This window comes from Amblyomma mixtum, chromosome 3, assembly GCF_055824585.1.
Source record: "Amblyomma mixtum isolate Tamu chromosome 3, ASM5582458v1, whole genome shotgun sequence".
In the NCBI taxonomy this organism is placed as follows: domain Eukaryota; kingdom Metazoa; phylum Arthropoda; class Arachnida; order Ixodida; family Ixodidae; genus Amblyomma; species Amblyomma mixtum.
The window spans coordinates 198,149,235-198,287,519 of NC_143014.1; the positions used below are offsets into that span (position 1 = coordinate 198,149,235).

General features: G+C 47.8%; 5 protein-coding genes and 1 long non-coding RNA gene across 10 annotated transcripts; 4 read left to right on the forward strand and 2 right to left on the reverse strand.

Annotated features, from left to right (window-relative positions):
• Nucleotides 1-8,120: 8,120 nt before the first annotated feature.
• On the forward strand, nucleotides 8,121-25,037 carry LOC149353246 (uncharacterized). Its single transcript, XM_089575781.1, has 7 exons — nucleotides 8,121-8,193; nucleotides 8,470-8,580; nucleotides 9,655-9,846; nucleotides 11,692-11,817; nucleotides 23,464-23,681; nucleotides 24,345-24,548; nucleotides 24,891-25,037. The coding sequence occupies exons 1-7, from the start codon at nucleotides 8,121-8,123 to the stop codon at nucleotides 25,035-25,037; spliced, it is 1,071 nt and encodes a 356-aa protein (XP_089431907.1).
• An 11,925-nt stretch (nucleotides 25,038-36,962) lies between these two features.
• LOC149353247 (kelch-like protein 10) lies at nucleotides 36,963-43,554 on the forward strand. Its single transcript, XM_089575782.1, has 6 exons — nucleotides 36,963-37,196; nucleotides 37,708-37,914; nucleotides 39,592-39,800; nucleotides 40,625-40,857; nucleotides 43,141-43,336; nucleotides 43,488-43,554. The coding sequence occupies exons 1-6, from the start codon at nucleotides 36,963-36,965 to the stop codon at nucleotides 43,552-43,554; spliced, it is 1,146 nt and encodes a 381-aa protein (XP_089431908.1).
• A 436-nt stretch (nucleotides 43,555-43,990) lies between these two features.
• LOC149353248 (uncharacterized) lies at nucleotides 43,991-60,128 on the forward strand. Its single transcript, XM_089575783.1, has 8 exons — nucleotides 43,991-44,138; nucleotides 44,415-44,525; nucleotides 45,600-45,791; nucleotides 47,636-47,761; nucleotides 48,806-48,949; nucleotides 58,554-58,771; nucleotides 59,435-59,638; nucleotides 59,982-60,128. The coding sequence occupies exons 1-8, from the start codon at nucleotides 43,991-43,993 to the stop codon at nucleotides 60,126-60,128; spliced, it is 1,290 nt and encodes a 429-aa protein (XP_089431909.1).
• Nucleotides 60,129-70,785: 10,657 nt separating this feature from the next.
• LOC149353249 (kelch-like protein 10) lies at nucleotides 70,786-91,796 on the forward strand. The gene is made up of 10 exons (XM_089575784.1): nucleotides 70,786-71,019; nucleotides 71,529-71,735; nucleotides 73,998-74,206; nucleotides 75,030-75,262; nucleotides 78,449-78,644; nucleotides 79,247-79,440; nucleotides 79,730-79,840; nucleotides 80,915-81,106; nucleotides 82,953-83,078; nucleotides 91,648-91,796. Exons 1-10 carry the CDS (start codon nucleotides 70,786-70,788, stop codon nucleotides 91,794-91,796), a joined length of 1,851 nt encoding a protein of 616 aa, XP_089431910.1.
• A 7,362-nt stretch (nucleotides 91,797-99,158) lies between these two features.
• LOC149353250 (uncharacterized) lies at nucleotides 99,159-101,061 on the reverse strand. The gene has a single exon (XM_089582425.1). The coding sequence runs from the start codon at nucleotides 100,905-100,907 to the stop codon at nucleotides 99,549-99,551; it is 1,359 nt and encodes a 452-aa protein (XP_089438551.1). The 5' UTR covers nucleotides 100,908-101,061; the 3' UTR covers nucleotides 99,159-99,548.
• Nucleotides 101,062-115,839: 14,778 nt separating this feature from the next.
• LOC149353251 (uncharacterized) lies at nucleotides 115,840-132,018 on the reverse strand. Of its 5 annotated transcripts, none has more exons than XR_016290946.1 (4): nucleotides 130,964-132,018; nucleotides 125,269-129,580; nucleotides 123,370-123,488; nucleotides 115,840-115,948 (listed from the first exon to the last, which is right to left on the reverse strand). It is a non-coding gene; the product is annotated as an uncharacterized LOC149353251 (long non-coding RNA). The 5 variants fall into 5 exon arrangements; XR_016290947.1 differs by having other exon boundaries at nucleotides 115,840-122,269; XR_016290945.1 differs by having other exon boundaries at nucleotides 115,840-122,287.
• Nucleotides 132,019-138,285: the final 6,267 nt, after the last annotated feature.

The window sequence follows — 138,285 nt, forward strand, 5'->3', positions numbered from 1 at the left end:
AATACCGCCTCCATCGAAATTCAGCTGCCACGGCCGGAACCGAACCCGCGTCTTCCGGGCCGGCAGCCGAACGCCATTACCACTTAGCCACCGCGGCGGGGCATGAGGCTTCTGTTAACACTTTGCGCTCAAGGATAAGAAATCGTTTCTAAAGTAGGAAGCGTATCATTAGTTGAAGTTCGTCGCAACATTCGGCTGATTAATATCACGTTTGCTTTCTGTTGCTCACTGTGTGCAGGTATGGCGAAGCAGTAGCGAGTTTTCGAGGGCTTCAACAGGGCTGCTCGTCGAGCTGCTTTCTTCGAGCGAGCTGAACGTGCGAGACGAGGTGGACGTGCTGGATGCCGTCCGTCACTGGTACACGCAAGGCCGTGCGCGCACAAAAGAACGGAATGCCGGCCTGTTCATGCTGCTACAGTGCGCGCGCATCGGCCTGTGCAGAGAATCGTGAGTGGGGCACTCTGTACCCAAGGGCTACTTAACGCATGCTACACTTGTTTTCGAGAGTGCACGCGGCTACACACATAATCTCCGCTTACCACTGTATAAGCAGCATTCCTCCTATTAAAGTCTGCGTGGCAGCACTGAAGCAAAGCTCATGGAAACGAATTCGCAAAACTGCACTTCCGCGGCTCTCAGATTATTACACCAGGTAGGTTTGCTTTAGTACGCGAGGAAAATTGTAACTGAAATTGAAATTATTCCCAAAGCCTACGCAACTAACGATAGCTTGGAAGCGGGGTGGCAGTCTCCAGCTTAACGTAACCTCTTCAAAGGGCCAGACAACGAAGCTTGAATGCTTGTGTTTCAAGAGACATGCAATTATCATTCAATGAGCATTCTTTTCCGGCAGCCCAATTTGGTAGAATTATTAAGCCAGTATATTATCTCTCTCTCTATTAGCCAATGGTCTGTTGCAGTACATTGGCCTTCTGACACTGGGTCTTGGTGCCTTTATCGAGACTGCCGTCACAGCATCCATTAGTTTCATGCGCGCAAAAGTGCGCACTCAGAATGCTCTTGCTGGAATCTCGGTTCGTGATCGGCCCAAGCTAATGGCGCTAGTCGAAGAAACAAAAGCCGAGGTACCGACGAGCTCGCAACCGGTCGCAACATTTACAAGCTCAACGTCACCGCAACCAATCTCTCGGCCACCAGTACCAAACATCCTTTCACTCAAAGGAGATTTTATTGCGTGCGGGATTTTGTCATCCAAGCCGTAAAATCCAGTCCAAGAAAACTATGGTTTTGATACGCTCGTGTGGCGCAGGACTCTCATCGAGTTTCGGCAGGTGAACCCGAGCTTTGCTAGTAGCAAAGAATACCACACGGCAGTGTGCGAGGCCGTACGGACGGGACCCTGCGTGTGCTCACCCAGCCCGCTGCGGCTGCTGCACTTGGAAGGCGTCGGGCTGGAGTTATGCAGAGCGCTTGCCGCTGCGAACCCCCGACACGGCGACGCGGGGTCGAGTGGAAGCGTTGCACCCAATGCGCCCAAGGGTGGTGAGTTGGCATCCGCAGTGACCACCTCTCAGTAGCTGAATTAGGAAAGCAGCGTTTACAGAAAAATGCTGCTTCTTATTTACGGTCAGTTGATCTGCTGCCGGTTTTGCAAGCTTCAATCGCCGAACTCTTTCTGGCTCCACTAAATCACGTGACCACGTTCTTGGGGCATCTTGTTATTTAGTGATTAGTCCTCTCCTCGGCTACCTGATATACAGTGGATTCAATACAACCCGGTCACGGTGGGAGTATACGCGTCTGGTATACTCCCATTGCAACTCGTACTTTGCGCTCTTCGTTCGCGATACGCTGGCTGCTTATTGAAAGCACCAAGAGAGCAAGATCTGTTACGACCATTTTGAAACAGTTTCGAAGAACTAGACCAAAAAGAAAAAAATCCATCAAGGAAGTCCCGAAAAACAGAAACAAGAAAACAGTTATTTCGTGCAGAGATATATGTGCGTACCTGACCACTCGACTGACATAGGTTGAAAGTTGGCCCTTGTGTACGTTACCTCCGTGTTTGCGCGCTCCTATAGCCTCAAGTTGTTTGGTTCACCACGAGGAATTACCCGCTTCACTTGCGGCCATGCCGAACATAACTGGACTTTGGTGCACATGGGATACAAATTGAACATCAGGCGGGGTGTCAATAGCATAAGTGTTTTCTAGACCAGCAGCCTAAGATGTGCGTCTTAAAGAGGTCAACTTTAAATGAGCAGCTCTATACGTTAATATCGTTACGCGCCACCATGCGTGTGCTACTACCCCCGGCACTGACTAAATTGTTGGACACCAGACACCTCCGGCACAACTTGCGCTGAAGCAAGCCGGAGAACCCAACATCACCGAAAGTGAACCAAGGATTTGATCTCTGGCGGGAGTAAATTTCAGGTTCTTCTTCTTCTTCTTTGCACCAGAGGTGCACCGCCAGAGACGGTTTGTTCCAACTTGAAGACTTGAAGACACAGGGATAAAAAAGGCAATAACTGGAGATTTATATACAAATATTTACAATAGATACAAGTTCAGGCACTAGAGACAAATTAACGGCACAAAGAGACAAACAACCAAAAGGTGGATCTGGCTAATACTAGGGGAGGCCCCTACTCGGCGTTGCCGAAGATGCGTTGCATCTCACCTTAGCGCAGAACCCCTGCTTCCAGCTCCGGGGCCCGGTTTTAAAGCCCTAAAGGCCCAGCCCACATTCGGTAACTTCCAATCATGTTGCGGCCTTAACATCATTGGTTCATCCAGGGCATGGCCAGCCCTCCAGCTTCCGTAAGGTAGAGCACTCTCTCCACCACAAAATAAAAACAAACACAAATATACATTCGTGCTCGGTATCGCGTGTCGGGTGGACACCCGTACTTCCCGGCGCGTTCGCGAGCGGCCGCGTTCCAAGAAAGGAGACGCTCCGCTTTGAGTGCCCCCAGCCGCGTTCCGATGACCCCCGCGAACGCTACCGATACCTTACACGCCCTTCCCAAGATTCTACAAAGGGCTCAAATGGCACTTTTAGAATTACAAACAAAAGGGATCGGTGTCTGACACGAAACTACCCTTCGGGTGACATAACATAAACAAAACGTACACATTCAAATGCGCGTTTCACACCTGTAAAACCAGCACATTCACCGAAGTCCAAGCTGTCGCGCTGCGACCAGTTGTACCAACAAAACCAAAAACAAAAAATGCACACGGGCACCAACACAACATTAAGAAAATGCACACTTAAATACACACAGTGGCATGCTTGCCGTGCGCCGTAACACAGCGTCCAAGTTGGTGGGTTGCACCCAGTTCACCAGCTCAAAGTACACACCTTCGTCCTGCTCGCGAACGAGCACACACACACACACACACACACACACACACACAGGCACTCGAAACTGGAGCGTTCAGTAGCACTCGCACGACGTCCGTAAGTGGCCACGTGAGCCTCCTTAGTCGCACCGAGCGTCCCTGTGTGCGTTTCGAGCCACCACGCGTCTCAATCGATACGATCAACGCCCAATGGCTACTACGCTCATTAGGCCGGTGCCACAGCGGGGCAAGAATTCAAAAATTGCTGCCCTCCAGGATCGAAAACAACGTCCTGATCCTCGATGGGTCCAAATCTCTGACCACACGACGCACCTGAGGGCCTGCTCTCTCTGGCGCGCCGGTACCAACTGCGTGCTGCGTAAGGAGCATAGCCCTTGCCCCGTCTAACCATACCAATGCGGCCGGTCCCGCTACGCTTGATCTGGCGACCTGCACCACGGAACGCAATGTTCCACGTACCGACTTTCAACATGAAAGCAGCGCACCTGCCTCCTGGCACTTCGCCTCGCTTAAAGCCATTTGCCTCGTTCCTGCTCGGGCAAACACTGACGTTGCCGTTCCCTGCTTGATAGGCATTTTCCGGCCTCGCGGCATCGTCTAACTCCGAGGCTCCATGAGCTCCCTCGTAGTCACTTGACCCTAATTTGCCTTGTGGCAAGTCGCCACGAATTTCCCTGTCCTCAAATGAAAGGACTCTGCCATCAACAGTGCTACGTGGCGCTTCATGCCACATGCCTGGCACAGTGTGTCGTTGCGGCAACGTTTGACCTCCTCCTATCCCTAGCTCTCCAGTCTGACGTCTGTCGTCGCTGGTCGTTTCACGCTGAACCGACTGCTCTTTTTCGCAGCCCGCTTGAGACCGCGTTTTTGGAATTAGAGTGATTTCCAACAATCCTGATCTCGCGTCCGCGTCCCTGGTGTCATTTGGGGTAGAGCTAACTTGCGCAGCTGGATCGTCGGAGTGCGCGTTCACCGCCTCTAATACCGCGACGCTGCGTTCTGCCACGATACTTTCTTCAACTGCGATTCCAGCTTCGCAGAAATCTGGCTCACTTTGTACTTTTGCCTGGCTGTTTTCTTGACCTGTGCTTGACAAGCATAAGGCTTTACCTTCCAGCACAGGTGGCCTCTCCTCTCGGGACTCGGAGTAGTTGTCCCTCGCTAGTCCACTAGCTTTCCTAGAGTCCTTGAGCTCAGCGAGCTCCAGCGCTAGCTGCTGGCGCTTTGCTTCTAATTCCTCCAAGACGCACTTAACATCCTGAGGTTTCTCCTCGCACAGCGGCGCCTTTCCTCCATTCACTTTCGCAAGTTCAGCCTGAAAGTACGCTAAGCGCGCCTTCGCTAATTCCACTTGGCGCCTCACATCGAGTGAGGGCCGGCATGGATAACCCTCCATACCGCCTTCCGTACCTGCCAACTGTTCTACCGGCTCGAACACATGAACAGGGATGCGAACAATGCGACGAAGGAAACTCACAGTTTCGATGCGTCTATCCGCATTGCCAGCTCCTTGGCGTTGGAGTCCACCGCCACTTTAACCGGACGCTGCGATGAGCTGTCGCACGCCGCTGGTCCCGTGCCCGGTGTCGTCACTTGCTGCGACCCGCCGGTGACCGTCGAGTTCTCGACGCGCTGCGTTTCTTGACCGGACGCAGTCTCGCGTCGTTGAACTACTGCCGTGGTCCTTGCGTCCTTGCCGCCTTCTCTCCGCAGGTCCTTTCTCGAACGCTGCTGTTGCCTGACCGTCGCCTTTCTCCCTGCGTTCAATCTTCTTCCTGCGCCGTCTTCCGATGGCCGCAGGATCCTGTCGACTGCGCCAGTAAAGTTCAGGTTCTTCCGTCTTCCTTGCACCAGGGGTGCTCCGCCAGAGACGGTTTGTTCAACTTGAAGACTGAAGCTCTTCGCACCAGTGGTGCACCGTCAGAGACGGTCTCACGATGAGTTGACACGCAGGGATGAAAAAGGCAATGACTGGAGATTTATATACAAATATTTACAATAGATACAAGTTCAGGCACTAGAGACAAATTAACGGCACAAAGAGACAAACAACCAAAAGGTGGATCTGGCTAATACTAGGGGAGGCCCCTACTCGGCGTTGCCGAAGATGCGTTGCATCTCACCTTAGCGCAGAACCCCTGCTTCCAGCTCCGGGGCCCGGTTTTAAAGCCCTAAAGGCCCAGCCCACATTCGGTAACTTCCAATGATGTTGCGGCCTTAACATCATTGGTTCATCCAGGGCATGGCCAGCCCTCCAGCTTCCGTAAGGTAGAGCACTCTCTCCACCACAAAATAAAAACAAACACAAATATACATTCGTGCTCGGTACCGCGTGTCGGGTGGACACCCGTACTTCCCGGCGCGTTCGCGAGCGGCCGCGTTCCAAGAAAGGAGACGCTCCGCTTTGAGCGCCCCCAGCCGCGTTCCGATGACCCCCGCGAACGCTACCGATACCTTACAGCGGGCATAACGTGAGCGCTCAGCTCCAAGCTCCTGCCAGCGTTGTCATTTTCTCTATAAATATAATGAGCCGTTACGTTTTCATTTCATTCGTAACATGTACAGCATTAAAAGCTGGCAATAAAGCCCAACAAGGTTTGAGCGATCTCAGTGCTGTCGATAAGCTCTCTGTTTCAACTCGTCACTACGACAGTGAAATTTTTATCGTGACCCCTCGGTAAGGCGAAAGCCCTTTGGGTAAAGTAAATGAAATGAAATAAAATGCGCGCATATGTAGAGAGGTTGTCGTAAACGGCCGCAGTACCTGCTACCACAGAACGCCCACAGCTACTGCACTTGTGACAATATCTTACCATCTTGAGGTTAGAACCATAATGGTGGTTCAACAGCGCAAACACTCAGAGACCAAGAAAGAGACAAGACACACACGCCAGCGCTGATGTGTGTCTTGTCTCTTTCTTGGTCTGCATGTGTGTGCGCTGTTGAACCACCATTATGAATCTACACCAATTAGCCCAATGTGCAGTTCTTCTACAGGTTAGAGCCCTTTAGCAGTCATATTTCGTGAGAAATCTAAAACTAACCTGCACTCATCAGTGAGTACCGTTCAGTCATGCACGTCTTCTGTCGCGCGAAATTGGTCTACTAGGCAGTGAAAAATGACAAAACTGCGAAAGGACAAGAGCTTGTCCGTCGTTTGTTATTTCGTCGCTATCGCTATCATTCATTTCTGTGCCCTCACATTTTGGCCAAGTTATATTCCTAACAGCACTAGTAGAGCAGGCCCTTTTCACGGTATTTATTTGCTTAGGTGAGGAGCCACTGTCTGACTTGCTTAATCGCTTTGTAATCATCTCAATGCGAAAGAATTATATGGCTCTGTCGAGTCAGCAAAAAGTTTCCGCAAAACGTGTCCGCAAATTTTGTCCGCATGATCACGTCGTTCTCTGATAATAAATGTGTGAAAGTTGACTGCGATAGATAGTGTGTGATAAAATGTTGCCGTGGGAAATAGTTGGTTAATGAGGTGTAATCAGTTAATTAAATGCAAAAAGACGCGAAAAATACACTTAGACGTCAAAACAGCCGTGGGCGTCGATATAGTACATGGGCGTCACAACAATCACGGACGTCGATATAGTATGGGGACGTTTTGCTTTCGCATTGCTCCAATCCGCGTGGCCGCAATGATCTCAAAGTTTTTTACCGCTAATATGGTTATAGACTCCCTGATACCGCGACCAGACATTGAAGAAAGCTTCATAGCTTCCCTCCATAGCCGCATGGTGGGCTCATGTTGATGAGTTTGCGCCGCAGGTCATTACACTTAAACACGTTGAGTAAAACAGCCCATTATTTTCGACTCGCCAGACGAAAATGCCCCATTCTCCCGATCTGTCCGCAGCCATCGCAGCCCTGTTTCGGTTCCCCTGCGAGCGCTGCGCCGGCGCGAATCCCGAGCGCTGGGCTCCGCGCGTGCCACACGAGGTGTTTTTCACGGTGGGCGGCTGGAGCTCTGGAGAGGAACGGGACGCCGTCGAGGTGTACGACCCCCGGGCCTACCGCTGGCTCATGCACACCATGCGGGGCACGACACCCAGGCAAGATGCACGATTCGCATTGAAGGGTTCTTTCGTGTACCACGAGCGAGCCGAGGTCGAAGCATACGCCCTCACAATTTTTGGAATAGAACTAAAACAAACGCTTCCTTCACCCTTTCTGTGCCATCGTTGCTTCCCTCTGTCGTGACAGTGTTGAGAGGTCGCTACGCATTGTCTCCGTGTACCAAGTGGCCTCAGCTTACGCAGGACCGGGTTGACTGGAGATATATAGGAGAGTCATTTGTCCTGCAGTGGGCGTAGTCAGGCTGATGATGATGATGACGCCACCAGTCGAACCGTCCGCTGCAAATGATATGTGAACAAGTCAACTGAACCGCGAACACACCAAACACAACATTAGCTGCTAGAGAGAACAAGCAGTAGACCTCCATTAGCGCCTCCGACAACCGGGCTTACGCGCCTTTGAAATGAAGACCATCGGCTTTAGTAACTAATCTCCCACAACTGAAATATTGTTTTACAGGACACATTTGGATAGTTTTGTCCACGTTACATTTGTCACCTATAATAAAACGAGCCCAAGCAATGGCTGCAAGGCAGGGTGTGCAATGTGAGAGCGGTAAACTCCTGATCATTTCCAGGGCGTACCACGGCGCAGCGATGGTGGGCAAGTTTCTCTACGTGGTGGGCGGAATGCGGGGAAGCTCGTACCTGCGCTCCTGCGAACGCTTCGACACCGAGCTGTGTGTGCGGGGTCCCTGCTCGGCCATGCACACGGCCCGCGGCTATGTAGCCGTCGCGTCCCTGGACAACTACGTCTACGCCATCGGGGGACGCGACGGTATGCGTTCGCGCTGTCGAGCGTTTTTGCGTGAGCTCTAATTTGCTAGGCTTTGGGAGGAACCGGCAATGTTTATTCCATTCGTGCGTGCCCTAAGAACATGGTCGTGGGCTTGCCTTATATGGGAGAATTCGTCATTCCTGAACTCGATAAATCTTTAGTACTTTTGGTATTGAGCGAGTAGACTAACTATAGGGATTACATTTTTAATACAGCGTTTGTTCATTGTTTACATTTTTATGAAATGTCATTGTCATTTGGGGCTCCTTGATGCAGACACCGGTCGCACTGCCAGTGTGGAGCGGTACAACCCCGTCTCCAACCAGTGGACTACGGTGTGTTCGATGAGCAGGGCGCGCAGCGGCGGTGCAGCCTGCGCATTCAGAGGTAGGTGTGAACCAATGTTACTGTCTGAACGACAGACTCCGCTCACACCTATTTTTCTCGCGCGCACCCTAAAGAACCTACTCGAGAAGTACCTCAATGCTTAAACGATATACGGTATATCCCGGCGTTTCCGCTCTTTTGCGTCCTTTCTAAGTGAAGGTGTGACTCTAGTAAGCTGTGGAAGTTATTTGCATGCCACGTATGGCTCTTGCTATCGAAGTTGTGTGCACAGGATTGAGGATTTGCATTATTTCAGAACGTTTGTCAAAGTAAAGCTAAGAGTTTGCCGCGCTCTGCGTTGCACGACACAGCAGCCAAGGCCAACGACTTGCGCTAAATTTCGCTACGGTCGTAGCGGCTCTGATAAATCCCGATCCATGTTCCACACTTAGTTGTAACTAAAATTCGTCGTGAGATATTGCTACCACAAGCCATGACAGCCATATCAAGAATCTGTCACAAAATTTGGGGGCGTAATTGCTTGCCCACAGCTACATCTTGTTTCTGTCGACCACCACCGCATCCATCCTCTACACGTAATAAAGCTGCACAAGCCCTGAGGTTCATCTACTGCGGTATTCCTCTCGTCTAGCACGCCTTTCCCACGCCATCGATTGGAATGTTGTTATCGCTGTAAAAAAAGTGATTTTTGAGGAAGAGAAATGGCGTAGTAACCGTGTTACTATTCTGTGGAGACCTCAACCGCGCCGTAAGGAAAGGGGTGAAGGTGGGAGTGAATGAAGTAAAACAGAAAGGGGTGCCGTAGTGGATGGCGCCGCAGTTATATCGAACGCCTGGGGATCTTTAACGTGCACTGACATTAAACGGCACACGGGCGCCTTTTCCGTTTCACATCCATCGAAACGCGGCTGCCGTGGTCGAGTTCGAAGTGGGGCACTCCGGGATAACTGTAGAACCCCAACTTCCAGTTAGGCACATGGCTTCAAAGCATGCAGATTTAAAAATGTCACGCGTACCTCTGCACTTATCCAGTGTAGTCTGAGTCGTCGCGAGAGCAAGTCTGAAGCGAAGCAGTCCTCACGCCCTCACTGTGTCGCTGCCCGTTCGACGCAGGGAAGCTGTACGCGAGCGGCGGCTTCGACGGCCTCGTGATTCTGAGCAGCGTGGAGGAGTACACGCCTTCGTCCAACTCGTGGTGCCTGGTGCAGCAGATGCCGGGACCCCGCTGCAACCACCAGATGGCGGCGATGGCGGGGCGCATCTACGTCGTCGGCGGATACAACGGCCTCTGCCGCCTCAGCACCAGTGAGGATAGAGAGGGAGCGCACGGGCGTGTTCTTCCCTCTCGGGAAACCACGAACGCTGTGCAAGTTCCCTAAAAGAGTCCACGAAAAACATCATCCTTTATTGCCCGCCCATTCATATTCAAGTTGTATTCCTGCCATCGGTGTAGATCGGCGAGTCTGACGTCTTTTTGTTGTCGGTATGTTAGCGGATGTTCTTAGAACGACAATATTTGATGTCATATGCTCTGTAATCCGTAACTTCTAAATTCTCTGAAAAACAGCCTAGAATAGTTGGATAGTTTATACTACTCGCCTTTATACCCGACAAAAGCGTTTGTTACAAGTTACCTTCCCTTTTTAACGCCTTCGAATCGAATAACTTCAATTTATTTATCTGTACCTTTATTTCTCATCATACGCACAACATCATTTTGAATGCTTCCTATATTCGCAAGATTTTATGTTACTGTCTGACTGTTTTTGTCATTGTAGTTTGTTTATGTTAAGGCATTATTAATACCCCTTGTATATTAAAGTTTGACGAATTCTGTATCGCTTTCCATGAATGTTTTTTATGTGCCGCTGGGTTCTTCCTACCAAAATAAACCCACCAGGGACAGTTGGCTGGGCAAGCTGTCTGGGAGAGGCTTGTTTCCCGTCAGCCTCCCATCTCTATTCGTATGATCTCTATCTTTGTTGATCTCTATCCATTGGTCTGATTGTTATCTCTGTTGGTAAGATAACATAATTATACGAGGGTAATAAATTCCAGCATAAAGGCCCTTAACACTTCATACCCTCTATATGCCCTTGCAAGGAAAGTGTGGTAAGCATCAGTGCATGTCCTTGAAAAGGTGGTGATGGTTTCCGAAGTAGCACAATCTTGCCGACTAAAAAACAAAGGCGCTTCGGGCAACGAGAACTTTGGAGTACCAAGGACAGATATTACTTTACAGAGTTCTGCAGACAGAAAAATGTACTCTACCGCTTCAAAACACAGTGAGCATCATGAATCTATCCGTGTCTTGCATGCACCTCTGGCTCCTCAATCTGCGAATCCTGTTTACCGGTAGTTAGATGGTCTGTCTTGGAGAAATAGTCCCTCTTGACAAGTTCAGAGAAACATGAGAGACTTTGCTCAGCAACGGCCGCAGCAAGCTGGACATTTTTATCTTTGTCCCGCGAAAATAGAAGCCCGGTCATTTAATTCAAATATAGTGAAAAAAAAACATGGTGTCCTTTCCCTCAGCCCTAGTCCCGTTGCATATGAGTCTCAGGCCGGCGGAAGAGCGCTGAATAGACCCCAGTATAGGCTCAAGAAAGATATCGCAAGTGAATACCGAATTTCGTTTTCTTTGAATCCTGGAAAGCAGCAGTAACGTTATTGCTGTAAATTCATATGTTACTACGGAAGAAAATCGAAACGCGACGCACTAATACGAATAAATTGCCTTCAGTGTTCGGCGTCGTGGTGGGAGCCAATACGAGAACATTTGAGAGGAAGGCTGAAATGGCTGCAGTTTCAAGAGCTCTCTTACACTGCATTAACGCCTGTTAAATAGGGCCACTACACGGTAGCATCTCCCTTATGCCACCATTATTTTTTTTTTCAACTACGCATCCAACGTCGAAGTTTTAGATGCCTATCCATTGGTGAGTTTTTTCTGTCAATTTGAGGTCTCTCCAGTTGACGCAAGTCTCAAAGGGAGTAGAATTGTTTTGCACTCATTGCGTGCGCCAGCCAGGCAAGAAATTTATTTTCTCTCTTCGTCGCCTATGGGCTGTCGGTAGGCACAAGGCAATATCAATGTGTTTCTCCCCGCAGCCTAAACTTGTGGTCTGCTGACTTGCACGCCCTGCGCAGTGATCGCCAGCGAGAAGGACAAAGCCCCGTCCTCCTGGCAGACCATGGCGCCTATGTGCATGGGCCGCAGCACTTTCGCTGTGGCACAGCTGTACGGAGACCTTTACGTCATCGGCGGATTCAATGGTGCACACCTCTCTCTCTCCGCGTCTCCTCAGCTTCTTTTACGAGCAAAGGAACTGCTTGAATCTGCGTTTTACCACTTAGATACTTGCCTGTCCAGTTGCATTTGCTCGGCAAATGTGGTTTCTGCAGAAAGCTTAAGTCCAGAGTGGAAGAATCCAATCTTTTCACGAAATAAAACGTTTTGTTTTCCTTCTATCAATGAATCAAGCAATCAATCAATCAATCAATCAATCAATCGGCAGTTAATTACGACGCTTTGCTGCTGGACACTCAGATAGCAGGTGTAATGCATAGGCGCAGGGCTGCCCTCATTTTTAAGAAACCCAAGGACTGCTTAGCACAGATTTCAACGCCATATGCATATGGCTGCTACTAGAACACCCCCCCCCCCACACACACACACACACACGTTTATTTCTGAGGTCAGAATCGTCAGTAAGAATAAATATTAGCGAATAAAGAGGATGAGGGTAACAAAAAGAAATAAATCAGCAATTAGAAGCCATAAACTTGATTTCAGAGGCACTAATTGCACGCAAAAATGCAGCTGGGAAAGTTTGCCTAGTGGAAAAACTACAGAAGCAGGCGCTAAGCGCAGCGTCGAAAGATCACTTTTTTGTCTTTTGGCGGCGGGAATCTCTATTATTCCAGAGGTCTTCGTATGCAGTGCGGAAAGCTTTCTTCATATATCTTTTACAACATAATATATTTCCGGCTCTCAGGTTGCTGAAGTTTGGCTGTTGAAGTTTTAATAAATAAAACAACAGATTCAACTTCCTGCCTAAATGAACGGCTATGGAGCCGTAGTTCTCGACCTATTCAGCTGGCAAGAGAAACATGACCGCCAAGAAGTCATGACTGCTTTAAAAAACAGGGCTGAACACGGTCAGTACTCAGCCTCAATACTGCCCCCTATTAGTGTTCTACTTCACGCACATAAAAAAAAAAGAATCAAGTGACGCACTGACTTGTATAACTTTCTACAGTTGAAGACTCTCTACAATGCCGTTTAATCATTACTTTTTACTGAACGCAGGAAGAACCACGACAGCCGAAGTTGAACATTACTCGCCCGTGACAAATACCTGGCGGTCCGCCGTTCCACTGAACGAGCCGGTCAGTGCCATGGCCGCCTGTTACGTGGAGGGCCTCGCACTTGCGAGGCGACTGGCCACTCGTGGTGAGTGTCGTTTTACAGGCAAAAGTGCAGGGCTTCGTCACACAAATTAATGATTAGAGATCGAAAGTTCAGCTCAGCTTGCGCGAGCGGCGCTTAAATTTGAGGGTAAGTTCAGTTACAACCTGCAAGCATGCATAACCTGCCTTGCCCTGGTTAATAGCTTTCTGATTTAATGGAAAGCATCTCTGCTGCTTAGCAAGTTCGATACATTTGGATGAAACTAACTAGTGAGACATGAAAGGGGATATTTTACGTGCACGTGCGCGTTCAGAAAAAATTTTTTGCAATACTCAATAATTGTTCCTTTATTTTGTTTGCAGGAGCGCTCGGGCAATCTGCGTCCGCGCACAATCGTCATGAAACTGGCCAGCTCAGAGAGCTCAGGAATTTATAGCCAACAGATCAAAATGCCACAACACGTTCAACAGCCAGGAGGAGTATCGACAAAATTTAAGACACTTCAGTCGTGCTCGAGGCTCACCACAAAATATCGGATCACTCAGCACGTCCTGTGCGAATAAATGAAGCACTCCTACCAAGGAAGAGATCAGCTATGTGTGCATCTGCAGTGGTGGAATTCGGCGAGAGTTCATTGCGGTGTTGCTCGACCGTAACATTATTATTATTATTATTTATTATTTAGAACATACTGCAGGCCTACAGTAGGCCCAAGCAGGAGGGGCGAATACATAATATATGCAAAAAAGAACAGGATTAGCAAAATTGAAAAATGTTAAATACAAGTTGTAACACAAAATACAGCAATAAATACAAGGCTCAGATGCAAAATACAAAAAGTAAACGCAGAAATAAATGGCTCTCAAATTAAATGCTGTGAAGAAAACATAGAGTCAAAAGAATCAGCTCTGGTTAAGAGATCTGGCGGACACCTGTTCCACTCCTCAATGGTGCGTGGAAAAAATGAGTATTTAAAGGCGTTAATCCTAGCACTGTAAGGGGTTAATGATTGTGTATGATGATTTCGTGTTTGGCGCGTAGTGTTAGGTTTGAGGAAGGGGTCTGCATTCATAGACAGTTTATGGTTTTTTAGTAAGAAAAGTAGTTTCAGTCTTTGAATTTTCCGCCGCAGCTGTAGTGTTTCAATACCGTGAGTTCGCATGAGGGTCGTTGGTGAGTCAGTTACACGATACTTTGAAAAAATAAAACGGACGGCTTTGCGTTGAATCATTTCAAGGGCCTCGATGTTACGTTTAGTGTAGGGATCCCAGACGGTGCACGCATATTCTAGTGATGGTCTTATTATCGAAAAGTAGGTTAATTTTTTAAGTTCAGGTGGGGCAAGTTTTAGTTTATGTCTAAGAAAGCAGAGTTTACGAAATACTGAGGAGCATACGTTTGATACATGTTTATTCCAGCTAAGGTTTCCAGCTAACATGCGCGTCGTCATCGCAAGGCCTGGCCAACTCTGCAGTCAGGTTGTCGGAAAAGCCGACCTGAAGGAATGCCCATTTGTGTGTCTAATTGAAGCGGATTCAACTGTTGAAATATGAAGTGGTCTGTGAGTAGTTAATCACAAAGGAACCGCTAGGCACTGGCTCAATAGGCAGCCAGTCATGAACAACGAAATACGGCCCGACAATACGGCCCGACAGTATTCGCCGTTTTCCTCCGGAACACTAGAAATGCCCACTTCTCTCATTCTTGCGCATGCGCCTACTATAAGCGGAAACAGGCTTCGTGCTGTTGATTGTGAAGTAAGATGGCGGAATTATTGTTGTCGTAACAATTAAATGTCATGGGCAAGCTTCTACTACCGGCAGTCAAGTGCAACTCTCTGCACGGCAGCAGCAGCACTGTGACCTGGGGCCATAAATGTGAGTGGTTCCGGCTTGCAGCAATGCGAACCCCTACTCTGTGATGCAGCCCGAGAGTTGGACATTAAAGGTGTGAAGCACGCGTAAACGTGTTCCCTGCGGTGGCCATGCCAAAGAGTTAGATCTCTTAAGCCAAGTAGGGCGCTGCTTTAGCTCGCTCTCGTTGCATACCCTCTACAACTGTAAAACTTCTTGGCCTCATTAATGAAACTAACCATTTGCTGGCTCGAAAACTTGGTCCCTCGGTGAAGATGAAAGCAGCTTAAGGCCTTTAACAAGGACTGCTGACACGGCTAACAAATTTAGCAGTTTTTCGAAGAATCGTAGCTTCTGAGAACAGGAAAACCTCCCGTGAGAAGAAAATTATCTGGACCGTTAAAACGAACGCTGCCGACTGCGACAGTGCCCGCCAATTTCTGCTCAAAAAATTTCTTTTCCTGTAGTCTTAAGCATAAAAGCTGCCGTAGATACTACAATCAATAAAGTTAGGACTCTTAAGCTGCACCTTTAGTGACGCGATAGCGCCTTCTTTTTCCTCTTCTCATTCCTTGTCTTTCTCACTTCTCACCTAAGCTCAAGTTGCAGTCGTAGTTCGTCGGCACATCGTTCTCGACAAACCCAATGCCACGAACGTCAGCATAGCTTCCGCGCTGTACGAACGGGCAGCAAGCCGCAAGTTTCGTGGTGAACGCGCCTGGGATGTGCGCTGCGTTGTTCGCCGCTCACCGCGTGATTCCTGCGCCCCCACACGGCCCCACTGCGCCCGAACGAGACGAGCGGGAGGCGCTGCCGTCGCGCGCTGTCTGTTGGGGCAGTGGCGTACATTGCGAGGAGGAGGTCTTAGTGGGCGCCGCCTGATGGCGATATGTGCGAACCAAGCGAAGAGGAAAAGTAGCGGAAACGTACTTTTGCTACTCGCATAACTGCGAGTTCTGTAATTTCCATGCTCGTAATTACTAATATACACCACAGCACATGTCTCTAAAGCACCCTTCTAAAACACCATATTCACTAGACGTGCCTGTGTTTATTCCAAACCATACAGTTGGCGGAGTGGTTAGCGCACTCCGAAGGCTTTGGTTCGATTTCCCAACTCGACCCATTTCCTACTCGGTATTATTTATTAATGCTTCTGGGATTTCCCGCTCACGGCCAACGCCGCCGACGCCGACACCGGCGACACGAGGCCCTTAAGGCTATTGTGTTAAAACAAAGCGCATGACAGCCAATTTCTCATGTGTTGCGCACAGCTTGTTTGAGGAGAAGTCGAAATTCTAGCTGCCAGGCAAGCTGTGAGGTAATGCTGTCCTGAGGTTCTGCCTTCCTGACAAGGTTTATTGCTCATCCATGCCAAAATAACTCGGAATCAGGCACGATAGCTTAAATGCACCAATGCCAAGTTTTGCCCCGCCGCGGTGGTTCAGTGGTTACGGCGCTCGGCTGCTGACCCGAAAGACGCGGGTTCGATCCCGGCCGCGGCGGCTGAATTTCTTGAAGGCGGAATTCTAGAGGCCCGTGTGCTGTGCGATGTCAGTGCACGTTAAAGAACTCCAGGTGGTCGAAGTTTCCGGAACCCTTCACTACAGCGTCTCTCATAGCCTTAGTCGCTTTGGGACGTTAAACCCCAATAAACCAATAAACCAACCAATGCCAAGTTTACAAAGCCAGCTCAAGCTACCCACGCTTTCCTTAAACTGTGCGTGGCACGCACTCATTTCTTTCAATCTGCTTTTGCTCCTTCTCATCTCATTCCTCGAGGCGTAGTTCAGGTTTCTCACAGTCCGGTGTGAGACAGTTCTCTGGCCTTCATTTACCACAACGCAACCTAAAATAAACAGGCAAGGCGGTCTCTCATTGCAGCTATAATGCTCTCCTAGACTAAGGGGGTGTAGCGGAGTTTCAATACTCGGGCCTTCTTGCGCAGATCGCCGCCGCTAAACTAGAACGACACTCTCATGCTGCTCTGAGAAGGTCCTACAGTACCGCGAACCGCGGGTTCGTTTGGTTGCATTCTTCAACCTATATATATATATATATATATATATATATATATATATATATATATATATATATATATATATATATATATATATATATATATATATATATATATATATATAGGTTATATATATATATATAGGTTGAAGAATGCAACCGTGAGCAAAGTCCGCTTTTCATCCTCATAGTTGTCACAGAGACGGCACTGCCTGCAATAACGGGCGTAGTGCCTGTGCTGAGCAACCGTTCCCTTCACTGTGTTCTTTTTTTTAGTTCTGGCTCTCTGCGCATATCCTAATATCGGACAGTTTTGCAAAACTTTGTCTGTAAATTTTGAAAAAAAAAATAAAATAATAGTGCAGCAATACACCCACGAAAAGGCTGGGAAAGACAATAGACAAAGTTTTGTTACTTTTGTAAAAGGAAAAATTACTGTTTTAAAGTGGGAATTCACGGTAGAGGGACAGCCAGAAATAGATTGGCACTCTCAAAGCTTTTTCATTTCTTCATACCTCCGGTAGTCATATTTACACTGCTTTTCTTTGATGTTCAGTGGTTTTGTCATCTGCTGCAATTCCCGCAGCTTCTAATGATAGAAGACTGCGTTGCCAGGACTCGGGAATATATACTGAGAGCCCTTTTGGGAAAGCTTGAGTTTCACGCTAAAAAGATTAAATTGCGACGCTATAAACTGGGTGCCATGATGGATGACGTCCAAGAAGTGCTATAGGCTGAGTGCCAACTCACAGTTATGGACATCCATTACTCGGCCTCGAGAAACATCTGTAGCTACGCTGGAACTCTTGGCGCGCTTAATGAATTCAAGATTAAAGTTCTACCTTCAGATGACAGTACTATTCAAGGACATTCATCTATCAAAGTGAAAACATTCAGTTTCCAGAATGCTGGCAGTTGCTCGCTTTTTCAGTTTTGTCAACAGCGCGCCACCAGAATTAATAAGGCAGGATGGGCGGTGACATGGTGTTATGCCGAACCCGTCGTGTGGAGGCAGAACTGCGGGTACTCACATAAAAAAAATTCTAAGACCCATTACAACTCCACTATTCTTTTTCACTGGTGTCCACACTGTTCGCAATTAAAGCCTAACAGCACTATCCATTATATATAGGGTGTTTCACCTAAGATTTTACACAATTTTTAAAAATAGTTTTTTTAGATAAAAGAGCGCTTTTTTCAGCATAGCATTTTCAGCGTTGTACTACATCGGAATACAGCTAAGATGTGCTAACTAGTAGGTTGGTTAACTTATAATTAATAGTTAAACTTTTAACTGTTGCTGTTAGGCTCCTTAACTATTGAAAGGCGTGTATAGCCCACCGTAAACGATATACATATCAATTTTTAATTTTAAAAAGGCGCTCACCCTCGGCGGTGTGGCCCATTAAATAATACCTACATCGCGCCAAAATACATGCGCTTTCGACAACCCTGCAGGCAAAGCGATTTCTCCACTGGACACCCGGGCGCCGGGGATCCCATGGACAAGCCCACCGACGGAGCAGGCGGTCAGGGCTTACAAACGTACTGTCGACGAATACTACACGGAGCAAAATTGGACTTAGCTGATTTACCACCGCCACACCCATATCGTTCCGTGAAGCTCGCATTCTTAGCCGAATAGAGTTTTATCTCCTACATACGCCAGCCAAACTTTATCTATACCAGTACACTTCCACACCTCAGTGCACAAACTGTCCACACACATATGCAGACATAGAACACTGCCTTGCACTGTGCCACGCAGCCTTCCAGTCCCCCGCCTATCCCTTCCCCCTATCCTCACCGTGGCCCATCTGGCTCGCCTCCCTGGATCTGAAGCTGCAACGTGCCCTCGTCGCCTTGGCCCAGGACCTATTGAAAGCGTAATAGAAAGAAGGTTCTAATAAAAGCGTCACACCGCCACCACCAGTGGACGTAACTCGCCGAAACAGCTAAATTTTGTTGGGTCACAGCGGCGATGGTAGCCGCGTTTCTGAAATTCTAAAAACTGACATAGATACTATTTAAAGTGGGCTAGACTCGTCTCAGTAGTTAAAGAGCCTAAAAGTAATATTTAAAAAGGTAACCATTCAGTATTGATCAACCAGCCTGCTAGTTAGCCCGTCTTAGCTTTATTTCGATGTACTATACGCTGACAATGCATTGCCGAAAAAAGCGCTCTTCTAACTCAATAAGTCTCTATTCAGACACTGCGTAAAGGCTTAAGTGAAACGCCCTGTATATTCACCCGCATGTAAAAGCTACGACCGTTGCTCTTTACTCTGTCGTTAAAGGTTCCTGTCTAATTTTCAGTCCTGAGCTAATGGCTCATCACACACGGGCTCCCAGCGCGAAATTCTGGGAGAAAATGTGTTAAGGCCACTACTATGCGTGTCAGTCACCGCGTTTTCTTTTTCTTGAACGAACACGAACAACTACAGCGTTCCTCTTTAATATAGTTCGGTTTCGGGGCTTCAACTTGCGCTAAGAATCCACTGCCTTTTAAAGACAGCGCATTTCTCAGAAAATTGTGGTCCTAGTAGTTTGGAGCCCTTTACCACAGCACTCACCTTCGCATAATTATGCTGGTTTGAGACGGAAACGAATCATCTAAACATTTAAGTAAAGAAGATAACCGTCGATTTGTTCTGTCCAGATATTTAGTGATGTTTTCCGATGTTTTCCGCGATGTTTTCCTCGGTGCCGATTAATCTTTCTCATGCGTTCCAGAGACCAATGTCAAAGAATTATTGAAATCGGAGCATCTAAACGAAAGTTATTCTACTTTAAAAATTCAAGCAATAAATTAAGAATAGCTCATTAGCTAAAGACAGGACAATTAAATGAAGACAAATGAGCTAATCTTCCATGGCAAGTGAAACGTGCTGTACAATCTAAAGTTAGGAAGACCGGGATTTCACTAGTAAAATATCTTGAAGCCAGGTTAAAATCTTCATATTATTCAATCCTACTACACGCATAGCCATCCACTCCAGAGACACTGCTGCGAACTATAAACATGTGTCGGGACTGTAATTTCCGTAAGATGACAATGGCCTGCAACAGCTCATAATATGCCGCCGCAGTGCGTCGGAATAAACCATCCGCCTTAACTGCAACTGTCATTTCACAAAATTTTCTCTTCATTTTATAATAATTTTAAATACATTTTTTCACATATTACGTTCAACCTAACAGTGCATCACTAGTTTAGCTTTGCTGCCTTTCCTTCAAGCCTCCACTGCACTCCCCCAGCGCAGCGGCAGTTAACGAGCATGGGCCGCTGGAATCCTCGTGTTTAATAACAGTTATCTCTCTCTCTGCCATCCCCGACGTCTGCCACCGGTATCTAGATGGTCTCTCTTTCATCCTACGTCACACAAGCTCTACCTCTTTTGGATTTTTGGTACTCCCTGTGCCTTAATAGCAAAGAGGCGTCGTCGAAATGCCGCATGCGTTTTGCTCGGGTCTTCTCGCGTGGACACGCCATGGCTTCCCATTGGGCGCGCTGCGAAGTGACATAGCCCTCGTTGGCTTCCCCCGTCACAGCCCAACCTAAGGCGAGAGCCGGTGACAACGACGCCCGCTCTACGTGGAAGTCTCTTCCGGTGATGCAGCATCGCTGACAACTCGCTGTAGCGCAGATTGCTGTCCGCGGCTTCCGTTTCTTATTTCCTAGCGCGCCGTTTCCTGTCCGCGAGGTTCTGACAACAGTTGTTGGTGCGCGTCTAGAAAGCTTCCGCGCCTTCCTGTTCTTTGTCGTGCGTGTTTTGCCTACTCCTAATGGCGTCTACCTTCAGCAGGATGCGCCCTCTGAAGTCTTCTTCTTTCTTGCCTGCTTCTTTCCATCAGCGCAGTGGAGACATTAGATGACCCTGGCGCTCTTTTGCTTCGCTACCTTTTGTTGGCAAATGACTAGCTAAATTAATGATTCAAAGACGCCGTCGGGGCTTACACCAATGCCTCATGAAAACGACAATGCTCCTCATCAGATTCTTGTAAAAGCTTAGCCTCTCAATGGAAGGCAAAGCTGAGCATGAAGGAAATTTACATGAGCGCGCATTGTTTCCGGTACGGTTAAAAGAGTGCACAAAGAAATAAACTTTTTACAAGAGTGGCTTTTTCCTTCAGACACAGACGAACAGGTCTACAACATGCGACCAAGGTATAGTACCCTAAAGAAATTCGTAAAGGAACGGCGGGTAGAGATTTATGGAGCATGTGACAGGAACAGGGCATCGGGAGCAAGAAGGAGTGCGCGGCCAAGAATGATGCGTGAAGGGTGTTGGTATGCGGGGGCAAGGACGCCATGTAAAATGGAACTAAAAGTCGCACAATGGTTCACACAAGTCACACAGTAAATGATTAATTTTTTTTATTCGAGATGCTTGTAAACGATTAATTACTCTGAACGCTAACATTCATTAGAATATAAGAAGTTATCTTGGTGATAAGTGTTTAATTTTGTTGTACAGATTTTCTTTTGTCATGCCCATTAACCTTACATAGAGATTGCAAATATCATCCTTGGCACCTAATGAGTTTTTTTTCTCTAGTAGAGTCTTTTCCGCAGTCATAACTTCTGCAGAAAGGGTTTTAAAATTTGGTAGGAGTAAATGCACCAAAATGCCTCTGAAAGAAAATGATACCAAAAGCAGGAAATAAATGGGCTTCAGGAAGCAGAGGGGGTATATAAAAAATGAGAGAGACAGGAAACTGTACCAGGATAGATGAGAAACAGGTAGGTGGTGATAAGATGAAGAAGCAGTGAAATTAAAATGTAATTAAATACGGTTGGTTTGGTTTATTGGGGTTTATTGTCCGAAAGCAACTAAGGCTATGAGGGACGCCGTAGTGAAGGGCTCCGGAAATTTCGACCACCTGGGGTTCTTTAACGCGCACTGACATCGCACAGCACACGGGCCTCTAGAATTTCGCCTTCATCGAAATTCAGCCACCACGGCCGGGATCGAACCAGGCCGCGGTGGCTGAATTTCGATGAACCCCAATAAACCAAACCAATCGTATTTAATTACATTTTAATTTCACTGCTTCTTCATCTTATCACCTGCACCTACCTGTTTCTCATCTATCCTGGTGCAGTTTCCTGTCTCCCTCATTTTTAAATACGTTTTAAAAAACGGACAGAATTACTGGGAGAAATAAAAAAAGAAAAATATGACAGTGGCTTATCTCTGCTATGCCAGGATATACATAGCGTGAGCGCGCAGCGGCGAGCGCGCGCGGCGGGGCGCGCCAGCTGTGCACAGTGACGTCACTCGCTCCTCGCGCATGCGCAGTATGGTCGACGGAGGGAGCACGCGAAATCACAAATCGCAAAAATCAAAAATCGAGTATTCTAAAGGTGTTTCTACCGTGACCGGCATTTCAGTCACGCAAACTGCTCTTTCAACGAATGTGGTTGCTACATTAAGAAGCAAAGTAAGTAAATAGAAAAGTACAACATTATCTCTACTAGATTTTCATGGTAAAGTGGCACTGCACACGCTATTGACACATCATTTACTTTCCGCGTGAGCTACATACTTGCGTCAAACTAAGCGGCAATGTTTCAACTTTTTTTTCAAAGGAATTACCACCCTTTGTTAAAAAAGATATTTCCGAAAATTCGATCACGAACAGCGCGTCCATTCTCCAGCCTCCGCCCACAATACGTAGAGAATAAAAAATGGTTAGCTTTTAATGCACTTAAACTGAGTAGACGTGCGAAAGCATGTGTTTAGCCTGACTGGCTCCGTCAAACGTGGCAGCAGGCTTTAATAGTTTTAAAAGTTTAACGGTTTTGGAATGAACACATATGTTTTACGAGCCTTACTAACGCAAAGAACAAACACACGCTATGAACATCGCACTAAAATATTCGCGTTGCGTAAGTTTACAAGGTATGTGTCGAGATCAGCAATAAAAAAGAGGTGTTAGAATTTGCGTTCTTTTTCCTTACCCGAAATAAATTCTTCACCGCTGTTCACCTCACTTCCCGCGTAGCTTTTAGTAAACATCCTCTGGTTTCGCCGCATGCTTAAACAGCAGCTTCTCGCACTTTGACTAATTTGGTACACAGAGGAAGGCGCCCTATGAGTATAACCAAAACTGCCCAAGAGGTTCTCCCAAAGTGTAAAAGATAAATAAATACTTTCTTTTTTTCTAATCGTTATAAAGTTGTGATTGTTGCCAATTGCAGGCATCATGAGAGCCGCTGGCCAAAACATCGTCTCCGGTATGTGCATGCAGATATACTGAGTTTGGCTACGTGTACGCTCATGTGGGACGAGTCTAGATGCAAATGGACCACATATCATATGGTTTGTTTATGCCAGGAGTGCGAATTGGCACCGTTTATCGTGGTGTCAGCCAGAAGGAGTGCTGGGGAATATAGAATTTGGAATAAATTCGAACGGCGTGTTACCTAGGGAAGTCCGCAATCCAAGATCCGCAAACAAGCGGCGGTGAGAGGGCTTCACATATAAAGCTTCAGTATCTCTTTCACAACGAGTAAAATTTGGGTGCTTCGTGGTTACGACCGATGGTTGATGCTGAAGAGGCGCGCTCGAGGACTGTAGTCCCAGAGGGCACTTCGCAGCACGCATGCGCAGTGCCCCCGGTGTCCCGCAGGTGCTGCACAAGTACGTGGTATGTGCGCCAGCCAGCGGATCCGCGACGGGTCGCCGCTGGACGCCCTGCGCCTGTACGCCGACTACGGAGCGCCGGCCCTGTCGCAGAACCTGAACATCTACCGGCACATCGCTGCCAGCGTGTTCGCGCTGCCGGGCCTCTACGGTGCGCAGGCCTACCGAACCTGGTCCGAGCTCAGGGACGTCCTCCATGACCTCGTAAGCAGGGAGGGGAACTGCGCTCCATAAACCTACTCGGGGACTGGAAAGCTCCAGCAATTGCCTATGCGCAGCGTATGAGTTCGATGGTGATGCTGGAAACTTTACTGTAGACACCCTTTATCCGGGGCTGTAAAGGGTAGAGGAGGAGAGACTGATGGGGCGAGACAGTGTCGGTAAGGCCCAGCTAGGTAGCCGGGCGCACTAGTGCTCGCATGGTGGCCGCAGAGGGCGAGAAGTGCGTCAACCGCTCTTTGAGCCCAGTGCGATGTGCGTGCAGAGATGTTCATGTAGACTATCGAAGTGAGGCACCATGCGGACAGCATCACAAGGTGTGTAGAGTGTTCGGTGCTAATGTACAACGCACGCAAAGGAAAGGTTTGTAGCCGACTCGAGACTCTGTGCAGGGTTTTTAACCAATGGTTTTGTGCCTGTGTCGCCCAGCTACAACCTAATCGGAACAAAAAATCGCAAGGTCGCTGCAGCGTAACAAAAGTGGTGATATTTTCTCTAGTCTGAGTTTTCGCTACAAATGGAAAGAAAATGATCAGGCGATGTTTGAACACAAAGGCCTGCGTGACAGAAGACAAAAAAAAAAAGGTGCCGCGTTTTCGCATGTGTATACGCTCGCGATGTCCTCAGCAATTGTACCCACTCGTGCAGGTGAAGAACCTCGAGGCCAGCGGTCAGGACGTTGGCGACTTCGACAAGCTGCTGCTCATCAGCAACTATTACGCCACCCGATCTGCGTGCCAGGGTCAGGAGACCCTCGCCGAGCATGCCATGAAGATCTCCGTGTCGCTGCTGCGCTACACGGAGTACATCCCTCCGGACAAGGCCTTCTACGAGGCGGGGCTCGCCTGCAAGGCACGCTGTCCGCGCAATTTTCCACCGTGCACTACCCGTGTAGGCGAGAAAACGTCTACACATGACAAAGAAACTTTAAAACCTCCCAAGTAGGGCTATGCGAATATTCTAAATTTTTGAATATTGTATCGAATATCGTCCTATTTGTTTCGCTGAACGAATGAAATAGTGCACATTCAAAAATATTCCAAAAAAATCGAACGCAATCTAAAGTGTTCGAATGGTTTTCGAACAGCAGGTGCAATTTTTGAATCGGGCACGTCATACTTCTCTTCAACGGGTGTTTCAAAAACAGGGCCCCCTTCGCTGATGTAGTACAGCTCTGCCTTGGTTGGTGTGCAGGTTCAGCGCCACGACGCGGTGCATTTGTGTGGCCGCGCTCGCGGTGCTGAAATATATGGCCTTCAAGACTGGGTGACGTGTGACTGGGTTCAGCCAGGCCCAGCAAACCCTGCTTTCATGCCTGACATCGGAGGCCATGGCTCATAACTCTCGTCCCTGTCATCAAATGAGATGTGGCGCTAGTTCGTTCGCCGTCGTCGTCAGTAGCAAAGGGTAATTTCCTGAGGCGCATGAAGTGACGACCACAGAGTGAAAATGCTGACTTCGTGCATCGTGCCTCGCAGTTGAAATCACTGTTGCGTCCTTCGATAGCTACAGCTTTAACTCCAAGAGTTACAGCGCCGCCGCTAGCTCTTCTCTGTTTCGCATGGATATTCGTCTTCTTCGAATATTTGCACAAGTAGCGAATGATCATACAAATATTTGATTCATATCCAGTTCGGTTCTTTCATTATTCGATTCTAATTCGATATATAAACTATTCGTATTCCATTCGGTTTCGAAAAAAAAAGTATTCGCACACCCCTACTCATAGGACAGAAGCTCTACAGGAGAACATGCCGGTGGAACTTCTCATTCCTATTTGCGCGCTGCCACCTGCAGACAGAAGCAGAGCACGAGGAATCGTGGCGAGGGAGACCACTGTGTGCTAGAACTGTCACCGAGAGCGGACAGCAGGAAGCCTTTGCTTCTTTTTTTATCGCTTCGCTCTTTGTCACGCACTTTATAGATGATTGGCAGGCGGCAGTGTGGCCTCTGTTGCCAAACCCGCTGTGAGGCGGCGTGGAAGGTGACATATGCACTCTCTTTTCTTTCCAGGCAATGAACAGAGAGGGAATGGCCTTCGTTTTCTGGAACCATTACCTGGACATATGCGAAGTACGTTGCCCTCGGAGCATCAGATGCGCAGTGCACGGCTGTTTCTTATAAGAGAGCCATACGCACGCATCTCGTAGGGATTGCCTATGAAATGGTATTGGCGAGGGGGGGGGGGGGGGGGGGGGGGACTTCACTGCCAGCCGAACACGCAAAGCAGCATGCTGTATCTTCGGTAGCCTTCTGTTTTGTTTTTCTACTTTTCTAGTATTCGTTACTTCAGTGCGGGGCATTTTACCGTGTTCGCCAACGAATAATAAGTTTGGTTCGAAAACAGTGAAGCGCGGCGTTCTATTTATCCTGAAGCTCAAAACTTAATTGGTATGGGCAATTGGTATTGCATGAGCAATTAGGGAGAGTCGTGGTGGAGGGCTCTGGATTAATTCAGAGCACCGCAGGTGCGCTGACAACGCACAACACACGGGAATTTTTGCAAATCGCCTTCATCGAAGTGCGGACGCCATGGCAGGGATTCGATCTCCCGACCTTGGAATCAGCACCCGAACGTTAGAGCCACTCAGTCGCCGCGGCGAGTCTCAAAGCTTAATAAACGCCAGGACGCCACATTGAAGAGGAGGCTCCATTCGCGACAGCGAGGCACATGCTTTTTCGAGTGCGGTATTACGCTTACGTTCACGATATCGCGAATGCCACGCCACCCTGCGGGTATTTCGAGATGAAAACTTCAGTTTACATTGAAGTGCATGCGCTTTAGCTTACTGATGGGGCGAGACAGTGTCGGTGAGGCCCAGCTAGGTAGCCGGGCGCACTAGTGCTCGCATGGCGGCAGCAGAGGGCTACCACGCCAGGGAAATGACTGTGCCAGCGCCCAACGGTAGTGGTACACGGTGTTGAGACGCGGGCTCTCAGTTGCCGTCGGGACGCGGGTCCGCTGTCGCCGACCGGCCGGAGCAATGAATAGGCGGGGGTTGATAAGGAGCAGCGTGAAAAAAAGGTATATGTATTCACATATCTACAAGCAACGAGAAGCACGATACATGGCACGATGTAACACAACAGGAAAAGACACAAAGGAAACGCGAGCCCTTAAATAGAGTCGGCACAGACTCCCGCCCCTTTTCGTCCAATCAGGAGCGTCCTGGTGGGTGATTGGCATGCAAAACTTGAACGCCAAACCCGGTAGCGTTCCGGTAGCTGTCCGGCCCGAACGCACAACGCGCTCCACGATGACGACGCGCGGGCTCGGAGAGACGCAGTCTTGGACGCCGTCCTTGGGGAGCGTCTCGGTAGCTGACCGGCCGAACGCGCAACACTCTCCACGAAGACGACGCGCAGGCTCGTTGAGACGCAGGCCTGGATGCCATCCTTGGGAGCGTTCCGGTGTTGGAAATTCACGTTCATAACAACGGTAACGTTATGCTAAAAAAGCTCTGAAAACGCCGCATACCGTTTCTTCCTACTTCGTGATTCCAAAAGCATTATCAATGCTTATATACCTACGAAAGACACCGCGTTAACACCGCATTTTTTTCGACTTGAGGTCGTATGTTGTGACGACTGTTTTCTTGATCTATTCTTTTTCGTCGCCGCCGTTCATCGCTGCCGCCTGTGATGTCATGGCCGACAGTTGCAGCAAGCAGTGCCAGTCGCATGTGCTCGTATCGAAGGCAAGATTAAACGCTGACATCGAGGCAGGAGAATGGATCGAGAAAAGATGACCTCCTCTCGCAACGCGTGTGGCGAGTCGAAGTGCCATTGAAGAGGCCTTGCAACGCTTCCTTCGCTTGAATCGTGCGCTTCATTCAACTCATCGGTACACTGGCGACGCACATTGGCGCCAGGATGGCCTCTGCACGCCGTTGAAAACTAAACGACTTCAATGGCCGGTGTTTTAGGTCAGAAGGACGTTAGAGCCTGTTGTCGAGCGTACAACCAAATAATGCGCCCACGTCTAACGCTGAACGGAAGGCTGCACAAAGGTGTATCCAGACGACGGACCACGGACCTGCTTTGGCCCGTGGACTAGCGGTCACGTGGGGTCTAGCTTCCGGTCTACGAGATCCGCGCATGGTCCGCGGACAGAATCGTGCCAGAAAAGCCAGAACATTTTTTCTGGCGGCGGAACACGGACTTTTTAGCCCACTGGCTCACTTCAAGTCTGGCAACTACGTCACACTTGTCTCTCCAGGCAGGCGATTCACCACTGCTATCATTCTGTGCGGCAAGGCGACACTAGCGAAAGTAGTATTCTTGCGCGCACTGTCAACATGTCAGCGTAGTCGGGCGATGCTACGTTTTACGTTTTAGGCTCACTACAGCTTTGTGGCTCGTTTACACTCGGGCATGAAAGCGAGCGAAATCCGCCGCCTCCGGAGTGCTTCCTAGTAGGCGCTTCAAAGCCGCCACGACGTCGCTTACGGCGTACACAGATATAGAAAATAACATAAATTGACGCTGTCTACGCGCCGCTAAACTGAGTATTCTACGCACTGCTAAACCTACACACCGCTAAACCAATTCTCACATTTCCCACGTTTATTTCACCGCATGAAAACATAGACATAGCGATAAGCTCAGCCTAGTGGCGCCATCTAGTTGTGAAGACGGAAACCATTTCTGTCAACAAACCTACGCTCCTCTTAAGCCTAGAAGCGGGAGAATCGTCACTCTAAATAAAACATAAAGCAAATTTTTCACTCATAAGTTTTCTTATAGGCGAGATGGCACCAAGCGAAAGATCGGTGCCCCATTTATGGCCAGTGAAGGCAATGTCAAAATTCAGTAAAAACGAAGAATTGACTCCGAAGCGAGCGGTCCTGCTTCGAAGCGCGCCGCCATGTATGTTGACTGCAACTTCCTCCTCGCCGCAGCAGAAATCGGTCCCGGACTGATCGGGCTTTCCGCTAGGCATTCAGAGGGAATCGCTGCCGCGACGGCGAATTCCGCTTGCCCTCGCCGCCGAATGCCGAAGCTTGAATGCGCCATGAAACGAGCGCTGCTGCAAGCGGATCCCAGAGCTTTTCGCTTGGCCCGCCTGATCGCCTGCTCCTTTGGGCCGTCATGTGAATGCTGTCGCCGGACGGGCCCGGCCGGGCCACGCACGGTGGACCCCACGTGACCGGTCCGCGGACCAGTCCGTGGCCCGCCGTCTGGATAGGCGGATGGCTGCGCGCGTTTCCCATGAGTCGCCAGTCTAGCGTGCATAGCTTCCAGTATGCCAGTGCTACCAATAGAACGAAAACGCGTCAGAGGCTGGAAACAGGGCTGTCAGCGAAGTGTTTTGCAGGACCTTTTTTAGGTTACGCGCGGCAAACACTCCCCGTCATACTTTGGCGGTCAAAGGTCCGTGCGACGCGTTCCTTAGCGCTTAGGAGCCAACTTGTGCACTCTCTCATCCATGCATGGCTGGGCGAGTACTGAAAACAGCGCTCGCTCACGGTAAGGAAAACGGTATTGACACTTAAACCACATATCGCACTCATTCACGTTTCGCGCCAACCACACATCGCACTCATCGTGCCACTGTCGCGCCAGGTGAAATTTCATCGCCTGCAGAGCATCTCGCCTGCGGGGGAAAAAAAAAAAAAAAACGAAAACTAACAAAACGGTTGCGAGTGTGTACCGCGAAGGTTTGAGCGTTTGCTGTGATGTGAGAGCAAAGAACCTTTCAGAAACACGCTGTGCTGCTGCTGGCCCCGCAGATCCTTGGCGCGCTGCCAAGTCCGCCGGGTGAACCATCGCAGCCGGCGCTGGCCAAAACAAAATCACTGGACGGTAGCGAGTTCGTAATGCGAATGATCCATCTTGCGATGGCTTGTGACTGCGAAGAAATAGAGACATATTAGAGTTGATATACTGGTGCATCCGCCTCGTATTCGGCACCTGGTGGGGGCTGCAGGAGGTGCTGCTCATATGTCGAAGATGCATTTTCGCTATGGGTGCCCGAAGGCGGAGTTTTACCAGTGAGTGCTTGGCGGACGCCTATGGCAACGGCGCAAGACTAAAGAAGGGGCTAAGAACAGGTAACGGTGTCGCCACCAGACCACCACTCTGAAATAGAAATGCAGACGTCAGGTACAGAACAAATTTTACGTCACAGAATGAACCAAAGGTTTATTCGGAATTTTGATTTGAGGGGAAAGTTGTGGTAATTTCTGGCGGGGATGGGGGTTTAAAATTATAGTACGGGGTAGTTATGCCAACCACACCATATAATATACAAGGGGGCATGGTTGCGCGCGAAAAAAAAAAAGATATGTGAAAAGGGGTATAAACCTTTCGAACCAAGTGATACCTTTCCGTTATTTATTTCTACTTTCCGACTTGCTTGCAATTTCAGGCCATTGAAGAGGGATCATTGGACACATTAGATCATTCCGACTTCCAAAACACCGACATCCCGTTCGAGGTACCTCTTCCGGAAAAAATGTTCCTCGATGTAAGTACCACCTTCGCTACACTGCGTCAAATGCGACTCTCCGTTTTTTTTTAATGCTCTATTTGCATGACAATGAAGAATACTATGTGTTATATCTTGCCGAAGCCGCAGGTACGCATGGTCATTGTACTGCATGCCTGGTGAAGCCGTGGACTCCCATGCAGGAACCTGTCTCTCTTTTACGGTGGGAGCCGTTGATGGGAGCCCACCATGACTCGTCGTGTAATTGAAGCCCTTGTAGCTGTAGAAATACGCAAGCCAAAACGACGCAATCCGAAAGCCAAGCCAAGAGAGAGGCGAAGGTAGGAAATAACGAAAAAAAAAACGAAAGGAGAATAATAAAGGCGGGAAAAAGAAGGGAGAGAAACTGGAAGGACATGACGGTTGTCGCCGAATGTTTTAACTAAACCGTAGCCTATTTTAACCGATATATATATATATTTTTTTTTCTCCACAAACCTTGTTTTCTGTTTTGAATTAGCGTCCGACACATGCCTCCTGATGCTGAACAACTATGAAGAGAGATGTGAAAAAAACAGCAGGGAGGAATACATCCAAATGGGCTATTGGCGGGGTAGTTGGTCCTTGAAGTCGAGTGAAGGAAACAGCGCACACGACAAGGACGTGACACAACAACACAGGTGCCAAAATAAATTGCAGAAAAGAAGAACAAGGCTGACTCCATCTAAAATAGAGAATCGGCTATCTATATCTTGGTCATGACAACAACACACGACGGTTAAATATGAAGGAAGGGATGGTAAAACTAGCTGGTACATATATTCGCCACATATATATTCTATAGCTTTTCCCAACATATGTTACGAATAGCTATTGGATTAACATGCCGTCTTATTTCTTGTACTCCTCATTCCAAAGCAATCGACATCAGGTAAGACGTGCTTCAAACGACTGCGCCCCGTTCATTCGGAAGGAAGGATAGCGTATACGCGGCTTATACGGCTCTCAAATGCGTGCCCTCGCATGCTAGCGAAAAAGGTGTACCACTGTGGGCCCCAAGCATGTAAAATGTAAAAGCATGTAAAAGGCGATGTCCCAAAGGACTGCGTGTTTAAACGGTTGGATGGTAATGCCGTTCAGGTACATCGCAGCCTCCAGTTGGGCGAACCACCCGCCGACGCCTGCAGGCCGGAACGCTGGGAGCGGCGGGTAGAAACTTGGGTCCTGCCAGTACGCCATGCTAGGACGCCGCTGGGATAGAAGGCACGGTTCACCGGGTCACCACTGTTGAAGATTTGCGGGGTCTCAGCGGAGCACCAGAGCAAGATGATCAGCGTGGCAGACTTCCAGTTGGGTCGAGGGTTGCACCTGTGATTAGCAACATTTTTCTGAGCGACATGGATAGGAAGGTAGCTGCGGCCTCGGCGGGATTGTTCTTGAGGGCTTTCAGATACGTGGATGATTTTCTAGTCATCTTGGAAGGGTCTGACCCTGCAGCGGAAATGGCGGATGTTCTAAGGGTGTTCAGTCAGTTCGGCCGTGGTCTAAGTTTTACTACAGAGGTTTCTGTTGGCAACGAGCTACGCTTTCTTGACATGTCTTTGAGAGCTACTCCGGGAGACCTTTGCTGTATGTATCGCCCGCGCACCGTCAAGCCACTCCTCGGTTATGAGTCAGGGCACTCAAAACTGATCAAAGACGGTATCGCTGTTTCGTGCCTTAAGGCCGCCACATCTAGGTCGTGCCACCACCATGTTGCGGAAAGTGTGTCAGAGCAAGTGGTACGATTGAAAAGTAGTGGTTTTCCCGACCACGCCATCTCCAGGGCAGGAGAAAAAGTTCTGAGGTGGGTTAAGACAGGGGCCAATGGAAGAGGCCGTGTTGACAGTGAGCGCCGTAGGCCGGCTGTCATTCCGTACGCTCACAGGCTTTCCCATGGGTTAAAGAGCGTGGCCAAGAGGTACGATGTTAGGGTGGTGTTCTCTGCTCCTAAGAAGCTCGCTGAAATTTGCCCACAAGTGGACAAAAAACTAGCGGCGCGTATCCACAAGAATCGCAAGGCCTGTACAACAAAACATGTGGCGCCTTTCTTTCCTTGCAAAAAGGGTATTGTATATCGTTTGCCACTGTCTTGCGGTAAAGAGTATATCAGGCAAACGGGGCGCTGTGTAAATGTAAGGCTCTTTGAGCACCGCAACTTACTCGGCAGTGACTCGCGAGACAATCTTCCCGCACACTGCCGGGTTTGCAAATGCACACCCCTTTTCCCGAAAACTAATGTGCTTTTTTGCCACCAAGATAAGGTGACCCGGGAGCTGATGGAAGCATTCTTTATTCGAAAAAACGGCAAACCATGCGTCAGTGATCCTTCAGTGGCCTTGTCAGATTTGGAATTTAGGTACTTAAATAACCGGGTGCACACGCGCGCTGCTCCTGTTTAGATCATCTTTCACGCCTTGCACGTAATCTGTAAGGAAGGAGACTGCAGGGTCAGTAGACCCATGAATAGAGCGAAGGCATATGGTCGATAGAAACGAACCCAAATGAAAAAGTTGGGTTGCAGAACCACTTCTTGACCAAATCTGGATTGCAGTTCCCTAGAGCCCCTTTCCATCGTATGTTCCCGTCTTCTTGCCTGAGGTGCCGCTTTACCTATCATCATGTCTCTTCCATTAAAAAGGACCATTCCCCGTGCTGTCATGCGTCGCAAAGCAGGATCACTATTCTCGCTGTGCTTTGTCGGGATTCATTTACTTAACAACAAAATGAAAAAAAGCAGCCGCCACACACACAGCTTCAGCCAACCCTCGTGAGTGTTACTCATTGCATACTCTCAGACATTCGCATTAATTATGCGATGTTCTGTACCTTCCACGCATCCCCTCCCTAGGCGCGCGCTCCGTTTACACTTTTTGCGGTGCGTGATGTCGTTGATGGGGCTATGCCCCACTCGAGTTAAGTTGTTCTTCACGCAGGCCTGAACGTGCCTTCTGCGAGGCGGTCCTCCGTGCATGATGTTCCTTTTTTACCTCAAGCCTGTGGTTGCGAATTCCGCAGGTCTTTAGTTCCAAGTATCCTTGCCCTCGCCTCTCCCTTCCCACCATTCCCTCCTTTTGTTTTATTTCCAAATATGTAGTTATTTCGAAGATCTGAAGTCTCTGTCCACATAGGTACCTTCATGTGTGCCTTGTCGATTTATTTGATAGCTGCACGACATTTTCGTCTTCAGCGGCACTCGCAGCTGAGCAATTAAGTCACACCCACTTGCTCTATTGTCTATGCCGTTGGCAGGGCTTTTTTATGGCGCTGTAAACCATCTCTCATATTAAATTTGCAATAATCTTGCTGCTCTGTCCCTCGCGGGATTAATTTTAACTAAAGAATATACCAATGTGCTTAGGCCTCTTCCTTGACCCCGTGTGGTCAGTCTCTCCCGTCATTCATCCTGCTATGTTCCCTGCATTTGCGTATAACCTGTAGTGCTCGTAGAAATAGTAGGTATCTATTATATGGTTGCACCAATTCGAGTTTTCTTGGGAAGCATGCCGTGAGTACGAACAATGCGCTTCTGAAGGATAACCCCATCGGTTAAATACCGTTAGAAAAGGATTCGTTACTTTTTACTGCAGTAAATATATCAGTTACAGTCACTAGCACCAAGTGCTTAAACACCAAGCAAGATAAAAAATAGCGAAAAGCACAATGCTTGCCTGTACTACGCATGGAAACAAAGTTCGACGTTAGCTCTCGTGATTGTCCATCATCAAAAAAAAAAAAACGTGTTCACGCCGCTTCTATAATTTCCATCGCTAGGAATGCAACCTTCAATCCCCCTGCCAGCAATTTTGTTGCAGATAACGGAAGTGTGATTCCACGTAGTTTATTTCTATTTTGCCAAGCGTCGTCCCTAGCTATCGTCGCATGCACTCACTGATGTATTAGCACCAGCAAAGATGTTCGCTTAGCCTCAACGTTCTTAACAAGTCATAGGCGTTCTTAACTGGCCATTGTCGCCCGAAATATCTCTGCGAGTGGGATTTGTTAGTGATAACATTAGAGTAGCTTTGTCATCTTCATATTCGAAACGACCGTATGACGTTGAACTCGAGCTTGCTCGCTGGTAGAGCGCAGCATATAAGTAAACTTCAATTTAGCCAGCTATGGTCCCGCCCACATTGTTTTCGACAGAGACCAACTTTAAACGACGCACGCCTTCTCCGCTGCTTCACAGTAGGCAAACTTTCGAGCAATGCGAACTTCTACGCCCACTTTTCTCGTTACCTTTTAGCCACCATAGTTCAGTAAGGCAGGCTGCTCCGTTTATCCTCGTGCGCTAATTCCTCTTTCGCATTTTATACGCCAGTTTCCCATGGGTTGCCACCCGCTCTTTCATTTGGAACTGTCGCAACACGGACAACACAGAGCACTCGGCGTTCATTATGCGCCGCTCTACCGAGCCTCTAATTAGCCCCAATGGCCGGAAACGCCCAGCTTAAATTTTCTCCCCATAAGCTCCACTTTCGTACCTCTCAGTGCCGGTGTGCTTCCTTGGTAGCGGACACTGCGTGGGCTGATGACACCGCAGTTGGAGGAAGCTTGAATGCAGGTCCCCAGTTTTTGTATTTCTATTTTTTTAGAAACTTGAGCACATCCCGCCACATCGTTCCTTGTTACGGGAAGCCTCGAAGCCAGTGCTCCGACGGGTCGACTCGGAAACCCGCACACACACGACACTCGTGAAAAGAGATTGGTTGAGGGCCGAAAACATCGCTCTAATCAAGTGCAACAAGCACGATCCTTGCTAGTGATGCGCGGCAAATAAATTGCGAGAGCTGCTCTTGACGTGTTTTTTTTTTTCGTTAAGCTTGCGAACTAGAGCATGGTGAGAGATGCATAGAAATCAATCCAGATATAAATAGCCGCGTTACAAGGACTTAATAGTCTCCTAAAATACTGAACGTCTTTAAGGATTTCAGTAATGTGCGTACTGGGCGTATCCAAAAACGCAGTTTTTCAACCAGGCGTAGATGATAAGGCCACTGCCTCTATTTTCAAGCGAATTAACTAAATAAGCAATCAGCAACCAATCAGCAATAAGCAAGATATGTTGCAGATCAAGTTGATTGGTAATCATTGTGAGAAAGGCAGCGCTGTCCGGAGAAGGACAAGCACAACAAGTTTGCGTGTGAGATTGCGTCCTTGTTCTTGCCCTTGTCCTTCGTCCGCCAGCGCAATTTTTCAATGAATGGGCGTCAATAGTGTGCATACTGTGTCACTGTTTAACAAGTCCACCCTCTCCATTAATAGCGCAGTGAACGAGACATCTCTTCAACTCCATAACTTTACACTCCTCGTGCGACACCACACTATGGCTAACCCTCGATTCCCTACGCTTCTCTAGCGCGAGGAGTCTGCACCCAAACGAGGGTTCCTCACGCCACCGTGCGAAAGCTACTAGTACGAACAAAGCTCCACTCTTCATAGTCAAAATATTGTTTGTTTTTTAAGGCGGAAGCCTTTAATGTCTCATCGTTGTAAGCAGCAGTTGTCGACACAAATGTCACGCTTTTCAATTGGTGGAAACGGTCGTGACGTCACAATGCGCGAATTTCAAACGGGGCCAATTGTACTTCGGCTAGTAACCATGCAACCAATTGAAGGGATCGTATAGTGATGCTCCAAGTGGGACTGAGCTTAGTTAATAGCTTAATTACCCAATTAGCCTAATTAGCTTTACTAGTCAGGCCATATGAATATGGCACAATATATAAATAAATAAAACCGATTAAGAAATTGGTCTAGCTCAGGAATCGAACCCCGGTCTTCCGCGTGAGAGACGAGCATGCTATCCACTCCACCATGCCAGCTGGATGGTTTGGAACGAACAAAGGCGTGTCCAGTGAATACGGTGTCTTCACTCACTCTCATCCTCCTCCATTCCCTTCCGGCGAGGTTGAGGTGTCCACCGACAAATGAGAGACAGATAAATTTCCTTCCCTCAAAAACCAATTTACCGACGAGCGAGGCGTAGAACCGAAGAATGGGCGATGGCGTTCTATGGACTCCTGGCAGCGTTGCAAGACGCTGTCGCGTTCCACTCTTAGGGGCGAAGCTGAACATCTTAACCACACATCAGTGACCACACTTTAGGTCAAAAAAGTGCCCCCCTGAATTTTGACGGGTGTCCACCGAGATATGTGAGACAGTTACTGCGTAATTTCCTTTCCTCAAATACAATTTTCATTTTCTTCATTACGGCTCCTCTTTATCTTCTTTCACTCCCACTTCCTCCCTTCCTCTACGGTGCGGTTCAGGTGTCCACCGAGTTGACAGAGAATTACAGCGCCATTTCCTTTCCTCAAAAAGCGTTGCGTTCAAAGGGCAAGGCATCACCCCGAACGGGTGGTGGCGTTCCCGTGGACTCCCTGGCAGCGCTACAACGCGCTGTCGCGTTCCACTCCTAAAGGCGAAGCTTAAGCTTCATTAATTAGCAGTTAATTAGTATTCAGGCATTAATCAGTAATTAAACATTAATTCGTGATTTGTCATCACTTAGTAATTAGTACTCAATTATATGTGACGCCACCAGTGCCACAGAAACAGCGAAGGTGGTGCGGAAAACGCTTCCACCTCTACCCACTTTAGACAGTCAAAGTGCCCCAGGAGTTTTTGCCGTTCACTCAATTATGAGTATCTAGCTTCCCCGCCGAAGCGATGTTTTTTCTGCCCGGTTACTTGAGCTAAGTGGGTAGAAGAAAACGAAATCATGGTTTCACGTGGGGCTCGCGAACAGCGCAGAAGGCTCTTAGTACAAGTCACCATCTCTTTCGGAAGCCATGTCTGTTTTCTTCAGGCAACTGCTGCTTCCCGGCGGCGACGGCTGCTACGACTGCCTGATTCGCACCGACGACGGCGGCGAGTTCAAGGCCCACCGGTCTTTCCTCTGCACCACGAGCCCCTTCTTCCGGGCGGCGTTCCGCGCCGAGTACGGTTCCCGCAGGGAGATGCTGCTCACGGGGGTCTCGGCGTCCGTGCTCGACATCCTCCTTGGCTACTACTACGCGGATGAGGCAAGCCTCGGGAAGGGGTTAACAGGTGGAGGAGTTGAGAAGCCAACCATCGTAATAACGAGCCTGATGTCTCGACAGTGGTTGCAATAGAAACCTAGAGATGGCGAGACAGTAGGGTGTTAAAGCATCCCTTTCTGAGAAGTCGCAGTAACGGTTTTGAAGTGCTGTGTCCGCAGCATGCAGGAAAATGCTAGAGCACTGCAACTTCAGTTACACCTAAGAATCTCCGTGTTGCTCAGGAGGCAAGCATCCTGGTGGTAGGGAAGCGATGTTCTGCCGTGGCAATGCTAAGTGGCACCTCGCATTGGCATCAGCATTAGTTTGAATAAAGAACGGAAGCATAAATTTTTTTTTTTTTTGCAATGGTTACTAGGTACCTGAAATCAGGCGGCTTTTTTTACATATTCTGCCTAAACTCACGGCAGAATATGTAGAAGAAAAACAGGATAAGTTTTCTTTTTCAAGAGTTCTCCTGCTTATGATACAAATGTGTTTGTGACCATCACTGCAGTTGCGCATCAACAACGGCAACGTGGCCGATGTGCTGGCGGCTGCCGACATGCTGCTGATGGAGGAGGCCCGTGACCTGTGCCTGGACCACCTGCTGCACAACATGGACGTCGACAACTGTCTCGGCTTAGCCGCACTGGCGCTGTGGCACCACTGGCCGAGATTCCGAGACACTGTGTTCTCTTTTGTGCGCGAACACTTCGGCGCGGTGAGTGAGAGCTTCTTTATTTTCGATGGAAGATGTACCCCCTTGGCCGAAAGCAACCGAGCAACAGGTTTTTGCTTCCCATCCATAAAACGAAGCCTCTGAGGCGCCTGTAAAGACCGAAAGGTGCCAAAATGTGACGATAAAGGTTCACCTTTAAATATATTCAGAGCCTAAGGGCTGCCAGAGTAAGTGCTTCGCTAAGTGGCTAAGAAAGAAACCACTGTTGCCCGGTTACTTTTGGCAAATACGGTATGTGGGTGAATAGTGATTCATAATCGAGGTACTGCGAGCATCACTGTCAATTGCTGCACTATCCGACATGTGAGCGTATTAAATAACACTGCGACGGATGTTTAACCAGGAGGTTCGGCTACCGAGGCGTATGAGATCGCAGCGTGGTGCTTATAATATGAAAGTTACGCATGAAATGCTTATTGTCTTACATCTGCGTTTTGGAGCAGAAATTTCAGCCACCGATATCAGTGTGGCGAAGGTTGTGTTAAAATGGTTCGAGGTTGACAGCAATTTACCCTCATGCTGCAGGTCCATCGATTCCTTTTGGGCCCAGTTGGCTGCCTAGATGGCACTGCGACTGTTTGCCTTCGCCTCCTGAATTTTCTAGCTGCGTCTTCCAAACTAGCTGGGCCACACGGGATGCACACTTGCTTCCTCTACATTAGCATGCGTGCCACGTGATCTCGCCCGCGCCTGCCTCAGGAAGACTAAAAGCCACGTGGTTCGAAAGTCCGTTCCGGCCTGGTAACTACAGGAAGCTTAGGCATATCGCAAGCCCTCGTTTTTCAGTGGTGCAAGAAACGTGTGCGATGGCACTAGAAGCATTGTGAAGCGTGAATTCATTAAATTTGCTTCAGTGTATGTACCCCACAGTTCGTCTAAGCAGGAGTTCACTTGCGAAAAAGAACGCTTATGTTTAAAAGTTTGCCTCGATAAATGTCTCCAAATTACTTGTTTCGTCTGCTTGTCGCAAATATATTTGCACAGAAACCTTTTCTTACATGTTACGGATACGCAAGTTAATAATTTCACGGGACTGGAAAATTAAACATTCATGAAGAAATGGCGGAAAAGGGTAGCTTCAAATGACGCAAAATATATCATGACAGAGATTAGACATTGGTTTTTGTGTTAGGAAATATTAGAGGCTGTTTATTTTTTCGAACACGTTTTTAATCTACCCTGCCTGTTCAGCGCAATTGTTCCAGACGTGAACAACTGCTTGGCGCTGCCATCTCCGCCAACACTGCATATTCATAGCAGCCGGTATCTTTGCGCAAGAGATTTCTTGGTTTGGTTTATTAGGGTTTAACGTCCCAACGCGACTGAGGCTATGAGGGACGCCGTAGTGGAGGGCTCCGGAAATTTCGACCACCTGGGGTTCTTTAACGTGCACTGACATCGCACGGTACACGGGCCTCTAGAATACCGCCTCCATCGAAATTCAGCTGCCACGGCCGGGACCGAACCCGCGTCTTCCGGGCCGGCAGCCGAACGCCATTACCACTTAGCCACCGCGGCGGGGCATGAGGCTTCTGTTAACACTTTGCGCTCAAGGCTAAGAAATAGTTTCTAAAGTAGGAAGCGTATCATTAGTTGAAGTTCGTCGCAACATTCGGCTGATTAATATCACGTTTGCTTTCTGTTGCTCACTGTGTGCAGGTATGTCGAAGCAGTAGCGAGTTTTCAAGGGCTTCAACAGGGCTGCTCGTCGAGCTGCTTTCTTCGAGCGAGCTGAACGTGCGAGACGAGGTGGACGTGCTGCATGCCGTCCATCGCTGGTACACGCAAGGCCCTGCGCGCACAAAAGAACGGAATGCCGGCCTGCTCATGCTGCTACAGTGCGCGCGCATCGGCCTGTGCAGAGAATCGTGAGTGGGGCACTCTGTACCCAAGGGCTACTTAACGCATGCTGCACTTGTTTTCGAGAGTGCACGCGGCTACACACATAATCTCCGCTTACCACTGTATAAGTAGCATTCCTCCTATTAAAGTCTGCGTGGCAGCACTGAAGCAAAGCTCATGGAAACGAATTCGCAAAACTGCACTTCCGCGGCTCTCAGATTATTACACCAGGTAGCTTTGCTTTAGTACGCGAGGAAAATTGTAACTGAAATTGAAATTATTCCCAAAGCCTATGCAACTAACGATAGCTTGGAAGCGGGGTGGGAGTCTCCAGCTTAACGTAACCTCTTCAAAGGGCCAGACAACGAAGCTTGAATGCTTGTGTTTCAAGAGACATGCAATTATCATTCAATGAGCATTCTTTTCCGGCAGCCCAATTTGGTAGAATTATTAAGCCAGTATATTATCTCTCTCTCTATTAGCCAATGGTCTGTTGCAGTACATTGGCCTTCTGACACTGGGTCTTGGTGCCTTTATCGAGACTGCCGTCACAGCAGCCATTAGTTTCATGCGCGCAAAAGTGCGCACTCAGAATGCTCTTGCTGGAATCTCGGTTCGTGATCGGCCCAAGCTAATGGCGCTAGTCGAAGAAACAAAAGCCGAGGTACCGACGATGCTCGCAACCGGTCGCAACATTTCCAAGCTCAACGTCACCGCAACCAATCTCTCGGCCACCAGTACCAAACATCCTTTCACTCAAAGGAGATTTTATTACGTGCGGGATTTTGTGATCCAAGCCGTAAAATCCAGTCCAAGAAAACTATGGTTTTGATACGCTCGTGTGGCGCAGGACTCTCATCGAGTTTCGGCAGGTGAACCCGACCTTTGCCAGTAGCAAAGAATACCACACGGCAGTGTGCGAGGCCGTACGGACGGGACCCTGCGTGTGCTCACCCAGCCCGCTGCGGCTGCTGCACTTGGAAGGCGTCGGGCTGGAGGCATGCAGAGCGCTTGCCGCTGCGAACCCCCGACACGGCGACGCAGGGTCGAGTGGAAGCGTTGCACCCAATGCGCCCAAGGGTGGTGAGTTGGCATCCGCAGTGACCACCTCTCAGTAGCTGAATTAGGAAAGCAGCGTTTACAGAAAAATGCTGCTTGTCATTTACGGTCCGTTGATCTGCTGCCGGTTTTGCAGGCTTCAATCGCCGAACTCTTTCTGGCTCCACTAAATCACGTGACCACGTTCTTGGGGGATCTTGTTATTTAGTGATTAGTCCTCTCCTCGGCTACCTGATATACAGTGGATTCAATACAACCCGGTCACGGTGGGAGTATACGCGTCTGGTATACTCCCATTGCAACTCGTACTTTGCGCTCTTCGTTCGCGATACGCTGGCTGCTTATTGAAAGCACCAAGAGAGCAAGATCTGTTACGACCATTTTGAAACAGTTTCGAAGAACTAGACCAAAAAGAAAAAAATCCATCAAGGAAGTCCCGAAAAACAGAAACAAGAAAACAGTTCTTTCGTGCACAGATATATGTGCGTACCTGACCACTCGACTGACATAGGTTGAAAGTTGGCCCTTGTGTACGTTACCTCCATGTTTGCGCGCTCCCATAGCCTCAAGTTGTTTGGTTCACCACGAGGAATTACCCGCTTCACTTGCGGCCATGCCGAACAAAACTGGACTTTGGTGCACATGGGATACAAATTGAACATCAGGCGGGGTGTCAATAGCATAAGTGTTTTCTAGACCAGCAGCCTAAGATGTGCGTCTTAAAGAGGTCAACTTTAAATGAGCAGCTCTATACGTTAATATCGTTACGCGCCACCATGCGTGTGCTACTACCCCCGGCACTGACTAAATTGTTGGACACCAGACACCTCCGGCACAACTTGCGCTAAAGCAAGCCGGAGAACCCAACATGACCGAAAGTGAACCAAGCATTTGATCTCTGGCGAGCATAACGTGAGCGCTCAGCTCCGAGCTCCTGCCAGCGTCGTCATTTTCTGTATAAATATAATGAGCCGTTACGTTTTCATTTTATTCGTAACATGTACAGCATTAAAAGCTGGCAATAAAGCCCAACAAGGTTTGAGCGATCTCAGTGCTGTCGATAAGCTCTCTGTTTCAACTCGTCACTGCGACAGTGAAATTTTTATCGTGACCCCTCGGAAAGGCGAAAGCCCTTTGGGTAAAGTAAATGAAATGAAATAAAATGCGCGCATATGTACAGAGGTTGTCGTAAACGGCCGCAGTACCTGCTACCACAGAACGCCCACAGCTACTGCACTTGTGACAATCTCTTACCATCTTGAGGTTAAAACCATAATGGTGGTTCAACAGCGCAAACACTCAGAGACCAAGAAAGAGACAAGACACACACGCCAGCGCTGATGTGTGTCTTGTCTCTTTCTTGATCTGCATGTGTGTGCGCTGTTGAACCACCATTATGAATCTACACCAATTAGCCCAATGTGCAGTTCTTCTACAGGTTAGAGCCCTTTAGCAGTCATATTTCGTGAGAAATCTAAAACTAACCTGCACTCTTCAGTGAGTACCGTTCAGTCATGCACGTCTTCTGTCGCGCGAAATTGGTCTACTAGGCAGTGAAAAATGACAAAACTGCGAAAGGACAAGAGCTTGTCCGTCGTTTGTTATTTCGACGCTATCGCTATCATTCATTTCTGTGCCCTCACATTTTGGCCAAGTTATATTCCTAACAGCACAAGTAGAGCAGGCCCTTTTCACGGTATTTATTTGCTTAGATGAGGAGCCACTGTCTGACTTGTTTAATCGCTTAGTAATCATCTCAATGCGAAAGAATTATATGGCTCTGTCGAGTCAGCAAAAAGTTTCCGCAAAACGTGTCCGCAAATTTTGTCCGCATGATCACGTCGTTCTCTGATAATAAATGTGTGAAAGTGTGATTGCGATAAATAGTGTGTGATAAAATGTTGCCGTGGGAAATAGTTGGTTAATGAGATGTAATCAGTTAATTAAATGCAAAAAGACGCGAATAATACACTTAGACGTCAAAACAGCCATGGGTGTCGATATAGTACATGGGCGTCACAACAATCACGGACGTCGATATAGTATGGGGACGTTTTGCTTTCGCATTGCTCCAATGCGCGTGGCCGCAATGATCTCATAGTTTTTTACCGCTAATATGGTTATAGACTCCCTGATACCGCGACCAGACATTGAAGAAAGCTTCATAGCTTCCCTCCGTAGCCGCATGGTGGGCTCATATTGATGAGTTTGCGCCGCAGGTCATTACACTTAAACACGTTGGGTAAAACAGCCCATTATTTTCGACTCGCCAGACGAAAATGCCCCATTCTCCCGATCTGTCCGCAGCCATCGCAGCCCTGTTTCGGTTCCCCTGCGAGCGCTGCGCCGGCGCGAATCCCGAGCGCTGGGCTCCGCGCGTGCCACATGAGGTGTTTTTCACGGTGGGCGGCTGGAGCTCTGGAGAGGAACGGGACGCCGTCGAGGTGTACGACCCCCGGGCCTACCGCTGGCTCATGCACACCATGCGGGGCACGACACCCAGGCAAGATGCACGATTCACATTGAAGGGTTCTTTCGTGTACCACGAGCGAGCCGAGGTCGAAGCATACGCCCTCTCAATTTTTGGAATAGAACTAAAACAAACGCTTCCTTCACCCTTTCTGTGCCATCGTTGCTTCCCTCTGTCGTGACAGTGTTGAGAGGTCGCTGCGCATTGTCTCCGTGTACCAAGTGGCCTCAGCTTACGCAGGACCGGGTTGACTGGAGATATATAGGAGAGTCATTTGTCCTGCAGTGGGCGTAGTCAGGCTGATGATGATGATGACGCCACCAGTCGAACCGTCCGCTGCAAATGATATGTGAACAAGTCAACTGAACTGCGAACACACCAAACACAACATTAGCTGCTAGAGAGAACAAGCAGTAGACCTCCATTAGCGCCTCCGACAACCGGGCTTACGCGCCTTTGAAATGAAGGCCATCGGCTTTAGTAACTAATCTCCCACAACTGAAATATTGTTTTACAGGACACATTTGGATAGTTTTGTCCACGTTACATTTGTCACCTATAATAAAACGAGCCCAAGCAATGGCTGCAAGGCAGGGTGTGCAATGTGAGAGCGGTAAACTCCTGATCATTTCCAGGGCGTACCACGGCGCAGCGATGGTGGGCAAGTTTCTCTACGTGGTGGGCGGAATGCGGGGAAGCTCGTACCTGCGCTCCTGCGAACGCTTCGACACCGAGCTGTGTGTGTGGGATCCCTGCTCGGCCATGCACACGGCCCGCGGCTATGTAGCCGTCGCGTCCCTGGACAACTACGTCTACGCCATCGGGGGACGCGACGGTATGCGTTCGCGCTGTCGAGCGTTTTTGCGTGAGCTCTAATTGGCTAGGCTTTGGGAGGAACCGGCAATGTTTATTCCATTCGTGCGTGCCCTAAGAACATGGTCGTGGGCTTGCCTTATATGGGAGCATTCGTCATTCCTAAACTCGATAAATCTTTAGTACTTTTGGTATTGAGCGAGTAGACTAACTATAGGGATTACATTTTTAATACAGCGTTTGTTCATTGTTTACATTTTCCTGAAATGTCATTGTCATTTGGGGCTCCTTGATGCAGACACCGGTCGCACTGCCAGTGTGGAGCGGTACAACCCCGTCTCCAACCAGTGGACTACGGTGTGTTCGATGAGCAGGGCGCGCAGCGGCGGTGCAGCCTGCGCATTCAGAGGTAGGTGTGAACCAGTGTTACTGTGTGAACGACAGACTCCGCTCACACCTATTTTTCTCGCGCGCACCCTAAAGAACCTACTCGAGAAGTACCTCAATGCTTAAACGATATACGGTATATCCCGGCGTTTCCGCTCTTTTGCGTCCTTTCTAAGTGAAGGTGTGACTGTAGTAAGCTGTGGAAGTTATTTGCATGCCACGTATGGCTCTTGCTATCGAAGTTGTGTGCACAGGATTGAGGATTTGCATTATTTCAGAACGTTTGTCAAAGTAAAGCTAAGAGTTTGCCGCGCTCTGCGTTGCACGACACAGCAGCCAAGGCCAACGACTTGCGCTAAATTTCGCTACGGTCGTAGCGGCTCTGATAAATCCCGATCCATGTTCCACACTTAGTTGTAACTAAAATTCGTCGTGAGATATTGCTACCACAAGCCATGACAGCCATATCAAGAATCTGTCACAAAATTTAGGGGCGTAATTGCTTGCCCACAGCTACATCTTGTTTCTGTCGACCACCACCGCATCCATCCTCTACACGTAATAAAGCTGCACAAGCCCTGAGGTTCATCTACTGCGGTATTCCTCTCGTCTAGCACGCCTTTCCCACGCCATCGATTGGAATGTTGTTATCGCTGTAAAAAAAGTGATTTTTGAGGTAGAGAAATGGCGTAGTAACCGTGTTACTATTCTGTGGAGACCTCAACCGCGCCGTAAGGAAAGGGGTGAAGGTGGGAGTGAATGAAGTAAAAGAGAAAGGGGTGCCGTAGTGGATAGCTCCGCAGTTATATCGAACGCCTGGGGATCTTTAACGTGCACTGACATTAAACGGCACACGGGCGCCTTTTCCGTTTCACATCCATCGAAACGCGGCTGCCGTGGTCGAGTTCGAATTGGGGCACTCCGGGATAACTGTAGAACCCCAGCTTCCAGTTAGGCACATGGCTTCAAAGCATGCAGATTTAAAAATGTCACGCGTACCTCTGCACTTATCCGGTGTAGTCTGAGTCGTCGCGAGAGCAAGTCTGAAGCGAAGCAGTCCTCACGCCCTCACTGTGTCGCTGCCCGTTCGACGCAGGGAAGCTGTACGCGAGCGGCGGCTTCGACGGCCTCGTGATTCTGAGCAGCGTGGAGGAGTACACGCCTTCGTCCAACTCATGGTGCCTGGTGCAGCAGATGCCGGGACCCCGCTGCAGCCACCAGATGGCGGCGATGGCGGGGCGCATCTACGTCGTCGGCGGATACAACGGCCTCTGCCGCCTCAGCACCAGTGAGGATAGAGAGGGAGCGCACGGGCGTGTTCTTCCCTCTCGGGAAACCACGAACGCTGTGCAAGTTCCCTAAAAGAGTCCACGAAAAACATCATCCTTTATTGCCCGCCCATTCATATTCAAGTTGTATTCCTGCCATCGGTGTAGATCGGCGAGTCTGACGTCTTTTTGTTGTCGGTATGTTAGCGGATGTTCTTAGAACGACAATATTTGATGTAATATGCTCTGTAATCCGTAACTTCTAAATTCTCTGAAAAACAGCCTAGAATAGTTGGATGGTTTATACTACTCGCCTTTATACCCGACAAAAGCGTTTGTTACAAGTTACCTTCCCTTTTTAACGCCTTCGAATCGAATAACTTCAATTTATTTATCTGTACCTTTATTTCTCATCATACGCACAACATCATTTTGAATGCTTCCTATATTCGCAAGATTTTATGTTACTGTCTGACTGTTTTTGTCATTGTAGTTTGTTTATGTTAAGGCATTATTAATACCCCTTGTATATTAATGTTTGACGAATTCTGTATCGCTTTCCATGAATGTTTTTTATGTGCCGCTGGGTTCTTCCTACCAAAATAAACCCACCAGGGACAGTTGGCTGGGCAAGCTGTCTGGGAGAGGCTTGTTTCCCGTCAGCCTCCCATCTCTATTCGTATGATCTCTATCTTTGTTGATCTCTATCCATTGGTATGATTGTTATCTCTGTTGGTAAGATAACATAATTATACGAGGGTAATAAATTCCAGCATAAAGGCCCTTAACACTTCATACCCTCTATATGCCCTTGCAAGGAAAGTGTGGTAAGCGTCACTGCATGTCCTTGAAAAGGTGGTGATGGTTTCCGAAGTAGCACAATCTTGCCGACTAAAAAACAAAGGCGCTTCGGGCAACGAGAACTTTGGAGTACCAAGGACAGATATTACTTTACAGAGTTCTGCAGACAGAAAAATGTACTCAACCGCTTCAAAACACAGTGAGCATCATGAATCTATCCGTGTCTTGCATGCATCTCTGGCTCCTCAATCTGCGAATCCTGTTTACCGGTAGTTCGATGGTCTGTCTTGGAGAAATAGTCCCTCTTGACAAGTTCAGAGAAACATGAGAGACTTTGCTCAGCAACGCCCGCAGCAAGCTGGAAATTTTTATCTTTGTCCCGCGAAAATAGAAGCCCGGTCATTTAATTCAAATATAGTGAAAAAAAAACATGGTGTCCTTTCCCTCAGCCCTAGTCCCGTTGCATATGAGTCTCAGGCCGGCGTAAGAGCGCTGAATAGACCCCAGTATAGGCTCAAGAAAGATATCGCAAGTGAATACCGAATTTCGTTTTCTTTGAATCCTGGAAAGGAGCAGTAACGTTATTGCTGTAAATTCATATGTTACTACGGAAGAAAATCGAAACTCGACGCACTAATACGAATAAATTTGCTTCAGTGTTCGGCGTCGTGGTGGGAGCCAATACGAGAACATTTGAGAGGAAGGCTGAAATGGCTGCAGTTTCAAGAGCTCTCTTACACTGCATTAACGCGTGTTAAATAGGGCCACTACACGGTAGCATCTCCCTTATGCAACCATTATTTTTTTTTCAACTACGCATCCAACGTCGAAGTTTTAGATGCCTATCCATTGGTGAGTTTTTTCTGTCAATTTGAGGTCTCTCCAGTTGACGCAAGTCTCAAAGGGAGTAGAATTGTTTTGCACTCATTGCGTGCGCCAGCCAGGCAAGAAATTTATTTTCTCTCTTCGTCGCCTATGGGCTGTCGGTAGGCACAAGGCAATATCAATGTGTTTCTCCCCGCAGCCTAAACTTGTGGTCTGCTGACTTGCACGCCCTGCGCAGTGATCGCCAGCGAGAAGGACAAAGCCCCGTCCTCCTGGCAGACCATGGCGCCTATGTGCATGGGCCGCAGCACTTTCGCTGTGGCACAGCTGTACGGAGACCTTTACGTCATCGGCGGATTCAATGGTGCACACCTCTCTCTCTCCGCGTCTCCTCAGCTTCTTTTACGAGCAAAGGAACTGCTTGAATCTGCGTTTTACCACTTAGATACTTGCCTACTTGCCTGTCCAGTTGCATTTGCTCGGCAAATGTGGTTTCTGCAGAAAGCTTAAGACCAGAGTGGAAGAATCCAATCTTTTCACGAAATAAAACGTTTTGTTTTCCTTCGATCAATCAATCAATCAATCAATCAATCAATCAATCAATCAATCGGCAGTTAATTACGACGCTTTGCTGCTGGACACTCAGATAGCAGGTGTAATGCATAGGCGCACGGCTGCCCTCATTTTTAAGAAACCCAAGGACTGCTTAGCACAGATTTCAACGCCATATGCATATGGCTGCTACTAGAACACCCCCCCCCCCCCCCCCAACACACACACACGTTTATTTCTGAGGTCAGAATCGTCAGTAAGAATAAATATTAGCGAATAAAGAGGATGAGGGTAACAAAAAGAAATAAATCAGCAATTAGAAGCCATAAACTTGATTTCAGAGGCACTAATTGCACGCAAAAATGCAGCTGGGAAAGTTTGCCTAGTGGAAAAACTACAGAAGCAGGCGCTAAGCGCAACGTCGAAAGAGCAGTTTTTTGTCTTTTGGCGGCGGGAATCTCTATTATTCCAGAGGTCTTCGTACGCAGTGCTGAAAGCTTTCTTCATATATCTTTTACAACAACATATATTTCCGGCTCTCAGGTTGCTGAAGTTTGGCTGTTGAAGTTTTAATAAATAAAACAACAGATTCAACTTCCTGCCTAAATGAACGGCTATGGAGCCGTAGTTCTCGACCTATTCAGCTGGCAAGAGAAACATGACCGCCAAGAAGTCATGACTGCTTTAAAAAACAGGGCTGAACACGGTCAGTACTCAGCCTCAATACTGCCCCCTATTAGTGTTCTACTTCACGCACATAAAAAAAAAGAATCAAGTGACGCACTGACTTGTATAACTTTCTACAGTTGAAGACTCTCTACAATGCCGTTTGATCATTACTTTTTACTGAACGCAGGAAGAACCACGACAGCCGAAGTTGAACATTACTCGCCCGTGACAAATACCTGGCGGTCCGCCATTCCACTGAACGAGCCGGTCAGTGCCATGGCCGCCTGTTACGTGAAGGGCCTCGCACTTGCGAGGCGACTGGCCACTCGTGGTGAGTGTCGTTTTACAGGCAAAAGTACAGCGCTTCGTCACACAAATTAATGATTAGAGATCGAAAGTTCAGCTCAGCTTGCGCGAGCGGCGCTTAAATTTGAGGGTAAGTTCAGTTACAACCTGCAAGCATGCATAACCTGCCTTGCCCTGGTTAATAGCTTTCTGATTTAATGGAAGGCATCTCTGCTGCTTAGCAAGTTCGATACATTTGGATGAAACTAACTAGTGAGACATGAAAGGGGATATTTCACGTGCACGTGCGCGTTCAGAAAAAAATTTTTGCAATACTCAATAATTGTTCCTTTATTTTGTTTGCAGGAGCGCTCGGGCAATCTGCGTCCGCGCACAATCGTCATGAAACTGGCCAGCTCAGAGAGCTCAGGAATTTATTGCCAACAGATCAAAATGCCACAACACGTTCAACAGCCAGGAGGCGTATCGACAACATTTAAGACACTTCAGTCGTGCTCGAGGCTCACCGCAAAATATCGGATCGCTCAGCACGTCCTGTGCGAATAAATGAAGCTTTCCTACCAAGGAAGAGATCAGCTATGTCTGCATCTGCAGTGGTGGAATTCGGCGAGAGTTGATTGCGATGTTGCTGGACCGTAACATGCGCGTCGTCATCGCAAGGCCTGGCCAACTCTGCAGTCAGGTTGTCGGAAAAGCCGACCTGAAGGAATGCCCATTTGTGTGTCTAATTGAAGCGGATTCAACTGTTGAAATATGAAGTGGTCTGTGAGTAGTTAATCACAAAGGAACCGCTAGGCACTGGATCAATAGGCAGCCAGCCATGAACAACGAAATACTGCCCGACAATACGGCCCGACAGTATTCGCCGTTTTCCTCCGGAACACTAGAAATGCCCACTTCTCTGATTCTTGCGCATGCGCCTACTATCAGCGGAAACAGGCTTCGTGCTGTTGATTGTGAAGTGAGATGGCGGAATCATTGTTGTCGTAACAATTAAATGTCATGGGCAAGCTTCTACTACCGGCAGTCAAGTGCAACTGTTGGCACGGCAGCAGCAGCACTGTGACCTGGGGCCATAAATGTGAGTGGTTCCGGCTTGCAGCAATGCGAACCCCTACTCTGTGATGCAGCCCGAGAGTTGGACATTAAAGGTGTGAAGCACGCGTAAACGTGTTCCCTGCGGTGGCCATGCCAAAGAGTTAGATCTCTTAAGCCGAGTAGGGCGCTGCTTTAGCTCGCTCTCGTTGCATACCCTCTACAACTGTAAAACTTCTTGGCCTCATTAATGAAACTAACCATTTGCTGGCTCAAAAACTTGGTCCCTCGGTGAAGATGAAAGCACCTTAAGGCCTTTAACAAGGACTGCTAACACGGCTATCAAATTTAGCAGTTTTTCGAAGAATCGTAGCTTCTGAGAACAGGAAAACCTCCCGCGAGAAGAAAATTATCTGGATGGTTAAAACGAACGCTGCCTACTGCGACAGTGCCCGCCAATTTCTGCTCAAAAAATTTCTTTTCCTGTAGTCTTAAGCATAAAAGCTGCCGTAGATACTACAATCAATAAAGTTAGGTCTCTTAAGCTGCACCTTTAGTGACGCGATAGCGCCTTCTTTTTCCTCTTCTCATTCCTTGTCTTTCTCACTTCTCACCTAAGCTCAAGTTGCAGTCGTAGTTCGTCGGCGCACCGTTCTCGACAAACCCAATGCCACGAACGTCAGCATAGCTTCCGCGCTGTACGAACGGGCAGCAAGCCGCAAGTTTCGTGGTGAACGCGCCTGGGATGAGCGCTGCGTTGTTCGCCGCTCACCGCGTGATTCCTGCGCCCCCACACGGCCCCACTGCGCCCGAACGAGACGAGCGGGAGGCGCTGCCGTCGCGCGCTGTCTGTTGGGGCAGTGGCGTACATTGCGAGGAGGAGGTCTTAGTGGGCGCCGCCTGATGGCGATATGTGCGAACCAAGCGAAGAGGAAAAGTAGCGGAAACGTACTTTTGCTACTCGCATAACTGCGACTTCTGTAATTTCCATGCTCATAATTACTAATATACACCACAGCACATGTCTCTAAAGCACCCTTCTAAAACACCATATTCACTAGACGTGCCTTTGTTTATTCCAAACCATACAGTTGGCGGAGTGATTAGCGCACTCGTCTCGCACTCCGAAGGCTTTGGTTCGATTTCCCAACTCGACCCATTTCCTACTCGGTATTATTTATTAATGCTTCTGGGATTTCCCGCTCACGGCCAACGCCGCCGACGCCGACACCGGCGACACGAGGCCCTTAACGCTATTGTGTTAAAAGAAAGCGCATGGCAGCCAATTTCTCATGTGTTGCGCACAGTTTGTTTGAGGAGAAGTCGAAATTGTAGCTGCCAGGCAAGCTGTGAGGTAATGCTGTCCTGAGGTTCTACCTTCCTGACAAGGTTTATTGCTCATCCATGTCAAAATAACTCGGAATCAGGCACGATAGCTTAAATGCACCAATGCCAAGTTTAGCCCCGCCGTGGTGGTTCAGTGGTTACGGCGCTCGGCTGCTGACCCGAAAGACGCGGGTTCGATCCCGGCCGCGGCGGCTGAATTTCTTGAAGGCGGAATTCTAGAGGCCCGTGTGCTGTGCGATGTCAGTGCACGTTAAAGAACTCCAGGTGGTCGAAATTTCCGGAGCCCTTCACTACAGCGTCTCTCATAGCCTTAGTCGCTTTGGGACGTTAAACCCCAATAAACCAACCAATGCCATGTTTACAAAGCCAGCTCAAGCTACCCACGCTTTCCTTAAACCGTGCGTGGCACGCACTTATTTCTTTCAATCTGCTTTTGCTCCTTCTCATCTTATTCCTCGCGGCGTAGTTCAGGTTTCTCACAGTCCGGTGTGAGACAGTTCTCTGGCCTTCATTTACCACAACGCAACCTAAAATAAACAGGCAAGGCGGTCTCTCATTGCAGCTATAATGCTCTCCTAGACTAAGGGGGTGTAGCGGAGTTTCAATACTCAGGCCTTCTGGCGCAAATCGCCGCCGCTAAACCAGAACGGCACTCTCATGCTGCTCTGAGAAGGTCCTACAGTACCGCGAACAAAACTGAAAACATATATATATATATATATATATATATATATATATATATATATATATATATATATATATATATATATGTTGAAGAATGCAACCGGGAGCAAAGTCCGCTTTTCATCCTCACAGTTGTCACAGAGACGGCACTGCCTGCAATAACGGGCGTAGTGCCTGTGCTGAGCAACCGTTCCCTTCACTGTGTTCTTTTTTTTAGTTCTGGCTCTCTGCGCATATCCTAATATCGGACAGTTTTGCAAAACTTTGTCTGTAAATTTTGAAAAAATAAAATAATAGTGCAGCAATACACCCACGAAAAGCCTGGGAAAGACAATAGACAAAGTTTTGTTACTTTTGTAAAAGGAAAAATTACTGTTTTGAAGTTGGAATTCACGGTAGAGGGACAGCCAGAAATAAATTGGCACTCTCAAAGCTTTTTCATTTCTTCATACCTCCGATAGTCATATTTACACTGCTTTTCTCTGATGTTCAGTGGTTTTGTCATCTGCTGCAATTCCCGCAGCTTCTAATGATAGAAGACTGCGTTGCCAGGACTCGGGAATATATACTGAGAGCCCTTTTGGGAAAGCTTGAGTTTCACGCTAAAAAGATTAAATTGCGACGCTATAAACTGGGTGCCATGATGGATGACGTCCATGAAGTGCTAAAGGCTGAGTGCCAACTCACAGTTATGGACATCCATTACTCGGCCTCGAGAAACATCTGTAGCTACGCTGGAACTCTTGGCGCGCTTAATGAATTCAAGATTAAAGTTCTACCTTCAGATGACAGTACTATTCAAAGACATTCATCTATCAAAGTGAAAACATTCAGTTTTCAGAGCGCTGGCAGTTGCTCGCTTTTTCAGTTTTGTCAACAGCGCGCCACCAGAATTAATAAGGCACGATGGGCGGTGACATGGTGTGATGCCGAACCCGTCATGTGGAGGCACAACTGCGGCTACTCACATAAAAAAATTCTAACACCCATTACAACTCCATTATTCTTTTTCACTGGTGTCCACACTGTTCGCAATTAAAGCACAACAGCACTATCCATTATATATAGGGTGTTTAACCTAAGATTTTACACAATTTTTAAAAATAGTTTTTTTTAGATCAAAGAGCGCTTTTTTCAGCGTAGCATTTTCAGCGTTGTACTACATCGGAATACAGCTAAGATGTGCTAACTAGTAGGTTAGTTAACTTATAATTTATAGTTAAACTTTTTAACTGTTGCTGTTAGGCTCCTTAACTATTGAAAGGCGTGTATAGCCCCCCGTAAGCGATATACATATCAATTTTTAATTTTGAAAAGGCGCTCACCCTCGGCGGTGTGGCCCATTAAATAATACCTACATGGCGCCAAAATACATGCGCTTTCGACAACCCTGCAGGCAAAGCGATTTCTCCACTGGACACCCGGGCGCCGGGGATCCCATGGACAAGCCCACCGACGGAGCAGGCGGTCAGGGCTTACAAACGCACTGTCGACGAATACTACACGGAGCAAAAATTGGACTTAGCTGATTTACCACCGCCACACCCATATCGATCCGTGAACCTCGCATTCATAGCCGAATACAGTTTTATCTCCTACATACGCCAGCCAAACTTTATCTATACCAGTACACTTCCACACCTCAGTGCCCAAACTGTCCACACACATATGCAGACATAGAACACTGCCTTGCACAGTGCCACGCAGCCTTCCAGTCCCCCGCCTATCCCTTCCCCCCACCCCCACCGTGGCCCATCTGGCTCGCCTCCCTGGATCTGAAGCTGCAACGTGCCCTCGTCGCCTTGGCCCAGGACCTATTGAAAGCGTAATAGAAAGAAGGTTCTAATAAAAGCGTCACACCGCCACCACCAGTGGACGTAACTCGCCGAAACAGCTAAATTTTGTTGGGTCACAGCGGCGATGGTAGCCGCGTTTCTGAAATTCTAAAAACTGACATAGATACTATTTAAAGTGGGCTAGACTCGTCTCAGTAGTTAAAGAGCCTAAAAGTAATATTTAAAAAGGTAACTATTCAGTATTGATCAACCAGCCTGCTAGTTAGCCCGTCTTAGCTTTATTTCGATGTACTATACGCTGACAATGCTTTGCCGAAAAAAGCGCTCTTCTAACTCAATAAGTCTCTATTCAGACACTGCGTAAAGGCTTAAGTGAAACGCCCTGTATATTCACCCGCATGTAAAAGCTACGACCGTTGCTCTTTACTCTGTCGTTAAAGGTTCCCGTCTAATTTTCAGTCCTGAGCTAATGGCTCATCACACACGGGCTCCCAACGCGAAATTCTGGGAGAAAATGTGTTAAGGCCACTACTATGCGTGTCAGTCAACGCGTTTTCTTTTTCTTGAACGAACACGAACAACCACAGTGTTCCTCTTTAATATAGTTCGGTTTCGGGGCTTCAACTTGCGCTAAGAATCCACTGCCTTTTAAAGACAGCGCATTTCTCAGAAAATTGTGGTCCTAGTAGTTTGGAGCCCTTTACCACAGCACTCACCTTCGCATAATTATGCTCGTTTGAGACGGAAACGAATCATCTAAACATTTAGTAAAGAAGATAACCGTCGATTTGTTCTGTCCAGATATTTAGTGATGTTTTCCGATGTTTTCCGCGATGTTTTCCTCGGTGCCGATTAATCTTTCTCATGCGTTCCAGAGACCAATGCCAAAGAATTATTGAAATCGGAGCATCTAAACGAAAGTTATTCTACTTTAAAAATTCAAGCAATAAATTAAGAATAGCTCATTTGCTAAAGACAGGACAAATAAATGAAGACAAATGAGCTAATCTTCCATGGCAAGTGAAACGTGCTGTACAATCTAAAGTTAGGAAGACCGGGATTTCACTAGTAAAATATCTTCAAGCGAGGTTAAAATCTTCATATTATTCAATCCTACTACACGCACAAGCCATCCACTCCAGGGACACTGCTGCAAACTATAAACATGTGTCGGGACTGCAATTTCCGTAAGATGACAATGGCCTGCAACAGCTCATAATATGCCGCCGCAGAGCGTCGGAATAAACCATCCGCCTTAACTGCAACTGTCATTTCACAAAACTTTCTCTTCATTTCATAATAATTTTAAATACATTTTTCACATATTACGTTCAACCTAACAGTGCATCACTAGTTTAGCTTTGCTGCCTTTCCTTCAAGCCTCCACAGCACTCCCCCAGCGCAGCGGCAGTTAACGAACATGGGGCGCTGGAATCCTCGTGTTTAATATCTCTCTCTCTGCCATCCCCGACGTCTGCCACCGGTATCTAGATGGTCTCTCTTTCATCCTACGTCACACAAGCTCTACCTTCTTTTGGATTTTTGGTACTCCCTGCGCCTTAATAGCAAAGAGGCGTCGTCGAAATGCCGCATGCGTTTTGCTCGGGTCTTCTCGCGTGGACACGCCTTGGCTTCCCATTGGGCGCGCTGCGAAGTGACATAGTCCTCGTTGGCTTCCCCCGTCAAAGCCCAACCTAAGGCGAGAGCCGGTGACAACGACGCCCGCTCTACGTGGAAGTCTCTTCCGGTGATGCAGCATCGCTGATTGGTGTCCGCGGCTTCCGTTTCTTATTTCCTAGCGCGCCATTTCCTGTCCGCGAGGTTCGGACATCAGTTGTTGGTGCGCGTCTAGAAAGCTTCCGCGCCTTCCTGTTCTTTGTCGTGCGTGTTTTGCCTACTCCTAATGGCGTCTCTCTTCAGCAGGATGCGCCCTCTGAAGTCTTCTTCTTTCTTGCCTGCTTCTTTCCATCAGCGCAGTGGAGACATTAGATGACCCTGGCGCTCTTTTGCTTCGCTATCTTTTGTTGGTAAATGACTAGCTAAATGAACGATTCAAAGACGCCGTCGGGGCTTACACCAATGCCTCATGAAAACGACAATGCTCCTCATCAGATTCTTGTAAAAGCTTAGCCTCTCAATGGAAGGCACAGCTGAGCATGAAGGAAATTTACATGAGCGCGCATCGTTTCCGGTACGGTTAAAAGAGTGCACAAAGCAATTAACTTTTTACAAGAGCGGCTTTTTCCTTCAGACACAGACGAACAGGTCTGCAACATGCGACCAAGGTGTAGTTCCGGAAAGAAATTCGTAAAGGAACGGCAGGGTAGAGATTTGTGGAGCATGTGACAGGAACGGGGCACCGGGAGCAAGAGGGAGTGCGCGGCCAAGAATGATGCGTGAAGGGTGTTGGTATGCGGGGGCAAGGACGCCATGTAAAATGGAACTAAAAGTCGCACAATGGTTCACACAAGTCACACAGTAAATGATTAATTTTTTTTATTCGAGATGCTTGTAAACGATTAATTACTCTGAACGCTAACATTCATTAGAATATAAGAAGTTATCTTGGTGATAAGTGTTTAAATTTGTTGTACAGATTTTCTTTTGTCATGCCCATTAACCTTACATAGAGATTGAAAATATCATCCTTGGCACCTAATGAGTTTTTTTTCTCTAGTAGAGTCTTTTCCGTAGTCATAACTTCTACAGAAAGGGTTTTAAAATTTGGTAGGAGTAAATGCACCAAAATGCCTCTGACAGAAAATGATACCAAACGCAGGAAATAAATGGGCTTCAGGAAGCAGAGGGGGTATATAAAAAATGAGAGAGACAGGAAACTGTACCAGGATAGATGAGAAACAGGTAGGTGCAGGTGATAAGATGAAGAAGCAGTGAAATTAAAATGTAATTAAATACGGTTGGTTTGGTTTATTGGGGTTTAACGTCCCAAAGCAACTAATGCTATGAGGGACGCCGTAGTGAAGGGCTCCGGAAATTTCGACCACCTGGGGTTCTTTAACGGGCACTGACATCGCACAGCACACGGGCCTCTAGAATTTCGCCTTCATCGAAATTCAGCCACCGCGGCCGTGATCGAACCCGGCCGCGGTGGCTGAATTTCGATGAATTTCGATGAACCCCAATAAACCAAACCAATCGTATTTAATTACATTTTAATTTCACTGCTTCTTCATCTTATCACCTGCACCTACCTGTTTCTCATCTATCCTGGTACAGTTTCCTATCTCCCTCATTTTTAAATACGTTTTAAAAAATGGACAGAATTACTGGGAGAAATAAAAAAAGAAAAATATGACAGTGGCTTATCTCTGCTATGCCAGGATATACATAGCGTGAGCGCGCAGCGGCGAGCGCGCGCGGCGGGGCGCGCCAGCTGTGCACAGTGACGTCACTCGCTCCTCGCGCATGCGCAGTATGGTCGACGGAGGGAGCACGCGAAATCACAAATCGCAAAAATCAAAAATCGAGTATTCTAAAGGTGTTTCTACCGTGACCGGCATTTCAGTCACGCAAACTGCTCTTTCAAAGAATGTGGTTGCTACATTAAGAAGCAAAGTAAGTAAATAGAAAAGTACAACATTATCTCTACTAGATTTTCATGGTAAAGTGGCACTGCACACGCTATTGACACATCATTTACTTTCCGCGTGAGCTACATACTTGCGTCAAACTAAGCGGCAATGTTTCAACTTTTTTTTCAAAGGAATTACCACCCTTTGTTAAAAAAGATATTTCCGAAAATTCGATCACGAACAGCGCGTCCATTCTCCAGCCTCCGCCCACAATACGTAGAGAATAAAAAATGGTTAGCTTTTAATGCACTTAAACTGAGTAGACGTGCGAAAGCATGTGTTTAGCCTGACTGGCTCCGTCAAACGTGGCAGCAGGCTTTAATAGTTTTAAAAGTTTAACGGTTTTGGAATGAACACATATGTTTTACGAGCCTTACGAACGCAAAGAACAAACACACGCTATGAACATCGCACTAAAATATTCGCGTTGCGTAAGTTTACAAGGTATGTGTCGAGATCAGCAATAAAAAAGAGGTGTTAGAATTTGCGTTCTTTTTCCTTACCCGAAATAAATTCTTCACCGCTGTTCACCTCACTTCCCGCGTAGCTTTTAGTAAACATCCTCTGGTTTCGCCGCATGCTTAAACAGCAGCTTCTCGCACTTTGACTAATTTGGTACACAGAGGAAGGCGCCCTATGAGTATAACCAAAACTGCCCAAGAGGTTCTCCCAAAGTGTAAAAGATAAATAAATACTTTCTTTCTTTCTAATCGTTATAAAGTTGTGATTGTTGCCAATTGCAGGCATCATGAGAGCCGCTGGCCAAAACATCGTCTCCGGTATGTGCATGCAGATATACTGAGTTTGGCTACGTGTACGCTCATGTGGGACGAGTCTAGATGCAAATGGACCACATATCATATGGTTTGTTTATGCCAGGAGTGCGAATTGGCACCGTTTATCGTGGTGTCAGCCAGAAGGAGTGCTGGGGAATATAGAATTTGGAATAAATTCGAACGGCGTGTTACCTAGGGAAGTCCGCAATCCAAGATCCGCAAACAAGCGGCGGTGAGAGGGCTTCACATATAAAGCTTCAGTATCTCTTTCACAACGAGTAAAATTTGGGTGCTTCGTGGTTACGACCGATGGTTGATGCTGAAGAGGCGCGCTCGAGGACTGTAGTCCCAGAGGGCACTTCGCAGCACGCATGCGCAGTGCCCCCGGTGTCCCGCAGGTGCTGCACAAGTACGTGGTATGTGCGCCAGCCAGCGGATCCGCGACGGGTCGCCGCTGGACGCCCTGCGCCTGTACGCCGACTACGGAGCGCCGGCCCTGTCGCAGAACCTGAACATCTACCGGCACATCGCTGCCAGCGTGTTCGCGCTGCCGGGCCTCTACGGTGCGCAGGCCTACCGAACCTGGTCCGAGCTCAGGGACGTCCTCCATGACCTCGTAAGCAGGGAGGGGAACTGCGCTCCATAAACCTACTCGGGGACTGGAAAGCTCCAGCAATTGCCTATGCGCAGCGTATGAGTTCGATGGTGATGCTGGAAACTTTACTGTAGACACCCTTTATCCGGGGCTGTAAAGGGTAGAGGAGGAGAGACTGATGGGGCGAGACAGTGTCGGTAAGGCCCAGCTAGGTAGCCGGGCGCACTAGTGCTCGCATGGTGGCCGCAGAGGGCGAGAAGTGCGTCAACCGCTCTTTGAGCCCAGTGCGATGTGCGTGCAGAGATGCTCATGTAGACTATCGAAGTGAGGCACCATGCGGACAGCATCACAAGGTGTGTAGAGTGTTCGGTGCTAATGTACAACGCACGCAAAGGAAAGGTTTGTAGCCGACTCGAGACTCTGTGCAGGGTTTTTAACCAATGGTTTTGTGCCTGTGTCGCCCAGCTACAACCTAATCGGAACAAAAAATCGCAAGGTCGCTGCAGCGTAACAAAAGTGGTGATATTTTCTCTAGTCTGAGTTTTCGCTACAAATGGAAAGAAAATGATCAGGCGATGTTTGAACACAAAGGCCTGCGTGACAGAAGACAAAAAAAAAAAGGTGCCGCGTTTTCGCATGTGTATACGCTCGCGATGTCCTCAGCAATTGTACCCACTCGTGCAGGTGAAGAACCTCGAGGCCAGCGGTCAGGACGTTGGCGACTTCGACAAGCTGCTGCTCATCAGCAACTATTACGCCACCCGATCTGCGTGCCAGGTTCAGGAGACCCTCGCCGAGCATGCCATGAAGATCTCCGTGTCGCTGCTGCGCTACACGGAGTACATCCCTCCGGACAAGGCCTTCTACGAGGCGGGGCTCGCCTGCAAGGCACGCTGTCCGCGCAATTTTCCACCGTGCACGTACCCGTGTAGGCGAGAAAACGTCTACACATGACAAAGAAACTTTAAAACCTCCCAAGTAGGGCTATGCGAATATTCTAAATTTTTGAATATTGTATCGAATATCGTCCTATTTGTTTCGCTGAACGAATGAAATAGTGCACATTCAAAAATATTCCAAAAAAATCGAACGCAATCTAAAGTGTTCGAATGGTTTTCGAACAGCAGGTGCAATTTTTGAATCGGGCACGTCATACTTCTCTTCAACGGGTGTTTCAAAAACAGGGCCCCCTTCGCTGATGTAGTACAGCTCTGCCTTGGTTGGTGTGCAGGTTCAGCGCCACGACGCGGTGCATTTGTGTGGCCGCGCTCGCGGTGCTGAAATATATGGCCTTCAAGACTGGGTGACGTGTGACTGGGTTCAGCCAGGCCCAGCAAACCCTGCTTTCATGCCTGACATCGGAGGCCATGGCTCATAACTCTCGTCCCTGTCATCAAATGAGATGTGGCGCTAGTTCGTTCGCCGTCGTCGTCAGTAGCAAAGGGTAATTTCCTGAGGCGCATGAAGTGACGACCACAGAGTGAAAATGCTGACTTCGTGCATCGTGCCTCGCAGTTGAAATCACTGTTGCGTCCTTCGATAGCTACAGCTTTAACTCCAAGAGTTACAGCGCCGCCGCTAGCTCTTCTCTGTTTCGCATGGATATTCGTCTTCTTCGAATATTTGCACAAGTAGCGAATGATCATACAAATATTTGATTCATATCCAGTTCGGTTCTTTCATTATTCGATTCTAATTCGATATATAAACTATTCGTATTCGATTCGGTTTCGAAAAAAAAAGTATTCGCACACCCCTACTCATAGGACAGAAGCTCTACAGGAGAACATGCCGGTGGAACTTCTCATTCCTATTTGCGCGCTGCCACCTGCAGACAGAAGCAGAGCACGAGGAATCGTGGCGAGGGAGACCACTGTGTGCTAGAACTGTCACCGAGAGCGGACAGCAGGAAGCCTTTGCTTCTTTTTTTATCGCTTCGCTCTTTGTCACGCACTTTATAGATGATTGGCAGGCGGCAGTGTGGCCTCTGTTGCCAAACCCGCTGTGAGGCGGCGTGCAAGGTGACATATGCACTCTCTTTTCTTTCCAGGCAATGAACAGAGAGGGAATGGCCTTCGTTTTCTGGAACCATTACCTGGACATATGCGAAGTACGTTGCCCTCGGAGCATCAGATGCGCAGTGCACGGCTGTTTCTTATAAGAGAGCCATACGCACGCATCTCGTAGGGATTGCCTATGAAATGGTATTGGCGAGGGGGGGGGGGGGGGGGGGGGGGACTTCACTGCCAGCCGAACACGCAAAGCAGCATGCTGTATCTTCGGTAGCCTTCTGTTTTGTTTTTCTACTTTTCTAGTATTCGTTACTTCAGTGCGGGGCATTTTACCGTGTTCGCCAACGAATAATAAGTTTGGTTCGAAAACATTGAAGCGCGGCGTTCTATTTATCCTGAAGCTCAAAACTTAATTGGTATTGGCAATTGGTATTGCATGGGCTATTAGAGAGAGTCGCGGTGGAGGGCTCCGGCGCGCTGACAACGCACAACACACGGGAATTTTTGCAAATCGCCTTTATCGAAGTGCGGACGCCATGGCAGGGATTCGATCTCCCCACCTTGGAATCAGCAGCCGATCGTTAGAGCCACTCAGTCGCCGCGGCGAGTCTCAAAGCTTAATAAACGTCAGGACGCCACATTGAAGAGGAGGCTCCATTCGCGACAGCGAGGCACATGCTTTTTCGAGTGCGGTATTACGCTTACGTTCACGATATCGCGAATGCCACGCCACCCTGCGAGTATTTCGAGATGAAAACTTCAGTTTTTATTGAAGTGCATGCGCTTTAGCTTACTGCTACCACGCCGGGGAAATGACTGTGCCAGCGCCCAACGGTAGTGGTACACGGTGTTGAGACGCGGGCTCTCAGTTGCCGTCGGGACGGGGGTCCGCTGTCGCCGACCGGGCGGAGCAATGAAGAGACGGAGGATTGATAAGGAGCAGCGTGAAAAAAAGATATATGTATTCACATATTTACAAGCAACGAGAAGCACGATACATGGCACGATGTAACACAACAGGAAAAGACACAAAGGAAACGGGAGCCCTTAAATAGAGTCGGCACAGACTCCCCCCCCCCCCCCCCCTTTTCGTCCAATCAGGAGCGTCCTGGTGGGTGATTGGCATGCAAGGCTTGAACGCCAAACCCGGTAGCGTTCCGGTAGCTGTCCGGCCCGAACGCACAAAGCGCTCCACGATGACGACGCGCGGGCTCGGAGAGACGCAGTCTTGGACGCCGTCCTTGGGGAGCGTCTCGGTAGCTGACCGGCCGAACGCGCAACACTCTCCACGAAGACGACACGCAGGCTCGTTGAGACGCAGGCCTGGACGCCATCCTTGGGAGCGTTCCGGTGTTCGAAATTCACGTTCATAACAACGGTAACGTTATGCTAAAAAAGCTCTGAAAACGCCGCATACCGTTTCTTTCTACTTCGTGATTTCAAAAGCATTATCAATGCTTATACACCTACGAAAGACACCGCGTTAACACCGCATTTTTTTCGACTTGAGGTCGTATGTTCTGACGGCTGTTTTCTTGATCTATTCTTTTTCGTCGCCGCCGTTCATCGCTGCCGCCTGTGATGTCAGGGCCGACAGTTGCAGCAAGCAATGCCAGTCGCATGTTCTCGTATCGAAGGCAAGATTAAAAGCTGACATCGAGGCAGGAGAATGGATCGAGAAAAGATGACCTCCTCTCGCAACGCGTGTGGCGAGTCGAAGTGCCATTGAAGAGGCCTTCCAACGCTTCCTTCGCTTGAATCGTGCGCTTCATTCAACTCATCGCTACACTGGCGACGCACATTGGTGCCAGGATGGCCTCTGCACGCCGTTGAAAACTAAACGACTTCACTGGCCGGTGTATTAGGTCAGAAGGACGTTAGAGCCTGTTGTCGAGCGTACAACCAAATAATGCGGCCACGTCTAACGCTGACCGGAAGGCTGTACATTGAGGTGTATCCAGACGACGGATAACGGACCTGCTTTCGCCCGTGGACTAGCGGTCACGTGGGGTCTAGCTTCCGGTTTACGAGGTCCGCGCATGGTCTGCCGACCGAATCGTGCGAGAAATGCGAGAACATTTTTTCTGGCGGCGGAACACGGACTTTTTAGCCCACTGGCTCACTTCAAATCTGGCAACCACGTCACACTTGTCTCTCCAGGCAGGCGATTCACCACTGCTATCATTCTGTGCGGCAAGGCGACACTAGCGAAAGTAGTAGTCTTGCGCGCACTGTCAACATGTCAGCGTAGTCGGGCGATGCTACGTTTTACTTTTTAGGTTCACTACAGCTTTGTGGCTCGTTTACACTTGGGCATGAAAGCGAGCGAAATCCGCCGCCTCCGGAGTGCTTCCAGTACGCGCTTCAAAGCCGCCACGACGTCGCTTACGGCGTACACAGATATGGTTAGGAAATAACATAAATTGACGCTGTCTACGCCCCGCTAAACTGAGTATTCTACGCACTGCTAAACCTACACACCGCTAAACTAATTCTCACATTTCCCACGTTTATTTCAGCGCATGAAAACATAGACACAGCGATAAGCTCAGCCTAGTGGCGCCATCTAGTTGTTAAGACGGGAACCATTTCTGTCAATAAACCTACGCTCCTCTTAAGCCAAGAAGCGGCAGAATCGTCACTCTAAATAAAAAATAAAGCAAATTTTTCACTCATAAGTTTTCTTCTAGGCGAGATGGCACCAAGCGAAAGATCGGTGCCCCCTTTATGGCCAGTGAAGGCAATGAAAAAGGCAGTAACAACGACGAATTGACTCCGAAGCGAGCGGTCCTGCTTCGAAGCGCGCCGCCATGTATGTTGACTGCAACTTCCTCCTCGCCGCAGCAGAAATCGGTCCCGGACTGATTGGGCTTTCCGCTACGCATTCAGAGGGAATCGCTGCCGCGACGGCGAATTCCGCTTGCCCTCGCCGCCGAATGCCGAAGCTTGAATGCACCATGAAACGAGCGCTGCTGCAAGCGGATCCCAGAGCTTTTCGCTTGGCCCGCCTGATCGCCTGCTCCTTTGGGCCGTCATGTGAATGCTGTCGCCGGACGGGCCCGGCCGGGCCACGCACGGTGGACCCCACGTGACCGGTCCGCGGACCAGTCCGTGGCCCGCCCTGGCGGATGGCTACGCGCATTTCCCATGAGTCGCCAGTCTAGCGTGCATAGCTTCCAGTATGCCAGTGCTACCAATAGAACGAAAACGCGTCAGAGGCTGGAAACAGGGCTGTCAGCGAAGTGTTTTGCAGGACGTTTTTTAGGTTAAGCGCGGCAAACACTCCCCGTCATACTTTGGCGGTCAAAGGTCCGTGCGACGCGTTCCTTAGCGCTTAGGAGCCAACTTGTGCACTCTCTCATCCATGCATGGCTGGGCGAGTACTGAAAACAGCGCTCGCTCACGGTAAGGAAAACGGTATTGACACTTAAACCACATATCGCACTCATTCACGTTTCGCGCCAACCACACATCGCACTCATCGTGCCACAGTCGCGCCAGGTGAAATTTCATCGCCTGCAGAGCATCTCGCCTGCGGGGGGGGAAAAAAAAAACGAAAACTAACAAAACGGTTGCGAGTGTGTACCGCGAAGGTTTGAGCGTTTGCTGTGATGTGAGAGCAAAGAACCTTTCAGAAACACGCTGTGCTGCTGCTGGCCCCGCAGATCCTTGGCGCGCTGCCAAGTCCGCCGGGTGAACCATCGCAGCCGGCGCTGGCCAAAACAAAATCACTGGACGGTAGCGAGTTCGTAATGCGAATGATCCATCTTGCGATGGCTTGTGACCACGAAGAAATAGAGACATATTAGAGTTGATATACTGGTGCATCCGCCTCGTATTCGGCACCTGGTGAGGGCTGCAGGAGGTGCTGCTCATATGTCGAAGATGCATTTTTGCTATGGGTGCCCGAAGGCGGAGTTTTACCAGTGAGTGCTTGGCGGACGCCTATGGCAACGGCGCAAGACTAAAGAAAGGGCTAAGAACAGGTAACGGTGTCGCCACCAGACCACCACTCTGAAATAGAAATGCAGACGTCAGGTACAGAACGAATTTCACGTCACAGAATGAACCAAAGGTTTATTCCGAATTTTGATTTGAGGGGAAAGTTGTGGTAATTTATGGCGGGGATGGGGGTTTAAAATTATAGTACGGGGTAGTTATGCCAACCACACCATATAATATACAAGAAGGCATGGTTGCGCACAAAAAAAAAAAAATATATGAGAAAAGGGGTATAAACCTTTCGAACCAAGTGATACCTTTCCATTATTTATTTCTACTTTCCGACTTGCTTGCAATTTCAGGCCATTGAAGAGGGATCACTGGACACATTAGATTATTCCGACTTCCAAAACACCGACATCCCGTTCGAGGTACCTCTTCCGGAAAAAATGTTCCTCGATGTAAGTACCACCTTCGCTACACTGCGTCAAATGCGACTCACCGTTTTTTTTTAATGCTCTATTTGCATGACAATGAAGAATACTATGTGTTATATCTTGCCGAAGCCGGAGGTACGCATGGTCATTGTACTGCATGCCTGGTGAAGCCGTGGACTCCCATGCAGGAACCTGTCTCTCTTTTGCGGTGGGAGCCGTTGATGGGAGCCCACCATGAGTCGTCGTGTAATTGAAGCCCTTGTAGCTGTAGAAATACGCAAGCCAAAACGACGCAATCCGAAAGCCAAGCCAAGAGAGAGACGAAGGTAGGAAATAACGAAAAAAAAACGAAATGAGAATAATAAAGGCGGGAAAAAGAAGGGAGAGAAAGTGGAAGGACATGACGGTTGTCGCCGAATGTTTTAACTAAACCGTAGCCTATTTTAACCAATATATATATATTTTTTTCTCCACAAACCTTGTTTTCTGTTTTGAATTAGCGTCCGACACATGCCTCCTGATGCTGAACAACTATGAAGAGAGATGTGAAAAAAACAGCAGGGAGGAATACATCCAAATGGGCTATTGGCGGGGTAGTTGGTCCTTGAAGTCGAGTGAAGGAAACAGCGCACAAGACAAGGACGTGGCACAGCAACACAGGTGCCAAAATAAATTGCAGTAAAGAAGAACAAGGCTGACTCCATCTAAAATAGAGAATCGGCTAGGAAGGGATGGTAAAACTAGGTGGTACGTATATTCGCCACATATATATTCTATAGCTTTTCGCAACATATGTTACGAATAGCTATAGGATTAACATGCTGTCTTATTTCTTGTACTCCTCATTCCAAAGCAGTCGACATCAGGTAAGACGTGCTTCAAACGACTGCGCCCCGTTCATTCGGAAGGAAGGATAGCGTATACGCGGCTTATACGGCTCTCAAATGCGTGCCCTCGCATGCTAGCGAAAAAGGTGTACCACTGTGGGCCCCAAGCATGTAAAATGTAAAAGCATGTAAAAGGCGATGTCCCAAAGGACTGCGTGTTTAAACGGTTGGATGGTAATGCCGTTCAGGTACATCGCAGCCTCCAGTTGGGCGAACCACCCGCCGACGCCTGCAGGCCGGAACGCTGGGAGCGGCGGGTCGAAACTTGGGTCCTGCCAGAACGCCATGCTAGGACGCCGCTGGGATAGAAGGCACGGTTCACCTGGTCACCACTGTTGAAGATTTGCGGGGTGGCAGCGGAGCACCAGAGCAAGATGACCAGCGCGGCAGGCTTCCAGTTGGGTCGAGGGTTGCACCTATGATTAGCAACATTTTTCTGAGCGACATGGATAGGAAGGTAACTGCGGCCTCGGCGGGATTGTTCTTGAGGGCTTTCAGATACGTGGAATGATTTTCTAGTCATCGTGGAAGGGTCTGACCCTGCAGCGGAAATGGCTGATCTTCTAAGGGTGTTCAGTCAGTTCGGCCGTGGTCTAAGTTTTACTACGGAGGTTTCTGTTGGCAACGAGCTACGCTTTCTTGACATGTCTTTGAGAGCTACTCCGGGAGACCTTTGCTGTATGTATCGCCCGCGCACCGTCAAGCCACTCCTCGGTTATGAGTCAGGGCACTCAAAACTGATCAAGGACGGTATCGCTGTTTCGTGCCTTAAGGCCGCCACATCTTGGTCGTGCCACCACCGAGTAGCGGAAAGTGTGTCAGAGCAAGTGGTACGATTGAAAAGTAGTGGTTTTCCCGACCACGCCATCTTCACGGCAGGAGAAAAAGTTCTGAGGTGGGTTAAGACAGGGGCCAATGGAAGAGGCCGTGTTGACAGTGAGCGCCGAAGGCCGGATGTCATTCCGTACGCTCACAGGCTTTCCCATGGGTTAAAGAGCGTGGCAAAGAGGTACGATGTTAGGGTGGTGTTCTCGGCTCCTAAGAAGCTCGCTCCAATTTGCCCACAAGTGGACAAAAAACTAGCGGCGGGTATCCACAAGAATCGCAAGGCCTGTACAACAAAACATGTGGCGCCTTTCATTCCTTGCAAAAAGGGTGTTGTATATCGTTTGCCACTGTCTTGCGGTAAAGAGTATATCGGGCAAACGGGGCGCTGTGTAAATGTAAGGCTCTTTGAGCACCGCAACTTACTCGGCAGTGACTCGCGAGACAACCTTCCCGCACACTGCCGGGTTTGCAAATGCACACCCCTCTTCCCGAAAACTAATGTGCTTTTTTGCCACCAAGATAAGGTGACCCGGGAGCTGATGGAAGCGTTCTTTATTCGAAAAAACGGCAAACGGTGCGTCAGTGATCCTTCAGTGGCCTTGTCAGATTGGGAATTTAGGTACTTAAATAACCGGGTGCACACGCGCGCTGCTCCTGTTTAGATCATCTTTCACGCCTTGCACGTAATCTGTAAGGAAGGAGACTGCAGGGTCAGTAGACCCATCAATAGAGCGAAGGCATATGGTCGATAGAAACGAACCCAAATGAAAAAGTTGGGTTGCAGAACCACTTCTTGACCAAATCTTGATTGCAGTTCCCTAGAGCCCCTTTCCATCGTATGTTCCCGTCTTCTTGCCTGAGGTGCCGCTTTACCTATCATCATGTCTCTTCCATTAAAAAGGACCATTCCCCGTGCTGTCATGCGTCGCAAAGCAGGATCACTATTGTCGCTGTGCTTTGTCGGGATTCATTTACTTAACAACAAAATGAAAAAAAAGCAGCCAGCAGCGGCATTAACTGTAGCAGGCATTCTTCCGCCAAGTTTTCACAGCTTCAGCTAACCCTCGTGAGTGTTACTCATTGCATACTCTCAGACATTCGCATTAATTATGCGATGTTCTGTACCCTCCACGCATCCCCTCCCTAGGCGCGCGCTCCGTTTACACTTTCTGCGGTGCGTGATGTCGTTGACGGGGCTATGCCCCACTCGAGTTAAGTTGTTCTTCACACAGGCCTGAACGTGCCTTCTGCGAGGCGGTCCTCCGTGCATGATGTTCCTTTTTTACCTCAAGCCTGTGGTTGCGAATTCCGCAGTTCTTTAGTTCCAGGTATACTTGCCCTCGCCTCTCCCTTCCCACCATTTCCTCCCTTTGTTTTATTTCCAAATATGTAGTTATTTCGAAGATCTGAAGTCTCTGTCCACATAGGTGACTTCATGTGTGCCTTGTAGATTTATTTGATATCTGCACGACATTTTCGTCTTCAGCGGCACTCGCAGCTGAGCAATTAAGTCACACCCACTTGCTCTATTGTCTATGCCGTTGGCAGGGCTTTTTTATGGCGCTGTAAACCATCTCTCATATTAAATTTGCAATAATCTTGCTGCTCTGTCCTTCGCGGGATTATTTTTAACTAAAGCATATACCAATGTGCTTAGGCCTCTTCCTTGACCCCGTGTGGTCAGTCTCTCCCGTCATTCATCCTGCTATGTTCCCTGCATTTGCGTATAACCTGTAGTGCTCGTAGAAATATTAGGTATCTATTATATGGTTGCACGAATTCGAGTTTTCTTGGGAAGCATGCCGTGAGTACGAACAATGCCCTTCTGAAGGATAACCCCATCGGTTAAAGCCCGTTAAAAAAGGATTGGTTACTTTTTACTGCAGTAAATATATCAGTCACAGTCACTAGCACCAAGTTCTTAAACATCAAGCAAGAGAAAAAATAGCGAACAGAACAATGCTTACCTGTACTACGCATGGAAACAAAGTTCGACGTTAGCTCTCATGAATGTCCATCATCAAAAAAAAAAAAAAAAAACGTGTTCACGCCGCTTCTATAATTTCCATCGCTAGGAATGCAACCTTCAATCCCCCTGCCAGCAATTTTCTTGCAGATAACGGAAGTGTGATTCCACGTAGCTTATTTCTATTTTGCCAAGCGTCTTTTCTAGCTATCGTCGCATGCAGTCACTGATGTATTAGCACCAGCAAAGATGTTCGCTTAGCCTCAACGTTCTTAACAAGTCATAGGTGTTCTTAACTGGCCCATTGTCGCCCGAAATATCTCAGCGAGTGGGATTTGTTAGTGATAACATTAGAGTAGCTTTGTCATCTTCATATTCGAAACGACCGTATGACGTTGAACTCGAGCTTGCTCGCTGGTAGAGCGCAGCATATAAGTAAACTTCAATTTAGCCAGCTATGGTCCCGCCCACATTGTTTTCGACAGAGACAAACTTTAAACGACGCACGCCTTCTCCGCTGCTTCACAGTAGGCAAACTTTCGAGCAATGCGAACTTCTACGCCCACTTTTCTCGTTACCTTTTAGCCACCCTTGTTCAGTAAGGCAGGCTGCTCCGTTTATCCTCGTGCGCTAATTCCTCTTTCGCACTTTCTACGCCAGTTGGCCATGGGTTGCCACCCGCTCTTTCATTTGGAACTGTCGCAACACGGACAACACAGAGCACTCGGCGTTCATTATGCGCCGCTCTACCGAGCCTCTAATTAGCCCCAATGGCCGGAAACGCCCAGCTTAAATTTTCTCCCCATAAGCTCCACTTTCATACCTCTCAGTGCCGGTGTGCTTCCTTGGTAGTGCACACTGCGTGGGCTGATGACACCGCAGTTGAAGGAAGCTTGAATGCAGGTCCCCAGTTTTTGTATTTCTATTTTTTTAGAAACTTGAGCACATCCCGCCACATCGTTCCTCGTTACGGGAAGCCTCGAAGCCAGTGCTCCGACGGGTCGACTCGGAAACCCGCACAAACACGACACTCGTGAAATGAGATTGGTTGAGGGCCGAAAACATCGCTCTAATCAACTGCAACAAGCACGATCCTTGCTAGTGATGCCCGGCAAATAAATTGCGAGAGCTGCTCTTGACGTGTTTTTTTTTTTTGTTAAGCTTGCGAACTAGAGCATGGTGAGAGATGCATAGAAATCAATCCAGATATAAATAGCCGCGTAAAAAGGACTTAAAAGTCTCCTAAAATACTCAACGTCTTTAAGGATTTCAGTAATGTGCGTATTGGGCGTATTCAAAAACGCAGTTTTTCAACCAGGCGTAGATGAGAAGGCCACTGCCTCTATCTTCAAGCGAATTAACTAAATAAGCAATCAGCAACCAATCAGCAATAAGCAAGATATGTTGCAGATCAAGTTGATTGGTAATCATTGTGAGAAAGGCAGCGCTGTCCGGAGAAGGACAAGCACAAGAAGTTTGCGTGTGAAATTGCGTCCTTGTTCTTGCCCTTGTCCTTCGTCCGCCAGCGCAATTTTTCAATGAATGGCCGTCAATAGTGTGCATACTGTGTCACTGTTTAACAAGTCCACCCTCTCCATTAATAGCGTACTGAACGAGACATCTCTTCAACTCCATAACTTTACACTCCTCGTGCGACACCACACTATGGCTAACCCTCGATTCCCTAAGCGCGAGGAGTCTGCACCCAAACGAGGGTTCCTCACGCCACCGTGCGAAAGCTACTAGTACGAACAAAGCTCCACTCTTCATAGTCAAAATATTGTTTGTTTGTTTTTTTGCCGTTCACTCAATTATCAGTATCTAGCTTGACCGCCGAAGCGATTTTTTTTCTGCCCGGTTACTTGAGTTAAGTGGGTAGAAGAAAACGAAATCATGGTTTCGCGTGGGCCTCGCGGACAGCGCAGAAGGCTCTTAGTACAAGTCACCATCTCTTTCGGAAGCCATGTCTGTCTTCTTCAGGCAACTGCTGCTTCCCGGCGGCGACGGCTGCTATGACTGCCTGATTCGCACCGACGACGGCGGCGAGTTCAAGGCCCACCGGTCTTTCCTCTGCACCACGAGCCCCTTCTTCCGGGCGGCGTTCCGCGCCGAGTACGGTTCCCGCAGGGAGATGCTGCTCACGGGGGTCTCGGCGTCCGTGCTTGACATCCTCCTTGGCTACTACTACGCGGATGAGGCAAGCCTTGGGAAGGGGTTAACAGGTGGAGGAGTTGAGAAGCCAAGCATCGTAATAATGAGCCTGATGTCTCGCCAGTGGTTGCAATAGAAACCTAGAGATGGCGAGACAGTAGAGTGTTAAAGCATCCCTTTCTGAGAAGTCACAGTAACGGTTTTGAAGTGCTGTGTCCGCAGCATGCAGGAAAATGCTAGAGCACTGCAACTTCAGTTACACCTAAGAATCTCCGTGTTGCTCAGGAGGCAAGCGTCCTGGTGGTAGGGAAGCGATGTTCTGCCGTGGCAATGCTAAGTGGCACCTCGCATTGGCATCAGCATTAGTTTGAATAAAGAACGGAAGCATACATTTTTTTTTTTTGCAATGGTTAGTAGGTACCTGAAATCAGGCGGCTTTCTTTTACATATTCTGCCTAAACTCACGGCAGAATATGTAGAAGAAAAACAGGATAAGTTTTCTTTTTCAAGAGTTCTCATCTTATGATACAAATGTGTTTGTGACCATCACTGCAGTTGCGCATCAACAACGGCAACGTGGCCGATGTGCTGGCGGCTGCCGACATGCTGCTGATGGAGGAGGCCCGTGACCTGTGCCTGGACCACCTGCTGCACAACATGGACGTCGACAACTGTCTCGGCTTAGCCGCACTGGCGCTGTGGCACCACTGGCCGAGATTCCGAGACACTGTGTTCTCTTTTGTGCGCGAACACTTCGGCGCGGTGAGTGAGAGCTTCTTTATTTTCGATGGAAGATGTACCCCCTTGGCCGAAAGCAACCGAGCAACAGGTTTTTGCTTCTCAACCATAAAACGAAGCCTCTAAGGCGCCTGTAAAGACCGAAAGGTGTCAAAATGTGACGATAAAGGTTCACCTTTAAATATATTCAGAGCCTAAGGGCTGCCAGAGTAAGTGCTTGGCTAAGTGGCTAAGAAAGAAACCACTGTTGCCCGGTTACTTTTGGCAAATACGGTATGTGGGTGAATAGTGATTCGTAATCGAGGTACTGCGAGCATCACTGTCGATTGCTGCACTATCCGACATGTGAGCGTATTAAATAACACTGCGACGGATGTTTAACCAGGAGGTTCGGCTACCGAGGCGTATGAGATCGCAGCGTGGTGCTTATAATATGAAAGTTACGCATGAAATGCTTATTGTCTTACATCTGCGTTTTGGAGCAGAAATTTCAGCCACCGATATCAGTGTGGCGAAGGTCGTGTGAAAATGGTTCGAGGTTGACAGCGTGAATTCATTAAATTTGCTTCAGTGTATGTACCGCACAGTTCGTCTAAGCAGGAGTTCACTTGCGAAAAAGAAAGCTTATGTTTAAAAGTTTGCCTCGATAAATGTCTCCAAATTACTTGTTTCGTCTGCTTGTCGCAAATATATTTCCACAGAAACCTTCTCTTACATGTCACGGATAAGCAAGTTAATAATTTCACGGGACTGGAAAATTAAACATTCATGAAGAAATGGCGGAAAAGGGTAGCTTCAAATGACGCAAAATATATCATGACAGAGATTAGACATCGGTTTTTGTGTTAAAAAAAATTAGAGGCTGTTTATTTTAAGCATGAAATGCTTTTAGCTCCCGTTGTCGGCAGTGTGGTGACGTCACGCCGAGACCGAGAGCCACTCATCCGGGCTCTGAAACGAGAACATCCGGGCACCGTACGAGACTTAACGAGATTTAACGAGACTCTGTAAGCCCTCCTACGAGACCGGCATGCAAGCGCCGGTTGGTCTCCAAACGAGTCACAAAAAATAACTGCTGCCAGTGCCTTCTCAATGTTTATCAAGATATCAGTCGGGCTGTGCGTTTGGTAATGCACGGAATTATAATTTCCGATTTCTAATAACGCGTGCAAAAAGCACATACATGCCACATCCGGGCACCGTACGAATTTTAACGAGACTCTCTAAGCCCTCCTACAGGACCGGCACACAAGCGCCGGTAGCTCCGCGCCGAACGGGTGGTGGCGATCCTACCTTCCTGTAAGGTGCGGCTCGGGTGTCCACCGAGATGGCAGAGAATTACTGCGTAATTTCCTTTCCTTAAAAAGCGTCGCGTTCAAAGGACGAAGCATCACGCCGAACGGGTGGTGGCGTTCCGCGGACTGCCTGGCAGCGCTACAACACGCTGTCGCGTTCCACTCCTAAAGGCGAAGCTTAAGCGTCATTAATTAGCAGTTTATTAGTATTTAGTCATTAATCAGTCATTACACACTAATCAGTAATTTGTCATTACTTCGTCATGAATTATGTGTGACGTAATCTAGTGGTAACACCACCAGTGTCACATACGCAAAGTGGTGCTGAAAACGCTTTCGCCTCTACGCACTTCGGACAGTTTCGAACGCGCTGCATATACATTCTTGTCAGGCCTGCGTCTCGTCGTGTCCGCGCGCGCTTCGCATTATGCCCGTAATCATTTTATGCTTACTCTACTCGCGGTTACGGGAGAGGCAGAGATTTTTTTTTCGAACACGTTTTTAATCTACCCTGCCTGTTCAGCGCAATTTTCCCAGACGTAAACAAATGCTTGGCGCTGCCATCTACGCCAACACTGCATATTCATAGCAGCCGGTATCTTTGCGCAAGAGACTTCTTGGTTTGGTTTATTAGGGTTTAACGTCCCAAAGCGACTGAGGCTATGAGGGACGCCGTAGTGAAGGGCTCCGGAAATTTCGACCACCTGGGGTTCTTTAACGTGCACTGACATCGCACGGTACACGGGCCTCTAGAATACCGCCTCCATCGAAATTCAGCTGCCACGGCCGGGACCGAACCCGCGTCTTCCGGGCCGGCAGCCGAACGCCATTACCACTTAGCCACCGCGGCGGGGCATGAGACTTCTGTTAACACTTTGCGCTCAAGGATAAGAAATCGTTTCTAAAGTAGGAAGCGTATCATTAGTTGAAGTTCGTCGCAACATTCGGCTGATTAATATCACGTTTGCTTTCTGTTGCTCACTGTGTGCAGGTATGGCGAAGCAGTAGCGAGTTTTCGAGGGCTTCAACAGGGCTGCTCGTCGAGCTGCTTTCTTCGAGCGAGCTGAACGTGCGAGACGAGGTGGACGTGCTGCATGCCGTCCGTCGCTGGCACACGCAAGGCCCTGCGCGCACAAAAGAACGGAATGCCGGCCTGTTCAAGCTGCTACAGTGCGCGCGCATCGGCCTGTGCAGAGAATCGTGAGTGGGGCACTCTGTACCCAAGGGCTACTTAACGCATGCTGCACATGTTTTCGAGAGTGCACGCGGCTACACACATAATCTCCGCTTACCACTGTATAAGCAGCATTCTTCCTATTAAAGTCTGCGTGGCAGCACTGAAGCAAAGCTCATGGAAACGAATTCGCAAAACTGCACTTCCGCGCCTCTCAGATTATTACAGCAGGTAGGTTTGCTTTAGTACGCGAGGAAAATTGTAACTGAAATTGAAATTATTCCCAAAGCCTACGCAACTAACGATAGCTTGGAAGCGGGGTGGCAGTCTCCAGCTTAACGTAACCTCTTCAAAGGGCCAGACAACGAAGCTTGAATGCTTGTGTTTCAAGAGACATGCAATTATCATTCAATTAGCATTCTTTTCCGGCAGCCCAATTTGGTAGAATTATTAAGCCAGTATATTATCTCTCTCTCTATTAGCCAATGGTCTGTTGCAGTACATTGGCCTTCTGACACTGGGTCTTGGTGCCTTTATCGAGACTGCCGTCACAGCAGCCATTAGTTTCATGCGCGCAAAAGTGCGCACTCAGAATGCTCTTGCTGGAATCTCGGTTCGTGATCGGCCCAAGCTAATGGCGCTAGTCGAAGAAACAAAAGCCGAGGTACCGACGAGCTCGCAACCGGTCGCAACATTTCCAAGCTCAACGTCACCGCAACCAATCTCTCGGCTACCAGTACCAAACATCCTTTCACTCAAAGGAGATTTTATTGCGTGCGGAATTTTGTGATCCAAGCCGTAAAATCCAGTCCAAGAAAACTATGGTTTTGATACGCTCGTGTGGCGCAGGACTCTCATCGAGTTTCGGCAGCTGAACCCGAGCTTTGCCAGTAGCAAAGAATACCACACGGCAGTGTGCGAGGCCGTACGGACGGGACCCTGCGTGTGCTCACCCAGCCCGCTGCGGCTGCTGCACTTGGAAGGCGTCGGGCTGGAGGCATGCAGAGCGCTTGCCGCTGCGAACCCCCGACACGGCGACGCGGGGTCGAGTGGAAGCGTTGCACCCAATGCGCCCAAGGGTGGTGAGTTGGCATCCGCAGTGACCACCTCTCAGTAGCTGAATTAGGAAAGCAGCGTTTACAGAAAAATGCTGCTTCTCATTTACGGTCAGTTGATCTGCTGCCGGTTTTGCAAGCTTCAATCGCCGAACTTTTTCTGGCTCCACTAAATCACGTGACCACGTTCTTGGGGGATCTTGTTATTTAATGATTAGTCCTCTCCTCGGCTACCTGATATACAGTGGATTCAATACAACCCGGTCACGGTGGGAGTATACGCGTCTGGTATACTCCCATTGCAACTCGTACTTTGCGCTCTTCGTTCGCGATACGCTGGCTGCTTATTGAAAGCACCAAGAGAGCAAGATCTGTTACGACCATTTTGAAACACTTTCGAAGAACTAGACCAAAAAGAAAAAAATCCATCAAGGAAGTCCCGAAAAACAGAAACAAGAAAACAGTTCTTTCGTGCAGAGATATATGTGCGTACCTGACCACTCGACTGACATAGGTTGAAAGTTGGCCCTTGTGTACGTTACCTCCGTGTTTGCGCGCTCCTATAGCCTCAAGTTGTTTGGTTCACCACGAGGAATTACCCGCTTCACTTGCGGCCATGCCGAACAAAACTGGACTCTGGTGCACATGGGATACAAATTGAACATCAGGCGTGGTGTCAATAGCATAAGTGTTTTCTAGACCAGCAGCCTAAGATGTGCGTCTTAAAGAGGTCAACTTTAAATGAGCAGCTCTATACGTTAATATCGTTACGCGCCACCATGCGTGTGCTACTACCCCCGGCACTGACTAAATTGTTGGACACCAGACACCTCCGGCACAACTTGCGCTGAAGCAAGCCGGAGAACCCAACATGACCGAAAGTGAACCAAGCATTTGTTCTCTGGCGGGCATAACGTCAGCGCTCAGCTCCGAGCTCCTGCCAGCGTCGTCATTTTCTGTATAAATATAATGAGCCGTTACGTTTTCATTTCATTCGTAACATGTACAGCATTAAAAGCTGGCAACAAAGCCCAACAAGGTTTGAGCGATCTCAGTGCTGTCGATAAGCTCTCTGTTTCAACTCGTCACTACGACAGTGAAATTTTTATCGTGACCCCTCGGAAAGGCGAAAGCCCTTTGGGTAAAGTAAATGAAATGAAATAAAATGCGCGCATATGTACAGAGGTTGTCGTAAACGGCCGCAGTACCTGCTACCACAGAACGCCCACAGCTACTGCACTTGTGACAATCTCTTACCATCTTGAGGTTAGAACCATAATGGTGGTTCAACAGCGCAAACACACAGAGACCAAGAAAGAGACAAGACACACACGCCAGCGCTGATGTGTGTCTTGTCTCTTTCTTGGTCTGCATGTGTGTGCGCTGTTGAACCACCATTATGAATCTACAACAATTAGGCCAATGTGCAGTTCTTCTACAGGTTAGAGCCCTTTAGCAGTCATATTTCGTGAGAAATCTAAAACTAACCTGACTCTTCAGTGAGTACCGTTCAGTCATGCACGTCTTCTGTCGCGCGAAATTGGTCTACTCGGCAGTGAAAAATGACAAAACTGCGAAAGGACAAGAGCTTGTCCGTCGTTTGTTATTTCGTCGCTATCGCTATCATTCATTTCTGTGCCCTCACATTTTGGCCAAGTTATATTCCTGACAGCACAAGTAGAGCGGGCCCTTTTCACGTTATTTATTTGCTTAGATGAGGAGCCACTGTCTGACTTGCTTAATCACTTTGTAATCATCTCAATGCGAAAGAATTATATGGCTCTCTCGAGTCAGCAAAAAGTTTCCGCAAAACGTGTCCGCAAATTTTGTCCGCATGATCACGTCGTTCTCTGATAATAAATGTGTGAAAGTGTGATTGCGATAGATAGTGTGTGATAAAATGTTGCGGTGCGAAATAGTTGGTTAATGAGGTGTAATTAGTTAATTAAATGCAAAAAGACACGAAAAATACACTTAGACGTCAAAACAGCCATGGGTGTCGATCATGGAGGAAGGAAAACTAAGGAGAGGTCCTTCGTATTCCCAATGCATTGCGAGAATGTGGCGGAAGTGACGTCAAAATTTAGGCTTAAAAAGTCGGGCCACTAGCAACGTTTTCGTTGTTGCTAAGAAAACTCGGGCCACTAGCAACGGCGTACGGCGTCGTTGTTGCTAGGGGCCCGAGTGTTTCTCGGTGGCGGTGGACGGGCTTTCGGCACGGTGGGCTCTGCCTTGCGTGTTAAAGTCTACATGCCTGGCGTCGTGACGTTACGCACGCATCTAAGACTGCTTTTAAATGCAGCTAATAACCGCTTATTTTATATTTTGTTCGTCAAACTTGGTGTCGTTACGCGGAGCGATAAATACATGCATTGAAATGAATCTCCCGAAAAGGTGCCACTCCGGAACCGCGCTTCGACACGCGAAGAAGCGTTGATTGTTTTGATCAGCGAACTTTCGCACCTCACCAAACAGCACAGAAGCATGAAGCCGCTCTCGGCGATGCTGAGCTGCGTTTCGAAAGCCACACGGCGGGTGTACGGTAGCCCGAGGAGGATGGTGAGCTGAGCTATAAGCGGCGCGCAATGTCGTCTTTCTTCGCCTGGCGTCGGAAAAGGTTCACCGCACCTGTGCGCCGGTCTGTGTCTAGGTGCGTGTTTGCGGGGAGGGAGGTGTAGGAGTGTAGCGGCGAGCGGCGCGGTTTTTTTGATACCTTTCTTTTACGAAGCGCTTGCGAGCCGCGCGCGAACCCCGCCCCGTAGCTCGGTGGAGAAAGAAGATAGTGAGGAGAGCCGAGCCAACTTCCGGTTGCGGGGCGGCTTCACAAAAAGTGACGTCAGGGCCTCTCCGTAGTTCTTTCCTTCCTCCATGGGCGCCGATATAGTACATGGGCGTCACAACAATCAAGGAATCGATATAGTATGGGGATGTTTTGCTTTCGCATTGCTCCAATGCGCGTGACCGCAATGATCTGAAAGTTTTTACCGCTAATATGGTTATAGACTCCCTGATACCGCGACCAGACATTGAAGAAAGCTCCATAGCTTCCCTCCGTAGCCACATGGTGGGGTCATGTTGATGATATCATTTCGATAATCCCTTTCTTCAATCTGTTTGCGCCGCAGGTCATTACACTTAAACACGTTGGGTAAAACAGCCCATTATTTTCGACTCGCCAGACGAAAATGCCCCATTCTCCCGATCTGTCCGCAGCCATCGCAGCCCTGTTTCGGTTCCCCTGCGAGCGCTGCGCCGGCGCGAATCCCGAGCGCTGGGCTCCGCGCGTGCCGCACGAGGTGTTTTTCACGGTGGGCGGCTGGAGCTCTGGAGAAGAACGGGACGCCGTCGAGGTGTACGATCCGCGGGCCTACCGCTGGCTCATGCACACCATGCGGGGCACGTCACCCAGGCAAGATGCACGATTCGCATTGAAGGGTTCTTTCGTGTACCGCGAGCGAGCCGAGGTCGAAGCATACGCCCTCTCAATTTTTGGAATAGAACTAAAATAAACGCTTCCTTCACCCTTTCTGTGCCATCGTTGCTTCCCTCTGTCGTGACAGTGTTGAGAGGTCGCTGCGCATTGTTTCCGTGTACCAAGTGGCCTCAGCTTGCGTAGGACCGGGTTGACTGGAGATATATAGGAGAGTCATTTGTCCTGCAGTGGGCGTAGTCAGGCTGATGATGATGATGACGCCACCAGTCGAACCGTCCGCTGCAAATGATATGTGAACAAGTCAACTGAACCGCGAACACACCAAACACAACATTAGCTGCTAGCGAGAACAAGCAGTAGACCTCCATTAGCGCCTCCGACAACCGGGCTTACGCGCCTTTGAAATGAAGACCATCTGCTTTAGTAACTAATCTCCCCCAACTGAAATATTCTTTTACAGGGCACATTTGGATAGTTTTGTCTACGTTGCATTTGTCATCTATAGTAAAACGAGCCCAAGCAATGGCTGCAAGGCAGGGTGTGCAATGTGAGAGCGGTAAACTCTTGATCATTTCCAGGGCGTACCACGGCGCAGCGATGGTGGGCAAGTTTATCTACGTGGTGGGCGGAATGCGGGGAAGCTCGTACCTGCGCTCCTGCGAACGCTTCGACACCGAGCTGTGTGTGTGGGATCCCTGCTCGGCCATGCACACGGCCCGCGGCTATGTAGCCGTCGCGTCCCTGGACAACTACGTCTACGCCATCGGGGGACGCGACGGTATGCGTTCGCGCTGTCGAGCGTTTTTGCGTGAGCTCTCATTGGCTAGGCTTTGGGAGGAACCGGCAATGTTTATTCCATTCGTGCGTGCCCTAAGAACATGGTCGTGGGGAACACACTTGCCTTATATGGGAACATTCGTCATTCCTGAACTCGATAAATCTTTAGTAATTTTGGTATTGAGCGAGTAGACTAACTATAGGGATTACATTTTTAATACAGCGTTTGTTCATTGTTTACATTTTTCTGAAATGTCATTGTCATTTGGGGCTCCTTGATGCAGACACCGGTCGCACTGCCAGTGTGGAGCGGTACAACCCCGTGTCCAACCAGTGGACTACGGTGTGTTCGATGAGCAGGGCGCGCAGCCACGGTGCAGCCTGCGCATTTAGAGGTAGGTGTGAACCAATGTTACTGTGTGAACGACAGACTCCGCTCACACCTATTTTTCTCGCGCGCACCCTCAAGAACCTACTCGAGAAGTACCTCAATGCTTAAACGATATACGGTATATCCCGGCGTTTCCGCTCTTTTGCGTCCTTTCTAAGTGAAGGTGTGACTGTAGTAAGCTGTGGAAGTTATTTGCATGCCACGTATGGCTCTTGCTATCGAAGTTGTGTGCACAGGATTGAGGATTTGCATTATTTCAGAACGTTTGTCAAAGTAAAGCTAAGAGTTTGCCGCGCTCTGCGTTGCACGACACAGCAGCCAAGGCCAACGACTTGCGCTAAATTTCGCTACGGTCGTAGCGGCTCTGATAAATCCCGATCCATGTTCCACACATAGTTGTAACTAAAATTCGTCGTGAGATATTGCTACCACAAGCCATGACAGCCATATCAAGAATCTGTCACAAAATTTGGGGGCGTAATTGCTTGCCCACAGCTACATCTTGTTTCTGTCGACCACCACCGCATCCATCCTCTACACCTAATAAAGCTGCACAAGCCCTGAGGTTCATCTACTGCGGTATTCCTCTCGTCTAGCACGCCTTTCCCACGCCATCGATTGGAATGTTGTTATCGCTGTAAAAAAAGTGATTTTTGAGGAAGAGAAATGGCGTAGTAACCGTGTTACTATTCTGTGGAGACCTCAACTGCGCCGTAAGGAAAGGGGTGAAGGTGGGAGTGAATGAAGTAAAAGAGAAAGGGGTGCCGTAGTGGATGGCTCCGCAGTTATATCGAACGCCTGGGGATCTTTAACGTGCACTGACATTAAACGGCACACGGGCGCCTTTTCCGTTTCACATCCATCGAAACGCGGCTGCCGTGGTCGAGTTCGAAGTGGGGCACTCCGGGATAACTGTAGAACCCCAGCTTCCAGTTAGGCACATCGCTTCAAAGCATGCAGATTTAAAAATGTCACGCGTACCTCTGCACTTATCCAGTGTAGTCTGAGTCGTCGAGAGAGCAAGTCTGAAGCGAAGCAGTCCTCACGCCCTCACTGTGTCGCTGCCCGTTCGACGCAGGGAAGCTGTACGCGAGCGGCGGCTTCGACGGCCTCGTGATTCTGAGCAGCGTGGAGGAGTACACGCCTTCGTCCAACTCGTGGTGCCTGGTGCAGCAGATGCCGGGACCCCGCTGCAGCCACCAGATGGCGGCGATGGCGGGGCGCATCTACGTCGTCGGCGGATACAACGGCCTCTGCCGCCTCAGCACCAGTGAGGATAGAGAGGGAGCGCACGGGCGTGTTCTTCCCTCTCGGGAAACCGCGAACGCTGTGCAAGTTCCCTAAAAGAGTCCACGAAAAACATCATCCTTTATTGCCCGCCCATTCATATTCAAGTTGTATTCCTGCCATCGGTGTAGATCGGCGAGTCTGACGTCTTTTTGTTGTCGGTATGTTAGCGGATGTTCTTAGAACGACAATATTTGATGTAATATGCTCTGTAATCCGTAACTTCTAAATTCTCTGAAAAACAGCCTAGAATAGTTGGATAGTTTATACTACTCGCCTTTATACCCGACAAAAGCGTTTGTTACAAGTTACCTTCCCTTTTTAACGCCTTCGAATCGAATAACTTCAATTTATTTATCTGTACCTTTATTTCTCATCATACGCACAACATCATTTTGAATGCTTCCTATATTCGCAAGATTTTATGTTACTGTCTGACTGTTTTTGTCTTTATAGTTTGTTTATGTTAAGGCATTATTAATACCCCTTGTATATTAAAGTTTGACGAATTCTGTATCGCTTTCCATGAATGTTTTTTATGTGCCGCTGGGTTCTTCCTACCAAAATAAACCCACCAGGGACAGTTGGCTGGGCAAGCTGTCTGGGAGAGGCTTGTTTCCCGTCAGCCTCCCATCTCTATTCTTATGATCTCTATCTTTGTTGATCTCTATCCATTGGTATGATTGTTATCTCTGTTGGTAAGATAACATAATTATACGAGGGTAATAAATTCCAGCATAAAGGCCCTTAACACTTCATACCCTCTATATGCCCTTGCAAGGAAAGTGTGGTAAGCATCAGTGCATGTCCTTGAAAAGGTGGTGATGGTTTCCGAAGTAGCACAATCTTGCCGACTAAAAAACAAAGGCGCTTCGGGCAACGAGAACTTTGGAGTACCAAGGACAGATATTACTTTACAGAGTTCTGCAGACAGAAAAATGTACTCAACCGCTTCAAAACACAGTGAGCATCATGAATCTATCCGTGTCTTGCATGCACCTCTGGCTCCTCAATCTGCGAATCCTGTTTACCGGTAGTTCGATGGTCTGTCTTGGAGAAATAGTCCCTCTTGACAAGTTCAGAGAAACATGAGAGACTTTGCTCAGCAACGGCCGCAGCAAGCTGGACATTTTTATCTTTGTCCCGCGAAAATAGAAGCCCGGTCATTTAATTTAAATATAGTGAAAAAGAAACATGGTGTCCTTTCCCTCAGCCCTAGTCCCGTTGCATATGAGTCTCAGGCCGGCGGAAGAGCGCTGAATAGACCCCAGTATAGGCTCAAGAAAGATATCGCAAGTGAATACCGAATTTCGTTTTCTTTGAATCCTGGAAAGCAGCAGTAACGTTATTGCTGTAAATTCATATGTTACTACGGAAGAAAATCGAAACGCGACGCACTAATACGAATAAATTGCCTTCAGTGTTCGGCGTCGTGGTGGGAGCCAATACGAGAACATTTGAGAGGAAGGCTGAAATGGCTGCAGTTTCAAGAGCTCTCTTACACTGCATTAACGCCTGTTAAATAGGGCCACTACACGGTAGCATCTCCCTTATGCCACCATTATTTTTTTTTTTCAACTACGCATCCAACGTTGAAGTTTTAGATGCCTATCCATTGGTGAGTTTTTTCTGTCAATTTGAGGTCTCTCCAGTTGACGCAAGTCTCAAAGGGAGTAGAATTGTTTTGCACTCATTGCGTGCGCCAGCCAGGCAAGAAATTTATTTTCTCTCTTCGTCGCCTATGGGCTGTCGGTAGGCACAAGGCAATATCAATGTGTTTCTCCCCGCAGCCTAAACTTGTGGTCTGCTGACTTGCACGCCCTGCGCAGTGATCGCCAGCGAGAAGGACAAAGCCCCGTCCTCCTGGCAGACCATGGCGCCTATGTCCATGGGCCGCAGCACTTTCGCTGTGGCACAGCTGTACGGAGACCTTTACGTCATCGGCGGATTCAATGGTGCACACCTCTCTCTCTCCGCGTCTCCTCAGCTTCTTTTACGAGCAAAGGAACTGCTTGAATCTGCGTTTTACCACTTAGATACTTGCCTGTCCAGTTGCATTTGCTCGGCAAATGTGGTTTCTGCAGAAAGCTTAAGTCCAGAGTGGAAGAATCCAATCTTTTCACGAAATAAAACGTTTTGTTTTCCTTCGATCAATGAATCAAGCAATCAATCAATAAATCGGCAGTTAATTACGACGCTTTGCTGCTGGACACTCAGATAGCAGGTGTAATGCATAGGCGCAGGGCTGCCCTCATTTTTAAGAAACCCAAGGACTGCTTAGCACAGATTTCAACGCCATATGCATATGGCTGCTACTAGAACACCCCCCCCCCCCACACACACACACACACGTTTATTTCTGAGGTCAGAATCGTCAGTAAGAATAAATATTAGCGAATAAAGAGGATGAGGGTAACAAAAAGAAATAAATCAGCAATTAGAAGCCATAAACTTGATTTCAGAGGCACTAATTGCACGCAAAAATGCAGCTGGGAAAGTTTGCCTAGTGGAAAAACTACAGAAGCAGGCGCTAAGCGCAACGTCGAAAGATCACTTTTTTGTCTTTTGGCGGCGGGAATCTCTATTATTCCAGAGGTCTTCGTATGCAGTGCGGAAAGCTTTCTTCATATATCTTTTACAACAACATATATTTCCGGCTCTCAGGTTGCTGAAGTTTGGCTGTTGAAGTTTTAATAAATAAAACAACAGATTCAACTTCCTGCCTAAATGAACGGCTATGGAGCCGTAGTTCTCGACCTATTCAGCTGGCAAGAGAAACATGACCGCCAAGAAGTCATGACTGCTTTAAAAAACAGGGCTGAACACGGTCAGTACTCAGCCTCAATACTGCCTCCTATTAGTGTTCTACTTCACGCACGTAAAAAAAAAGAATCAAGTGACGCACTGACTTGTATAACTTTCTACAGTTGAAGACTCTCTACAATGCCGTTTGATCATTACTTTTTACTGAACGCAGGAAGAACCACCACAGCCGAAGTTGAACATTACTCGCCCGTGACAAATACCTGGCGGTCCGCCGTTCCACTGAACGAGCCGGTCAGTGCCATGGCCGCCTGTTACGTGGAGGGCCTCGCACTTGCGAGGCGACTGGCCACTCGTGGTGAGTGTCGTTTTACAGGCAAAAGTACACGGCTTCGTCACACAAATTAATGATTAGAGATCGAAAGTTCAGCTCAGCTTGCGCGAGCGGCGCTTAAATTTGAGGGTAAGTTCAGTTACAACCTGCAAGCATGCATAACCTGCCTTGCCCTGGTTAATAGCTTTCTGATTTAATGGAAAGCATCTCTGCTGCTTAGCACGTTCGATACATTTGGATGAAAGTAACTAGTGAGACATGAAAGGGGATATTTCACGTGCACGTGCGCGTTCAGAAAAAATTTTTTGCAATACTCAATAATTGTTCCTTTATTTTGTTTGCAGGAGCGCTCGGGCAATCTGCGTCCGCGCACAATCGTCATGAAACTGGCCAGCTCAGAGAGCTCAGGAATTTATAGCCAACAGATCAAAATGCCACAACACGTTCAACAGCCAGGAGGAGTATCGACAAAATTTAAGACACTTCAGTCGTGCTCGAGGCTCACCACAAAATATCGGATCGCTCAGCACGTCCTGTGCGAATAAATGAAGCACTCCTACCAAGGAAGAGATCAGCTATGTGTGCATCTGCAGTGGTGGAATTCGGCGAGAGTTGATTGCGGTGTTGCTCGACCGTAACATGCGCGTCGTCATCGCAAGGCCTGGCCAACTCTGCAGTCAGGTTGTCGGAAAAGCCGACCTGAAGGAATGCCCATTTGTGTGTCTAATTGAAGCGGATTCAACTGTTGAAATATGAAGTGGTCTGTGAGTAGTTAATCACAAAGGAACCGCTAGGCACTGGATCAATAGGCAGCCAGCCATGAACAACGAAATACGGCCCGACAATACGGCCCGACAGTATTCGCCGTTTTACTCCGGAACACTAGAAATGCCCACTTCTCTCATTCTTGCGCATGCGCCTACTATAAGCGGAAACAGGCTTCGTGCTGTTGATTGTGAAGTAAGATGGCGGAATTATTGTTGTCGTAACAATTAAATGTCATGGGCAAGCTTCTACTACCGGCAGTCAAGTGCAACTCTTGGCACGGCAGCAGCAGCACTGTGACCTGGGGCCATAAATGTGAGTGGTTCCGGCTTGCAGCAATGCGAACCCCTACTCTGTGATGCAGCCCGAGAGTTGGACATTAAAGGTGTGAAGCACGCGTAAACGTGTTCCCTGCGGTGGCCATGCCAAAGAGTTAGATCTCTTAAGCCGAGTAGGGCGCTGCTTTAGCTCGCTCTCGTTGCATACCCTCTACAACTGTAAAACTTCTTGGCCTCATTAATGAAACTAACCATTTGCTGGCTCAAAAACTTGGTCCCTCGGTGAAGATGAAAGCAGCTTAAGGCCTTTAACAAGGACTGCTAACACGGCTATCAAATTTAGCAGTTTTTCGAAGAATCGTAGCTTCTGAGAACAGGAAAACCTCCCGCGAGAAGAAAATTATCTGGATCGTTAAAACGAACGCTGCCTACTGCGACAGTGCCCGCCAATTTCTGCTCAAAAAAATTCTTTTCCTGTAGTCATAAGCATAAAAGCTGCCGTAGATACTACAATCAATAAAATTGGGACTCTTAAGCTGCACCTTTAGTGACGCGATAGAGCCTTCTTTTTCCTCTTCTCATTCCTTGTCTTTCTCACTTCTCACGTAAGCTCAAGTTGCAGTCGTAGTTCGTCGGCACATCGTTCTCGACAAACCCAATGACACGAACGTCAGCATAGCTTCCGCGCTGTACAAACGGGCAGCAAGCCGCAAGCTTCGTGGTGAACGCGCCTGCGAGGTGCGCTGCGTTGTTCGCCGCTCACCGCGTGATTCCTGCGTCCTTACACGGCCCCACTGCGCCCGAACGAGACGAGCGGGAGGCGCTGCCGTCGCGCGCTGTCGGTTGGGGCAGTGGCGTACATTGCGAGGAGGAGGTCTTAGTGGGCGCCGCCTGATGGCGATATGTGCGAACCAAGCGAAGAGGAAAAGTAGCGGAAACGTACTTTTGCTACTCGCATAACTGCGACTTCTGTAGTTTCCATGCTCATAATTACTAATATACACCACAGCACATGTCTCTAAAGCACCCTTCTAAAACACCATATTCACTAGACGTACCTGTGTTTATTCCAAGCCATACAGTTGGCGGAGTGGTTAGCGCACTCCGAAGGCTTTGGTTCGATTTCCCAACTCGACCCATTTCCTACTCGGTTTTATTTATTAATGCTTCTGGGATTTCCCGCTCACGGCCAACGCCGCCGACGCCGACACCGGCGACACGAGGCCCTTAACGCTATTGTGTTAAAACAAAGCGCATGGCAGCCAATTTCTCATGTGTTGCGCACAGCTTGTTTGAGGAGAAGTCGAAATTGTAGCTGCCAGGCAAGCTGTGAGGTAATGCTGTCCTGAGGTTCTACCTTCCTGACAAGGTTTATTGCTCATCCATGTCAAAATCACTCGGAATCAGGCACGATAGCTTAAATGCACCAATTCCAAGTTTAGCCCCGCCGCGGTGGTTCAGTGGTTACGGCGCTCGGCTGCTGACCCGAAAGACGCGGGTTCGATCCCGGCCGCGGCGGCTGAATTTCTTGAAGGCGGAATTCTAGAGGCCCGTGTGCTGTGCGATGTCAGTGCACGTTAAAGAACTCCAGGTGGTCGAAATTTCCGGAGCCCTTCACTACAGCGTCTCTCATAGCCTTTGTCGCTTTGGGACGTTAAACCCCAATAAACCAATAAACCAACCAATGCCAAGTTTGCAAAGCAAGCTCAAGCTACCCATGCTTTCCTTAAACCATCCGTGGCACGCACTCATTTCTTTCAATCTGCTTTTGCTCCTTCTCATCTTATTCCTCGCTGCGTAGTTCAGGTTTCTCACAGTCCGGTGTGAGACAGTTCTCTGGCCTTCATTATCTTGAGCTCCGCCTCGACAAACACCTTTACCCTCCCCCTCATCCATCACTCACGGTGCCGGAGTCTCGCCTTCTTCGGCACATTCAGATGAATGCAGTTATCACCCCATCCCGCCTCTTCCTCTATCGCGATCGATCGGACCCTTCCTGTCCCAACTGCCCCTCTATCTATGGGGACCTGGCCCATTGCCTCTTCTTTTGCCCGGCTACTCAGCAGTCGGGTTCCTTCCCCCCACCCTCTCTATCCATCACCACCTGGCTCGACTGGCTTGGCGCTGAAGGGGAAGAAGAACAGCGGCTTCTGGTCGCCCAGGCTGTCGACATGCTCGGCCTATAAATTATGGTCGATTAAAAGTCTTTTACTACTACTACTACTACCACAACGCAACCTAAAATAAACAGGCAAGGCGGTCTCTCATTGCAGCTATAATGCTCTCCTAGACTAAGGGGGTGTAGCGGAGTTTGAATACTCGGGCCTTCTTGCGCAGATCGCGCTAAACTAGAACGACACTCTCATGCTGCTCTGAGAAGGTCCTGCAGTACCGCGAACAAAAGTGAGAACATATATATATATATATATATATATATATATATATATATATATATATATATATATATATATATATATATATATATATATATATATATATATATATATATATATATATATATATATATATATATATATATATACATATATATATATAGGTTAAAGAATGCAACCGGTAGCAAAGTCCGCTTTTCACCCTCACAGTTGTCACAGAGACGGCACTGCCTGCAATAACGGGCGTAGTGCCTGTGCTGAGCAACCGTTCCCTTCACTGTGTTCTTTTTTGTTTAGTTTTGGCTCACTGCGCATATCCTAATATCGGACAGTTTTGCAAAACTTTGTCTGTAAATTTTGAAAAAAAAATAATAGTGCAGCAATACACCCACGAAAAGGCTGGGAAAGACAATAGACAAAGTTTTGTTACTTTTGTAAAAGGAAAAATTACTGTTTTGAAGTTGGAATTCACGGTAGAGGGACAGCCAGAAATAGATTGGCACTCTCAAAGCTTTTTCATTTCTTCATACCTCCGGTAGTCATATTTACACTGCTTTTCTTTGATGTTCAGTGGTTTTGTCATCTGCTGCAATTCCCGCAGCTTCTAATGATAGAAGACTGCGTTGCCAGGACTCGGGAATATATACTGAGAGCCCTTTTGGGAAAGCTTGAGTTTCACGCTAAAAAGATTAAATTGCGACGCTATAAACTGGGTGCCATGATGGATGACGTCCATGAAGTGCTAAAGGCTGAGTGCCAACTCACAGTTATGGACATCCATTACTCGGCCTCGAGAAACATCTGTAGCTACGCTGGAACTCTTGGCGCGCTTAATGAATTCAAGATTAAAGTTCTACCTTCAGATGACAGTACTATTCAAGGACATTCATCTATCAAAGTGAAAACATCCAGTTTTCAGAGCGCTGGCAGTTGCTCGCTTTTTCAGTTTTGTCAACAGCGCGCCACCAGAATTAATAAGGCACGATGGGCGGTGACATGGTGTGATGCCGAACCCGTCGTGTGGAGGCACAACTGCGGCTACTCAAATAAAAAAAATTCTAACACCCATTACAACTCCATTATTCTTTTTCACTGGTGTCCACACTGCTCGCAATTAAAGCTTAACAGCACTATCCATTATACATAGGGTGTTTCACCTAAGATTTTACACAATTTTTAAAAATAGTTTTTTTTAGATAAAAGAGCGCTATTTTCAGCATAGCATCTTCAGCGTTGTACTACATCGGAATACAGCTAAGATGTGCTAACTAGTAGGTTGGTTAACTTATAATTATTAGTTAAACTTTTTAACTGTTGCTGTTAGGCTCCTTAACTATTGAAAGGCGTGTATAGCCCACCGTAAGCGATATACACATCAATTTTTAATTTTGAAAAGGCGCTCACCGTCGGCGGTGTGGCCCATTAAATAATACCTACATCGCGCCAAAATAGATGCGCTTTGGACAACCCTGCAGGCAAAGCGATTTCTCCACTGGACACCCGGGCGCCGGGGATCCCAGGGACAAGCCCACCGACGGAGCAGGCGGTCAGGGCTTACAAACGCACTGTCGACGAATACTACACGGAGCAAAAATTGGACTTAGCTGATTTACCACCGCCACACCCATATCGATCCGTGAAGCTCGCATTCTTAGCCGAATACAGTTTTATCTCCTACATACGCCAGCCAAACTTTATCGATACCAGTACAATTCCACACCTCAGTGCCCAAACTGCCCTCGTCGCCTTGGCCCAGGACCTATTGAAAGCGTAATAGAAAGAAGGTTCCAATAAAAGTGTCGCACCACCACCACCAGTGGACGTAACTCGCCGAAACAGTTAAATTTTGTTGGGTCACAGCGGCGAAGGTAGCCGCGTTTCTGAAATTCTAAAAACTCACATAGATACTATTTAAAGTGGGCTAGACTCGTCTCAGTAGTTAAATAGCCTAAAAGTAATATTAAAAAAGTTAACTATTCAGTATTGATCAACCAGCCTGCTAGTTAGCCCGTCTTAGCTTTATTTCGATGTACTATACGCTGACAATGCTTTGCCGAAAAAAGCGCTCTTCTAACTCAATAAGTCTATATTCAGACACTGCGTAAAGGCTTAAGTGAAACGCCCTGTATATTCACCCGCATGTAAAAGCTATGACCGTTGCTCTTTACTCTGTCGTTAAAGGTTCCTGTCTAATTTTCAGTCCTGAGCTAATGGCTCATCACACATCGGGCTCCCAGCGCGAAATTCTGGGAGAAAATGTGTTAAGGCCACTACTATGCGTGTCAGTCACCGCGTTTTCTTTTTCTTGAAAAAACACGAACAACTACAGTGTTCCTCTTTAATATAATTCGGTTTCGGTGCTTCAACTTGCGCTAAGAATCCACTGCCTTTTAAAGACAGCGCATTTCTCAGAAAATTGTGGTCCTAGTAGTTTGGAGCCCTTTACCACAGCACTCACCTTCGCATAATTATGCTCGTTTGAGACGGAAACGAATCATCTAAACATTTAGTAAAGAAGATAACCGTCGATTTGTTCTGTCCAGATATTTAGTGATGTTTTCCGATGTTTTCCGCGATGTTTTCCTCGGTGCCGATTAATCTTTCTCATGCGTTCCAGAGACCAATGCCAAAGAATTATTGAAATCGGAGCATCTAAACGAAAGTTCTTCTACTTTAAAAATTCAAGCAATAAATTAAGAATAGCTCATTTGCTAAAGACAGGACAAATCAATGAAGACAAATGAGCTAATCTTCCATGGCAAGTGAAACGTGCTGTACAATCTAACGTTAGGAAGACCGGGATTTCATTAGTAAAATATCTTCAAGCGAGGTTAAAATCTTCATATTATTCAATCCTACTACACGCACAAGCCATCCACTCCAGGGACACTGCTGCAAACTATAAACATGTGTCGGGACTGTAATTTCCGTGAGATGACAATGGCCTGCAACAGCTCATAATATGCCGCCGCAGTGCGTCGGAATAAACCATCCGCCTTAACTGCAACTTTCATTTCACAAAATTTTCTCTTCATTTTATAATAATTTTAAATACATTTTTCACATATTACGTTCAACCTAACAGTGCATCACTAGTTTAGCTTTGCTGCCTTTCCTTCAAGCCTCCACTGCACTCCCCCAGCGCAGCGGCAGTTAACGAGCATGGGGCGCTGGAATCCTCGTGTTTAATATCTCTCTCTCTGCCATCCCCGACGTCTGCCACCGGTATCTAGATGGTCTCTCTTTCATCCTACGTCACACAAGCTCTACCTTCTTTTGGATTTTTGGTACTCCCTGCGCCTTAATAGCAAAGAGGCGTCGTCGAAATGCCGCATGCGTTTTGCTCGGGTCTTCTCGCGTGGACACGCCTTGGCTTCCCATTGGGCGCGCTGCGAAGCGACATAGCCCTCGTTGGCTTCCCCCGTCACAGCCCAACCTAAGGCGAGAGCCGGTGACAACGACGCCCGCTCTACGTGGAAGTCTCTTCCGGTGATGCAGCATCGCTCATTGCTGTCCGCGGCTTCCGTTTCTTATTTCCTAGCGCGCCATTTCCTGTCCGCGAGGTTCTGACAACAGTTGTTGGTGCGCGTCTAGAAAGCTTCCGCGCCTTCCTGTTCTTTGTCGTGCGTGTTTTGCCTGCTCCTAATGGCGTCTCTCTTCAGCAGGATGCGCCCTCTGAAGTCTTCTTCTTTCTTGCCTGCTTCTTTCCATCAGCGCAGTGGAGACATTAGATGACCCTGGCGCTCTTTTGCTTCGCTACCTTTTTTTGGCAAATGACTAGCTAAATGAATGATTCAAAGACGCCCGCGGGGCTTACACCAATGCCTCATGAAAACGACAATGCTCCTCATCAGATTCTTGTAAGCTTAGCCTCTCAATGGAAGGCACAGCTGAGCATGAAGGAAATTTACATGAGCGCGCATCGTTTCCGGTACGGTTAAAATAGTGCACAAAGCAATTAACTTTTTACAAGAGTGGCTTTTTCCTGCAGACACAGAGGAACAGGTCTACAACATGCGACCAAGGTGTAGTACCGGAAAGAAATTCGTAAAGGAACGGCAGGGTAGAGATTTATGGAGCATGCGACAGGAACAGGGCACCGGGAGCAAGAAGGAGTGCGCGGCCAAGAATGATGCGTGAAGGGTGTTGGTATGCGGGGGCAAGGACGCCATGTAAAATGGAACTAAAAGTCGCACCATGGTTCACACAAGTCACACAGTAAATGATTAATTTTTTTTATTCGAGATGCTTGTAAATGATTTATTACTCTGAACGCTAACATTCATTAGAATATAAGAAGTTATCTTGGTGATAAGTGTTTAATTTTGTTGTACAGATTTTCTTTTGTCATGCCCATTAACCTTACATAGAGATTGCAAATATCATCCTTGGCACCTAATGAGTTTTTTTCTCTAGTAGAGTCTTTTCCGTAGTCATAACTTCTACAGAAAGGGTTTTAAAATTTGGTAGGAGTAAATGCACCAAAATGCCTCTGACAGAAAATGATACCAAAAGCAGGAAATAAATGGGCTTCAGGAAGCAGAGGGGGTATATAAAAAATGAGAGAGACAGGAAACTGTACCAGGATAGATGAGAAACAGGTAGGTGCAGGTGATAAGATGAAGAAGCAGCGAAATTAAAATGTAATTAAATACGGTTGGTGTGGTTTATTGGGGTTTAACGTCCCAAAGCAACTAAGGCTATGAGGGACGCCGTAGTGAAGGGCTCCGGAAATTTCGACCACCTGGGGTTCTTTAACGTGCACTGACATCGCACAGCACACGGGCCTCTGGAATTTCGCCTTCATCGAAATTCAGCCACCGCGGCCGGGATCGAACCCGGCCGCGGTGGCTGAATTTCGATGAATTTCGATGAACCCCAATAAACCAAACCAATCGTATTTAATTACATTTTAATTTCACTGCTTCTTCATGTTATCACCTGCACCTACCTGTTTCTCATCTATCCTGGTACAGTTTCCTGTCTCCCTCATTTTTAAATACGTTTTAAAAAAACGGGCAGAATTACTGGGAGAAATAAAAAAAGAAAAATATGACAGTGGCTTATCTCTGCTATGCCAGGATATATATAGCGTGAGCGCACGCGGCGGTGCGCGCCAGCTGTGCACAGTGACGTCACTCGCTCCTCGCGCATGCGCAGTATGGTCGACGGAGGGAGCACGCGAAATCACAAATCGCAAAAATCAAAAATCGAGTATTCTAAAGGTGTTTCTACCGTGACCAGCATTTCAGTCACGCAAACTGCTCTTTCAAAGAATGTGGTTGCTACATTAAGAAGCAAAGTAAGTAAATAGAAAAGTACAACATTATCTCTACTAGATTTTCATGGTAAAGTGGCACTACACACGCTATTGACACATCATTTACTTTCCGCCTGAGCTACATACTTGCGTCAAACTAAGCGGCAATGTTTCAACTTTTTTTTTCAAAGGAATTACCACCCTTTGTTAAAAAAGATATTTCCGAAAATTCGATCACGAACAGCACGTCCATTCTCCACCCTCCGCCCACAATACGTGGAGAATAAAAAATGGTTAGCTTTTAATGCACTTAAACTGAGTAGACGTGCGAAAGCATGTGTTTAGCCTGACTGGCTCCGTCAAACGTGGCAGCAGGCTTTAATAGTTTTAAGAGTTTAACGGTTTTGGAATGAACACATATGTTTTACGAGCCTTACGAACGCAAAGAGCAAACACACGCAATGAACATCGCACTAAAATATTCGCGTTGCGTAAGTTTACAAGGTATGTGTCGAGATCAGCAATAAAAAAGAGGTGTTAGAATTTGCGTTCTTTTTCCTTGCCCGAAATAAATTCTTCACCGCTGTTCACCTCACTTCCCGCGTAGCTTTTAGTAAACATCCTGTGGTTTCGCCGCATGCTTACACAGCAGCTTCTCGCACTTTGACTAATTTGGTACACAGAGGAAGGCGCCCTATGAGTATAACCAAAACTGCCCAAGAGGTTCTCCCAAAGTGTAAAAGATAAATAAATACTTTCTTTCTCCCTAATCGTTATAAAGTTGTGATTGTTGCCAATTGCAGGCATCATGAGAGCCGCTGGCCAAAACATCGTCTCCGGTATGTGCAAGCAGATATACTGAGTTTGGCTACGTGTACGCTCATGTGGGACGAGTCTAGATGCAAATGGACCACATATCATATGGTTTGTTTATGCCAGGAGTGCGAATTGGCACCGTTTATCGTGGTGTCAGCCAGAAGGAGTGCTGGGGAATATAGAATTTGGAATAAATTCAAACGGCGTGTTACCTAGGGAAGTCCGCAATCCAAGATGTGCGAATGAACTTTTAATACCCGCTGTATGCAATCGCGCAGGCTAAGATCCGGGATTCTTTCAACCGGTTTTCGGGTAACGCAGAAAATATGGCATGTCATAAACTGGGCGACTGAACCGGTCAGCATGCGCATGCGACTTGGAAGAAAGTAAACAGTGGCTGAAAATCTGCGTTCTGATCTCCGCTCTTTTCCTGCTCAGGTATGTAATTTAATATAGAGGGCATTTCACTTAAAACTTTACACAACTTTTAAATATAGGCTTTTTGAGTTAGAAGAGCGATTTTTTAGGCATAGCATCGTCAGCGATGAAATACATCAGAATAATGATGATGATGATGATGATGAACTACATCAGAATTCAGCGAAGGCGTGCTAACTATCAGAAGAGTTAACTAATATTGAATAGTTAGCTTTTAATCATTACCCTTAGGCTACTTTATTATTATAGGCATGTAGATTACCGTAAGTATTATCCATATCACTTTTTAGAATTTCGAAAACACTGTTACTCGGCGTGCTGTGGCCCAACAAATTTTGGCTATTTCGATTAGTTAGGTGCTCTGGAGGGGTTGCTTTGCCTGGAAGATTCTCAAAAACTGATGTATTTTTGCGCAATATTGGCAAAATGTTTCGCCCACAGCGCCGAAGGCAACCATGTTTTTGAAATTCTAGAAACTAATATGGATATTACTTACGGTTCAATAATTAAGGAGTCTAACGATAATGGTTGAAAAGTTAAATATTCAATATTGATTAACCAGTGCGCTAGTTAGCACGCCCTACTGTATTCTGATGTACTTCACCGCTGACAATGCTATGCCTAAAAAAGCGCTATTCTAACTCAAAAGTCCTAATTTTAAAAATTGTGTAAAATCTTAGGTGAAACACCCTGTACATGCAATCGGTTTAGTAATAGTGCACGATACTGCACCAGGTACTAATTAAGTGTGCGCGCATATAGACGGAGTAGCACCTTAAAACTCTTGTACGCAGAAAAGCCATCTACGTGAAATCTCTCTACGTCCATGGCAAGAGCTTCTCTGCCGGGACGCGAGTTCCGCCACCCCTAACAAGGTTCCCTGTCTACTGCGTGCTGTTGTATTTGTGAACGAGGCACCGTAATTCAGGCTTAACGTCGCTTCCGATAACGAGGACCCAACCCCGGTGTGCCTCACGGCCAAGTCTCTTCGCAGAGGTTCCCCCATCCTGCAGCGGTTTTCCTTGGCTTTTTCCTCGTTCTTCGGAAATACCGCCTAACCACGACGGCGCCAAGACTGCGTTGCATATTAAGCATGAAATGCTTTTAGCCCCCGTTGTCGGCAGTGTGGTGACGTCACGCCGAGACCGAGAGCCATCATCCGGGCACTGAATTCCAGTCATCCGGGCTCTGAATAAAAGGGAAGTTTATTCAACAGTGCAAACAAACAAAACATTGGAAACACACTCATGATTGAGGGCAAAACAAATGTATACAAAGTGGGTGGCCACCCAGAAACACCATGACCTTATTTTAACACACCGTACATATCAGAAATTACAGCCTATAGTGCATAGAACGAACACTGGACAAAGAAGAATCAGCCTCCCGTAGCAACGACGCACGGGGGGGGCAAGGATCTTTCTCAGGGTGATTGGCCCTTTCAAAATTATACACCACCATCCTCGAACAAACCAGCATAGTCGGTAAAGAGAGGGGGGGGGGGGGGGGGGGTCGGCCCGGCTAATACCGCAGCGCCGGCATAACCAGCCGACCTTCGTGCACGACAAAGAAGCGTGTGTGCCACCGTCGCAGAAACCGCGCCTCCCCATCCGCTGCAAGCCTTTTTCAGACAGGTATTGCCAGATGAGGAGACGCAGGCTCTGCAACGCGGGGTACATAGCCGTCGCCGGTTGACGCCGGGCTTCGGCCAGACAGCGGCGACGCCACAAAACAAACATAGCGGACATAAACACTAGTTTGCCAAAATAATCCCGTGGTTGCCGGATGCCTGGCCCGGCACGAACTGAAAACATCCGATACACCTGCCACCACATTATCCGGGCAACACGGCACTCAAAGAAAGTGTGTCGCGCTGTCTCTCGCGCTCCACATTGCGCGCACTGGGCGTTGGGCACAAGGCCCATGATAAGAGGCGTTCGCGCGTGGGGAGGACTCTCCATCTCCTCCTCCGCTCAAAGTCGCGGACCTGCGGAGGGAGACGACTTGTGCACCACGTGCGCCACTTGCGTACCACGGTGCGCCGCTGGTCGTCGGCGCCAAGGCGCACGCACGCGATCATCTCGCTCAGCCGAGACGCGGGCGTCTCAGTCAGGTCGACTCCTGGCAAGTCAGAACAAACAGACTGCTTAAAACCAGCAGCCGCTCTATAGAAGCGCAGAGGCCTCTCGGCCTGTGGACCTATATGGCGCTCAGTGGTGAAGAAGCGCCGCACTGTGCTCATCCAATAAAACATGAGCGAACGCCCAAGGTATGCGTCGCTCTCCACCAGCGTGGTTACGAGCTTGGCGCTGAGCGCACGCGCCATGGTGGCTTCACAGGGCAGCCCGAGTCCTCCTCTAGAAGGCGGCAGCTGGCAAAGGCGTCGAGCGACCTGCGCCGTGCCACCGTCCCAGACAAAGGCGCCCACAAGGGACGCGAGCCGACCCGCCGTACGCCGCGGCATCACTGCTACGCGGGCCACATAGTGGGCAAAGGCGCACGCGCGGCCCTTGATGACGCTCACCCTGGCCTCCATGGAGAGGCCGAACTGCGCTGTCATCCTTAGCGCGCTCGTCGTGCGCGCAACAACTTCATCCCATGTCCGGGACGACACACCGCTCTGCTCAAAAAGGACTCCTAGCACTCGGACCCCGTCCACGAAAGGAATGGGCACCGGGAGGGGATCGCTGAAGGTCCCAAAACGAAGCGCCCTGCTCTTGCTGGCGTTGAGCTCGGCACCAGACAGCGCCGAGTAAGTAGTAAATACGGCCAGGCAGGCCTCAAAACTCCGGGTGTCTCGGACGAAGATTGAAATATCGTCGGCATAGGCCGAGACGACGATTGTTTCCTGTCCTGTCAATGGAAAGCCGCGGATGCGTTCGTTGGAGGCGACGCTGCGCAGCAGGGGGTCCAAAGACAGGACGAACAGAGCTGGAGAAAGAGGGCATCCCTGGCGCACGCCACGTGTTACGGGGAAAGGAGCGGTGACTGACCCGTTCACCAAGAGTTCGGCCGTGAGGCCCGAGTACAACGATTTGATGCGCTCAATGAAGCTGGCAGGCAGCCCAAAGCACCGCAAAACGGAGTATAAGTAGCGATGCTCTACTCTATCAAAGGCCTTAGCTTGGTCTAAGGAAACAAAAACCCCGCTAGTCCCTTTCGCGTGTGCGTATGCGAACACATCGCGCGTGAGCGTGAGCGACGCAAAGACCGAACGGCCAGGAACAGCGCAAGCCTGGAAGGGGCTAACGAGGTTTGGCAAAAGAAGACGCAAGCGAGCGACGAGAATCGAGGCGACCAGTTTGTAGTCAGTATTGAGCAGGGTTATCGGCCGCCACGCCGCCGGGCATGACGACGTTGTTCCCTGCTTTGGTATCAACACGATTCGGCCCGCACCGAAAGACGGTGGCTTAGCTCCTTCCTCGAGGAAGGCGTTCACCAAATGCGTGAGGAAGTCCCCGAGCACATCAAAGAAGGTGTAGTAAAACCCGGAGACTAGACCATCTGGTCCGGGTGCGGAGGCGCGATTCATGTCGCTTAAGACTGCGTAGACCTCCTCCCGCGTGGCGCGAGCGCAAAGAGCCGAGTCCGCGTCGTCGGGCGCGTGGGGAAGGGCGTCTACAGCAGCGTCAAACCCATCCCACTCGCACAGGCCTTGCGACGCAAAGAGATGGGCAAAGTGATCACGGAAGACGTGCTCGACGTCTTGGACCTGCTCAGAAATCGTGCCATCTGGCATAGTTACGCTTCCAATACGGGCCGGTCGGTCGCTCTTGTGGCGGCAGCTGTTCGCGTGAAAGAGGTCAGCGCGTTCCTGCGACGGCATGCGGAGATTCGCTGCGGTACAGGAGGCCTGGGACCCCTCTTCCAGGATGCGGTGGTACCGGACGCGAAGAGTGTCCAGGTACTCTCGCATCGCAAAGGTGAGCTCACCCCCCTGCTTCACGATACGCATGCGGCGTAGCACGTCGTTGAGCGCCGCAGTCTTCCGCGCGTGCTTTGCTCTGCCAGCCCGAATGAGAACTTCTCGCCATCGTGTTTTCAGGGCGTCCCAAATCAAGGCACTGAACTCAAAGAGGGCAACAGAGTCCACCAAATCTGCACGGATGTCGCGAATGCTCTGGTCGTCCACCAAGAGTGAGATGTCCATTCTCCAAGTAGAGAACGTCGCAATTCGGCCCGAAGCGCACCTCAAGGATACCGCGACAGGTAAGTGGTCGCTGAGTGCTCGGGCGCCTGGTGGAAATGGCACTACCTCGCAGGATACTAGTTGCGGCACGAGGGCTGGAGGTAGGTACACCCGGTCGATTCGACTGGCGCTACGGCCCCTAGCACGTGTGGCCACGAAAAGGTTCCCGTCCAGTTCGACCCACGCGTCCGTAAGGTGCAGCTGGCGAACCAGTTTGCCTAGCTCCTTGGACGCACCTTGACCGGGGCCCTGAATGTCACGCCACGAGTCTAGGACGCAATTAAAATCCCCCAGCAGGACATATGACACGGATTCAAGCAGGTGGGATGTAAGAGAGCGGAAAAACTCGCCTGTCCGAGATCGCGTGACGGGCGCGTACAGGTTTACAAAGCGAGTCCTCCGCCCGTCGAGGAAAATGTCCACCACCAGTACTCGACCATCGTAACCAAAGGTACAATGCGCACCTGCGCGGAAAGCCGGCGTGAGGAAAACAACGCCCACACCGCAAGACCGTGAGTCCGTCAAGGAAAAGAAAGCATCGACATGAAAGCGTGAACGGAAAGAAATAACGTCTGCAGGGGTGCGAAAATTACACTCCTGCAAAAACAAAACATCAATTTGGTACGAACGTGCAAGGTGAAGCACCTCCCGTTGCTTATCGGGAGAGCGAAAACCCTGCGCGTTAAAGGAGGCGAAACGAAAAACAGCCATCATGAAAATAAAGGAAGCGATGTAACAAAAATAAACAACGAAACAAGTAAACAAAACAAAACGCTGACGGACTCACAGTACAGTTCTGCGGATAGAATCTGCGATTGCGTTGATACACCGGCGCTGGGGGGGCGTCGAGGCGCTTGGGAGGCGTCCCGGGTCCCTGCTGGCGTCCTGGCTGGCGGCCCCGCGGCGGCGGGACGACGATGCCAAGCGGTGCTAATGGTTGCGCGGTGGAAAGGTCCGGCCGATGCGCGCGGCTGCGGCAGCAACACACAGTCACACACGCACCAACACACTCCACCGCGCAAACACCGTCCATCGTTCGCCAAACGCGCCGACGGAGCCAGCGCGCCGAAAAGATAACGGCGCCGTAGAGCGTCGAAAGAACGGCGCTCGGGCGGCCGCCGAGCAGGCAGGGGAGGAGGAAAAGGCCCAGCAGGGCCTGAAGTCCGGCGAGGAGGCGCCATGGCGGAAACTATTCGTTTCCCTCGACGTCCATGTGGACGCCGTCGCCGTCATCGTCTGCCGTCCTCGGTTTCTTCTTCGGCGCCTGGGTGGCCGAAGAGCAGGTCGCGCCGCCGTCCGACGACGAGGAGAGCTGGCGCTTGGGGTCGTCGAGCTCGAGAGCCTTGCGCGCCCCCCGCACCAACTTAGCTGCGCACGGGCCCTGCGGCGGCAGGGCGACCGGGATGTGCGGCGGCTTCGGTCGCGACTCGCTTGAGCCGTCGCTGCTCGGGGCGTCCTTCACGGGTGTGTGCAGGGCGTCACTGGGGGAGGGCGAGCCAGGCGACGTGGTGTCCGTGCCCGTGCCCTCGTGCTGCGCCGCCGTGGGCGCGTCAAGCAGCGAAACCTCCAAACTCGGAGGTTCCACAAAAGAGGACTCGCTCTGCGAGTCGTCAGACTCGGACGAGGTCGATTCCGCGACGTCGGAGTTGCCCGTGGACAGCTCCGTCGCGGATTGGCCGGACGAGGTGCCCGCCGTCTCCGTGCCCGCCTGGTCGTCATCGGACTTGGTCGCGGCGTCGTCCCGCACGTCAGCCCCCTCGAGACGGCTCGCCGCCGCCTCCTGTGCCGCGCCGCTCGAACCGGCGCCAGCCCCCCCAGGTGTCGCCTTCGGCCCGGGCTGCACACCAGGCTCCTGGGAAGGTCTGGCTGCCGCAGCAGCCGCGGCCGCCGCGTAGGACCGCGGCACGACGCAGTCGGAGGACGGGTGGTCGCCTCCGCACCTCTTGCATACCGGCTTGCAGTTGGCGCCGATGTGTCCGTACGCGCCGCACCGGCCGCAGCGCACCGCCTTACACGTAGCGCCGAAGTGGCCCTCGGCGCCGCACCGGGAACAGACGCGTTTCATGCCTCGGTATTCAATCATGGCTCGAACACCAGCCACCGTCAGGAAGTTCGGCGGAGCCCGGGTCATCTCGAGCTTCACCAGGCGCGTCCCGTTCCCGATGCGGTTCCTGGACTGGAAGGCGACCTCGGTGATGGCGCGCACCTTCCCGTACGGTTGGAACGCCGCGGCGAGGTCCTCGTCGCTGACGCACGGGGGGAGACGGAAAACCGTCACGTGCACCACTGGAACCCCCATCTGCTCCAGTGGCACCTCCTTTCCGGCGATGAGCAGCGAGCCCAACGCCACCATTTTCGCTGCCTGCGCCATGGAAGCCACGGCCGCCAGGAAACGTAAACCACCAAGGTGCTGCAAATATGTCAGCCCCCCGACTCCGAGCACCTCCTCGAGCAGGTCGATGAGGCGATCGGCCGGAACAGGTTCCGGCACAGTAAACAAAAAGCATTGCGCCTTTGTGGGGCGCACTGCAGGGCAGGGTCTCTCCATCGCGACGGGGCCCGGGTCACCACGGCAGGAGCGCGGCGCCGGGCAGCAGGACGGCAGGCAGGACCTCCGGGACGCTGGATCCGGGGGCCCGCCTGGACAGGAAAAGCTCGATGATCCGCTGGCTCGACAGGCAGCGTAACGGCATCCGGGCACCGTACGAGACTTAACGAGATTTAACGAGACTCTCTAAGCCCTCCTACGCGACCGGCATGCAAGCGCCGGTTGGTCTCCAAAGGAGTCACAAAAAATAACCCTTGCCAGTGCCTTCTCAATGTTTATCAAGATATCAGTCGCTGTGCGTTTGATAATGCACGGAATTATAATTTCCGATTTCTAATAACGCGTGCAAAAAGCACATAAATGCCACGATACACTTCGTTGTCATACGTGATCTCTTAGGGGCTTCGCGCATCGAAGCAAAGCCGCGCAGGCGCACAGGGGCCCGGGGGAGAAGCGCTGCGTTCAAAGGGCAAGGCATCGCGCCGAACGGGTGGTGGCGTTCCTCCCTTCCATTACGGTGTGGTTCGGGTGTCCACCGAGATGGCAGAGAATTACTGCGCCATTTCCTTTCCTCAAAAAACCTTGCGTTCAAATGGCAAGGCATCGCGCTGAACGGGTGGTGGCGTTCCTCCCTTCCTGTACGGTGCGGTTCGGGCGTCCACCGAGATGACATTAGGCCCGTGAACATTTCATGCTTACTCTACTCTCGGTTACGGGAGAGGCAGAGAATTTTTGTTTACTGTGTTGGCAATTCTCATTAAGAATCACCACCATCTTTACCTACGGTTTCCTACAATTCTAACCTTATGTCACATCTCTGCTTTTCAGCCACCAATCCTCCAATCGCTTTTTGCTGACTTCCACTGCAGATTTATTTGCATGACCATTGTTATCTTTAAACCCTAGGGCCTCAGGAAGAGCGACTGCGCCTGCATCGACATCCGGATGGATACCGTCACATTTGATTATGAGGTGTTCAGTTGTTTCCACAGATCTACCACACACTGCACATGTGTCATCTTCTTCGTTAAATTTCTTTTTGTAGCTGTGCGTTCTAAGACACCCTGACCTAGCTTCAAAAAGCAGGGCAGTGCCCCTTGAGTTATCATAGAAAAATTCTTTCCTGATCTGCCTTTTCCAGAATCGATATAGTTCTACACTATGTTTCTTTTCCATTGAATTCATCCAATTTTTAACTTCCGCGTTTTTAACCTGTCGTTTAATGCTCTTCTTTCTCCGTCCTCATGACCTGCATACTTACTTAGTTTTCTAGTTCTTTTCCGCCACTGTGAGTCAACGCTCTTCTGTATAAATATTTAAATACCTTAGCTGCCCACCTGTTATCGTCCAATTTCCTCAGGCGTACTTGCCCGGGTGCCAATGCCGCCCCCTTCCGGCAGGCTGAAAACTTGGCGCCGATGTACATGTGTGTGCTGAGTGCGTGTAATGAACCAAGTTATGAGTGTACCATGTTCTGTGGTGACCACAACTAACACCTTGTCAGCCAAGGAATCTGCTGCATCTACATATACATGGTCTGTTCTGAAAGTAGTAGGACTCATTTTTTTAAACAAAATTTATTCAAGAGAATAGTACAAACGATTACAATTTTTCAAGGTACCACCGTTCCGCACCTACACGCTGCTGCCAATGAGTTTTGCAGTTTTCGTACGCCTCCAGGAACGCCTGGACCGGAATGCTGTTTAGCTCCCTCGTCACGGCCTGTTGAACCACCTCTACCGGTCCGTGATGTTTCCCCTCGAGCGTCGATTTTATTCTCGGGAATAGAAAAAAGTCTGGCGGGGCCAAGTCGAGTCTCTAGGGGGGCTGAGGCAGCGTTGACGCCTTGTGCTGGGCAAAAAATCGGGGTCCTCATTCACATGATGAAGAAGATCCTACCGGTTGGCCGTTTCCTCCTCTGACAACACTCCCGGCATCAACTTCGCGCACGCTTTCCTCATGGATAAGTTTTCTGTCACGATCTCAAAAACTTGGTTTACAGGAATGCTCAAGTCATCAGCAATCATTCTGATACTCATTCTACGATCACTGTTAAGTAAATGTTTCACTCGCTACACATTTTCGTTGGTCTTGCTGGTCGAAGGGTGTCTGGAGCGGTCGTCTTCCTCCACTCTTTCCTTACCTTCTCGGAACAGTTCGTGCCACTCAAAAAACACCTGATCACCCGTGGAAGCGTCACCGTAAGCCTCCTTAATCATGTTGTGAGTCTCTTTGCCCGTTTTACCAAGATTTACTCAAAATTTTATCGCGTATCGCTGATCCAGTAAACGCTCGACGTTTCTGCGTGACGAGACGTTTCGACAGGGGTTCACAGTACAAGCGACCTCCTCTCTTCAATGGCCGAGAGCCGACTGCCGATTTTCCCCAGCATTCCCAATATCCTCCTTCAACTATCATGCACGCGCAGACCGCCTCTCGTCCGCCCGTTCGCCCAGGAAAAAACAAGTCCTACTACTTTCAGAACAGCTAGACCCTGTATATACTACAGAGGTATCATTAAGAAAACGTTTGCCCAACGGTCTGACTCTCTCTGCACGACGTTCAGCGTGAAAAAATGGGTGGATGTTCCGAGGTATCGGTGGAATGACCAGAAGCTGCCGTATATGCTCGGGAAGGTCAGTTGTTGATCCGCCTTGTCGTTCGTATGTTATTGCTAGTGTGGACAGAATGTGTCTGCCAGTTGGTGTGGCCGATAGCCTTTCGTATTGCGAGATGGCGACCGCTTCAATAATGTCACCTAGGGTGTTATGAAGACCAGGAAAAAGAATTTTCAGTCATAAAGACCCATTTATCTCGTGTGGTTATGGTGCTGGACTGCTGGCCCGAAAGACACGGGTTCGATCCCGGCAGCGGCGGTCGAATTTCGATGGAGGCGGAATTCTAGAGGCCCGTGTGCCGTACGATGTGAGTGCACATTAAAGAACCCCAGGCGGTCAAAATTTCCGGAGCCCTTCACTACGGCGTCTCACATAGCCTGAGTCGTTTTGGAGCGTTAAACCCCTATAAACCGTAAACCATTTCCGTGTATCTTTTTTTATTTTGCGGCCAATGTTCGCTTCAGTAGCCCTCACCTCTTTAACATTTCAACGTAGAAATAATATAGGAGTGTTAGTTGCAACAACTTGTTTAGGCAAAGCGACAGCGTTTCGCTCGTTTCGCCCTCCGGAGACTCTGATCTCACAACTACTTCTGCATTGTTGAGCAGATGTGCTCAAAAGGGTTAAAAGAATTCCAGTTTACCCATCTTTGAAAACTTTCTTCTTCAAACTTCACACCGGAACACTGTCGGTCAAAACATGGATGCATGATAAAGGACTCTTTGTCCCTTGGTCAACAGATTGTTTTCTATGTAAAAAACCTGTCGCAGGGTTCTCACGCAGCTTCCACCCTCTCCGTTCGATGACGTTCTACGTCACACCTGCGGTAACTCAGGACGTTCTACGTCCGCCGCTTATGAACGTGGGTGGCGCTGATGAACACTCTCAAGGTTAGGTTACTTGTAAACATAAATACCCCCGAAAACAGAAGATTTGACAGCCGTCGCCGTAGCTCAGAGGTAGAGCACCGGACGCGTAATTCGGAGGTCGTGGGTTCGGATCCCACCGGCGGCGTGTGGTTGTTTTTTCTTCTGTTTTTCTAATCAATTACCTTTAAGCAATAACGTATTCAGTAATATTCTAAATTGATCAACACCACAAAATAAATAAATTAAAAAAAAATCCCCTGTGCCCCTTGGTTTCTGTGGCTGTTGGCTTCTTTCATATTTTCTTTAATGTAGTATTGGGGAGAAAAGTGGTACACTCCACGCGGCGGGAGCAGGAGCAAAACAAAACTGCGGCATTTTGGCAAGCTAAAGTACGCAACATTAAACAAGCCAAGCGACATGCCTGCTGACAATAAAGGTCACGCAATGGCTGTCTCGATCCCAGATGCAGCCTGTAGATGGCGGTGCAACGTAGTTTTCATTAGGGTGCCTCGATGCGCGCTCGCTGAGAGCGGGCGCGCATCGAGGCACCCTAGTTTTCCTCGGCTCCGGCTCCCGCCGCGTGGAGTATACCACTTTTGACCCCGGTAGTACATCTAATGCGCATGTCAGCAGCGATTTGGCAATGCGTCTTCACGCGCCCGGCTTATATTATGATCATAAATGCTACCAAAGAATCTTATTTCAGTAATCCAAAAGAAGTCAAGGTAGAAACTATGAGAGACGGCGTAGTGAAGGGCTTCGGAAATTTCGACCACCTAGGATTCTTTAACATGCACTGACATCGCATAGTATACGGGCCTCTAGAATTTCGCCTCCATCAAAATTCGACCACAGCGGCGGGGATCGAACCTGCGTCTTTCGGGTCAGCAGCTGAGCGCCATAACCTCTGAGTCACCGGGGAAGCGCTTTGGTATATGCCCAAGTGCTCTAAATGAAGGTGCGGTATTCATAGGCTGAATTAAAGGGCGCCGCTTCACGAATATCCGCTGGAAGAATTTTTTTTAATGAGTTTTATAGAAGCTGAGTTACCTGTAGTAAAAGTTTGATTTTCAGCGCCTTCGAGCCTTCCCCTCTCCCCGCCTCACTTTTCGCACGCTCAAAAGTCTGCGCTTCTCCGAAGGCCCCACCGCCACACTGTTAGCAAAAAAAAAACACCCAATAGCGAGTAAATGGCTTGTCCTCTAGGGCACACCCAAAAGGAGGTTTTAAGTCGAAAGCCTTTAATGCCTCATCGTTGTAAGCAGGAGTTGTCGACAGATATGTCACGCTTTTCAATTGGTCGAAATGGTCGTGACGTCACAGTACGCGAATTTCAAACGGAGCCAATTGTACTTTGGCTAGTAACCATGAAAAAGAAAATGAAAAAGAGCGTCGAGTCAAGAATTATGTTCAATAAAACAAGCGCGCGTCTTTTCTCATAATCTTATAGTGATGCTCCAAGTAAGTGAGACTGCATTTAGTTAATTGCTTAATTAACCAATTAGGCCGCCGCAGTGGCTTAGTGGCTATGGTGCTCGGCTGCTGACCCAAAAGACGCGGGTTCGATCCCGGCCGCGGCGGCTAGAATTTCTTTGGAGGAGAAATTCTAGAGGCCCGTGTACTGTGCGATACGTTAAAGAACCCCAGGTGGTCGAAATTTCCGGAGCCCTCCACTACGGCGTCTCTCATAGCCTAAGTCGCTTTGGGACGTTAAACCCCATAAAAACCAAAAAAAAATAAAAACCAAAAAAAAAACAATTAGCCTAATTAACCTTTCCAGTCAGACCAGATAAATAAAACCGAGTAGGAAATTGGTCGACTTGGGGAATCGAACCAGGGTCTCCGGAGTGCGAAACGAGCACGCTAACCACTCCGCAATGCCAGCTATTTTTTTCTTTATTGCATTCTCACAACGGGTACAAAGAAGTAAAACATGTCAGCAACACTTGCACTGACACGGCAGGTTAAAATTTTTTCAGTTCAACCAAGTCATCCAACACATTTAACCAAGTTGGCTGATCAGGCAGTGCCTGATACACTTCCCTCAGACGTATGACACCTTCAATGAAATGCTCGCGTGGAGATCTCACAACTACTTCTGCATTGTTGAGCAGATGTGCTCAAAAGTGTTAAAAGAATGCCAGTTTACCCATCTTTGAAAACTTTCTTCTTCAAACTTCACACTGGAACACTGTCGGTCAAAACATGGATGCATGATAAAGGACTCTTTGTCCCTTGGTCAACAGATTGTTTTCTATGTAAAAAACCTGAAACAATAGATCACGTGTTTTTAGATTGTTGGGATGCGGTTTTCTTCTCGGCTGTGCTTCAAAGAACCTTAAAGAAAGATTTACCGCTACACCCGCATGGCATCAGGTTCTTACTGGTAGGAAAACAGGACATCCTTTATGACACCATTATGCTCCTTGGCCTCCATTGTTTATGGAAAACAAGGACACAATTCAACTCCGCCATGCCAGCTGGATGGTTTGGAATGAACAAAGGCGCGTCTAGTGAATACAGTTTCGTCGTTCACTCCCATCTTCCTCCCTTCCCGTTACGGCGAGGTTCAGGAGTCCACCGAGATATGCGAGACAGATACATTTCCTTTCCTCAAAACCCAATTTACCGACGAGCAAGGCGTTGAGCCGAACGGGCGATGGCGTTCAGTTCTGTGGACTCCCTAGCAGCGTTGCAAGACGCTGTCGCGTTCCACTCTTAGAGGCGAAGCTTAACATCTAAACAACACATCAGTGACACAAGCAGCTTAGGGCTTTCGCCTCACCGCACTTTAGGTCAGCAAGGTGTCCCCCTGAATTTTTTATTCACTCCATATAAATGGAGTATTTTACTTGCTCCCTTATACAAGGGAGGTATTTAGATGTACAAGGGAGTAAAATTTTTACTAACCACAGAAATGGAGCCCAAAAATGAAGTTATGTTTATTCATCCTCATTCAGGCTCATTCTTACATGTGCCGGCGGCGAAAACAGACAGTAGCTTCGAGGGCCACCGGCAACCCTCTGCGTTGCCATAATGTGACCCCGCGTCACGCATTCTTTTCGCCGTTTGCAAGCCCAGCGTTGGCGTAGGCAGCAGGAGTCGTCTGCTTGTCATCTGCTTTTGCTGAACGAGCTCGTTTGGTTAGCTACGTTCGTAGGTAAATAGATGTAACATTAGAACCAATAGTTCAAAACTGAAAAGGAGTCGTGGGGTAGTTTCACTGTCATGCACCACGCTATATTTGACTAAAAACCAGAGCAGAATAAGTTGAAAATGAAAACACCCCTGAAAATACGAGGGGGTACCCAAAAGAAACCGGACTAAATTTTTTGCTCGGCAAAGCTTCTGTGGTACCGCGTTTTGCCACTAGGAGCGCATAGAACGAACATTCCAGAGTCAGTAAGCCGAGTGCCGTCGTTGAAGGAGGTCCGACTAGTTTAGGCAGAGTTTTAGAGTGAGGACAGTTTTGTGTGAACGTCGTTTTTGCAATGGCTGATTTTCGTGAACAGCGTGCGCCGGTGAAATTACGATTTTTGCTCGGAAAAAGTTGAATGGAAACTCTTGAAATATTAAGAAAGACGTACAAGGACGATGCTATGGGGACAACTCAAGTGTTCCTGAATCGAATCCTGAATCAAAGCAAAATCATGCCAATGAAAAACTTCAAATTCACCTCGCCTCAAGAAAGCTCGTCAGGTGAAACCAAACCTCAAAACAATGCTGATTTGTTTTTTCGACGTGAGAGGAGTCGTCCCTTGAGAATTTGTTCTGCAGGTTCAGACAGTTAGCCAGGCTTTCTACTTGGATGTTTTGAAAAGATTGGGAAACAGTGTGCAGTGGAAGCGGCCAGATTTGTGGCGGTCGGGTGATTGGTTTTTCCATCATGGCAATGCCCCTGCTCACACCGCCCTGTCTCTACGACAATTTTGGACCAAAAATGGCATGACCCCTATTCCTTAACCCTCATACTCTCCTGACCTTGCCCCGTGCTACTTTCTTTGTTTCCTAGAATGAAAAAATAGGTGAATGCAAAGCGTTTCGCTGATGTTGCTGAGGTGAAGAAAAAAACGACGGAGGCACTGTGAAGCATCACAAAAGATGAATTTAAACACTGTTTTGAAAAATGGAATGAAAGATTCGACAAGCGTATCATTGCAAGTGGGAAATACTTTGAAGGAGATTGAAGGTCTGTGCTTAAAAAGTGAAGAAATAAGTTCAAACAAAAATAAGTCCGGTTTCTTTTGGGTACCCCCTCGTAGTTTGGTATGGCAGTGTTTGCTTTAATATTCACTTCTTTAAGGCTTGACTTTTCAAAATGACTGAGAAAAAATGTAGCCTCATCAACTGATCAGTCATGAGCTCAGCATTGAAACTATGTTCTATCACAGATGTCAGTGCACGTTAAACAACCCCATGTGGTCGAAATTTTCGGAGACCTTCACTACGGCGTCCCGCATAGCCTGAGTGGCTTTGCGACGTTAAACCCCCAATAAAGCAAGCCAATAAATAGTTCCATGTTCATGCAATGCAATAAATCTCCCGCAACACCGCGAGAACCACACTGAAAAAAGCTGCGAGAATTAGGCCTAAGCGGGGGATGTAACGGGGTGGCAGCACAAAGGAAGGAAGGTAAGGTATGTTTAGTGCACCGGAAGCTCCACAGGAGCGGTTCAGTTATATAGCTTACTGTAGCGGAAAACGGCGACAAGTCAATATCTTGTACCGCTGCATGTGCCCGTGAAGGAGCAGAAGTGAGCAGATCCAGCGACAATGGTAACCAAGGGGTCGTCACTCACCACCATTAGCAGACCACTGACCAGAAGCAGACGAGACGCTAGGTGGCGGGACGGATGGCGCAATGTTTATTTTTTTACTCCATTGGGAACTTGGACACATTGAGACCAAGAAACTCTCTTTAAAAATGGGAGTTATAAGGAGGAGAATCCTCCTTTATGCCTAATTATTGAGTGCAGGGAGTAAAATAGGTCATTTAAACCATTTTACTCCATATTGATGGAGTAATTGTTTTCGCATGTGGAATTTAAAGGGTGATGCCAACCATTTAAACTCCCATTTGGGTTGGTTCATGTTTACAGTGTAGCAGGTGGCGTGTTACGCTGTTAGCTACCCGCCTGGATCTTCCCGCGGCAGCCACCTCCCAGGCTGCATTTAATTCGCTCTGCAACATGGACAACCAGTTACGCCGCCTACGACGCGGAACGCAGGAACAGCCGAAAAGAGCTGTGCTCTAAAATGCATCTTCAGCTTCCTTCACCTCTCCCCCCCACCCCCATCCACCTGCAGCTGATGTGGACTGCTGTGGATGCTCCACGTATGCCGTCGTCAAAGTGTTCTACGAAAGAACGCCAACAAGCATAAGCCTCTCGTCTCAGACACAAGTAATCCGAAGTGAGGGTGTTCGCACAGCTTCCGCCCTCACCGTTCGATCACGTTCCCACATAGCACACGCGGTAAGAGGGCGTACTATGTCCGCCGCTATGGGCGAGAGTGGCACCCTGCTCTCAAGGTTCGGTTACACTGCACACAACCACCCCGGGAAGCAGAAGATTGGATAGCCGTCGTCGCGGCCGTGGTAGAGCACCGGATGGGAAATTTGTAGGTCGGGGGTTCGGATCCCACCGGCGGCATGTGGTTGTTTTTTCTTCTTTCTCAATTATCTTTAAAAATAATTACCCTATTAAGCTCCCATCTATGAACACCACAAATAATTTTAAAAACTACACCCCCTATGCCCCTTGGTTTCGGTGACTGTTGGCTTCCGTCATGTACGTCACAACGAGCCGTTCCTTTCCCTTCCCTCCTCTGCTCAATCGCTAACGAGGGCCTCGATTTTGGCAGTCGTGATGCCGTAGGTTCAATAAGGGGGTTCTGGCAGCTTCCACACTAACCGTTCGATTATGTTCCTACGTGGCACTGGCGGTAAAAGAGGGCGTGCGACGTCCAAACCAAACCAAAGTAATGATCGAGTCTGGCAAGGTAACAGCAGTTCGCAATTGGTAGCGAGGTGCTGGAAGTAGTAAGAGAATATGTCTACTTAAGGCAGGTAGTGACCGCAGATCCGGATCATGAGAGGGAAATAACTATAATGGGGTGGAGCGCATATGGCAGGCTCTCTCAGGTCATGAATGGCAGTTTACCAATATCCCTCAAGAGAAAAGTGCACAACAGCTGTATCTTACCGGTACTCACCTATGGGGCAGAAACGTGGAGGCTAACAAAGAGGGTTCAGCTTAAGTTAAAGGGCAACTGCAGCACTTTTTTGAGAATTTCGCGACATTCAAGGATACAGATCTTTATAGGCTGCAGGTAAAGCATGCCAAGTGTTTTTTCACTAGCATTTAAAATAGTGACGTAATCGACAATTGAATTTTGCGCTTCTCCTCAATGCACCGGAGAAGTGCAGGGAAACTCAGCGTGACGTCATGGAAGGTATGATTTCAAATTACCGCTGTCGTCAGCCACACCCTGCCCTGACGCGTTAGACGCTGCCAAACAACTCTCGGCAGGGTTCGCCTTCGGTGGCGTTGGTTTTTTTCCTTCAAAGCACGCGTTTGTGCGTTGGAGATGTACCATACCTTCGATGACGTCATCATGCGCCCCCCACTTGGCGTTGTGCGCTGCGGAGAAGCTGGAATGGCGTCCGGATTTTAATCGGCGATTACTTCACTATTTCAAGTGCTAGCCCAAAAAGACTTCGCATGCTTTACCTGAAGGTTTCACACATTCGACCCTCTTAAGCTCGTTGATTTCTAAAACCTATGCAGTTTCCCTAGGGCAACGCAGCGAGCTATGGAAATGAAAATGATAGGTGTAACGTCAAGAGATCGGAAGTGGGCAGAGTGGGTGAGGGAACAAAGGTGGGTTAATGACATCCTATTCAAAATCAAGAGGAAGAAATGGGCTTATGCAGGGCAAGAGAAGGCAAGCGCAGCAGGGGGCGGCGGAAAGTTAGGTAGGCGGATGAGATTAAGAAGTTTGCGGGGATACGATGGCCGCAACTGGCAAAGGACATGGTTAATAGACCCTTTAGAAAATTCAGTCTGGAAACTGGCAGGCATCATCATCAGCAACTTCCGTCGCGTCGTGCGCCATGTTTTGGTCACCTTTGGCTAGAAGACGCGCAGCTATAGTGCTCTGCTCAGCCTTTGCACCCGTTAAATTTCCACCTTGTGGCATGTCTACAATACATTGGCTGCGCTTGTGAAAGCGATGGCGGAAAATTTGCAGTGGTCGAGGGACCTGACTGTCATCCCGGGCGGATTTCCGGAAAGGCTTTTGGACTCTGATGCCCACTCTGATGCCCACGGTGATGCACTGATGCTCACGGTGTGCGCGGTCTGTCCGGCCGCATCTCTCAGTGAAGCTACAATTGATGGTATGGGAGACTTACTGGGATCCGTCTACAGTGCACTTTGCCGTGCAGGTCGAATCTGCTGTCGATAAAGGAGTGCTAACAACATTTGGACTGGACTCTACAACGAGCAGGCGCACTGCAGGGCGAAATGCGTGTCGATCTGGATGCGGGCGCTCGATCAGCAGTGCCGGTGCGATAGCCGTCGGTGCAAAATCGCACGCGTTGAAGCTGTTCACATGCATAGCTTGCTCACTTCAGATCAAGGTGACAGATTACCGGAGTGCTTGTTAAGCCGGAATGCGCAGGCACTGACCCAACGAAAACACACCGCTGCTGCTGGGGAGAACGGCGGCACTTCTCGCCACAAATTCCACAAATCCGCCACAAATTCCGCGTCGCAACGACACACGTTTTGCTGATCACAATAACTTCTTACTCCCTAAACCTAACACTAATTATGGTAAACACACTGTTCGTTTCTCCGCTACCACTTTATGGAACTCATTACCTGTTACCGTTAAGCAATCATCAAATATCTGTGCCTTTAAATCCGCTCTTCGTCAGTTTTTACAATCCCTTTAATAGTATTTCTCATGGTAAATGGTACTAGTTTTGTAATTTATATCACTCTACGATTTTTGTTTTGTGTTGTTCTGTGCGCTTTTAGGTGTGTAATCATTTTTCATTCAAATAAGTTTTTGCGTTATTTCCTGTACCTCACTTTCTGCTCTTTACTGATGCCAACATCTTTATAATTTTTGCATCTGCTGCCCAATACTTATTCTTACAGTTGTTCTCACAGGAGGTCCCGTCCACAGTCTCTGACTTTGGGACCTCCTTCTGTATTCCAGTGTTTTTTATTCTTCTTGTACCATAAACATGCAATAAACAAACCTTGAAACCTGGAGAAAAAAAAAATCAGCGAGCGAGCCAAGCTTCCGGCAACGACACCGCTCGTCCCGCGTATTTCCATTTCAGCGTACGTAGACGCATCGGCCGCTAGTTGCGCTGCTTGTCTGCAACGTCACATCCGGCGTTGTCATGACAACATTGAGACGCCTGTTCGCGCTTTGCTTGCAAATGGCCGTTCGCGTCGTCAGCCGTTCAGGCCACTTCGGATACTTCGTCAGGGCTGTGGCATGTTGTAAGTTGCGCGTCCGCGCCGAGGGTGGCGCCACGGTCGAAACGATTGCAGCGATCCTGGTATCGGCGGTAAACGCGGCTGCAGTTAAGCCTAATAAAAGTGGAATTTTTCGACCACTATCAATAACAAAAACATGCTTATGAACTAAATTATAACCAGCCATAGGTATTAAAAATAAGATATCAGAGAAATTAGTTGCGAAGATGACGACGCGGGTAACGCGGCAGCAGACGACAAGCAGACGACGCCCGGTCAGCCGCGCAAGCGAAAACGGCGGCATTCGCACTGCAGCAGCGTCATTGGCGTCATGTCGAGTCACACAGTGAGCTTTTCTTGGAGTCTTTATGCTAAGAACTAGCACTGCAGCATATTATGTTGTCCCTAGCCCAACGCACTGTGATTTCTTCTACACGAGTCAAAGGTTGAAAGTTTTCGCTGCCTTTCTCTGCGTGTATTTATTCATAGCCACAGACTGATGCGTTTCAATACATGTCAATGTTTTATAAGTGAAATGCGCAACAACTTAGACAGGACACAGAAAGAAACACATACAACAGTTCACGAGCGCTCGTGAACTGTTGTATGTGTTTCTTTCTTTGTCCTGTCTAAGTTGTTGCGCATTTCACTTATATACTATAAGAACCAACTAGCCCGACAACACGCTCTTCTGATCAGATGTTTTACTTCCCTGCTATTTACCTAAATCTCTTACAAAGTCGCGTACAAACCTATATTCAGTCATGTAGCATTTTATTATGTATACTGTACCTCACTTGATACCTTTTTTTTATTCCCTATATATTCTCTATGCGCTCATGTCTTCTAGGTTTACATAATGGCGTTTTTTTTATTTTGATTTTTAGGATGCCTGTTACTGATACTGCAATGTCACTGGTGCCTAAAATCACTTTTTGAACGCAGTTTGTCACTGATGACGTTCTTTTAATAAACTGTTCTTTGTACAAAACCATTTACGCTTTTCGTTCTCGAGCGAGCGCAGCTGCTAAGCAGTCGCGCCGCTCGCCACCATGCACCATGCTACATCAACAGACACATCGAAATACAAAAGCGAGTGAGCAGATTCCGTGAGTACTTAGAAAATCAAGCGTGAATGCAGCGCGGGATCAGTTAATCACCAGTATTTACAAAGCTTGGATCGAGCTAGCGGCCGCCAGCACCAGGAATGCGCGACTACAGAGCACTGAAGCGCGAGCAACCGGCCGCAACCAGCCGCCTAAGCGCTCGCCGCCATATTGGATTTTTGATGCGTGTACCGCCTCTCCCAGGTGCCGCCACCATCGCCTTCGAAAAAAAACGTCCCCATTGGCTCTATGAGAGTGTCACTCCCCTGACTTCGTGCTCTCTGGCTGGCACGACTGCCTCTGCGACGCGTTACTTTTCGTTTACAAGGCGACAGCGGGAGCAGAGTAAGTGCATTAATAACACGTTCAACGACGAGGACCGCACGACTGCCAAGGATCGGAGTTTGCATGCTTCGTGCCACGAAGGAAGAGTGCTGTGCTGGGATCGTACAAGAAGACTTATCCATCCAAACACGTAGATAAGACCACAAGAAAAGTAAGCGCACATAATGATAAAGGTCGAGTGGTCTATTATTTACTTCACTTCAACCGTCGCGAAACTGGGAAATCGTTCATTACATCTAAGGCAGTCACTGTGGATGGTGTTGTTGACTGAACATAGTTGTGCTTTTCTTGGGCTCATCGAACTTTCCATTCGTGGTGGCACTGTCCAAGTGCACGTTCATTTGGTTCAACAGGTTTCCTGCTTTACTGAAATTCTGGCTGGTCAGCTTTATCTGTCCTCCTCCTGTGGCATTCTATTACTCAACAGCCTTTGCCTTTACTCTCGCGTATGGTGCTTTAAGCGTGCGTAAGGCCTGAAGAGGTGGCCATAAAAGCAACGGAAGATTCAGCTATCTTTGGACGAGTCATTACTGTACGGCTTGTAAAACAATGCCTGTCTCAGCTCAAACCACTCAGTATAGTTCGCTTATTCTTAGGATGAATGGAATAAGCAGGAGTCAACACCAGACACGAGCATCTGGAAAAGGAAAAATTGTCACACAATTTGAATATGCCATTTGTTAGTAGGCATTATCCAGGGGCGTGCCTTGGTACATGCACTAAGAGGGTTGTTACTTTCTAACTTGAACACGTGTCTGGCATACTGTGGATAAATGCGAGCTGTTGAGCAGGTTCAGGGAGCTGCCACAATTGCTACTCTTTGCACATATGTACAGTAGCATGGACTTCTCTCCTGTGTGGCACTTTACAGAGCTGAACTGTAACCAGAGAGCACGCTCCTGTGTTCAAGTTGGCAGTGAATAACCCTGTACAGTAGGTAGTTGTGTATAGGTGGGTGCACAGGAAGTGCAATTTATATTTCAATTTTCAAAGACGCTACTGTCTGGTGGGACATCAGAAGAACTGCCAATTTTTACAGATGCACAGAAAGCCAGCCACTGTTTGTACGTGTATACATGCCTTCACGGATTCTCACACTGTCTTCTATAGAACCACCAAGTTCTTACTGGGTTACCTCCAGTGTCTATATCCAAGCATGCGTGAACCTAGAGCTTTGCTTTACTCACCTTACTTTCGGACTAGTTGCAATAACTGCTTTACAGGTTCTCACTATTAGGCCAGTCATTATTCGCTGAATCTGAGTATTCTTCTAACAGGCTCCCTCGCATCTTCATTTCCTGTATGCATACGTGTGCAGCACGAAGGGTATAAACTAAGAGGCATGGCATTCCTTGGCACCTCAAGGAAGCTTTTGTAGTTCTCCAAGGGTCAAGAAAGAATTAGAAATGTAAGACATGCATGACGTGCAAGAGCAAGATGTACGCTGACACAACTTATCCAAAAACAAAACAATAAAAGAGATCTTCCAGCAGTACTGTATCTTTGAAAAGGTCTTTATTCTGGACGTTACTATTACAGACACATCAAGTAGTGATGAAATTACTCCTGAAAGGAAGCTGTCTGCTGCTTGAAATACAAGTACGTCTGGAAAAGAAAATGAACGGTACAAACAGTGAGCCACACTCAACATTTATCCATACCTGTGAATAAGACTTCACCATGTTAGCCATAGTGCACGTTTAATACCCTCTGAGGATAATATTTTGGTGACGATGAAAATCCGCTGTAGAACCAGAAAACATGCTTACATGTAGCAAATATCTGCACTGTCTTGGCGTCAATACTTTTGCATTTTGAGAAGGTGACATTTGGTCCCTTTTATTACACCAACAATGGGATTGTCACTCACCACTGAAGCACACAATTACTTTTGCACCAAGTACAGCACTGCCATCAAAGAAGGAATGGGATGGTAGGCCTAAATATGCCCTTTCAAGCCTTAGTTCTACAGAAAGCATTTCTACAAGTTTGGAAGACAAAAGAGCACTCGGCAGGCTCACAAATGTCTGCAGAAAACCTGTCACCAACTGTTTTTCTTTGCACTTAAAGCAGTTCAGCAGCATGTGGGAATTTTTAAATGAGTAGGGACTGGAAATTTTGGCCCATCTGTTCACATTTTGAAATAAAGAAATTATAGTTCACTTGGTTATCCACTCTGAAATAAAATTATAGTTCAATTGGTTATCCCATGCTGCTTCTGTTTCAGCATCTGCAGGAGTTGAGATAATGCTAAAAACTAAATCAAATGCTACTTTGCAAGCTTCTTTTGTTCCAACTCTTGCCTGCATGCCCCCAAAAGTGGCAAGACAACAAATGAAGAGGCAGCACATCACTTTTCTAACCTTCTTGTAGTATTAAGTCTCAACCGATCTCGGTAACCATAGCCAACAGGCGGCCCGTGGAACCGAAATGTGAGCTGGCTGTGAACTGTGAACCTGGCTGAGGCGAATTCCCGGTCGCAATCTGTGTTTGCTGATAACCTGTACACTCTAAAGAGCTAGCAGCCAACTGAGGCTTTGAATACAGTTGAGCCTACTTATAACGAACCTGACAGTCACACGGATTGCGTTCATTGTATCTGAAATCTGTACTAAGTGGACTCGCCTTATTACAGTCAAAAGACAATGTCAGATAAAAGTAGCGTTTCATTTTTTTAAAAGTGCACTGTGCATGTTTGTTCCCTCAAAGCAGACCCTATCAAGCCAATTTTCTAAGCTTGGTCATATGATTCTGGCCGAGACCCTTCTGGCTGTGGATAAGCCGCTTTAGGGATGCGATAAGTGTTTGAGGTGTTTACAGCCAGTAGCGGAGGGTCTAGAGCTTCGCCTTCAAACCTTGACTAAGAAATAAGGGCCTAGCAACGAAGCTACTACAGTGTACCTTTCTTTTATCAGGAAAGGAACACCTCTTGTGCCAAAAACGTGCTCTCAGCCTGTGCGGTAACCCTCTTCTGTAGAGGAGGTTGTGCTTCAGAGGATCTGGGTTGGGATTGCCCTCACTCCAGCTGTAACTCAGAAATAGCCTCATTTTCGAGATCTCCTCCCTCGACTTGGGTGTCCAATATGTCAATGCAAAGATATTGAAGCCAACACTCATCACCTGCTGTGGGACTGCCCAGCACGGACGCCTAGAAGAATCTGGCTCTTAACAGCATAGGTCGGCACACTCACTCATGAGTGCACTCATATCGCCTCACACTTACATCAGTGAGTATGAGTGCGAGTGAGTGGATGCGAGTGTAGGTGGTCATGAGTGTGAGTGAGTGGTTGTGAGTGCGAGTGAATGGATGTATGGGTGGTCATGAGTATGAGTGCGAGTGAGTGGATGTGAGTGTGAGAGAAGAGTGGTGATAGGACATGGGTGAGTGGTTGTGAGTGGCGGCAAACTTCAGGCGACAGCGAAGTTTGACGCATGTGCTAAGCTATTTTCATGTTCACAGTTGAGGGAAGTAAATATTCACGGGCCCTCGAGGCAGCATAAGGCATCATGCCAGTGTCTATTTACAACCGAAGCAGAGGATTACAACGTCACACGAATAGCAACTTTTCATTGCTGTTCACCGTACTAGTTCACCGTTGGCATGGGTGCAGGCCAAATTCGCGGGTGCAGTTTTGTCAGCTCCCTTTATCGAATTTCACATTGCCACTGTTGCAAAGGCAGATGTCTCTTTACATGCCTCCTACACGGCTCGAGCTCATATACACCCATGGATGCGGAACCCATGGCTGCAGGATCAAATACAAAAATTTTCAATGCACATAATTTCCGCAGGTCAGCATGGCAACTCATAATGTCAGCTCTTCCTCCTTTTCTACCAAGTTCTCAGAAGCTTAGAAGAGTGCTTCGAGTCACCGTTCTGTTTAAACTCTTATCTAAAGCCCAGAATATTGTGTGCCTATGAAACCATAATCTTTCCAACAATAAACTATTAGATCTTTTTGTTCATTACACCTTGAATTTGTTCAAGCAGGCCTACTGTACAAAAGGAGAATCAGCCTGTGGCAGTGCCGTTGCCGCCTCCATGATTTAATGATAAAATTTGATGATGAGGTTCATATAAAGTGCATCTGGCCTAAGTATACAACAAATCCTATCATTTCCACATGACAAGAACTTCGATTACTCTAATAAAAGCACTGTATTACATTCGACACCTATCCACACCAGGTGTTCATTAGCCTATATCATACTGTAAGCCCGATTCTTTTTGCACGCGTGTAGGTATGAAGCTGCGCTCCAGTCGTTTAGCTTAGCACATGGCACGTACATGACATTTCACAGTTCATACGACCATTTTAGATCCTGGTACGAGAAAAAAAACTTTGTAAAAGTTGAAAGCATAGAGTCGAGAGTTTTCTTGGCTCATGCGAACAATTTCTTTTTCAACAACTTACTCTGTTGATTTGGCCTCTTCCGATGAAGACCAAAAAACCAAACATCCTCTGAATCTATATCCATTCAAAACTTGAAAAGCCGTCAACTCCGTTACTCTGAAAACCACTCAGAGATGACAATCCCAGAGTTGCGGCCAGGGATAATTACCATTTGAGCAGTCGTGGCAACTCTTAACGTCTAGGCCATTTCTTACAAACATGTGCAGTGGTCCATGTTCCCACACACCACATCACTTGAAAGTAGCAGCAAGTTAATGATTTAGAACATATGAAAAGTTAATGAAATGGAAACAGCGCATGAAAGGACAGACATAAAAAAGGAACTGAAACGAGACAGTGCACCATGCAACTCCTGCTTGATGAAAAGGACATTACTGCATCAAACTGTACTCAGAAATAGCAAATAGGTAGCTTGTTTTCATGATATTCTGAATTTATAAAAAAAAATGGAAATAAATTTTTTGTTCACTAATGTATATCCACCTATCAAAAATTATACGAGGTCTGTTATAAAAGTATCCGACTTTATTTTTTTGTGCGAACACCTGATGGATATGAAACAAGCGCGCTTACAGCAGCCGAACTTGAACCCTCGTGCGCATGCACGAATTTTTTCCCGCCTGCCGATAGCGTCAGTCACTGGAAAGCAGCGTTTGAGTGAGGGAGTGCGCAGTGCTCTCGTCGGTTTTTTGTTGCAAGGAAAATGGCGGAGCGAGAGGAGCAGCGCTACTACCTCAAATTCTGCCAGAAACTTGGCGATAGCCAAGTGGAAATTATTCGAAATGTTCAGACGGCTTTCGGTGATGATGCTACGAGCAGCACACAGATTAAGCAGTGGTGCAACTGGTTTAAAGACGGCCGCACATCCGTGGAGAGAGAGCCACGCTCCGGTGGGCCACCAACATGCCGAAATGACCAGGTAATTGCCGAAGTGAACGCTGTGGTGATGCGGGACTGTTGTGTGACTATCCGAGAAATTGCGGAAGAGGTGGACATCAGCAATTTTTCTGCACATTCCATTATCACCGAACATTTAGCCATGGAGAGAGTTGCGGCGAAATTCGTGCCGGAGCTGCTGACGGTGGAGAAAAAGCAGCTTTGTGTTGAAGTCTCACAGGAGATGCTGGATTCCACAAACAGTTACCCTGACTTCACCGACGCCGTAATCACTAGTGACGAGTCTTGGGTGTACGGGTACGACCCGGAAACCAAATCCCAGTCGTCACAGAGGACGCATTTCACGTCACCAAGACCAAAGAAGGCCCGCCAAGTGCGCAGCAATGTCAAAGTGATGCTGACTGCTTTTTTGACTCCCTCTGTGTGGCACACCACGCGTACCCACCCCACAGGGTCAAAGAATGACTAAACAGTACTACAGGGATGTGCTCCATCGCCTACGTGGTGCTGTGCGGCGCAAGAGACCGGAACTGAGGTCAACAAGAAATTGGCGCATCCCTCACGGCATTGCTCCTGCACATTCCTCGCATTTGATTCAGACTTTTCTGGCGAAAAACCAGACTCCTGTAGTTCAACAGGCTCCTTACTCTCCTGATATGTCCCCCTATGACTTCTGGCTGTTTCCTAAAATCAAGAGGTCATTGAAAGGAGCGCGATTTCAGAAAAGAAAGGACATTATGGCTGCAACGACAGCAGAGCTAAATTCCATTCCGAAAAGGGTCTTTTCGGAATACTTCCAACAATGGCAGCACCGCTGGGAGATGTATATGGAGCCCCAAGGAGACTACTTTGAAGGTTATTAGGTTTCTAACGCTCCAGTTATGCCAGTTTTTTTTCTTCGGCCAAAGGTTGATACTTTTCTAACAGACCTCGTAAGCACTAATAGTGGTGACCAACAAGCAATAATTTGCATTAATTAAAATTAATTACATTAATTTAGAGTTCATTTAATTTTGCGGCTCTTGCCGTAAATTCGCCTTTTTGCCGCGGACAATAAATAAAGTGTGCAAAGTAAGAACATCTCGCATTTAAAAAATTTTTGCATTTTTTATTTTATATATTGATGTGCCAGAAAAAAGTAAACAGCATAGCAAGCTTGGCTGATTAAAACTCATCTACATTCTATATTTTTTTTATCCTGAACCCGTCTGAACCGGTTCAGTACAGTCCGAACCATTTTGAACCGGAATGGAATGTCGCTCTGGAGCCGAACCCGGACCTGAACCCAAAAAGTGTAAACCCGAACCTGAACCGAACCCGAAAAAATTCCAGTTCGACACCGTGTTGAAAACTGCACCTCATAGTATTTAAAAAAGCATTTTGGTTACATGTTGTTTTCCATCATCTTTTTGTGGACATGTATTTTTTTTTATAACATAGATGTTCAAGTTCTGCACTTTTTTATCAGTTTCAATTGAAAGTTTTATCATAAGGAATGCTTTTGTAGAGCACTGAAGCCTAGTCGTCACAGGTCTTTGTTGTGATCACTTTGCTTCATCACGGTGACAGTGCCTACATAGTAGGTGAGAAGGAGGAAGTTTCACAGCAACAAGCCAGATTGTCGAAGTGTTCGTTTTGCAAAAATAGGTCTCCTACCACAGAAACAGCCTGCCAACTGCTGTTCTACAAGCAGCTAGGCCAGTGTTTGTGGCTTTATCACTGCCAGGTCATCTAAGAAGGTGACTCCACGGCAGGACACTCAAAACCACCGAATAAATGAATCAGCTGATTTGATACCGCTGTCCTAAAACAACATTTCTTGGGACTGACAGGTTGAAGACTGCAACTTGCAGTGATGTAATATATCTATGGTGATGATACAGCAGAAAGTGCAAGTTTTAAATACACATAGCATCCAATCAAGTGTAACCCGAGAAGTTTGTCTCAACCGGCTTGTCAAGCAGCGTGTTGCCTTGCTGCTGCCAAGGAGCTTGTTGCTGAGTTCTGAAGTTCCTCCGAGAGCAAGAAACGTCAGAGAGAATAAACATGAAGGCTTCGGAGGAGATGCCAATAAAGTCAACAAGTGCATGTATTCTGCTGGTGCATTCTCAACTGCTGTAGTATATGCGCAAACATAAAATTGCGTTTTTCTCAAAATCACCCTTTTGAAAATTTTTAATCCTTTTCTCAATAACTGACTACCTGACCGACTAAACTGAAATTTTCTCGGATTGTAATTAACTCCCTTGCAAATAGTTTGAAGGAAATAGCAAATACTGGAACTGTGCATATGACATTAGTAAACATGGGTAATAGGATGGAAATCGCCAGCACTCAATAAATAATTTTTGATCGATTTTCTTTTGTCCTGCAGCTTCCGTTCCAGGCTGCCGAACGAAGGTTCTGTCGCCATAGGTGTATATGAAATTGAATGACGTATACAAAAGCTACAATATTTTCACTGCTTTGTATAAGTTAATTCCTGTAAACTTATGCTAATCTGCTTCAGAAGCCAGGATGACAGCAACTGGATAAGGAGCTAATATAGAGCAGTTTTTGTGGGCCTCACGTGATCTTATACTCACTTGTGACGTTGCAACCATTGTTCGGCAACCTGAAACCAATACAGGAACTGTGTGGCAAGAGAAATTCAATTAGAAATTATTTACTGAGCATAGGCAAATTTCGTGCAGTGATTCATGTTTACTAATGCCCTACACAAATCCAAAGCACAAATACACTAAGAAAAAATTGATTTGTCTACACCTATAAGGTATCAAGGCCATCCACAAATAAATCACTCAAGACATGAGTCGGAATTTTTATGACGACCAGGTTAGGAACAAATGCTTTCATATAGCATTGGTTCAGCACTGAGCACAAGAAAACTTTTCGTCAAATAAAGTAGTAAACCATCTCGCACTGAAAATAGCACCAGGGCTGTTTTTCACTTGGAGGACTGAATGGTTACACCTGCCTCAATTTGAATTAACCTCTTTGAGCACTTTGACGGAATTGTTGGGGCATGACATGGAAAGTGAAAATTTTCAATCCTTCTTTTTAATGTGAGAGGCCTGTCATTCACAATGGCATCGAGACAGAGGAGCCATTGTAGTGTTCACTTGCCACATTTAAACAACGCAGGAAATGAGCTTCTTGAACAGTCTCAGTACAATCACTGATGTCATTCAACGCCAATTATGCTCTAGCTGAACGCAGCCACAGTGTTGGCCAAGACGCACACAGCTTTGCGCGAACACCTTACTCGGTTGGGCCTTTCTCTGCTTTGAATGCCACATTTTACTGTAACATTAGTATAGCTGTTCGGCATCGGGAAGTCCGGCTTCACAGCGGAAAATGATCGGTAACCTGCTACTTGTGCTCACCTCAACTAGCAAATGACACCAGTGTAAATAAAGTCGGCAATGTGCGCTCGGACTTTAGGCTGGTTTTTCTAGCAGTGTCGGGCTGGCCCCAGTAACCTGCCTAGTCTAGACTGCAGGCCTGTTAATACTGCTTGTCAGCATGTTTCTGAGCTGTGTGCAAATAAAAAAAAATGCATACAAATACACGGCAATGCAGGTCTCTCGAGCCCCTCAAAGACTTCGTTTCGCACGAACAGGCGTATTACAATTACCAGCTTCACGGGGGCTTCTTGTACCTGGTCTGCAGAGAGGAGATTAGCTGTTCTTTTCAAGTAACGAAAATCAATACCTTGCATATCTTATCGTCAACATCACCGGCTAGAAAACTCGCTGCACAAGTTCACCGCAATCCGGCCATTCGTTGCCACAGGCTCCTCTTGCATCTGCTCGTCAAAAGGTTCGCTGTAACTGAATGCAGGCACGATTGTCAATTCGAGAAACCGAAGCGATGCGGACTGCAGGACTCGAAACGCTAAAGCAACCGAAAGCAAAAACCGCCAAAAGAAGTCGCACGAATCTACGACGAATTTTAAAACTTCCTGCAACGTTAGCGCAGGCCACAGTAACGCCATCTGGTGTTGAAATGTGAAAATATTTTATGCGCTGTGATTCGCACTTAGCAAAGCAAAGCTAGTACCATGGCTAATTCAGTCCAGCCAGGGCCTATTTTTTTAGGTAACTTAACCGAGCAACGTTTTTAATAACATCATGTGGAGTTATTTCGCACCTTTCTGCCAACCACTGAAACGGCTACATTTGACTATGACTGCCTTAGCTTGAAAATCCAAATCAAGCTGATCCACAGTCGGCGGAGTCTTGTTTGCATGGTTGTTTGAGTTAAAATCGAAAATAGAGGAAGTTTATCCCTCATTCGTTCTGCTTTTGGCGCGAGGAGGCAAAGCGAATATCACGCGTGTTATTTAAAGGCAAAGAATATGCCTAAAAACCCAATAACACTGACGAATTCTCACCGAAGCGGGTGACTTGGGCGCCGCCATCTTGACAAAGCTATTTTCCTAGCATGAGCACGCGCGCTAAATTCGAAAGAGAGCAAAGAGAGCGTACGTAACGCGAACGTACATACGTAAGATCTAAATTCAGGCGTATACAAAGCAAACTTACAACGTTACAAACTTCATAAACGAAAACAAAACATGACCTCGCTCGTTTCTTTTTTTTAAATCCAAAAAGTTTAAACACGATTGAACACGATCCGAAATCAAAACAGCCGTGTGCTGCTGTTGCATTTATAAATATACCGGGAGTTTCAGCGAACACTTTCAAAAAATTTTATAGATAGACTTTTGGGGGGAAATATGGCTTTTACGGCACAGTATTACCAGTGTTGGCGAACACCAGAAAACTGGTGAATCGTCGTGAGTAGTAAGCCAGTTCACGAATTTTTAATAATTAACTTCTTAACTAGCTCACCTAGGCGCCTAATTGCAGTTAGAGATTTGTAGCTGGTCTTTAGTAACAGCCACATCAGTTTTTAGAAATCAGAAAACGCGATTACTCTTGGCACTGTGGCTGAACAAAATTTGGCTTTTTCGACTAGTTACATGCACTGTAGCAGTTGCTTTACCTCCATGCTTTCGAAAGCCCGTGGTATTTTCGCATGATGCAGCCAGATTTTGCCAAGTCATGACAGCGAGGGTAACCTCGATTTCGAAACTCTATAAACTGATATAGCTATTACTGACGACCAGCTACAAATCTCTAATTGCAACTAGGTGCCTAACTCTACTAGTTACAGATGTAATTATTAAAAATTAGTTAACCAGCTCACGACTTCAGACAAAACACCACTTTTCTGGTGCTGCCAACACTGGTAACACTGTGCCGCAAAAGCCATATTTTTACCCCAAAAAGCCTATTTATAAAAATTTTCGAAAGTTTTCGCTGAAACACCCGGTATGTTTCAACATGAAAAAGAAAACAAAGCAAACTCATGTACAAATCTCATAAACGACACCGAAACACTACTTCGCACGATTTTATTTCCTGCGCTCTTCTGAGCTTGGTCTTGTCTCCAATGCTATATGTCCGCGCTGGCAGTTCACGGACTTGCTGCCTGCGGTGGTTGACGACACAGCACTTCACAGTGCTGAATTGTAGCTCTCCTCGTGGAAAGCAATGGCGGAGGCGGCTACCTCAGATTGTGTAGAAGATCGCGAGTCCTCTATACCTGATGTGAAAGTGTTCCGCTCCAACTTGCAACATGCCGCAGATGCTGACCACTGGATGCAGTTGTACAGCGCTCAAATCAACACTTGTTGAATCACTAAAAATGTGTGCACAAACAGCATACCGTAAGACTGTATTTTGCATTTGTGCACTTGGTTCTTTCACAAGTGAGAAACTGCGTAAAGTGAGCGCACTAACCTAGCCTATAGCTTTGTTTCACCTGTTTGCCAATGTGATAAACAGTGATCACAGGACAACAAAATCTGCAGCCTCAAACGGGGGTTGGCTTGGATACAAATGCCCCTGAAGACCCTCCAGAGGATAATGAAAGATTACTTCGAGGCGAATTGTGATTGAGCCAATTTTTGTGTGCGTGTGAAACATAACGATAAATGTTTGATCTTTTTGTTTTATTTCTTTTGCGACTTGTGTAATTAGTGACCATAACAATCACGCCACGATCATTTAGTCGCATGATAGGCTGCTTATTGCCATCAGTTAATTCTGTCTAGAGTACACCTTACTGACATGCCAAACTGCTTTTTTAGGGTAGAAGTGGTTATAGCAACGTAATAGTTACAATGAAGAAATTCTGATTCCCCTGTAATGAGAGGTTTGATTGTATGAGTATATGTGAGAAATTCTGCCAAGTCGAGCACTCGAGCATTAAGAAGTGCAGTAAAAAGAGTTTGGAACATTTAAACACCATCACCCAGTTGTTGGTGCATTGACTTCCTTAAGCAGAGAATGACAATGCAAGGCGGATGGAAAGAAATCAATGTTACACATTTACTCAGCTGTTATTTCATTCCCACCAGGAATGAAAGCATAGCCTCTACCTCTCAGCGAAGTATAATGGGTGCTCATGGCAATACAGCTTCTCATGTGATAATGCCGTTCCTGAATGCTTGTGTGTGCCTGCTGTTTTTAAGGTTTGAAGATGTTTTGAAATTTGAGTCTGGTTACAACTCAGATAATGCCATTCCTGAATGTTTGTGCATGCCTGCTGTTTTTAACGGTTTGAAGATATGTTTTCAAATCTAAGTTTGGTTACAACTTAGATTTTGTGCACTTTGTTCGGTTTACGGTTGATTATGTCACATGTTGATGCTGCATGAATTCATACATTAACACTCAGTATGACCTGCAAATCTCTAATGGTAAGCCTATGATGGTTCACAGCTTCTAGCAACCCAGCATGCTACTACTTATGGCCTCAATTATCCTGGTTGGCAGGTGAACGACAGGTGCAACCAATGTGGCAACATAGACCACAATGACATACTTCCTCTGGCATCACATCGTCTCCATGCAGATATCTGCACACAAAAACGAAATTTTTGGTTTATTGTCCCTAGTCCATGAATGCTTTAACGTCTTCTGTGTGCTCCATCATTTGTATAGTCTTCACACTTAAACATTTTAGAGAGCACGGATATTTATATTTACCACAAAGCACGGTGAACCATTCTGTGCTGCCCCACACGCTGAATGATTACCGGCATTTTCTGAATTAGGCACACACGGCGGAGCCCGTTTCAATGTGAGGTCAATCGTAAACTTCTGACTCCCAAGAATGAACGATGCAACAACCTACAACTTCGGGCTGCAAAGAAACACACAAAGAACAAAAAAAAAACACAAAGAGAAAGAACAAAGCACACGGAAGACCAAAATTCTCATAGTAGCAAAGATCAAGACAAGAGTACTTGTCAAGGAGAGGCTACGATACAGGCGTGTGACTAAATCTGCCTTGAGCTAAAATAGGAGAAGGGAAACTTCGTCTGCTCAGGCTAGTCGGCCAGGCGGAAGGAAGGAAAACCTCAAAGACGGCATGAAACAAGAGAAACACGAGGAAATTATATGATCATGGCAGGTGTCATTTCGCTATTATACCTGTTTTCGAAAATTTATCTGTGCCTGTGTGTTCCAGGGATGACAACACATTACCTCGGCGTAACACATTTTTGACCAGAGGGTAGTCAAAGGCTCTTTAAAGTGATGCAAAGGATTGTGGAAAAGCAACGTGCAACAAGCTAAATACAGATGTTTCAGTTAGAGTGAAACAGGGCCAAGAGTCAAACTCGCCAGGTCAGAAATCAGCTTTTCATGTAATTATGTTTGCAACAACCCCTTCTGATCAGTATAAAATTGCAATACATGGCAGTGAAGCTCTTTCAAAATTGTGAAATTCAGTGAAACAAGTTTACTGTAAATGTCCACAACTGAACTGCTATAGCCGACAATTATCATGCACTGAATGGCACCGAAGCATTAGTCAGTGTCATCAAAAATGTAAGAAGCCATGGGTGTGATGCAAAAAGAATGCAGTGCCTTACTCAGGTAGGCTGTTGATACCTTTGCCGACTAACTGATGCTGAAATACTTCAGCACTGCAAATACAAAGCAATGCAGAGAGCTTTTAAGACGTGTTATGCACCACTTTTTAACAAAAGTATAGCTGGAGATGACTGAATTGAATGAAGAAACTCAAGTGAAATTATTACAGCCATCAGTGCACACACCATCAGCAGCTGCCTTGATTGTCATGTCCAGAACAGGTAGAGAAGCTTTTTTCTCTAGTAGCAGTGACAATCAAACTTTCATCAAATGTAACAAAGCACTGGAAGTCAAATGCAAATAAGAATAAAAAAATAGTGGCTAATGCTTGAAAAGCTGGGAGCGCTGGCGTCAGAACCATATTTGCTAGAAATTTATTCCAGAAGGAGCTTGATGGAGAGATATTCTAATAATGACTTGTAGCACTGACAATCAAGATGTTTCACAAAACGATTAACACCTATAATAAGACTGATAACACCTGAACGAAGACATTGTGGAAGATGTGCCACCAACTCCAGAAAAGTACTTGACCTGGAGACATTTACTTTCCCTACCTGAAGCAGATGCCTTCAGACACTGTATGCACAAAAGATGAAATGGCAACAGAAAGTGGTGACCTCCTAGGAACCACAAGAACTCCCAGCTCACTCTCTCCTTTTCTAGTCTACTTTTCCGATAAATGCCCCTCCCTTCAAGCACCTCACAAGTCCTCAGCTGTGGTCTCTTCCCAAGATGCTGAAACCTTTTTCACTGGAGGCTCACCGGAGTTAGTTTCGCACTTTACATAATTATCTTTGGCTCTGCCTTGTGCAGGTCATACTGAGGAGAATACACACGCCCTTCCTTTCATTCTGTTTTGATGTGTGGTATGCCTACCTTCATACCACATCTCTACTTTCTATACTGAAATACATTTGAGTTTTAATTTTTTTTGCAGAGGAGGAGTCACTAAGTTACTATAAAAATTCTATTTGCCCTGTGCTGGTTTTCTTGTGCACAGTGGTGTAAAATTAACTGTTACATGCCTGATGTTTAAGTGTATGCGTTGACATTCTTTGGTATGTATGTACTGGTATGGATTCGGTACACTACCACATCTTTTACGACTACTGCAAGTGAATGTCATCATGGCATGCACATTTGAGCTATCATACAAAACAAATGACATCTATATTAGCACATCACCAAACAAGAATGGCCTGCAAATAACTGTAAATAAAGATAAGCAAACATTCCAAAGCACCAAAAGCCTTGCTATATGCTGAGTCCGAGTAAGCAGCTCTACAGCAGCCCAACAGATCCAAAATGTAGTGGTCATGCCTGGCCACCTATGAACGCTCTCTGCCAGGTCTGGCACTGGATACATGCGGCCCCTCCACAGGAGCTAGAATTGGATAACTATTGGGGTTGTGCCTCAAAATGCTCAATGACAACATTCCTTTAATCTCAATTATTTACGCTATTGTTGCATGCACTTTATGACAAGTACAGCTTGGCATGTGTAAGGCTGTGCATGACTAGGGTAGCCTAAGTGTCAACACCTAGGTGGGGGTTTATTCGGGGTTTATCGAAAAACATGTCCAGGAAATACACTAGGTAAAGTGCATTGTGGCCATATCAGTTTTTCACACACATAAAAATCGAATTCCTTAGAAAGGAGACTATCAAACATTCTAAATACAAAAGTAAAAATAGCCAAAGCAGGCAATCTTTGGTTACAATAAGTGTTACAGCTGCCAAACTGCCACAAACGACTGAAGTGGATCAAGAAAATTAGCAAAACAAAAAAATGACCCGGCAGCAGTAATATTTATTGCATATGTCTGTTCTTATACTCAGCAACAATGGCCTAAATGAATAGAAATGGTTTGAAAGGCTTTGCAGGCATCTAAGGTTCATGAAATGATAAGTCTTGAAATCACCTCTTCTCAACCCTGTACTTGTGTTGCCGCAATCTGAAGTGTCATTTGCTGCAAGTAAAAAAAAAAACAAGCTGAGTGCAGCTACTCGGTATCCGTAGCATTTATAACTGAGGCAATGTAGTACTGCGAGAGCAGACATTGCAGAGAAACAAGCCACAGGCAGAGGAGAGGACACCTTGAGAGTAACCTGCAGCACATTTCATTCTTTTAACAGAGCTACTCAAGGCTCACAGGTCACCTGTCTATCAATGAAATAATTTGTCTGTGGACCCAACTTGCTCCTCGCATAGAATCACTCCAAAGAAAGGCAAAACATTTATCGAAGCCGCACTTTTCTGCAGCAATTTAAACAAGCAGCATCTGTTAGCACATGGACAATGTTTGTACCATGAATGGTTGGTGCTTACCACCTTGTAACCAATGCACTCATTTTGTGAGTCCACTGTCCACACATAATGTACACAAACTGGGCCAGTCAGTTGTGCTGTTTTCTGGCAGGTAAGCACTTAAGTCTGCTTACATGGAGCAATGTGAAAGCATGTGTTTTGAATAAAGGAAAAGTTTTTGAGAAAAGGACACAGTAGCTCTCAGATCTCCACACCTCGGTGAACACCTCAACCGCATCTTACGTGAAAATGTAGCCTCAGGAAGCGTGCAGTTGAAGGTGCATATGTCATCGGCCCGAACCCCTGTCACAAGCTAGCCACCAACCCGACTAAAACACTAAAATTAAAGCCACAGTTGTGTATATACAAGACGTCTTACTTGCCTATAGGTGACATCTACTTAAACGAATGCAATTTGAAATAAATTAATGGAATTAGCATATCATATAACAAAATCTGCTGTGGGCTACCACTGAGTATGAATATCTCCAGATGGTTAAGAGCAGTACCATCAAATAACCTTGTGCACAAATGTAAACCACCTGCCATATGCAATAGACAGCATGTATTTATATATCTGCACATGCAATAACCAGCGTGTGTTTATTTGCAGCTAATGTACAAAATTATTTTTTTCCGCATGCAGACATGTCTAGGCTAAATTGCTTACATTCTCCCCTCCCAACAAACACTTTCTTTTTCTAGCCAGCTGGGAAAAATGTATTGGGTCCAAATGAATGACTTGATGAATGACTCAATGGTAGATTTTTTTTTTATGGGGGGAGGCCGGTAGCTATGTTCACACTTCCACAGCTACGATCGTACACACCCTCCTGTGATAAGTACTGCTAAAGCCACCTTATCCATAATCCATTGTATTATTTCTTAACACATGAATAGCTCACTAAACAGAAACGTGTTGCTTCTAGCAAGAGCGGTAATCTGTCGTTACCCCTGCCAGTTTTATTTAGGGCAAATGCACTGCTCTCCTCCTTGCATCGGATCAGAAGTTAACCGCGATACAAAGTATGAAGTTGCAACCAACCTTTAGCAACAAACGGTTGTCACTCAACCGCAGAATAGTAGACGAGCCACATCGCTCTTCGCAGCAGCCTGTGAAACGGCGTCTCCCTCGCTTGTCCCATTTCTCCGCTTCTGGAGGCACGACGAAGTGGAGGGCTTCAGAGCAGAAGTTATTTTGTGCCGAAGGGAGATTGCAGGGCAAACTGGCTCTGTGCACAAAAAGGGTAAGCAAAGCGAAGGTAGCGAAGGCACCGAGTGGCCCGATCGACTGCAAGCACGCGAGCAGCGGCGTTCCAATGTTGTCATGACAACGCCGGATGTGACGTTGCAGACAAGCAGCGCAACTAGCGGCCGATGCGTCTACGTACGCTGAAATGGAAATACGCCGCCGGGCGACGACCTGCGCTGCTCCCAGCTGGCTGCCCTAGTCGTCACTAAGCCTAGCTGGTTTCATATCGATGCCGCAGCTGAGGGCGCTTCGGATCCTGGCCAGCGCTAGTAATTACGATGCTGCTTTCGTCACCGCTTTATTGTGGACCGCGTATCATAATAATATCAAGACATGCTCGACATCCGCGACGCCTTCAGCAGCGGGGCTAGCAAACAACAGTCCAACCGCATGGAGCAGAAGCGGCTATATGGGAAGAAATTTGCTTGTGTCGCAGTTATCACTTGTATCAGCAACAGTGGCGAGCGATCTTCAAAAATCATTCATTTTCTACATTCCTGTACCCAAGGGCTTGGTATGAACGCGAACAAGCAATATTGGCGCATTTTTCTGACGCCGGCGGCCCGCATACTGCAGGCTGGTAGGCCGGCCCTGCAGAGAAGCGCGCCTCTGTCATCATGACGCTTGTACAACCGCGGTGCATATCAAAACCGTCACGACAACCTAATCTTCGCTCGGGTCGTTGTAGCACATTGCTAATAGCAGTTTAGAGGACCGAGCGCGAGTGCAGGAGGCGCGGCCAAAGCAGGCGAAACTCATGAAAGCGCGCAAACAACGTCATTCCCGAGAGTTTCCGCTTCAAACGAGAATCTAACGAGAAAGCGACCTGCTGGTCGCGCTTGCAAGTGTATAGTTCACTATATGCAAGTGTTAACAACTGTGTCGTCACCGCGGAGGCACCGCGGTTCGCGCGCCGCGCACTAGATGGCGCTTAATTTTCTAAAGGGTCTTATAAGATATAAAGATTATAGATTCTGAGGGAAAATGTTTAGAGGGAGACGATGCTGTGAACTACATTACGTCATTTATAGCTCCGACTTTTAGCAACGACAATGGGGTAATCTCCCCAAGTGAGACTGACTAGTCTTAACTGGGAAAAGGCGGAAGCGAATATTCCTAAAACCACATCCGCAGGGATAGAAGAAATTCCAATTAAGCTGATTAATGAACTTGGACCAAGAAGCAAGGAAGCGCTGATAAAAGCATAGGAGACAGTCATAACAAATCAGCAAATTCCGCACAGCTACAGACAGAGTAAAATGAACTTGATTTATAAAGGGAAAGGAGATAAGATGAACATAAAATCCTTCCGTCCGATTACGATAACATCTGTTATGTACAGGCTGGCAATGCAGGCGGTGAAATTAAAAATGCAGTCATGGGTAGAAGGTAATCGGATACTCGGAGAACTTCAGAACGGGTTCAGAAGGGGTAGGCGCCTAGATGATCCTGTTCGTGCTTACCCAATGCATAGAATAGCTAAGGCGGAAAACAGACCTCTGTTTTTAGCCTTTCTGGACATAAGCTGCTTACGATAACGTGAACAGGGAACTCCTGTGGAGCATATTGAAAGATTTAGGCATCGGTCATGAGGTAATTGATTTTCTACAGGAAATCTACCGAGATAATGAAGTTGAAATTACATGGGAAGGGGAAAAAGTACCACAACTGTGGGGGTGCACGAAGGATTAAGGCAAGGTTGTCCTCTATCACCGCTACTGTTCATACTTTACATGATAAATATGGAAAGAAGGCTAGAAGAAAGTAATCTAGGTTATAATCTGTCGTACAGATTAGGCGGAAATGTAGTTGAGCAGCGACTCCCGGGTTTAATGTATGCGGACGATATTGTACTGTTAGCAGATAGCCAGGAAGATTTACAAACTGGTAATTGCTGTGGAGACGAAGGAGACGCTCTAGGATTCAGTTTTAGCGCAACTAAATCAGGTGTGATGATTTTTAACGATACAACTGATCAGGTGCTTACAATACAAGGCCACGAAATACCCAAATTGGCCGAATACAAATACCTCGGGATATGGCTGAACGAAGGGCAGATATACACGGAAAAGCATGAACAGGCTCTTAGGGCAAAAGGACGAAGAGACGCCGGGATAATGAAACATAGGGCATTATGGGGGTACAACAAATATGAAGTACTAAGAGGCATTTGGAAAGGAATAATGGTGCCGGGACTTACTTTCGGCAATGCGGTTCTGTGCTTAACGGCAGAAGTTCAGTCGAGAATAGACGTAAATAAGAGAGCTGTTGGAAGATTAGCACTAGGTACCCACGGCAAAACCACAAACGAGGCAGTACAAGGGGATATGGGCTGGGCATCGTTCGAAGCACGGGAAGCTAAGAGTAAAATACTATATGAGGAACGCCCGAGGAAATTGGACGATAACAGGTGGGCAGCTAAGGTATTTAAATATTTATACAGAAAGAGCGTTGACTCACAGTGGCGGAAAAGAACTAGAAAACTAACCAGTAAGTATGCCGGTCATGGGGACGGAGAAAGAGCATTAAACGACAGGTTAAAAACGCGGAAGTTAAAAATTGGATGAATTCAATGGAAAAGAAACATAGTGTAGAACTATATCGATGCTGGAAAAGGCATATCAGGAAAGAATTTTTCTATGATAACTCAAGGGGCACTGCCCTACTTTTTGAAGCTAGGTCAGGGTGTCTTAGAACGCGCAGCTACAAAAAGAAATTTAACGAAGAAGATGACACATGTGCAGTTGTGGTAGATCTGTGGAAACAATTGAACACCTCATAATCAAATGTGATGGTATCCATCCGGATGTCGATGCAGGCACAGTCACTCTTTCTGAGGCCCTAGGGTTTAAAGATGGCAATGGTCATGTAAATAAATCTACAGTGGAAGTTAGCAAAAAGCGATTGGAGGATTGGTGGCTGAAAAGCAGAGATGTGGCATAAGGTTAGAACTGTAGGAAACCGTAGGCAAAGATTATGGCGAATCATAATGAGACTTGCCAACACAGTAAACAAAAAATAATAATCAAGAAAGAAAAGCTGAGCATGGTGGCAATTGCCACCTCCCCGTTTCAAAGGGGGCGCTCCCGTCCGTCCGTCCATCCATCGGTCTATTGGAGAGACATGGGAGATGCCTTTGTCCAGCAATGGGCGTAGTCAGGCTGACGATGCTACGTCCGCCGCTATGGACGAGGGTGGCGCTGCTGAACGCTCCCAAGGTTCGGTTGCACTTTGGTTGCACTACACAAGTACTCCCGAAAGCAGATTGGACAGCTGTCACTGTAGCTAGTTGGTAGAGCACCGGACGCGAAATTCGGAGGTGGTGGGCTCGCATCCCATCGGTGGCATGTGATTGTTTTAGAGCGCAGCTCTTTGGTGCCCGTTTCTGCGTTTCGCGGCGTCGCCATTGTAACCAGCAGTGGACAACTTAGTCGCGTTTTACGCTGCGAAACCAATGGAGCGGGAGCTTGGAAGCAGAGGGCAAAATGGGTAAATTGGCTTTTGAGGAAAGGAAATGACGCACTATCTGTCGCACACATCTCGGTGGACGCCTGAACCAGAGGGAAAGCACATAGCTGCCCTTTTGGAACAGTGGAAACCTCAGTCGTGCTTTAAGCTATGTGGCGGTAGTGACATGTGCGCTGCATGCGTTGGCATTGACAACGTTGTGCCAGAAACGCGGCGCTGAAGCCATAGGCCTTCGTTGTGTTGATTGGCGTTGACAACGTTCTACACTCCGATCATTTTAAGGCAACGGAAATGCGAATAACTAACTCCCTGGTACAGTGGCCGCCTGAATCGCGCTTATAGGTACGTGGGGTAATGAGAGAGAGATGTGGGCTGCAGGCATTGACAACGTTGTGCCAGAAACGCGGCGCTGAAGCCATAGGCCGTCGGCGCTCATTGGCGTTAGCGTCGAGAACGTTTTACACTCCGATCATTTTAAGGAAAGGAAGTGTGCATAACTGGCTCCCTGGGTCAGTGGATGCCTGAATCGCGCTTATAGGTACGTGGGTTGATGACAGATGAGATGTGGGTTAGCCGTATGCGTTAGCACTGACAACGGTGAGCGAACTCTCGCGATCAACCATTATTGCCGCCAGCCAGGTTGGCAAGGGACTTTAATGTAGATATAAAGACAAACAAACAGGAATTCCTTACCCCTCATGTAGGAGAACAACCCGTTCCTCTCGCTCATAACGCCTCCCACGGCTGTGATAACCTCGCGAAATACTTGCATATACCTTCTTTGAGAACCAGGCATTGGTGCAGCAAGTCGAGCATATACCGTATTTACTCGCATAATAGGCGCACTTTTTTTCCAGAAAATCCGGCTCAAAGTTCGGGGTGCGCCTATTACGCGGGGTAAAATTTCCGGGAATTTTTCGACTCGCAGAATTCAACATACCGCATAAACGCACTCGTGTACGGGCCGCACCCCGTTTTCCCGAAGAAAATATTTTAAAAAAATCCGTGTAGGGGCGCACCGAAACTTTCCACGACCCACGCTGGAATAGCCTTTCAAATGCACGCGCCGAGGCCTCCGCGATCAGCTCCGGCTGCGCGCAACGGACGCTCGATCGCGGAGGCCACACACGCGCACAGGAGCTTCCAGACGCCGCCCACTGAGGGCGCCCGAGGCCAAGCTTATCATCATCGTCATCATCGTTTTCCTCCGCCGCGAGCATAGAGTTTCTTACTATTACCTAGAGGGAAAGCTGGCAAGCCGTCTATGGGAGTTTGCATGGAGACCCCACGTGACCACCTCAGCCACCATGGGCGCTCAAAGCATCATGGGGCGGTGAGCTACTTGTTGCGGAACTGCAACTTTTGGCCAAAAAATAATAAAAAAATAAAGGTGTTTGATAACTACAAACGTCCTAACATTCAATATCTTGTCTAATGATTGAAACAAACGAGCAGAAAAGCATTTAAGTGCAAAGTTTGCCTAAAATAAGACATGACTAGCTTTCCTATTGGCCAACTGATGAACACTAAAAAAACTAATATTTCGTAATTAACAGGCGCACTTTTAAAAGTAAATATGTTTTCAAAAAAGATGTTGTTGGATAAATACTATAAGAGGTTTTTTAATGGCATTTCAGAAAAGTGAAACCTTTTATTGGCGTCGTGCGTCGTCGCGGTTTCACTACTATGGGTTTTGCCCACTGCGTTCGCGCGAAAGTCGTCTGCGCACACAGGAACAAAGTTTTCGAAATGAAACGTCTCAGTAGTGTCACTCCATGTTCCCGAAAAACTACGACTGTGCCGCAACAAGTAGCTCACCGCCCCATGATGCTTTGAGCGTCCATGTTGGCTGAAGTGCAGCGCCGCCAGCTTTCCCTCTAGGTAGTAGTAAGAAACTCTATGGCCGCGAGCTTTCGCTATCAGCATCACCAGCTCCACTTTTTTTTTGTTGTTGTCAAGCAGGAGGAAGATGTCAAGTGCCGGGATCTGCGGTAGCGCATAGTTGATCGTGGTTTGTGGTTTTGCCGCCGAGCGTTGCTGTTTTAGCTCGACGGGCAAACACCTTAATAGCTACACGGCTGGGAGTTTGCTCTCGAACACGGCAAGCGTGCAGCAGGCCGGAAATTCGACGTGGCCGAGAAGTGCGGCAGTCGCGACTGCGATTTTCGTACGCAACTCCAGGCGCCGAGGTTTTCGCGGGCCTAAGTCGGGAACGTTTCCGGCTGGAGATAAAGCTTTCCAAACAGACGTTAAAAGTGAGCATCCCTGAAAACTGTGTGCAGCTGTACGTGCAGTGGGTCCGCAGCAGCTGTGACGGCAGCAGCACTAGTGAGGACTAGTAGTCAGTTCAGCAAAAACTTTGTTAAAATAAAGACTGGGGGGCGGGGTGCGGCGAGGTGTCGGCTTGCAATCGTGTAAATACAGTATTGGTCACAGTGCCAAGTTCGGGGTGCGCCTATTATGCGAGTACACCTATTATGCGAGTACGCTTATTATGCGAGTACACCTATTATGCGAGTACGCTTATTATGCGAGTAAATACGGTATTTATCTATTTCTCCGACCACAAAGCTTCCTTCATGACAAGAACCAATAGCGGAGTGTTTCTTGAGGAAGGAATATGTGTGAGAAATAAGTCTGTAAGTGTACATACATGCCTTGCTCGAATTCTTTGCCTCAATCTATCGAAAAGCTGAAACAGCTGATGAGTTTCGCTCAAATTTCGCATTAGGAAGTAACGTAATCATCAGCAATTTTTTTTCATGATTAATAATCTTTAAAAATGTTTACCCAATTAGCCTACCATAGACAGATGAACGACACAAATTATATTTTAAAAATACAACCCCTATGCTCCGGTTTCGGTTACTGTTGGCTTCCGTCGTGTGCGGCTGCGAATGGCAGATTTAAACCACCCGTCAGAGAATTCAAGATCTAGCAGTCCGAGAATAGCGTGATGAAGCTGCCCACTAGCGATTGGCATTTATTTTTTTGTAAGCAGAACAATTTCAGCGCATCGGCTTAACACAAAATCATTTCATCACACTTCCATTTCATTGTAGTAGCATTTTTCTGGGCATAATAACTATCGCATGCCAGCGAACACGTATTTCCGCATAGCCTCTTTGTGTAATCGTTATATTTTCGTTCCAAATATCTCCACCGCTGCTACAAGACCACCTTTATTTCCGGCGGGCGCGTGGAACAAGGTATTTTCGGATTCTTAAAAGAAAAAGGCACCATTTATACTTTTTATTTTGTGATAATATCTGGGGTTCAACGTGTCAAAGAGACGCGGAGTCTATCATGAACGCTGTAGGAGAGGACTCCACACTAACGTAGACCAGCTGCGGTTCCTCACAGTGCGCACGCGCGCACGCCACATCGCACAGCACTTGCGCGTTCTTGCATTTCGCCGCCATCACAATGCGGCCTCGCCTCCGGTATCGAACCTGCGATCTTGGCATCAGCAGCCGAGCACCAAGCCACTGCGCCATGGTGAAGAGTCTTATTCAGAATCTGCCGTCTGAGGCAAGGAATTCCTCCTAAAGTAAATGTTGTACAACGTGGTTGGGTCGTCGTGCCTACGTTTCACATATTTATGGTATAGGACACTAAGAAAGGGAAGCCATTTTTACTCGCTGCTT

Bases quoted from the DNA above. Each gene is read 5' to 3' on its own strand.
- LOC149353246 (XM_089575781.1), top strand. From the start codon at position 8,121: ATGCACACGGCCCGCGGCTATGTAGCCGTCGCGTCCCTGGACAACTAC. The intron at 23,682-24,344 runs GTAAGCAGGGAG...CCACTCGTGCAG, and splicing joins GGGACGTCCTCCATGACCTC to GTGAAGAACCTCGAGGCCAG. The intron at 24,549-24,890 runs GCACGCTGTCCG...GTTGGTGTGCAG, and splicing joins AGGCGGGGCTCGCCTGCAAG to GTTCAGCGCCACGACGCGGT.
- LOC149353247 (XM_089575782.1), top strand. From the start codon at position 36,963: ATGTCTGTTTTCTTCAGGCAACTGCTGCTTCCCGGCGGCGACGGCTGC. The intron at 37,915-39,591 runs GTGAGTGAGAGC...CACTGTGTGCAG, and splicing joins TGCGCGAACACTTCGGCGCG to GTATGTCGAAGCAGTAGCGA. The intron at 43,337-43,487 runs GCAAGATGCACG...CTGTCGTGACAG, and splicing joins ATGCGGGGCACGACACCCAG to TGTTGAGAGGTCGCTGCGCA.
- LOC149353248 (XM_089575783.1), top strand. From the start codon at position 43,991: ATGCGGGGAAGCTCGTACCTGCGCTCCTGCGAACGCTTCGACACCGAG. The intron at 44,139-44,414 runs GTATGCGTTCGC...TCCTTGATGCAG, and splicing joins CGCCATCGGGGGACGCGACG to ACACCGGTCGCACTGCCAGT. The intron at 48,950-58,553 runs GTGAGTGTCGTT...GGTGTCCCGCAG, and splicing joins GAGGCGACTGGCCACTCGTG to GTGCTGCACAAGTACGTGGT.
- LOC149353249 (XM_089575784.1), top strand. From the start codon at position 70,786: ATGTCTGTCTTCTTCAGGCAACTGCTGCTTCCCGGCGGCGACGGCTGC. The intron at 74,207-75,029 runs GTGAGTGGGGCA...CGTGTGGCGCAG, and splicing joins ATCGGCCTGTGCAGAGAATC to GACTCTCATCGAGTTTCGGC. The intron at 81,107-82,952 runs GTGAGGATAGAG...CGCCCTGCGCAG, and splicing joins CCTCTGCCGCCTCAGCACCA to TGATCGCCAGCGAGAAGGAC.
- LOC149353250 (XM_089582425.1), bottom strand. From the start codon at position 100,907: ATGGAGAGACCCTGCCCTGCAGTGCGCCCCACAAAGGCGCAATGCTTT.